A 144179-nucleotide genomic window follows, 5' to 3' on the forward strand; every position below is an offset into this window, starting at 1 on the left:
ATTAACAACTAAAACCTCTAATTGCACGGATCACGGATATATATATTTATGTATTACATGAAATTGAATTGTTGACTTTTCCAATATAAAATGAAGTTTAATTCAATAATATTTGGAGAGCATAGCATCCTCGGTGAATATTGACAATTTTATGTTTTAATAATTATCTTTTAAAGATTAAATCCACTTCGTAAATAAAGACACAACATTTCTGTACATTCTTAAGATTAATTTGATTTTAATGGGTATATAATTTAGTTACCATCTTGACTGCTGTTAACATCTTTGCTTGGCGCATACACTATTTGTTTCAGTTTAAATCTATTAATATTCTTCTTAGATCAAGTTTGAAAAATCATTCCTCATTATCAACATATTGCCCTCAGGTTTATCTACTGAAAGATCTATATTTCATCGTAACGGAACATTATAACAAATCAACGCTCAAAGAAGCGTATGATGTATTTACGATTGTATACATTCTGTTAAAAATTGTTTGAATGTTTTTCAAAATTGGAACGTTTTTTCCGTTTTTACCTCAGAAATTTCTGGCACAAGAACTGGTTTTATCATAATCTTGCCAGATCATTGTGAAGAAATATCCAATGTTACTGTTTTTTGTAGTTGTTGCTAGATAAACTAATTGATTTGTTTAATGTTTATTTGTTCCAATAGTATTATAGGACACATTCTCCAATCGTAAGAAGGAACAATTCGATACGATTCTTCTTTTAGTCATTTTGAACTATATACAGTCTGCTCCCGAGATAAGGAATTTATGCGTTCCTGGGCCATCCACGTAACCCGAATATCCGCGAAAGTAAAAGATCACGTTTCTCAGCCAAATACATTCGAAAACTTTATACCTTTGATTAAATTTAATACTTTTATACACTTTACTATTTATTTAATACGACTCATGCAGGAAATTTAGAAATTTACGGCTTTATAGCGGTTTAAACAAAGATAACTTTAAAGCTTTTGACAAAGAAGAAAATTAGTTCGCTTTGGGAAAATCCGAGAAGCAAATTGTACTGAATTGACTTATGGATTGTCAAATTTAGAAAACCGCGTATCTCCGAATCCACGTAGCTCGGGAACAGACCGTATACATCAAGGATGTTATAAGAGACCAGGTGGTGGAATAGCCCTTCTGGCAGCTATCCATTGGAGAACCCGCGTGTCACTTTTCTCAGGGTTTAAAAAGCAATTTTCAAAAATGCGTTCAATTTATAGAAATTAAATTAAAAAATCATAAGAATTTATTTGGAAAAATTGCAAATTGTTTTTCATATGACAATTGATGGAGATAATTGTACTGATTTGACATCTGAATTGTCAAAAATAAAAATTCGCGTAACTCGAATTCGCGCAACTCGGGGAAAGACTGTATATACGGGTTTTGAAGATGTATGGGATTTGACATAGTGACTCTTGCTGGATCGAGAATCCGCACGTCAAGAGACGGCGTGTCAAATGGTTCTGTATTCCACCACCTGGTCTCATATAACATCCTTGGTATACATGCTTAGTTTTTGGGATAAAAAATTCTGAACATGTTGTTATTAAACAAATGCTTCCGCAACATGTCCGTAGACCTAGTTCTAACGGATATACATGTACTACAATATTGATATTTAAGTAACAATACGAAATATCGTGCAACTTTTGAAATCTCAGAAGTACTTCACAATATCATTGTGACACATATCAATTATTGTATGCTGGAAATAACAACTACTCAGTTTTTCGAAAAATTATAGCAATCGATATTATAAAGTTTATATGAATTGTAGCATTCAACATGTTCCTATAGAACTTATATATATATCAAACTGTTAAACATTGTTAATAAAGAATATGGAATGCATATATAGGCTAAATAATCGATATGCGAAGTAAGTATCTAGAGCCAAAATTATTAGGAGCCTGAGGAAAAAAAAAATACTCGCTCTCAATAATCCTCTTTGCTCGACATTTCAGCAGAGTTCACTTTCGTGAGTCGTCTTCTCATAACAAAAAATAAAAAATAAAAACTCCACTGTCACTAGTTCAATGGCTACCAATTGTTCGTTTCATGCCGGTCTCGAGGTACAATCGTTAACTAGTATGACTTGATAACTTTTAGCAGGAAATTCAGTACTAGAAAGTTGTTAACAACCCAAGCACCACAGATTAAGCTTAAACAACTGGAAAATCAAATATCCATTGAAAAAAAAATGAAGGCTCAATAGGCTTCACTGGTTTTTGCTCAATAGATGACGTTTTATATTACTTTCCTTTTCTTGCAATGTGTTTCGAAAAGTTTCATCTAACTATGACCTATATAGCCTTCTAACATTCTGAGCAAAAACCTATATGAATGTTCGTGTGGTCAGATATATGGGTATCAACACCAAGGACCATTATTCAAATTTTAATTGCTTCAGTACAAATGCTTTATAATTGAATTTAGTATTTAAACAATCGGATCGCCGTTATAGTTCTAGCGATGCATAACTTGAAAGCGAAACCTTATAACAGTACAGAGGGAAGGAGAAAGCTCTCAAAGCGAGGAAAGCTCTCCACTGGTTGGGAATCCCCTTAACAGATGGCGCCATCAGCTTTTTGCTAGTTTTAGAATGCATAAGTCGTTCACCGTCTGCTAAACGAAGTCTTTTTATATTCCGTTTAGGTTGAGAGCTTGAGGGTTTAGAACCCGTTTGGTAGTCGTTAAGTGGATTTGTGGCACTTGGGAATTCACTGAAGTCCTGGCCCACTAGTGGTATAGACAGGTCTTACCGACAACGATTTTTGTGCCAAATAAAAATAAGAAGAAGTTGGTTTCACAACCAAGACAACGATATAAATAACCTGAAATTATTCGAGTTGGAGATGTTAAATTTAATAGTTCTGCTAGGGTTTCAAGGTCGTATAGAGCATGTGTTGAATGCATACTTGTTTGGTTTATGTGTATCATATAAAACTATCTCTATGCAATAATAAAGCTCGTTTGTCGTGATTAATTAATTAATTAGTTCGTTGACCAACTGCCATATCTCAAATTCAGCGGGTTACTCATGAACTTATATTAACGCAAAAAACGACAGAAATCAGATTGACGAAAGTCATCGCCGCAGATAAATATATTTTATTTAGTCTAGCTCTAGTAATCCATATTAGCAACAGTCATTAGCAACATTAGCAATTCCATAAATTTAAAGAACATTCAATATTTTGTTATTAATTTTTTATTACATCGTTTTCCATGCTGCTATTGAGGCAGTGATAATCGCTACTGCGGGCGTACGGGCGTGCGTGCGGAAAAATCAAATTTGTTTGTGTTATTACGTTATACTGTTACACACGTAACAACAGTTTGATTCTGACGCATGCGGTTGCAAACTGTCACCCGCTGCGGGTGTCAAATTCCATACATTTTCAGAAAACGCACGCACGCCCGCATCAGCGATTACCGCTGCCTGATTGACACATTTGGTTCGGTTGTTGACGTTTAGCTATACATTATTAATGCGTTGTCGCTAACGTCATCATTGCCAAAATCGTTTATTATGATACCCTTGCGCGTGAGTCAATTATTGTCGAATCGGTTATCCGAAAAGCCTTCAGTTATTCAAATATTTAAACACTGAAACTCCGTTAGAAGGATGTTTTGCCAAAAATGAAGTTGCCAGGAGAAGTTGTATCGTCTGAAGAAAAATACTCATGCCATAATTCACCAAACTGCTCGCGGTTTACCTCCAAAGCGCCCTAAATTTACAAAAAGAAAAAAAGAAAAATGTATTTGTTTGCAACACAAAAAAAAATTCCAGAAGAAAAGTTACGTCTGTAGCCAAATTCATACTACTTGCAATGTTCCCTACAACAACACTAGATCATTACCGCAGCACAAATAAATGACTAACCGCTAATATTCCCAACAATTTTTTTTTTATTTTCGCTATTATTGAAGTTTACCAATCTTGTGAATCTTTGTTTGTTAAAATTTTGCAAACCAACGTGAGAGCTTCAGACTACAGGCGGTCCCCGAGATACACGGTACCTCTTATACTCTTATAGGATTCGGATATACGCGGTTTTCCAAATTTGACAGTTCTTTGAGCTAATTGCACTGATTTGAAAGATCCATTGTGAAATACAAAATAATTTCCGTATTGATCGAATGTAAAATACCATTTAAAAAGGTTTAAACTGTTCAATTCAGTAGAAACATATGAAATAATTAATTTGATGGCTCCAAACACCCCCTACTTGCAAAATTTCACGAAAATTAGTGATATTTTAGCTGGAAATCACGAGATTCGACTTACGCGGATATTCGAGATACGCGGTATTTTGCGGCCGTTTTCGGTCCCCATTAACCGTGTATCTCGGGGACCGCCTGTATCTCCTAATCCGCTTAAGTCGAGAACCGCATAACTTGGGAACAGAATGTAGTTAGCCCCTAACATTGGAGGAGGAACACAGTTGCCCAGAAATATCTGTTTCCGATTCTGATTCTAGAATTGGAATCGGATTCGGAATCAAAATATCGGAATCGGCTCCAGAATTGGCCTTGATCCCGACCAAAACTTCAATTTTTCCATCACTAATAAGAATGACCATATTAACAATTTTGACGAGTAAAAGGTGGAATTAGATATCGCATGTGTTTTGTTTTGACTCTATTGAATGTTTAATATATCTATAATGAAAAAATGTATATCTAATTGAATCTTCCATGTTACATATATTACGGAAGATTAATCATTAATTTGTAATTTGTTACCATGACCAAGCAGACTTTAAATATTCTTGCTTAGAGCTTCATTGTTGGATAATGCAGAAAACCTATTTTAGTTTAAATAGCAATGAACTATGAACAATTCAGTTGATCCGAATGATTGACAAACCTTTGACATCTTTTTAAACGCCTCTTGGCACTCGTTTTTGTCTACGCCGTAGCTTGAGCATACTATAGAGAATTCATCGCCATCGATAGTGCCATCGTGTGAGGCATCTTCCAGGTCGAACATAAAGTTCATGTATCTGTAATTTTTTTTATAAAGATGTTAAATTAAACAAATATTCGATGGAAATCAAATATACTAATTATTATTATTATTACTATTCATTACAAGTATTCTTATTCATTCATTCATTCATTCATTCATTCATTGGACATAACGTCCAGTTGAACATTCATTATCCTCATCTTAATGTAGTTTGTTATTGGTATTTTATACATTACTAATGTTGCCTAATTTAGCCTTAATGTCCATGAGAATAATACAGTCTGCTCCCGAGATACGTGGTTTATGCGCTCCCGTGGCATTCACGTAACTCGAATATCCCCGTATATAGAAAATCACGTTTTTTTATAACGAAATGCATCTAATATAATTATGTATATCAGGGGTCTCCAAACTACGGCCCGCGGGCCGCATGCGGCCCTCAATACTTATAATGCGGCCCACGATGACTTTGCTAGAGTTAATATAAATATTACGTTATTATGACTTTTTCAAATAGAATTGTATTTTTTACTTTTCTTAGACAAAAATCAAGCTTTGGTTACTCGAAGCTGTACTAGTAACGTTAGTATTTTGTTATCAAAACGAGATTTAAACGTTCAATCACCATTTAAAGGTAGCGTCAAATGGCTCAACATAGTTATTTTTGAACCAATGCGGCCCACGAGCTGAAAAGTTCGTAGGCCTCTGATGTATATAGTCCGAACTCACTGGTTGAACTTCGATTCCCTGCCAACTATTGAATATGTGCTTTTTAGTTGGCACGTTTTTCCATACAAAAAAAAACTGAAATTTTTCTCGGCAAGCCATGTGATTTTTGTAATTTTTGCAAAAACCGGTTTTCCATACAAACGCAGCCAACTATCGTGCGTTCAATTCAAAAGAATGCCAACTAAAAAGCGTTCAACTCAAAGTCTTTGAAAGAGAACAGGTCGAAGCTTATAGAGTAAATTGACAGAAAGCCATGGGAAAATTTTGACAGTTAAAGTGAACTTTGTTTATGTTTAGCGATGGACGTTGCTTTGGAGTGAACGTGAGTTTTGTCCAGCATTGTGCACTCATTTCCTTTTAGAATATTATAATAATTAGAATGCAATTAGAATATTACATGGCTGATTCAATCTCTTCTATCATTCGTCCCCGGGTTATAAGCAAAGGACGGTATGCATATTGTACCAGAGTGTGCCGATTGGATGTTTCATTTTACTTTCAGTGTTTAATTGAAAGTAAATAGGACTTCTTTTACCCAGTTGAAACATGTAGCGGAACTTGGGGCAAGTGTGCCACCTAAAGCATTTCAAGTTATAACTCACTAAAACGTGTTTTTTAAAAGCCGATTTAAATCTCATAACCATTTTACATCTATTTCCTCACTTATAAATGAGTTTCGCTTGAAAAAAGTGCAAATAAAACAGTTTTTGAAGCGTTTTAAAAAGGGTCCAAAAAGACGTTGTTTTTTGGGCTATGGGGCAAGAGTGCCACTCGTATGGGGCAAGACGGCCACCTGGTTAAAATAACCGTATTTCTTAGATAATTGGAAATTATTACGTTTGTACCACTAGTGTATGTATTCCTACATGTCTTGAGTCACCAATGAACCCCTTTTCATCACAAACTGTATCGCAATATGGGTTGTTGCTGGTCTGTTTTTCCGGAGTAGAAACCGCTCGTAAAAGCGCACCATACCGGTGAACGCTACAACAATGTTTACATTTTTGACAGCTCGCGCCTATGAAAGATGGTGGCACACTTGCCCCAAACAGAGATGGCACACTTGTCCCAAAAGTTGTAACTTTTTTGAAATTGAATTTTTCAGTGACAAAAAGAAAGTTTTTTTCAACTAACCCCACAAAAAATTTCACGTTTTCTCAGCTATACGGTGGTGTAAATATTTTCTCGGTTGATTGTTCGCATGATTTTTCAAAACAACGGGGAATATCGATTAGTCTATATGAAATTCGGCTCAGTATACCTAGTCATTGGAAAGGAACCAACTGTATACACAATTGATCATTAAACTAAAGTTTTTAAGGAAAAATGCTTGGTGGCACTATTGCCCCGTATGGCACACTTGCCCCAAATTCCGCTACTGTGCTGTTTTATGCCTGTTAAACTTTTCGTTCTTCCAACCAATGCAGAACTGATGCAAACGGTAGTGCTTTGTCGTCACGGAATGGCAAACAGTGAAAAAAGATTATCAATGTTTATGAATACAGAACAGACTGCAATTATTTCTCCTATATTCTCCAGAAGTGGTTGACCGAAGAAATTTAACCAAAATGATATTCCTAATAGTAAATTTATCCACTTTTCCGCGATAACTATTATCCGTTTGTTTGTTGTGAAAATTATGATATTTCTTGCTTTGAGATGATAGAAAAATTTTAGTAGATAAGCAATTTATTGCAACTAATTTGACAGATAAACTATCAAAGACCATTTCCTGGGTTTTCGCATTTGTGTACAAACAAAGATGCATTTTAAAATCATTTCGTTTTCTTTTTTGATTAAAATGGGTTAAAGTACTTTCAATAAATTTAAATGTATCGACTCATCTAGTTTGTAAACTTACTTGACCAAACATGCATGCTTCGGCAATAATTTTTTTTTAAATTTAAATAAAATTAAAATTAAAATTAAAATTAAAATTAAATTTAAATAAAATAAATAAATAAATGTCTTGTTTTTTTCTGATTTTCAATAACACAATTGCATTTAAGTAATACAAAGTTTACTGAAAATCAGTAAAATCAAAGTCAAAAGAAGTCGTTTCATTGAATATAACTCACTGTAAAACAATTTACTGAAAATACAGCAATTAATTGCAATTAATTCTACCTTCAATGGCAATTATCAAATCTACCTGTCAATCAGAACATCAAAACAAAACAACGCACATGATGAGGAAAAAGATGATATGGTAGGCGCTTAGAGCCACGCCGATCAAAATTCAGGTGAGATTACGGCTTGCGGGATTAATTTGAACGAATTGGCGGTCGTGTTGGCGTTTAAAATCTTTGCTACAATTGTGCTTACTGAAACTTCGTGGTGCCTAGCACTTACTGAAACATTAAAACTTGTTGCGACAACATACAGTATACAAACAGTAACAAACAAAATAAAACATGGATGAATATGAACTGAGCGAGTGGCAATCTCTGCGTATCAATAAAAAACTAAATTAAAATGAAATATTTCGACACTTTTTTTCGCTACCAACTACTCAAAATGAGAATGGCTTTACTGAGATTTCAGTAATCGAGCTGTCATTTTGATGTGCACCGAACATTACTGAATGATTCAGTACACTTTTTTACTGCAAGTGCCACTGAATTTTTAGCTTAAAAAAGCAGATAAATTTTATTGAACTTCAGTAAAAATGTTTTATGTGAATACTATTTAAAATTCAATGGTCAATGTGATGGACCTTTACGTCTAGTTTTGTAGGGAGTTTTGAAATGATTTCAGCCGTCAACTGTCAAACTTCATGTAATAAAGCAGGCTGGAATCGTAAACCCCCCAAACAATTGATTTGGGGGTTTGAAGATAATAGAGTATTTCCATATCCATGCAAGTTGAGAATCGCATTACTCGGGAACAGACTGTACTTTATTTCTAAAAGTGGTGGCAGTGCCTCATCCGATGCGCTTTGATCGGAAGGCCTGTTTTTTTTTTTTTTAAAGATTTGACAGAAAACGTCGGACGTGCTATTTCGTCGTACGACGGAATTAAAATGTTTTGATTCCATCGGATCGTCACATCCGATTTTATCTATCAATGTAATTATGCAGGTCATGTAGGAACAACATCGAACTTTTTTTTCAATAATGTACCTGTGTTAAACTATTAAAATTAATTAAAATAATCGCAATATGAACCGAAATAGCGTTTGACAGCAGCGTCCGATAAAATTGCATCAGGTGAAGCACAGCCACAACCCTAAACAATGATGTGATTATGTTTATAAAACTCGCAAAACATTTTTTCACATTGCGGACACCGGTGTATTGTTAGCATAAACACTGGTAACGCGTAGAATTTGTTCTAAATATTTCTCCAATAAGAGTGTCCGTTCAAGTGCAAACAAAATTTCTAACAAAAATCATCAAGTTGATGATGAGGTCATATATGAATAATCGAGGATATTACTGTAATAACTGCAGCTTATCTTAGTGCATTGTTAAAAAATTAATGACATGGAACGCCATTTCTGATATTCACCTTATCTGCCAATCCATGACTGTACTAGGATCTTTGGCGTAAGCATCCCACATGTTGCACCATTCATCAACAGAAACCTGAAATAAAACAACATTGTAAAAACGTTATGATTGTAGAAAAATATCCAAGCCAAATTGTATGTACATTTGTACTGCAGTATAACCTCACTAGTTGGGTTTTTTAGTCGGGTTGCTCATTAGTTGACACCTCAGTATTGGGATTGTCTCCTATAGCTTTGAAGGCCTTAACCACCGGTATTATAGCCATGTAGCTATTTAGTAAAGCCATTGCGATGTATTTCATCACTTTCACCATCAGCCAAACAACCCAACTATCGAGTGCGACTTCTTCAGTGGGCACGCAATAGTATCGTAAGTAGTGTTGGGATATTGGAGATTCGGAAGATTCAAAAATTCAATATCTAGAAAGATTGATCTGATCGGATCCCGTTTTTATGATTTGAGTCTCTTGAAGATTCCATTCCGATTGCAATTGCGATTGCGTTTGCGATTGCGATTGAGATTAAGATTGGGTTTGGGATTAGAATTGCGATTCGATTGAAATTTCTATCGCAATTGGAATAGCAATCGGATCGAAAGAAATATAATTTATTAGCTGGTTCAGAAAACACAGTTATTACCAAAAAACTAAAAAAAAATCAGTTTTGCTTTGTTACATAGGATAATTGGGTATAAGTAATAGGGACGTCACACGATGCGTAAACTGCATTTCAGCCATACATCCCTAAAATCATTTGACAGGAAGTTTACGCTCTCCCATACAAATCAAGCGTAAACTTATTGAGTTTACGCCTTGTGTGACAACCGTATAAGGCCGGAAATACAAGAAGCGAGATTTCCTCAGCCGCGGTTAGCTCGATAATAGTAGAACAGTTCAGTTGTCATACCTGGCTCGCCTGCAATCTCGCTCGCAATTCCTCAGAAGCAAGTTTCCTTGGTAGCAAGATCGAATGACGTTTCATTATATGTGTTATATGTGTATATGTGTGTTTGTTTACTACTTATTGGAAATGTTACTCCAATTTAAAGCTTTAACCGTGCAGGATAACCTCTATGATCGGCATATCCGGGTGTTCCATACATTTTGTATTAGAAATTATTCCTTTTCAAATTAAAACTTCAAGAAATTTTGTTGTATTGAAAATTCAAATTTGTAATGAAGGTACGGACATAAGTCTTATTTAGTTTAGTGAAGTAATGAGATTTTTCTAATCTAGGTTACTAGTTTTAAATATTTTTCAAGTTTGACATCCTGTCTTTTAAATGGAAGATGTTGCTGGTGTATGTAATATACATTGAAAGCATCTTTTTTATTCATTTTTAGGGTGATATTGATTTCAGGATACTTTTTTATTGTTTTTTATTGTTTTAAAGTCCATACTATAAACATATTTGCTTGATAAGTACAATTTCATGAGTATACAATAACATAAAGAATACAAATTCAGCAACACTTTTCTCTGTAGGCAATACGTTTTATAATTGAAATATGATAAAAAAGAGAACATATTTGAGGAAAAAGTTAAACATAACGCATATTTCAAACATTTAAAAAGTATTGTATACGTTTGATTTTTTGCATGAAATAAAATAAATAATGAAATATATGTTTAAAAACATATTTTTATGGAAAATTTCTGCTTTTCTATTCATATTCAATCAAAATAATCAGAATCATCCATAAGGCGCATAATTACTATTTCAATTAATATAGTGCAGCTTTGAATGCTTCTTCTTCTTCTTCTTCCTTGACACAAAAACCGTTGTCGGTCAAAGCCTGCCTGTGCCAGTAGGCATTGAAGGCTGCCCATAAAAAATTGGTGGTCATATATTACAAAATATTTAAAAATAGTAATTAAAACTTAAAAATTATAATTTTTTCAACGAAGTAAAAAATAATATAGTCTTTACCATTCAACCAAATCTAAGATTTTAATATTGATCATATCAAAACTTAGATTAAACTCAAAGATTAAAATTACAAGCTATCACTTCCATAGGAAATGTAGTATATATATATATATATATATATATATATATATATATATATATATATATATATATATATATATATATATATATATATATATATATATATATATATATATATATATATATATATATATATATATATATATATATTATATCTATATATATATATATATATATATATATATATACATATATATGTATATATACTTGGAATTGGAAATGCATCATATGTCTGTTTGAAAATAAAATTTCCTTAAGATAAGCGGAAAATTTAACAGCAACCATTTTTCAATACAAAGTTAAATCAGTTTGAAAATGAAAATCATGATAATACATTATAGATAGAAAAAAAAAACATGACTACATAATACAAAAATGTTGCATGAGTATGTTTAAAGACTTGTAGCGTTTAATGTAACGTAGAAAACTAAGGCCCGTGGCATTGCTTCTTCGGATGCGATTTAATCCGAATTTTTTACATCGGATTCGGAAGATAACATTTCATTGATGATTCAGGAGTATCATAAAAAGATCAAATATTTTAACTATCTTAATATAACCAACATCAACAGTTGTAACATTTTTAAGACCTACTATTATAACAACTTAATTAAGCATTATGGCCGAAGCCGTTCTTTCTGAAAAAAAAAGCTGCTTTAATCATAAAAAATCATAGAATAATTTAAAAAATGTTTTTTTTTGCCCTCCTATTGTTATTGTTTAAAACGAGGATATTGAAATCAGAATCAATGTACAAATATATTTTTTTAACCTAATTCAGCGCCCCAATTATAACGCCTTCGCACCTAATGTATTTGTGATTAAACATGACCAAAATCATACTTGGAATAGCAAAATAATATATATACTTATACTTAACATATTTAAACATCTTAATAATAATATATTTTAATGTTTTTAATAATGTGCACATAGGATGTCAAATCCTGACGAAACAAAAGCCTGAGTGCCAGGTAACGCATCGACGTGGTTCCGCGCCATCTATTGGCGGAATTGCCAGTCAGTGGAGCTTTCCTCGCTTTGAAAGCTTTCACGTTTCCTGAGTACTGTTGTATTGTTCTAACGCAGTGGTTTTCAACCTCTTTGCAGCTTTTCCTCCATGTTGGGGCATGTAGGATTTCCCTCCCAAGTTCAATAGCGGGGGTAGAGTGTGGCAACCCAAGATATTTAGCAAAATTTTGATTGAAAAATTGCCCCCCTTGGGCAAAAGTCTATATTCATCCCTTGAGGAATTCGTAGTATAATAGTATGAAGTAGTATTTACCTGCCCATCGTTGTCCTTATCTGCCTTGGAGCGTAAGCCTTCCCAGATCTTGAACATACAGTCGTGCGTTTCTATGTTCTTTGGATTACCTGCAGGCCAACCACGCAATGTACAGATTTTCTAAAAATGTGAATGTGGTGATAAAAAAGATTATGAGAAAAAAACATCGGTATCCAAAAGCTGTGTATTCACATAATAGCACAATCACATTTGTTTTATGAAATTTTACGCAATGTAACATAAATTTCCAAATTTATATACAGTCTTTCCCCGAGTTACGCGAAATTGAGTAACGCAAATTTCTATTTTTCACAGTTTATGTGTCAAATCAGTACAATTTTCTCCTACTGCAATGAAAAATAAATTACTATTTGTACAAAAACTTCAAAAAAAAAAAAAAAAAGACAGAAATAACCGAATTTTCTACACGAATCGAATTAAATAAGTAATAAAGTGCATAAAAGCACTAATTTTAATCAAAAATCATTACTAAACAAGAGTATTTTGGCTGCAAAACATGATATCCGACTTACGCGATAATCCGAGTGCGAATGCAAATGTCTCCGGGACGCATTATTCAAGTTACTCGGGGAAAAACTGTACCACAATAGTATTATGCTTAAGCCCTTACCTCAATAGCTAATTCAAAATCCTTCCGATCAATTTCCCCACTCTGGTTGACATCTGTAAGAAGTGTTATTGTTAAATTATGGTTTATTGAAACGACGCAAATGATTTACTTATTTTATAATTATTTGGTTTGTTGATTGATTGAGCGTAAACGAAACCGTCATAAGTTTTTCACTAATATGAGCAATGGTCCATTGCTAGTTTAAGCTTCCAAGCAGAAACTTTAGCCATTAGGTAATTAGGTAAATTAGGTAAAAGGGTAAAAGTAAGGCTCAGCCCTCTGCGTCACATTGGAGTAGCGTTAAGTTTCTTAAAACATTCCCAAGCACCATTTTTAATACACAGGCGTGCCCTGAGTTACGACCCCCTAGAGTTACGACGATTCGCAGATACGACGATTTCGATTTTGACAGTTAAAAGTTGTCATTGACAAAAAATTTATGTGTTATTTTTTTTAATTTCTGGGCTGATAACCGTTATACACACACATTTTCAAAGATTACAAAATTACCCGATCTTGAATATCTATATTGTGTACGGCTTTTGGAATATAATTATTACATTGTCGAACATTACAAGGTTTCACACTTTATCTCAAGACCGCGGAACCCCTTCCCGAATCTGTCTTAGCCAATGCCAAGACTGCGGTATGATGCTTGAAAACGTTGATGATACCTGAATTCATCGAATGCAATGCTGAATCTGCGGCACATTTCTCGAACAAACGGTTCCACGACCAGGACATGCGGTCGAATATTTTTTTACATATATATAAATGTTCGTGTAGTCAGATACATCGGTATCAACACCAACGACTATTATTCAAATCTTACTAGCTTCTGTGCCGGTGGTTTACATTAGAGTTTAGTACTTAAACAATCATATCGCCGTTCTAGTTCTAGAGATGCATAACATCAATGCGAAACGATACAACAGTACAGAGAAAATGAGAAAGATCTCCTCCAAGCGAGGAAGCTCCACTGGTTGGATCCAACCAACAGATGGCGCCATCAGCTTTTTGCTATTTTTAGAATGTATGAGTCGTTTGCCGTCTGCTAAATGAAGTCTTTTTATATTCCGTTTAGGTAGAGAGCTTGTGTCGTTTTTTTGTGGGTGGTTAAGAGATAGAGCTATGGAGCTTTTTAACTAGCACTCAATTCTCTTTGGAATTTTACGGCTGATTAGCACTGTAGGGTTGACGATGGAACTTGAAGGCTTGTTAAGAAGATGTGCTGAAATTGGTGGTCTTTTATGTAAAAATGTCAAAGACAGACGCCGTCTCGTGGTTTGTGCTCCAGTTATTAGTTGTTATTGAAGTAGTAATATTAAGTGAAGTTATTTTGATTTAACGGTAAATAATTTACCGTTTACCGTGTGTTCGAGAAATGTGCCGCAGAACGTTACCGTAGCAATAGACGATGCGCAATCTCAGATTGCGCATATATCTATCTGTCAAACGGGTCGGTTTGATATATTTATCTGTCAAAAAATATATATAATCTCGGATATATAATATATATCTCGGACATATAATCTTGAAAATTTATGCGCAATCTTGGCGCAATCTGAAAATGTATGGAAATGACGTTTATAGCTCAGGGTTGGCTACGCGAAATGACTTATGTTTTGATAAAACGAATATATGCGCAATCTGAGATTGCGCATCGTGTATTAATACGGTTATGAACATTTATAGTTCACAAATAAACATGCGCATAAAGAAAGCTCAAATTTCTCAGATGTTCCCGGATATACGCTTTTAATGCGGACCGGAGACAATAGCATATCTGGAATATTAGCGTAAGTCGATTTTCAACGCTTTCTGTAAAATTATAGCTAATTTTAATATAATTTTGCTTGAAATGGTAGGTTTTAGCCAATGAATTAGTTGTTAAATCTGATTTCAACTGAAGATTACTATTTTGTACCTTTTAAATGGTTTTTATAATTCGACACAAAGGGTGTTTATTTTGCATTTTACATTTGATGTGTCAAATTATTACAATATGCTCCAAGAATTGTCAAATTTAGAAAGTAGCGTATAGCAAAATCGTACATATTGAGTATAGCATATATCGGGGAATACGTATATTGTTTATTTAAATCATAACGCCTTGCTCGAAAATAAAACACAAAGAAAAATAATCCCCGGCCGTTGGCATACGGAAGCTGCTTAGGCGCTATTTAGAAGGACCACCTGGAACTTTGATGATGTTTATCTACTGCAAAAGGCGAATTCAAGCAGCGATCTTTAGCTTGCCAAAATTGGCTTACTTTAGCAATGAAAAAAAAACTTTCTTTCATAAAAAGCTTTTTATGAATATTTGTGTGCTTATTAGACTGTAAAAAGACTAACTTCAATTGATCGTTCACCATAAACTGCACCATAAAAATTCAAATTTTTCTCACCTCCATCGTTCTTTGCATGCCGAGGAGATTTCTCTCACCACAAATGCTGTCAGTCGCTTTCAAAGCATGCTGTCAGTTATTGTCTCAGCTGCTTTCTTGGTGTATGTAGAACCGCTCAGAGTTAAGCTAAGCTTTTTTTGAATGACGCTAATACAGGATCGCAGAAATGCTAAAAGAGATTATCTCAGCGGATAAGCAAACGCGCTTGGAGGTGTTTATGATAACTTCAAGTTCTACGGTATCACAGTAATCTTGAATCAAGTATTTTTAACCTTGAAGTATATCAGCATGAATATAATACAATGGGTAAAGTGGTGGGAACATTCTCGTAATAGGTATTGAACGAGAATTGATGGAGGCGCTGTGGCCAATAGGAGTCTGGATAACAGGACGCCACATCGTTCTTCCCTGGCCTCCTCCCTTCCTACACACATCAAATAAGAGCCACAACAGTTCTTGCCACTTGGAGCCATCGATACCCTAAACCCGCTGCTGTTAATAATTGTATAATTGTATTAATGTTATGCCTATGGCATTTAAGTCGAATGTTTATACCAATATAAAAACTGTGGTGAACCCCTATAGGAGTGGCGGGTTCGTTGTTGTATGTGTGTTTCATAAATTAGTTTCGGAACACTCACCGAAGAAAACGTTGAACAGGTACAATAGCTTCTTCTTGCGAAAATCTGAGATAGATGACATTGTTGATTATTTTTTAATTTCTAGCAGATCTGAAATTAAATGTAAGTATTGTCTAACTTTAAATACATTATCAAAAATACATAGAATTACTTTACCCAAGGGTATAAATACCAAGGTTTTATTTTTCAAACAAATTAAAGCTATCCTACAGTGGTATTAGCACTATTTGGCAGTTAGCCAAATACACTGTATATCAAATATCGATCCATTTCACATGCTCCTATTTTTAACTGCGTAATATCTGATAATACAATTAGCATTATATAGAACAGTGTTAAACTAGATACTACGGTCCGTGGGGCTGCATGCAGCCTTTGAGAACATATGATGTGGCCCTGACTTTGTAAAATATAAAATAAAAAGTTTTTCATTTGGACTACACAGTAAAAAAATAATTTACTTTATTAAGTTGAAAAAAGTTTTAGGAACCGGTTTGGTAGATTCAATAGGTAATTACTTATCGAAACCAGATTTAAATATTCGCAAACACCACATATTTTCACACTTTATTTATTTTAAGGCTCTCTGGACAGTTCCCTTTATCACGTATCGGAATACTACTTTCCTCACTTCATTGATAATATAAATATGATAATACTCAGTAATATTCCGCTGTGATGTAAAAATCAAACATATATCTTTAAAATTGTAGAAAAACTGTGCAAAAGTGTAAAACAATGCGTCTGATGTATAAATGGGACCCACTGCTAGTCAAATAGTCTGTTTTGCTTAACAAAATGATCACATTTCTGGCCAATATTAGGTAATGAAATGCTGAAATTGTATAGTTGTATTAGTTGTCATTAGTGTTTGTCGAAAGCTGCATGGGTACTTCGTGTGCCTAATTGAATGGCTATGCTCGATCATTCATCGATTCATCGATATGTGAACACGATATTCTTATACGAGGATTAAATAACTTACCAGAAAGCCTTATAGTTATTACACATCTGGTGAAATCCATATGGGGTTTCCCATAATTTTTTAGTTGTTTGGATTTGTTCAACGATTTATTCACAGTTTCCTGTGTATTATTTGATCATTTCTTCGATTTCTTGGAATCGACACATTGAAAACCAATGCAAAAGATTTAAACAGTTTTAACGAATAAGCCCTGATAAATCAAGGAATAACAAATGAGGGAATTAGTAAAAAACTGTAACAGTTACGAAAAATTTATAAGATAGAGCGACCACCACTGAAAGATGATATCATAAGGTGATTTATAGCTATTGAATTTTATTTCCATGCTCCCTTTTTCTTCTACATAGTCAAAGATTTATGACGAAGAGAATTTTAATTAATTTAAAAGATTTGTAATTTGTAAAGAAACAATGTAGATTAACTTATATATCCAAATATAAGTTCTGAGAGATTTTTCAAAAGCCCACGTAATGTAGTGGTTGAAGAAGAAACAAATTTGACCAAACATGCATATTCCCTTGTTCTTTAATTCATCACATCACGTTTTTAACACTTTCATTCGTTAAACATAATTCAGAAATCAAATTTGCTTTTTGTATATCTTATGCATGAGATTATGTTACTTATTAAAGGTCATATTGTATATAATAATAATAAAAAAAACTATTTTCACTTAAACTTAATATCTTAATAGACTTTTGGTAATAACAACACTCAAAATGTACAATTGTCTCTATTTTAGAAAATAGCGGGTTTTCTCTGTTTTCAATTTTAGCTTCATTCACTCATTTCAATTATGGTCTTCAAAAATAGCTACTTTGAAAATAATAATTCATTTTGCCTAAAATGCACCAAAGCAGATTGTTCTTTGGAGCAATACCTGAAGTAAAGACAACACTTTTGTATAATTAAAAAAAAAACTTTATAAAACCTACCGTATATTTATTTAATATTTGCTCAATTGTTAATTATTCGTAAAACAATTTAAACTAATTCAGAATACCCGAACACACACACAAGGACACAAACAGAACGGTACAGCTTTAAAAGCACCAAAACGGAGTAGTGTTCTCGATGAACTACGCTGATGCACTAAGGAGCTTGCTTGAGGTTATAGACTTAGGTTGTGTGATCTGTTAACCAGGCACAAGTAAAATACGGTACTCTGTCGCATTGGAGTGGCGCTTTTATAGTTGGGACGAACGCCAACCCCGGCCAATAAAAAAACAGCGTGCTGTGACACTAACAGATAACATAATGCAACACACTGCATACAACGTAGGAGAGTACAAATAAAAGTAGAATCATATTTGTTTTAATATAATCTGCTTAACTTAAGGTTATCATTCATGTAAATATGTTTTAAACAGCATTCTATTACTGAGCAGTATTTAATTTTAAACTATCAACAAATTTCACTTGTAGAAAATTTCTCATTCTTGAATGCAAAGCAAAATTTGTTGAAAAAGTCAAAATATATGTTTATAATATATATGTTTATATATATATCTGATAATATGCATTTTTAAGTATAGTTTATTTTTGATCGTTAGTGTACACATTGCTTTCCACGAACAAATAATAGGCTGCACACATGCAAGAGTGAAAAGATCCAGAGTATGGTAGGGAATTTGAGAGGAAAATGAGAGAACGATGCTAAAGAGTCCCAGGCATAATTGTCGAGCCCCAGCCGTTGACGCATAGGACAATCATTCTGGATAGAAGAATCTCTCGTCCGCATACTGATCAAACGGTTCCATGCCGTATTTATGCTCTTGCAAACATAAACTGGTGCTATCGCAGTCACTCAATCCTTTTGTAGGACGATGCTTCTCTGCAGTTTTTGGCACCGTTTGCCACATTTAACATATACTTCGGGTTTCGCATTGCCCCGAATTGGTCGTCTGGGACACAGTTCGGGATTTTGTTTTCGGGACCGATCCGTAATTCGGTTTCCAGATTTGAGTGTTTCAAACTACCCGCAAGAGAAAAAAAAGGTTTGTTATGGTTTGATTTCTTACAAAACCTCACAAACAATTCGTTGAACAACGAATTGATTAATCGTTCAACTAAATCAAATGGATCGATTATAAATACCCATATACACAATTTTCCAAAACAAATTCTCATTTATTACCGCGTATTACAGGGACTATATGTAGTTTATTTACAAAATAATAAACAATAAAATTATTATTTTCATCTTTGTGTAGAAACATCATATTATTTTTATTCTAGATCATATGTGAATATCAAGGTCATTTATACCTAGATTAAAAATATTTTTCGCATTACTAAATCACAACGCATCATTTTGTTAAAACGTGGCGCATGCAAATGAATTTTCAATTAACGTAAAAAAAAACTGTCACCATCATCAACGTAATTTGACGCATCAAAAGTCTAATCAAGTTGAATAAACAGATGAAGAGAATTCAAGTATAATTGACCCACAATTATACTCATCTCGAATCTTAGTTTATCTCACGCATTACGCAACTATTCTTCACCAAACTTACCCAGTGAGAATATGCATCTTGTTTCTTTGGTAATATAAAATATAAACAAATATAAAAATATAAAATATACAATTTTGGTAAACATAAAATAAACAACAGCATTCTATGTCACAAAGAGTTGTGCATGTTAATTTGGGCGACTCATAAGCTCCTAATAAATACGGTTTTTTTTATTTGTTTCGAACTCACATTTGGTTCGAATGTATGTACGGATGTTTTGTGTAAGTCTAGTATACACCTAGCATACAAAGTATTTTCCTCTTGATGTGTTATGGTAGAAAACGGTATACAGATTAAAAGCATTAAAAAATGTGCTGCATTGTTATCTTTAAATTATAAACAGATAAGCGTCTATCTATAGCAGGCCCTCCACATACGTCTGTATTTGGGAACAGTATAAAGTCTCGGAGCAAGGTGTAAGTTGAAATACAATCCGAACTCACTGGTTTAACTCCGATTTCCGATATGTGCTTTTTAGTTGGCACATTTTTCCATACAACAAAATTATGAAATTTTTCTCGGCAGGCTATGAGATTTTTGGGTAATTTTCAAAAACCAGTTTTCTGATACAAACGCATGTTTTTTAATTGTAATGTAATGTAATTGTAATTGCATGCTGACTGTATACTAAATTGTAATTCATAAATAATTTACATCTAAGAAATAAATACAAATGAATGAATTAATGAATGAATGGTCCAGCGTTTTAAAACAAAATCTATACAATACAGAGCTTTGAAAATGGTGGACCAAAATCAAGCTATGCATCGCACCTCTGCATTATATAGACCAAAGTCGAGTCGTCCAGAACATTTGATCAAAAAGCGTGGGAAAGTTTTGACAGCTGGACGAAAAAGCTTCAATAGTTTCATCGTAGCATACATTGAGGTTTTAGTTGTTGTGCATGCAGTGGTCTGAAAGCATTTTTGGTCATTTTTACATCGTTTGTGTTGTATACTTAGTTGCCAGACTACGATTTGTTCAGATTAATAGCTTTATTCTAACTGACCATTCTATATGGTTGTACATGTATACTACGATCGAGCAATGGGGCTCTTTCCGTTTGAAGCTCGTAGGCTGAAATTTCAGCCTGTCAGCTGTTTGCATTGTATAGCAGTTTTCGAGCAGCTATCTATGTGAGTATAATATAAAGGTGGGTTTATCCCAAGGTGTATGAATTTAGAAGACTGATTTTTATCGCTTCTGCTTCTTAATGAAGATTTTAAGAGTGTTTCGAGTATTCGTCAAGCCTCCAGAAAGCTCGTTGGAGTAAAAGTTTTCACTCGTTCTGTCAAAAAGTGATATTCAAATTTGGTTATAAAAAAATACTATTAGACCACCTGGACTACATACACTTTGATTCCAGATTCGATCACCTGATTTCTTTAATGCACCTTGGGATAAATATAAACAAACCCGTGTTTTCGAGCAGGTACTTGAATTCTAGCTTTTTGGCTAGAATAATCTAGACTGAAAATTGCAGGCTAGTTTTTTGTGTGGTTTTGTATGGAGTGGTTTGGTGTGGTTTTGGATGTTTACATGATTTCAGTCTCCAACTGTCAAACTCCATACAAAAAACTAACTAGAATCGTGAAGGCCCCCAATAACTATTTTGTATGGTTGTACATGTGTACTGTGATATCCAACATCTCCCCTCTTATGCATTCGGCATCCAGTAAGATTTGAACCGTTCTGGTAATTTGATAACTCTTCGACTTCTTTGCAAATGGTTGATGGTTGCTGCTCTTGCTGTTGAATAACTGGTTCTTCTCCCTCGGATTCTTCTGCGTTGTCATTTTCGGAACTAATGTTGTCTGAGATGCTAATTCAGTATCGCTTAATTTTGTTACAGGTTCGTCACAGGAAACAAATTTGGAAGACGTTGATTGTTGGTCTGACGGTAAAGGTGTTTTCAAACCAAAATTATCAAGCACTACAGATAGTGGTGTTAAAAATTCTGCAATGTTTTGTCCGTTTGCCATTCGAGATTTCAGCTGGTTGGTGTGTGATCGTACTAACTGCTGTTTTTCTTTCAGGAAAACGTTATAATATCCATTGCCGATTTTTTCGATTACGGTTGCTGCTTCCCACTGCCAGGAGTTTCTACGATATACCTTGACATAAACAGCATCGCCCTGTTGATAACATCGTTTCACTGCCCCGTGCTTTTTGTTGAAAAATTTGGCTTCCTTCATTCTGTTCCTCAGCTCATCTTCTCCGTGCTCGCTTGGTTTGAGGAGCGACGAAATAGTTTGTAACGGTCTTGAAAATATACCTGCAGTCAGTGCTGCAAAATCAATGTTATAAAAAAATCTGACTGATACAACATCCATATCAGAGTCACGTACTCAATTGTGATAATCAGAGGTGATACTCAGAACGATTGGTGTGATTAATACATGCTCATGACATGTTTCCGACCAACGCTTGGTCAGTCACTATGTCACGACTTTTTTTTTGCTGTGATCAATTTTGCAAAATGTTACTGACATTGTTGCCTCAAGCAACAGAAGCAACAGAATTTTCTCAACTTGAAAAGTCCGCGAATAGTAAACGCAAAAAAGTTCTTTTAACACTTTATTTACACGAAGGGACTTTTCAAGGAATGTTCGCAAGTTCGCATGTTCGAAGGGAATGTTGCAAACTATTGCAACAGCACTCTTTCTTTCGCCCGTAGTAGTATTAAGTATTAAATAACAAGCGTTTTCTTAAGCAGTCTTATATTATTTTATTATTGCGACGCTAAAAATCAATCGCTTGACTCGGGCTACCGCGAAAGAGTGGCCTTCGGTCATTGCCTTAGCCACGCTGTTCGGGAGCCTTTGAGCGATCGGGAATATTCGGCTCGATCGGTATTGGATGCTTCCCACACTACGCGTTTGTACCGCGCTCTGTCGGGAATCACGGTAGATAACACCGACAGATCGAATCTAACGTTAATAATTATTAGCAGACATAGTCATGGCAAATTCTGGCTGAAACAAAATCATCTCAGCGTCACGAACTCTACTGTAATGATCCGAGGCGAGCCTCAAACAGTCAGTGCGACCATCACATGCTTGGTGACATTGTGTGAAACCAGCTTTTGGTCAGTCACTTGGTCGCGACATTTTCAGTCGGTGATCATCGGTTGACGCTATAAGCTCATTTGGAATCCCGGCCAAACTGATAAGGCTCGTTAGAATGACTTTGACCAACGTCATATGCCAGGTGAGGATGGATGGAACACTCTCAGGACCTTTTGCTACCACCAAAGGTCCGCGCCAGGGGGACGGGCTTGCCTGTCTCCTATTCAACTTGGCGCTAGAGAGGGCTATCCGCGACTCGAGGGTGGAGACTACGGGAACCATCTTCTATAAGTCTACCCAGATCCTGGCATACGCTGATGATATAGACATGATTGGTCTGCGGCTCTCCTATGTAGCAGAAGCCTACCAAGGGATCGAGCAGGCGGCAGAGAACCTCGGATTGCAAATAAACGAGGCAAACATCAAACTGATGGTGGCAACATCAGCAGGCCTACCAATAAATAATCCGAATCTACGTAGGCATGATGTACAGATAGGTGAGCGCACTTTTGAAGTCGTCCCACAATTCACCTATCTGGGGTCAAAGGTCAGCAACGACAACAGCATGGAATCTGAGTTGCGCGCAAGGATGCTGGCTGCCAACCGGTCATTCTACAGCCTGAAAAAGCAGTTCACCTCAAAGAACCTGTCGCGACGGACGAAGCTGGGGCTATATAGTACCTATATAGTACCAGTACTCACATACGCCTCTGAGACATGGACACTGTCCAAATCTGACGAAGCCCTCTTAGCCGCGTTCGAGAGGAAGATGCTCAGATAGATACTTGGCCCCGTATGTGTGGAAGGACAATGGAGGAGCCGATATAATGACGAGCTATACGAGATGTACGGCGACCTCATTGTCGTACAGCGTATTAAGCTCGCCAGGCTCCGGTGGGCTGGATAAGTTGTACGCATAGAAACGGACGACCCAGGACGTAAAGTCTTTTTAGGCCGTCCACAAGGACAGAGGAGGCGTGGTAGGCCCAAATTGAAGTGGCAAGATGGCGTGGAGGCGTCCGCCATTAAGGCTGGGATAACGGACTGGCAGACGAAGGCGCGAGACCGTGAGCGATTTCGGACACTCCTGAGGCAGGCCAAGACCGCAAAGCGGTTGTAGCGCCGGATAAGTAAGTAAGTAGGGGAAAGTGGGGCAAAATTGTCATGTTAAGCAGTTTACTGAATATTCTTTCGAATATACCACAAAACACAATTTTTCTTTCATTATTGTATGCCTCCACCTTATATCTATGGATTCAAATTGTCACATAGAATGAAAACAACTGAAAAACATAAAAATATTGTAAAATAAAAGTTGATGTTTTACGACAAGCTATTTTGACACTCGGGGTAAAATGGGCATAGCCCTGGGGCAAAATAGGCATATGTAAACAAACTGTGAAACGTCAAAACACTGGGGCAATACCCAAGCGAATTTTTTCGGGGATAATGAACATAAACTCAGGTCATCTCTATCAATTCATCAGCTCTACTCTCTCACACGCATCGATGAACTTTTACACATCTCTTTGTTCATTGTGCTATATTTGAAGGGTTTAAAACTGATAGATAACGATTTATGTTCATGAACTAGTAATGGTCAAATGGTAATGGTGTAATGTTTGCACCATGGTCGACATGAGTTCAATTCCATTTTTATTGTTTTCATTGATGATTTAAAGTTTTGATTTCTTTTTAAAACATGCAGCTCCAGTAACTTCAGACCCCTTTACTCATTGTTAGAAATGCGTGTTTAATAGTCAATGTATTATTTTTATTGTTTTATTTATTTCTTTTAATTCATTTAGTATCAGTACCCCTTCATACAACAAAACAAGCAAATAGCACGATCATGAATAATAATATGGTGGCGCAACTGGCAAAGTGATTCGAAGTAGAATTAGCGATGTGGTTGGTAGCATTTCGGCAGTTATCGTTTTATCGGCAGTTTTATTTTTCGGCAGTATCGTGGTCACTAGCACAACAAACATTTGGTCACTCATCATCGTTCATCATCGTTAATACTCCTAATGATGTCATCGACCTTAATTTAACTAATATATCGCAAGAATCTGTTCTAACTGTGCTCAAAGCAGTCAAGCCCAAAGCTAGTCCCGGCCCAGATGGTATTCCTGCCATCATTCTCAGCCGATGCTGTGAGTCCATTGCGCCGATCTTCACCAAAATTTTTAATTTTTCGCTGCAACAAGGAGAATTCCCCTCTATTTGGAAGAGTTCATGGATAGTCCCCATATTTAAAAAAGGTGACAAGGAAGATGCAGCCAACTATAGAGGCATAACATCACTCAGTGCTGGAGCCAAAGTTTTTGAGAAAGTGATCCAAACAAGTTTACTCACGGCTTCATATCACTATATTAGCCCTCAACAACACGGTTTCGTTCCAAAGCGGTCGACGATTACTAACCTTGTTGACTTTACATCACAATGTCTCCGTAACATGGATAGCAGGATTCAAACAGATGCAGTTTATATGGATTTAAAGGCTGCTTTTGATAGCATCGATCACAACATCCTTTTAGCCAAGATGAACAAGTTGGGACTTGGGCGAAATTTAATATGCTGGTTAGAATCGTACCTTGTCAATCGATCGTATGCTGTATCTTTCTCACGGTGCCATTCAAGGTCTTTCATTGCATCATCTGGTGTGCCACAAGGTAGCAACCTGGGTCCACTACTGTTTGTACTGTTCATCAACGACCTATCGTATGTAGTACCAGCAGCGAATCATTTAATGTATGCAGATGACATTAAAATCTACATGACGATAAAAAATGACACAGACCACTCCGAGCTACAACAATACCTTCTCGATTTTCACCAATGGTGCAATCGAAACCGCCTGAGCCTCTGCATTGAAAAATGCCGAGTCATTTCATTCACACGCGCACGAGAAATTAAGAATACCAGCTACACAGTTAACGGTTTACCAATAGAACGCACTAATACTATGAAGGATCTCGGAGTCATACTTGATTCAAAGCTGTCATTTGACCAGCAAACAGAGGAGGTGATTACCCGAGGTAATCAATTGCTTGGCATGTTGTTTCGGATAACAAGAGATTTCAAAGACCCAGTCTGCATCAAAGCGTTATACTGTGGTATTATCCGCCCGGTACTCGAATACGCCTGTGTCGTCTGGAAGCCCTCAACCCAAAGACTTTCTGAGAGAATGGAATCGATACAGCGTCGCTTATCCCGATACGCAACACGCTTGTTACCTTGGCCACCTGGCAGTCAGTTACCACCTTATGAATCGCGACTTCTGCTCCTCGGACTGCAACCGCTCCACATCCGACGCCGTACCGCACAACAACTATTTGTGGCTGGTTTACTGCAAAATAACATCGACTGTCCTTCCCTACTCCAACAGTTAAACTTTTACGCGCCTGCTGTTCAGCTTCGCTCTCGTCCGTTACTTGCCCTGAACCGTAGTCGAACTGGATATGGATCTAGAGACCCCCTCAACTCCATGATTAGGGTGTTTAACGAAGTTCGTCATTTGTTTGATTTTGGAACCTCAGTGCAATCCTTTAAAAACTGCCTTAGAAGCGAATTATTAAGATGATCTTACTACTTATTTTAATCTAATATTAGACTTAAGAACATTCACACGGATCCATTGTTATCCATTGAACGAGTAATAAACAAATTAAACAAATTAAACAAATCAAGGATGAAGCATGAGCATGAATTGGAATATGAGAGAAGGGAGTGAATCCAAATGTTCATTTCTATTTTTAGCTCTTTTTTGCATGGGTTCATCCTTCACGTGTGTTCACTATCCCCGAAAATGATCTGTATTTCGCTGGGCTTTTCGGGGATAATTCGTTAACGAATTATCCCCGAAAAGACCAGCGAAATACAGATCATTTTCGGGGATAGTGAACACACGTGAAGGATGAACCCATGCAAAAAGAGCTTCGTTAACGAATTATCCCCGAAAAGACCAGCGAAATACAGATCATTTTCGGGGATAGTGAACACACGTGAAGAATGAACCCATGCAAAAAAGAGCTAAAAATAGAAATGAACATTTGGATTCACTCCCTTCCCTCATATTCCAATTCATGCTCATGCTTCATCCTTGATGCTACCAACCACATCGCTAATTCTACTTCAAATCACTTTGCCAGTTGCGCCACCATATTATTATTCATGATCGTGCTATTTGCTTGTTTTGTTGTATGAAGGGGTACTGATACTAAATGAATTAAAAGAAATAAATAAAACAATAAAAATAATACATTGACTATTAAACACGCATTTCTAACAATGAGTAAAGGGGTCTGAAGTTACTGGAGCTGCGTGTTTTAAAAAGAAATCAAAACTTTAAATCATCAATGAAAACAATAAAAATGGAATTGAACTCATGTCGACCATGGTGCAAACATTACACCATTACCATTTGACCATTACTAGTTCATGAACATAAATCGTTATCTATCAGTTTTAAACCCTTCAAATATAGCACAATGAACAAAGAGATGTGTAAAAGTTCATCGATGCGTGTGAGAGAGTAGAGCTGATGAATTGATAGAGATGACCTGAGTTTATGTTCATTATCCCCGAAAAAATTCGCTTGGGTATTGCCCCAGTGTTTTGACGTTTCACAGTTTGTTTACATATGCCTATTTTGCCCCAGGGCTATGCCCATTTTACCCCGAGTGTCAAAATAGCTTGTCGTAAAACATCAACTTTTATTTTACAATATTTTTATGTTTTTCAGTTGTTTTCATTCTATGTGACAATTTGAATCCATAGATATAAGGTGGAGGCATACAATAATGAAAGAAAAATTGTGTTTTGTGGTATATTCGAAAGAATATTCAGTAAACTGCTTAACATGACAATTTTGCCCCACTTTCCCCTACTTACTTACTTATCCGGCGCTACAACCGCTTTGCGGTCTTGGCCTGCCTCAGGAGTGTCCGAAATCGCTCACGGTCTCGCGCCTTCGTCTGCCAGTCCGTTATCCCGGCCTTAATGGCGGACGCCTCCACGCCATCTTGCCACTTCAATTTGGGCCTACCACGCCTCCTCTGTCCTTGTGGACGGCCTAAAAAGACTTTACGTCCTGGGTCGTCCGTTTCTATGCGTACAACTTATCCAGCCCACCGGAGCCTGGCGAGCTTAATACGCTGTACGACAATGAGGTCGCCGTACATCTCGTATAGCTCGTCATTATATCGGCTCCTCCATTGTCCTTCCACACATACGGGGCCAAGTATCTATCTGAGCATCTTCCTCTCGAACGCGGCTAAGAGGGCTTCGTCAGATTTGGACAGTGTCCATGTCTCAGAGGCGTATGTGAGTACTGGTACTATATAGGTACTATATAGCCCCAGCTTCGTCCGTCGCGACAGGTTCTTTGAGGTGAACTGCTTTTTCAGGCTGTAGAATGACCGGTTGGCAGCCAGCATCCTTGCGCGCAACTCAGATTCCATGCTGTTGTCGTTGCTGACCTTTGACCCCAGATAGGTGAATTGTGGGACGACTTCAAAAGTGCGCTCACCTATCTGTACATCATGCCTACGTAGATTCGGATTATTTATTGGTAGGCCTGCTGATGTTGCCACCATCAGTTTGATGTTTGCCTCGTTTATTTGCAATCCGAGGTTCTCTGCCGCCTGCTCGATCCCTTGGTAGGCTTCTGCTACATAGGAGAGCCGCAGACCAATCATGTCTATATCATCAGCGTATGCCAGGATCTGGGTAGACTTATAGAAGATGGTTCCCGTAGTCTCCACCCTCGAGTCGCGGATAGCCCTCTCTAGCGCCAAGTTGAATAGGAGACAGGCAAGCCCGTCCCCCTGGCGCAGACCTTTGGTGGTAGCAAAAGGTCCTGAGAGTGTTCCATCCATCCTCACCTGGCATATGACGTTGGTCAAAGTCATTCTAACGAGCCTTATCAGTTTGGCCGGGATTCCAAATGAGCTCATAGCGTCAACCGATGATCACCGACTGAAAATGTCGCGACCAAGTGACTGACCAAAAGCTGGTTTCACACAATGTCACCAAGCATGTGATGGTCGCACTGACTGTTTGAGGCTCGCCTCGGATCATTACAGTAGAGTTCGTGACGAACTCGAATTATTGATGTTAACGAATGATTTGATTCGTTAACGAATTATCCCCGAAAAGACCAGCGAAAACCAGCGTGGTCGGGAGCTTGGGCATACTGTCATATATTTCTTGTCAAATTATGAGAGTGTATGAGCTATCGTCCGAAAATTTCCGCTTGGGTTGGAGCTAACCTGGACCAGATGCCCAAGCGATCCAAAACGCTGCGAAGTAGTAAGAAAAATAGTATATAATGTAGCCTTCTACATCCCGTTCTACTCTGGTTGCTTAGAGTCAGAAAAATGTAGAACATGTGGGTTCCAGGAAAGAGCAAAAAAATGAGTTCTCGAGAGAGTGTACAGGGTGGCATTGTAGAAGTGATACACCTATTCGAGTGCTCCTGTATTGTGTTTTTTGTCACTGTGTGTCAAACTCATGAGCATATTTTGACTGCTTACTTTGTTTACTATTTATCGTGAAAAACGTAAACTTAGTGTTCACTTCAGTTTTCTCATATATTATAACGGATTCAAGTCGCGAACAAATAAAAATCTTGCATTTGCATGGATTGACAAACATACAGATTAGGCAGAAACTGTCTCATCTCAATTTAAGTCGACTATTCGTCTACCGGACCATCAAGCGATACGAGGAGACAGGCACGGTTGTTCCAAATAAGAAACTGGGCAAAAAACGGAGTGTCCGGACTCCAGCGGTGATCAAAGCGGTAAAGGAACGTGTGGGGCAAAATCCAGCTCGCGCGGGAAGAAAAATGGCGCGTTAAATGAACGTGAGTCACTTTTCCATGCAAAGCATTCTGAAAAAGGACCTTGTTTACAGAGCGTTTAAAAAGCAAAAAAATCACGGCTTAACCAGCAAAACTATTACCGAAAGGGTGACTAGATCTCACTTGTTGCTGAAGATCAACAGATCAACAAGGAGTACTATTTAGAACACGTTTTTCAAGGCCACTTGAAACCATACGCTAAGAAGCTTTTTGGCAACGACAGCTTTTGCTTCCAACAGGATTCACCTCCAGCCCATAAGGCTTCGATCGTTCAGAAGTGGTGCAAGGAGCTTTTGTTATGTTTTATCAGTGCATCGGAATGGCCTGCGTCGTCTCCATATTTGAACCCGTTGGACTTCTGCATATGGGGATACATGCTTGAAAAGATGGGCGACGTCAAACATTTGCATTTGGACGGATTCAAAAAACGGTTGTTAAAGATATAGGACGAAATGCCGGATAAAGATGTGCGTGCGGCCTGCAACGATTGCCAAAAGCGCCTACGGGCGGTTATCAAGTGTAAAGGTGAAAGACTTGAAATAAATTAAGTGAAATGCAGGTTTAGAAGCTATTTCAATCGATTCCTAAGAGAAATCAAACCTGGTGTCAATTTCATTACAAAAACAAAGTATATCATCACTTCTACGATGCCACCCTGTACAACACACACACGCGACGACTCACTCACGCTTACGTTCTTCTGATCTACGCCCCCCCCCCCCCCCCCCCCTTCTCACTCGCCTCACAAATCTATTTTTAGATCATCACTTCCCATCGACGGCGGTCGATGTGACGATGTGTGTCGTCGCGTGTGTGTTGTCGATTTGATCAGAAAAACTTTTTCTTCACACCAAAATCTGTGACTTGGAGTGTCGGCGTTCCGATTGGACCATCGCGACTTTGTTCAGTGCGCGCAGTTACGACTTTTGTATTTAGTTGTACGTAGCGTGCGCGCCAAAATATTAAGAGTGCGCGAAAAGTGTATGTGGATGTGTGGGGGTGAGGGAGTGAGATATAGAGACAAATTTCGCTGCACATTAACACATACATTCTCGCTGCACGGTTTGAACTGCGAATACAGGTGTTAATTATTATTAACGGTCGATTCGCTGGCACAGTGTTCCCGGCAGGCAATTGACAGCTAAACTGACGGCGCCGGAGGAGGAGAAACGGGCGCCCAACCGTGCATGGCTCAGGCGCCCAACGGAAGACATGATTGGGCGTGGGGGGGTACGGATGAAACGGACCTCCCGTTCTTTCGTGTATTGTTTACATTCGTTTATCCGTGTATTTCTTTCATTCGGGTTGTTTATCAATACAGTGTATTTCAAATTGACCGTTACTTTATTTAAAAATTAAATGTATTTAAAATACACTATTTTTCATACAAACCTAGTTCAGCGCACGAAAACGGTCATCACGGAGATTTCCAGCATTTACCTGTAATTAAATTAAAACATAAAACATAAAATTAGTAAGGAAAGTTATTTGCGTTTCATATAAATTAAGCGTTGAGAATGTAATACATTATCATTAATTATGAGAGGCCAAAACAACATGTTTGTTTCATTGAACATGTTCAAACAATTTGTTGTAGCCGCCTAAACAAACATGCCTCCAGTTGAAATGATAGTATGACGATGAACGTGCAGGAGTTGCGTCGTCATCAAGGTGGATTTAAAAATATCAGGTGGTGGACTCTAGTGCATTTTGACAATTCGTCACTTGACGTAAGATCCCCAGGATTCAAACTTTGTTTACATTTATTAAATTTGTTCATATAATTTATCTACCCCATTTTTTCCATTAAATATTAATAAAAATATGTCGGATAATTATTTTGGACTTCGCGAGTTCTTATTTAACATTAAAACATGGATTAAAGTGTGTTATTTTGTGTTATTCTGTGAATTTATTCTAGAATTCTTTGTGTTTTCGATATTTTTGATGATAAAAATTAAGAAAGCATTATTTTTTTCAATTTTCACATTAATTCCTCATTATTTACGAGCCGCATGGACAATTTACGTGAGATTAGAACTCTCACTCACATGATTTTACATTTCATGCATAAAAAAAATCATCAAATCTTTTGTTAATATATCTCATTTTTTCGATAAAATCAATAGAATCACAAAATTGCACGTAGTAACAAAGAAATCTGTTCTATTTGCTAAGCAATGGTTAACGGTTTTAAAATGACGTAAAGTCCCTCAACTATGGCGACCCCCCAAAGGCCCTAATCCACCACCTGATATAATTAATCCACCTTGGTCGTCATCGAGGGCTAAGCCAGCTCCATCGTTTTGGCAGCATTCCGTTACCCAGGATTGTCCTTCGTGATGAAGTATAACTAACCGACCGTACATGGTATGCCATTGATGTGAACGGCTTATCTGAAACTAAAGTTAGAAGAATAATATCAGTCAAGTGCATTTCATACTGATCGTTCGTGATCGTTTCTTGTATGTACAAAGGAATAAGGGGGACATTTTTACATATTTTTTTCATTTGCACGCTTCTTACCCGCACCAGTGTAACCGGTGCTAGCGGACGAGCTAACACCCAATACTATGCCATAGATTTGGGCGCGGTTGTTACGTACCTGTGGGCCTGGCATGTTTTTACACTCTCGGAACATTACCTCCGTGGCCCAAACATCTGTGCTAGCATTTTCAGAGAGCAGGTATCGCAATCATAACGTGTCTACCACGTCCATTCGTTCGGCGTACGTTTGCTGCAGGTGGTTGCTGTCCGCTTGGGCTTGCTTCAATATGCTGCGCTTCGTGCGGTGGTGATGATCTTGATGTTACCAAATCACTGCGACTTCCGGACGGTTGTGAGAGCCAGCTGTAATCCTCACAGCACAACTGAAATAGACAATATAAGAGAAAAATACTGTTAGTGGAGCGCAATCCATGTTAAGCATTAATTTTAATTATATTACTTTAATCGTCAATTTGTCTTTCTCTTACATTTTACACTGTCGCTAATTTTGCTAATAAGCTAACAGTACGACGATGATCGGGATGATCTCCATAACCGTCCGCCTCAGACGACGAAATTATTAGCAGTTGCGATCTGATACACGACGCCTAAACGCGATGAGAAAAAACACATCAAAAACGTTTTAGATAAAAAATATAATGTCGGTTTAGCTTAATAAACATTAACATTAAAGATTTATTTTGCTTTTTCGCACGGCATATTAGCTGAAATGAAATAACAAACATTGTTGACCAGTTTATCAAACTGTCTTTCTATTACTTTAGATACTGTCAGGCTTACTTCAACTTTGCTGCAATTTATCATGGGTCCAAGTTTCAGCCGATATGCATGTTGGTGGCCGGTGACCCACGGGGTGTTCCGCTGTTTCCAGTTTGTGGTAGTCCGGTGGTTTTTATAGAGCAGTGATTCCCACATTCTCCAGATGGTGCCGGAGGATGAGGAATAGGAACGCGTGCTCTAATTTTGTCTTTGCGTAGGCAATAATCGAAGCAGGACAGGTGCAGTATGATACGACTCCAGCGCGATGGCGAGTAACCCGGAAACACCAAGATTGGGTACATAACTACCACTCATTCATAAGTCTGCGCACCGGCAGCTCGAAATGCAGTATAAAAGGAAGTTGTGGAAGAGTCTCAAGTGCCACTTCCTTTACAAGTAATGCCTTCGGCCATTGCGGGTGTGAATCGTTTCGTCAGTCAGATGTACCAGTCCGTGTTGTTGGACAACTTCCGACGACAAGTGCAGTGCTGACGGTGGTTCCGGTTGCCGTTCCTCGTGCCATTCGTCCTCCCGGCTTTCCGGTCCGTGTTGTTGGACAACTCACGACAACAAGTGCAGTGCCTTCGGTGGTTTCAGTGGCCGGTCAGCGCGCACGGATCAGTCAACAAAGAATGCCAGTTCGTATTGGTAATCATCATTGGTCAACATTACCTGGTGTTCACGTCGATGGAGCGCTAATGCTCAAATTAATAAATAAACGAATTAATGAATAATTAGATAAGCACATGCATTCATAAGCTATATATAAATGTTACCATCGATTGTTTACAACGATGTTCACAGTGTGCCGTAACTCTCTTCAATTCCCAAACTTGAGATAATATCCACCTGGAACGAAATGCTCATCAGGTTGTTGTTCTGACCGCGCCCATAAGGCCCTCGCCGACGATCCAAGGTTGTTGTAAACAAAAATAAGGATAAGAAATCTAAAAGTAAAAAGAATCAAAGTTTCCTTACCATCATACCTACTTCTTTGATGGCTTTCCAAATCCTTCGCATGAAATCCGCTGGTTGCATACGAGGTGAATCGGATTTGTGTGTCTTCAGACAGCTTGGAACATTCCTGAAGAACACTGATAACATCGATTATTCATTATGGTTGACGGCAAATTTTTAGGGTAAATGTACCTATAGTGGTGGTATTGCACTAAAATGCGGGTCATTCGGCAAATTAAAAGCAATTAAGTTATTTACGTTAGTGTGAATTGTTCTTTAGCCTTTTACAAAGGGTTTAAAAGTTAAATGGGGCCATTCCGTTACTTTGTGACCGAAAAATCCATTATTTTATGAAATGTGTCAACATTTTTCCAAAATCCTTAGGATTTCATAACGAAACTCATATTTCTGTTAACGTTCTAAATGACCACATAACCACGCAATTACTAGTTTTTCAACATAACTGTTATGAAATGTTATTGTTTTACTAAAATTATTTGCCTTTTGACCATATTTATGCATTTTTAAGTGTTTTTACCATAGTACTATTATAGGTACAGTATCGGACAGAAAGATAGGGCATTAGGTTTTTAACGCACCGTGCACCCGTTGGGCCAAGTTTATGAGTGGTTTGTATGTGTTTGTGTTTGTGTGTGTGTGTATGTGTGTGTATGTGTGTGTGTGTATGTGTGTGTGCATGTGTGTGTGTGTGTGGATGTATGTTTGAATGTGTATTGATGTGTGTGTTTGTTTCACAAGTAGGTCGTTTCGGATAGATTTGTAAGTAGCTTTTTTGTGTTTTGGGTTAGGTTTTTGGTGTGATAAGCAGGACCACCGCCCTCGCGATCAGTGTGTTTTCGATATATTAACAATGTTACGGTCTTCTTTCGCCGTGGTCTTCTGAGGACGTCCGGTTGACTTGCGCGTTTCGGTTGTCCAAGCGCGTTTCAGTTGTCTAAGCACGTTTCGGTTGTCCGAAGCGCGTTTGCCACAAAAGTGCGCGATCGTTCCATTACGAACTCGATCCTTTTGCGCTTAATGCCAGCAGCAGCCATTCGCTTTTACATATGGCGCTGATAATCGGTACAACGTTTACCTCGACCCATTGTTACTAACATTGCTTGCTTGGACCGTCAAGAACGCGCTGGTTAAAAACTTGGACACGGCTGATCCCGTGCTCTGCCTGCGTTCTACTTCTATACGCGATGAATTACATCGTTGTCGAGCAGCGAAAACATCGCATGGATAAAAACTATCAACGAGTACGCGAGTAAGCGTCTTCCCTTCAGAATCGAGAAAAGAATACTGCCGCGCTCATGAAACAAAACGCCCATTGAAAAGAACAACTGCGCGCCAGCTCAATGCACACACAAAGTTTACCATTCGCACACAACGTGCAACGCAGAGATGCACGAAGGCCTTTCAATCGCGTGCACTGGAGAAACACCTGTGAGAGAATGCCGAGTTCATTGCTATTGTGCGCGTGTCCATTTCGCACCGGTGTCGCATTCACATTCATGAAACAGCACACCTGCGTTTTCGTCCGAGGAACAAGGGCTGCTGTCGATGCAAACTTTAGTTTTTATCCAAGTGTAAACGCACAATGTTTCACATGATATCACACATAATAAGAATAATTTCAACGCAATATGACATCATGGCAAGCTATGTTTTTCAGACACAAACCCGCGCACTTGCAAATACATATTAAAAAGCACACTCACTTTCTACTACTACACACACACACATGCACACACACACACACACACACACACAAACACACACACACACACACACACACACACACACACTCACACACACACATACACACACATACACACATACACACACACAAACACGAGTAACGTGGCAAAACAAGTGCACGGTGCATTGAAAGAAAAGGGTCCTATCTTAATGTCCGATACTGTACACAAAACAGGCATGTTCCTATAGTGGTTATAGTTATAAAATCAATAAAAACAGGTCGTTTTCTGTTTATTCGAGGATATTTTCGACATGTCGTACTGTTTTCACTAAAATAAGCAACAGAAATGAGATTTATGTAGGTAATTTACCAAAAACAGGCCAAAATTCGCTTATATGGCTGGATGAAAAATTGACTTCAAATGAAGCACACTCTTCCGGGTGTAGGTTAATGACAGGTGTGATGCAGTACTTTAGTCAATAGTTTCATTGATCAAATTTATACATTTGTTTACGATCAAATTACGCAAGAAACCTATATTATGGCAGTAATCCTTGCTATTCATACGAAAACAGCTTCGAAACTAAGTTTCATTGATATTATACACCGTTTTTGATGCATCTTTGTTTACCACCACTATAGGAACACAATAAGACGACTATAGGAACCATACCACCATTATAGGTACAACGAAGCAGTCACAAAAATTTGTATTTTTTCGAAAATTTGATGTATTTCATGGTAAAAATGGTTGTGATTGCGAAGATAAAACATATAACAATTGCTATGTGTTCAAATATTCAGAAAATGTCCTTTCTGACACTTTAAATCCATTAAAACACATCGGTACCACTACAAATTCAATAGTGGTGCAATTTGTAGTGGTACCGATGTGTTTTAATGGATTTAAAGTACATTTACCCTAGTTATTTAATTTCAGCAAAATGAAAAATTACAAATACATCAACTTTAATTAACATACTTCCTGCGGAGGCGAAATAGCTGCACGTATCTAATCTCCAATCTTTTTCTCCTGGTAAACGATAAGGACACCCAAAAATATGGAAAATTAGATGGGTAAAACCGAACATTAGACGGATACGTATAAATATTTCTAATTTATAACACTTTAGCACACATTTTTGCTTCACACTAAGCACAACAAACTAACATAGGAAGCTTCAATATTTCAACGCTTCAATATTTGCCAACAGCACACAAGTGAATAGCACCATTGGTCATTACTTTTAAGTTCACATTACAAACTTTAACACTGAAAATATGCAACTAAAATACATGTTTATCACAAAGACGCTTCTGCATCAAACTCTTTCACTTTGTTAACATAACCTCGATCCATCTTCGCTGCCTAAAATTACACACACACATCCACACACTGTACGTCGTCACATGCCGTTTGGTGCTGTTGCACGCACACAGTTGCAGTTCATCAGCGCTCGTCCGTGTTTCTTCCTGCTCTTCCATGCGTTTCAACACCCCTCACCCTAGTATGAAACGTCAATTGCCTGCCGGGTTATTTCTTGTGATTCCCTAAAGAGAGCGACACAGACAGTGTTCAGTGTGGTCAAAGTCTACCACTGATCGGGTTGAGCATTCCTGAAGGATCCCAATACCGGCTAAGCGAAAGATGCAAACTATTTTTCAGCCAAATTTCGTAAGCCAGTATTGCGTTCGTATAGAAATAGGAAGCACCGGCTGTTAAGATTGAACCAAACCAGGAAGAGTGTTCGTAGGGCTCACAAACACTGAAGGGTAATGTTAATAATAATTAACGTTAGATTCGATCTGTCGGTTTTATCTACCGTGATTCCCGACAGAGCGCGGTACAAACACGTAGTGTGGGAAGCATCCTATACCGATCGAGCCAAATATTCCCGATCGCTCAAAGGCTCCCGAACATCGTGGCTAAGGCAATGACCGAAGGCCAGACTCTTTCGCGATAGCCCGAGTCAAGCGATTGATTTTTTAGCGTCGCTATAAAATAATAATATAAGACTGCGTAAGAAAACGCTTGTTACTCAATACCTAATACTACTACGGGCGAAAGAAAGAGTGCTATTGCAATAGTTTGCAACAACAGGTGTCCTCCGAGCTAAGCAGCAATCGAACACGAAATCAAACATGAAAAATGTATGGGATTTGACATGTTCTATTTGTTGGTTATCAAATCGAACATGTGAAATCCCATATATTTTTCATATGTTGTGTTCGATTGCTGCTAGTAGTGATGGGCAAAACGGCTCCGAAGCCGGAGCCGGCTCCGACCGGCTCCAGGCAATTTCGGAGCCGGTTCCGGAGCCGGCTCCGCACCAACAGCTCCGGAGCCGGCTCCGCCCCGACGGCTCCGGAGCCGGCTCCGCTCCGACGGCTCCGGAGCCGGCTCCGCTCCGACGGCTCCGCAGCCGGCTCCGCTCCGACGGCTCCGGAGCCGGCTCCGCTCCGACGGCTCCGGAGTCGGCTCCGCACCAACGGCTCCGGAGCCGGCTCCGCACCAACGGCTCCAGAGCCGGCTCCGCACGATTATTTTGCTCTCAAAGTGGGTAGAAAGGAGGTGTTGTCATGTAGAACAATTGGCCATCGAGGCTTTAGAAAAAAAGCACAAATTCAGGATCGACGCCCAATCCCAATGTGGGATACGGTTTTTGTGGTTTGCAACAGAGGGGGAGGGGGGGGGGAGTGTTAAGGAGTATTCGTTAAAGTGGAATATGAGGTCATTCTGTTTTACTCATAATTATATAACATTTCAATGCTTACATCATAATTAGTACAGGTAGTCCCTGAGATACGCACACATTTATTCAATATCAAATCAAATAATTTTGTTAGTGACTATAATTTATGATTGAACAAAACATTGCACGAACATTTGCTTTATTTTTACAGGATATTGTGTGATTCGACTTCGGAAATTCGAGACACGCGGTTTCTTCACGTTCAGTCCGGCAATGATTTCCATAAACTTTCCGTTCCGCCGGCATCTAGAACGCAAGCAGTGGAACCAAACAGGCATGTAGAAAAATAAGTTTTTTCGCTATAATTTAAACTCTACTCTGTACTCTATACTGTTGTGTGTTGGATGGGGTCTTTACCAACCACAATAATTCTTAGAACACCGTTCTTTTACTTGCTCACTGCTGCTATTCATGCGAGTAGAGTACAGTTGTTCGCAATGTTTCTTGTTTCCCTAACAAAAGACCAATGGCAGGCCCCAGGGCCTCCCACCGGCTTTCGGGAAAGTTTGGGGTCTGCCACTGGGCTCAACGTGTTAATAGCGCATCTCGGGGACAGCCTGTCCTAATTTCAATTAAATTGTTTATTGGTTTTGTAGATAATACGAGAATGTGAAAATATTTAAGTTAAAAACAGTGAACTCCCTCTAATCGGCAAATTCTCAAATCAGAAAAATCGCACTTATTTCGCAGTCCCACCAGTTCTCAAATAAAACACGGTTGACTGTAAAACATTGTGTATTGCTCTCCTTAAATATGTCAAAAAATAGTGTATTATACAATGTATTTACGGAATAAAACTGGTTTTATTATGGTAAACTGCAAGACCCTTGACTGTATGTATGTTTAATCCTTTGACAGTCCCACGGTTATGAAATAATGCCATAAAGTTAATAAAAGAAAATAATTTTGGCCCATTCTGCAAACCATTGCTTTACACAAAAGGTAATGTATAAAATGTGTCACTATCATTTTTTTATTTCCTTCCCCCTCTCCCTATGCTACGATTTAATTGAAACGAAGAACAAAAGCACTGCCCGAGTCGCACTCGTGCAATTAACACTGAATGGGTTAAACGTGAAATAATCAATCGTTAAGGCCAATATTAGTTTAACAAGTATTTATTTTTTTTATTTTTTATTCAGGAGTAACGGTCCAAACAGGCCGTATTGCTTAAAAGTAGAGTATACAAATATATTTCATAGCGCTCCAATCCATACTGGCTGGGAGACATTTCCTTCTCTGAGCCATGGAAGGGCACCTTATCCCGGGTGTACTCGGACGGTTTGGTTTTAATCAATCCAGTCCATGATTTTGCGGTACTATGAGCGTGGCGAAGGTCTACATCATTCGGGTTTCGAGGTTGTCTATTCCAGTTCAGTGTTCCAAATGGCATTGCCGGGGTCTGGGTGACCCAAATGACATTGCGAGGGTCTGTATCGTTGTAGTCCTTTCCTTCAGTGGTCCGAGTGACGTGGCGGGGGTCTGTATCGTTCCAGGTATCTTGTAAATTCTTGCAAGAACATCGTACAAGTAAAGATCTTCTGTCTGCCGTCAATGCCGATTACTCAGCCATACATATTGCACTCATTCATTCTTACATTCATGCATACATTCATCCATCACAAACATACAAGCGATGTACAACATGTAACACATAGACAAACAAGAGGGAATAACATAGGATGCAAGATTGCTGTTGCCAATAATGTTGGTTGGTTCAAAGACATTTTGCTTAAGGAAAGTCACACAGTTAAGCCGTTTCTCTTACAGAAATCGAATATGGCCTTTAGGAATTCCCAGTCCGATGCCGCTAATATATCCCGAATCGGAATATCAGTACATTTTCCCAGTTTTTCGACCGCGTTCAGCAAGGTAGGTCGAGCAGACTCGTATTCCACGCAGGACCACAAAAAATGATCCATGTCGTGGAATCCAAGCCCGCAGCCACATACCTTGGAGTCGACCAGTCCTATACGCTGGAGATGTGCACCCAATGCGAAATGATTAGACCTAAGTCTAGACATCATTCGAATGAACGCACGATCGCCAGGGATGTTATGGAACCAAGGCTTCAAGCATACACGAGGAGTGATTGAATATAGAAATCTTCCGAGTTCATCCGAGTCCCAAAGATTTTACCAACGTGCCTTGCAAAACGCCTGAGGGGCCTGTAGGAACTCATGAGGAAGGCTAGGCCTATCAAAAAAGGACTCTTCTGCAGCTCCCCTTTTGGCCAAATGATCTGCCTGTTCATATCCTGGTATACCGCAATACCACCGGTAAATAAATAAATAAATAAATAAATAAATAAATAAATACCGGTATACCTTTCCTGCCAGTTGGAAATCTACCTAGATGACACCCATCTACAAGAAGGGCTGTAAGAATGATGCTGTAAACTATCGTGGCATAACCTCACTCAGCATGTGTGCAAAGGTGTTCGAAATGCCAATCTACGAGCCATTGTTGGCCCCGGCCTGCAACTATATTAGTGTGAATCAACATGGTTTTGTTTCCAAGCGATCTACAATGACTAGTCTGCTAGAATTTGTTAGCAAATGCCATAAATCTATCGATACCGGTTTACAACTAGATGCTATTTATACGGATATCAAGGCAGCATTCGATAGTGTATCGCACTCCATCTTGCTAGCGAAACTCGACTTACTTGGTCTCCCAAACCCTATGATAATGTGGCTTAAATCGTACCTTACAGATCGTCAATATTCTGTGAAGTTAGGCCCGTACATGTCAAGTCCAGTGCATGCATCTTCTAGAGTCCCGCAGGGCAGCAACCTGGGTCCTTTGCTGTTCCTTCTTTTCATCAACGACGCGGCGTTGATCCTTCCGGCTGATAATCATCTACTGTACGCTGATGACGCGAAAATTTTTCGTGATTTTTCCAGTGTTGGTGCAACCGTAATGCTTTATCCCTATGCACAGATAAATGTGAAGCCATCACTTTCAGTCGTTCTCGCTGCCCATCGCTGTATGAATATGCGCTTGATGGACAGTCCTTGGCGCGAAAACAATGTGTTAAGGATCTAGGTATTTTGCTCGATACAAAACTATCATTTAAGGATCAGCTGGATCACGTAGTAGCCAGCAGCAATAGAATGCTAGGATTAGTTATCAATATGACTCGCGAGCTTAGTGATATACCTTGCACCAAGGCGCTCTATTGCTCACTTATCCGGTCGTTGATGGAATATGCAAATATCGTATGGTGGCCAACTGCAGCGCGTCCGTTAGCTCGATTGGAATCAATCCAGCACAAAATTTCACGATTTGCACTTCGCTCATGGAACCAAAGGCTCGATTACCGGACTAGGTGTTTACTACTCGGGTTACCCACCCTAAGTGAGCGAATACGAAAAGCCAGGTTGTCGTTCATCACGGGACTTCTCGACGGCCGTATTGACTGTCCGTCACTACTGGCTGCCATCAACCTGTACGTTCCGGCCAGGCCGCTCCGGACTCGGGCAATGTTGGCCCTCGACGACCGTAGAACGCAATTTCGCCAACTGAGTTTAATGATCGTGTTTCTGTGTTAAATTTGGTTCCATAGTGCACATTTTTATGTTTTATGTTATTGTAATTCATTGTAAAACACTCATTGTAAAACATTGCTAAAATGGTTCGAGAGGGCATTATTGTCCATCGATAGACAAATAAACACAAACATAAACATAAACATTGAGCAGGCAACCATACCAGAGATATGCGAAACGACTTTTCAAACAGTGAGCTTAAAACCTTTACAATTTCTTTCACAAAGTGGTCTGAGCTCTTAGCAGCCTTTACGGATTTTAATGCTTCATTAGCACTTAGGCTGTCTGAAAAAATTACATATTGATCCGCAGGGCATGCACTTATCAATAATAAGGCTTAAAAGATTGCGACAAGCTCCGCTACATATACTGAGCATGGTTGGCGTAATTTAAAGAATGCTTCGGAGCACGTGTTGTATACACCAAATCCAATGCCCTGCTCTGATGAGGATCCGTCAGTATAAAAATGGTTACTGTTGGCATGGCCATGTTTCTCCACAAATTTGCTGGGAATTGTCATCCAGCGAAGGTTATCGGGGATACCTTTAATTTCCTCCTTCAATGAGGTATCTACACTTAAAATGGAACTGCAGGACTCTGGTAAGCTGGCACTAGTTATACTTTGAGAAGTACTAGGGTGCACCTGTAAGGAAACAAAAACATGATAGACCGTGATGATTTTGCATTTAGAACCTATGTTTAATATGTATTTAATATGTTTATTGATTATTCCATCGGGATCTTGAAGATCCTACATGAATGTACTTAAATTAGTGCTTATAGACTATGTAAGGTACATAAATCGATAGGGGAGAACAGGTGCACAAGAATAGAAAATGTATTTTGAAAATAAAATTATTACGTAAGTTGTGTCCTGAGTCTATCTCTAAAAACATTCTGTGGTATGTTGAAATCAAATAAATCAAAGTTATTTATGAAAGTTCGACACATAGCTGACATAGGATCAGACTGGCCAAAACGAGTTCTATAACGAGGGACGGATATGAATTGACGTGTACGTAGATTCCTAGATGGCGCGTTAAATTCTATCGTAGCTAATAAAGTAGGAGCATCAATATGGTGGTTAAGTAGTCCTGATATAAAAAGGCATTTAGCTATCTCACGGCGCTTTTTCAACGACTGAATCCCTAAAAGCAGACACTGGGAATGGTATGACGGTAACACATCGCCCTGTCGCCATGGTAAGAGTCTTACAGCATATCTAGTCGCTTTTCTTTGGATGGCCTCGATTTGATTACTCCATTGTACAGGGGTCGCTAACAATACTGCCATATTCTAACACTGATCGAACGTAGGCACAGCAGATGGTTTTTATGGTCATAGGATTACGGAAACCTTGCGTTGATCGAATAATCCAACCCAGTAGTTGGTTCCCTCTGGACACTATATTCTCTAGGTGATCGTTAAATGTTAAACGTGTGTCGAGAATGATCCCAAGGTCGCGGAAAGTATCGGTGCGTTCAACGGATATGTTATCGAGCTGATAGTTGAATCGTGTGCAAGACCGAGAACGGTAAAAGGACAAAACACGACATTTTTCGATACATAGCACCATTGTATTATCACGGCACCATATGCTAAATAGGTTGATGGCGTGTTGAAGATTGATGCAGTCATTGGTATCGTTGATAGGAGCGAACAGCTTAACGTCATCGGCGAACAGAAGAAAACGGTGTTCTGCTAGCAATAGCCCTACATCGTTTATATAAAGAATGAAGAGCAGCGGGCCCAAATTGCTGCCTTGAGGCACCCCTGAGGTTCCAAGCACCTCTCTAGAAATATGATCGTTTACCTTGATCTTGTATGAGCGTTCTGTGAGGTAGGAATTCAACCACTTTACTATTTGTTCCAAAAACCCTAACTTCTGCAATTTTACGATTAAAATGTCGTGTGAGATGAGGTCGAAAGCAGCTTTGAGTTCGGTGTAAATAGCATCCACTTGACCTCCGGAGTCGAGATTACGTTTGCAGAAACTAACGAATTCAGTGAGGTTCGTTAATGTTGAACGTTTGGGTACGAACCCGTGTTGGTTATCCATAATGTAATTCGATGTAGCGGAGAGCATAGGGCCGTAAAGCAGAAGCTCAAAAGCTTTTGATACCGCACAAAGTGATGTGATACCGCGATAGTTTGAAGCACATGAGCGATCCCCTTTTTTAAATATTGGTACCATCCACGAGGGAAAGCGTGGGAAAATACCGGAACTCAGTGACGTGTTGTATATGTTTGTTAATACAGGTGCTAGCGACTGATATCATTTACTGATGATGTAACTCGGAATGCCATCGGGACCAGGAGCTGTAGAAAGTTTAAGGCTTTTGAGGCACTTTTCTACTGTGCGTATATCAAACGTAGGAATGGTATAATCAATCATGTTTAGAGGTGTGTAAGATGTGGCCCTTGAGATCACCGTTTGATCTACAATTGGGGTGGAGAAGGCATCGGAAAATCGTTCAGCGAAAATGTTGCAAATATCTTCGGGTGACGTGCCCACGGAATCATTATATTTGATTGTGCTTGGAACTACGTTTGAGCGTCGTCTGCTGTCGATGAAGCGCCAAAATTTTCGGGGATGTCGGAGAAGGTACCTTTCGATTGAAGATATATATTGCTTATATCTTGATCGGTTATACTGACGGTATGCGTGTATCGCATTGTTACGGTTTTCCCTAGTGATATTACTTCTCATAAAACGGTGTCGACTAATGGTTTTGTTTTTGGCTGGTTTGAGGATGATAAGTCTGTTATTACTCCATGCTGGAGAGCGTTTCTGGTGCATAATTGGTGTACAGGATTGTAGAGCATCTTTCATGAAAATCGTGAAGTCATGAACAGCGTCGTCAACAGATGGAAAGTTGGAGCAGTTAAAAGTAGAACCGAATAGAATTATTCTTTCCTCCAGTTCGACGATATTAGCCTTTAAATAATTTAATCGTTGCTGATGTGTGTTGCTTGAATGGGAGCTAGACGCATGAGGATCATAGTGACGTATTGACCATTCGAGTGCAAGATGATAATTGTCGAGCTTGAGCAGGGCCGGTTCGGATTTAGACACGGCAGAACAGATCTCAGCGGCGTTGGAGTTAGCAAAAATTAGATCGAGTTGTCGGTCCATGGAATTTCTAACGTTGCTTAATTCATAAAGGCCGTTTGCTGCCATACCATCGATGAAAATATGATTATTTCGAGACTTAGATGACGGTTTATAGTGCATGAAAGTGGAGCGCAATGGTACATCCTCGACATCGTCTGGATTGAGTTTGGACCACGTAATGTCCCATTTGTTAAAATCTCCAGCGACAAGCAGGAGATCGTTATCTCTCATGCGTGATGAAATTTCGCGTATATTTTCTAGATGTTTGTTAAAAATTATGTCGTTATATGCGTTGTACGGTGGAATATACATGGCACCGATATAAACAAAAATATTGTCCAATCGAATTTTGACCCATAACTGTTCCATAGTTCGATCCGTCGGTGTAATTTCGCAAGATGAAAGAGAGCGAGAGCAGGCTATTAGAACACCACCACCGATGGAGAAAGTGCTGTTGGTAGTGGTTCTATCGCATCGGTAAATAGAATAGCGATCGTCGTTGAATAACTCATTGTTTATGTTATTGTTCAACCAGGTTTCAGTTAATATTACGATTTTGTATTCAGTTTCGGAAAGTACTAGTCTTAGATCATTCAGTTTTCGCAAGCCTCGAACATTTTGGTAGTACATCGGTAGGTATGTTGTTGTTGTGTTGTTGATATTCAATTGCTATTCATCTGACGGACCGGCTTCCGCAGAATCATCAGTCCGTTTAGTGTTAACTCGTCGCGGTCTTTTTTTAGGAGCGGCTAAGCATTCTGGAGGAGATCTGGTAGGTGTAGTGGTGACAAGCATTCGCTCGTTGAGATCCTGCTGTGGTTCAGTTGTAAACAAACCTGCATCTGTAGTGGTCATAGCAGGAGAGGAAATCGGACCAGGCTGCGAGTGCATATCTGTAGTGGTGGTTGATATCGGAGCGCTTATTCCGGACCGTGAGAGTGGATTGTGATAGCTGTCTACAGCGAGAGTGGCAGGGTGATCGTGTGTGAGTTGATGTATCGAGTTAGTATCGATGACGGCGCGTGTGTTGGGATTATTATTGTTGTTGTTCCGGTAGTCACGAAACTCTCGGTATGTTAGAGCGGCGGGCCATGTCTCAGGTGATAGAGCCTTACTGCGTAAAGTGGCCGGTATGCCCACTTTGAATGAGATGAATGAGAGTGTACTAGTGTTAGCGCCGAATTTCGTCAGGCGGTGAACAAATACATCCCGCTTGTCAAGCGCTAAACGTACTTGCGCCATATGAGAAATTTGCTCAGTGGTAACTGATGGGGCGAAACGTGTAAAAAACAGCCACATAGGCGTATCAGTGTGTGGAATGATATCCAGTGTATCTGAAGCAAGCGGTGACCCCGATCCTCTTAGTAGTGGTGTTTGCGGGTTGTTAAATGGTGTTTTGTTGATGTAGGATGACGGTTTGATTGCACTTACACTAAGTGAGGCCGCCAAAGATGGGAACTGTGTTTGTATTGGTGTAATAGTATCGGGAATATTGTTAACTACTGAGTTAAACATTTCGGGGTATGATGTTGCTGGATTGCGATGAATGGGTTGTTGAGTGGGTAAATCGGTTGAGGTGTGTGATGAAAGCAAACAGGAACGCATCTCATCCTTCAGCACTTCGAGGAGATCGCATTTAATAACGGCAGTGATTTGTTTTGGCAGCTCACTATGGAGGCTCGCTTTAACACTTTAAGCGCCGTGTCATATAAATTCGCATTACGTTTTTGCTCACCGTTCAGCTTTGCATCTGACGCTCAGTGATTCTCTTGAGAACGAACGAGGTAGGAAAGAGAGAACGAGAACGACATGTGCTACGCAGCTTATCGCAATGAAACAAAAGTGTGATAACAATCGCACGAGAAACTGTCGCTCTTATCGCTCTCTTGCCATGCGCTACGTGCTCACTCAAAAACTGTGACGTCAGGCTGGCGGTCAAAGTGTTAAGGTCGGCAATGCTGGACGATAGGTCGACAGTGGTGTGGGTGTAAGGGGTAGACGACCTAAGCACAGCCGAACGCGGATCTCTATGAAACTTTACACAAGCCTTACATGCCCAAAAAAGTTGTGCACAGGACTCTATAATAGCATACAGTTCCTCAGAGAGTCCACTGCATGTGAAATGAAACTCGGCATTGCACCAACCCTGGCATTTCACAATTCGATCAGCAGGTACGATGTCGTTGGCACAAGCGGCGCAGATACCGGCCATTGTAAAATGGTACAGCAATAGTTGAAATGGGGTATTGATTGTAGAGCAGGAAAAATGATTGCAGGTGATTGCAGATGAGCAATTTGACTGTTGATGGAAACCAGGTTGAGGCAGGCAGCACAAGCAAGCAGGTTGCGTTAGGGATAAGTTTTCACTGAATAATTTTATAAAATATCGGAGCGCAAAGAATCTTCGACCAGTCACTATGATGTTTGACGTTATACTATCTCTTGCAGTGTTTCAAAGTTCTCGATTATCAAGGGATTTAATACTGTAGAGCGGACGAAAAGGCGAAGCAATAGTAGCCTAAAATCGTAGCTTTTGCGGCATCACTCCGGACATCACTTCGAGTGACATGTTATGAGTCGACTTCATGCTACCTAGCGCGATTCTAAGACAGCGATACCGAATCCTCTCAAGTCGGATTAAATGCGACTTGGCTGCCCAGTGGAAGCATATGCCACCATACTCCAAGACGGACAGTATCGTAGTCTTATATAGGTTAAGGACGTCTTTGGGGTGTGCACCCGACCAGAGTCCGGTAATCGTTCTGAGAAAATTGATTCTTCTTGTACACTTCTGTACCAGATAGTCAATATGTGTCCTACATACATTTTTGCTATCAAACCAAACCCCTAGGTATCGAAAAAATCTGGCAATGGATATCTTTTTACCATATCAAAGGATATCGACCTTTGGGTCAACCAAATTCAAGCATCTATTACTCTCAGTGTTGTAAAAGAAAGAGAATATCAGCATTTCCGTTTTCTCTGGAGAAAAATCGATAACTAGGTTTGTGGCCCACACTTCTAAATTGTTGAGTGTGGATTGCAAAGGACTTTGAAGGTCGGCGATGTTGTTGCTGGCGATTGATACAATACCGTCGTCCGACAATTGCCTAAGGCTACAGCCAGGTGCATGGCAAGTATCTATATCGTTGACATAAAAATTGTACAAGGGGCTTAAACAGGACCCTTGTAGTAGTCCATTAAAGCTGACTCTCCGAATTTTCATGAAGCCATTGTCGAAATTCATTGCCTTTTCCGAAAGGAGGTTGAATAAGACGTTATTCAGTCTTGGGGTTAAGCCCGCAGATTCTAACTTTTGACCCAGAACATTGACTGATACTGAGTCAAAAGCCCCCTTGATGTGAAGAAATACAGATGCTATTTCTTTACGAGAATGAGCCATCTCGATTTCGGACACAAGCAGCACCAAGCAATCGTTGGTACCCTTGCCTTTGCGAAAGCCAAATTGGGTACTTGACAAGAGGCCTATGGATTCAAGCAAATTGTCCAATCTAAAAAGAATCATTTTCTCAAAAAAATTCGCAGACAAGATAACATTGCTATCGGTCGATATGAGTTGTATTCAGATGCCGGTTTACCAGGTTTCAAAAGGGTGACTACTTTCACTTCTCTCCACTCCAACGGGACGGTGTTATGTAAGCTCCAACATAATGTTGAATAATCTCAACAGGCGTTTCCTCGCCAGATCTGGCAGATTACGGAGCAATTTGTTCCGAATCTGATCCAATCCTGGAGACGAATTATTGCTGGAGTACAGAGCAAGCGATAGCTCAACCATTCAGCCGTACCGGCGAACTCGTTCGTTCCTGGGAATGTTCGCTGCGACGCTCATTTTCACTCATTTCATAGCCCTCTAGATCAAAAATTAGAAAACCGTGTAGATTTTGTACTGGCCAACCTAGCGGTACAACCCTGTCCACTCATGAGCGACGAATGTTTCTCGTCGAACGAGTTCGCCGGTATGGCTGGTTGTGAACGGTGAATCCATTTGAGGATCACTCCCATGAGCACTCTGTTCAAATGGTGATGCTTGAGCGAAATCAGGGCAGACTTTTTGTGCAAATGGCTCTAGCCATGCCCCAGAAACCCTTTCGCTCTCGTTAGTTGCTTTGCTGTTGCGCATCCTTTTCGCCATGCTGTGAAGCTCCGTTAGCGAAGTGGAAGGCTTGAGGTTTTTGACATACCTCGGCCAGTATGACCTTTTTTTGCTTTAAGCAAGTTTTTGCACCTACGCTCCAGGCCTCTATAATGGATGTATAGTTCCATGGAGCCGGTGTCTCTATACCTGGCAAAAGCCTTCCGCTTCGCTGAGAATGCCGCTTTACAATCCGCGTCCCACCAAGGAGTGGGTGGTTTTTAAAAAATCCTTGCCTGGGGGGCGGCCTCGTTTGGGCACCAATGGCGCACTCGTTTATCGCCATAACGAGATTTGTATACTCCTCAGAAAGAGAAACTGGGTTCTACGCGGTTTAGCAAAGCGGTCATTTGGTCGCCGTACTTCGTCCAGTCGATGTTCCTCGTTAAGTCACAATTAACGGGAACTTGATCGACTGTGCGACTCGTCTTGATAATGGAGATCTTTATTGGCAGATGGTCGCTGCCAAGCAGGTCTTGGATTACCTTCCACATAGAATCCAGCCCTAAAGACGATGAACAAAGAGATAGGTCTATTGCGCTGGGTCGTGCCATAGGTGAGGGCACCCTAGATGCTTCACCAGAGTTTAGAATTGTCAAACTGTGTGTGTCGCAGATATCCCTAATGATTGGTGCACGATTATCGTCATGCGTGCAACCCCAATCTGATCCATGGTCGTTAAAGTCGCGCAGGATGAAAAATGGTTTTGGTACTACCGTTACTACTGTCTCAAGATCCTTGTTGATCTTCTTTGGATCCAAATTGGCCCCCGGTGGGTTATAAATTGAGGCAATAGAAACGTCAGGATCCCCTAGCTTTGCCTGGATCGCGACGTTTTCGTTTACCTCGGGTGTGATCGATATCTCATGTCGATCTTGACGAATAATATTATATCCCGGGAAGGTAATATTTTTATCGCGTGAGAGCCAAGATTCACTTAGGGCAAATACGTTACAATTGTGTTGCCCTATAAGTACTTTAAAAGAGTCAATTTTACCTCAAAAACTTCTGCAGTATAGTGGTCATTGGAGGCATTAATCATCCAAACGGACCATCATACTAAGACAAGGCCCTGGGGTTGGCGTGGGGTCGCGTTGTCGTGACGTCGAGGTGCCTTTTTAGGTGAAGCTTTAACATTTTTTTATCGTCTTTTTGTTTGGTACCCGTGTTGTATGCAATCTTTTAACTCCATTTAATGGTGCCAGATTGGGCAACGGTTCATTACCCTCCAATAGGGAAAGGTTATCGAACGGATTCACACTTGAGGTAGACTTCAAAACATCGGCGTACGATCCTCTTGTATTCTGCATGACGACCCGTTTGTGTTCTGATTGTTTTTTTCGGTACACAGAACACAACGACATTTCGTGCCATTCCTGCTTGCAGTGAATGCATTTCTGGGTTTCGGCCTTGCATTCGGATGTTGAATGCAATCCCTTGCATTTGCCACACTTCACGGAGTTTATGCAGTAAGGCTCTGAATGTCCAATCTGGCTATTTTTTGCACAAATGGTCGACGGATGGGCACTCTGAGCCCTTCAATGTACATCGTGTTTGGCAGGACTGTACCCTCGAAGGTGATCCGGAGTGAGGAAGTCTCACGGAACACCTTCTTTCCATCGACCGCACTTGAAGCGTAAAGTTTTTTTAACTTCAAGGACCTTTACTCGAGGGGAGGATTGGTGTAGAAAAGCCCCTTGTCCGTACTTTAGGATGTCCTCTAAGGGGTAATCTAAGTCATCAATGACACCGACGACTTCCACCAATCCACCGGGTATACATACCCGGTAATCCTCCGTATAGGACGAATCGGACGCAATAGCATTGGCTTGCATCCGGTCTTTTGCGGTGACCCGCAGCTTGTTTGGACGCGGGCGAATAATGTCTAAGACACCTGTATATTTTTTTATAAACGGATGCCGTAATTGCTCTTACATCGAGCTGTTTATTTTTCGGCATGAAAACACATCATGCCGGAATACATCATGTATCCCGTTATAAGATGCGGGATACGCTCGAAATCTGGGATTCCCTTTCAACGATTGACCCATGAATTGATCACGGGACGTTGAAGGTAAGCGCTCATCACCAGCCCTTTTATCGCATTCTGTCCTGGATCAGAACTTTTTCGCTTCACTGTAGTAAAGCCCTCCTCCGATTCATCCATCGGCTCCGCCTCCATGAGAGAGTCGGAGGGAGTGAAAGAAACCCAACTGTGTGACGAGAAAGGATCCTACGGACAACGAGCGGGTAATTTTTATCATGGTGTGCGTAAAAACCTAGAGTTAAGCCGATGGAAGATTTCCTAGGCTTAAAAAAGGGGGCGGGAACGGGTACCACGGTTCTCTCCCGCTCCCATACAAAATACACGGTGCGCTCTCTCAATGCTCGCGCCCATGCGCGAGCATCCTTTCGTGTGCATGTGTTTGTTTCTTTCGTGTTGCGCTGTGTGCGTTTCTTTCGTTCAGCGATCGCTCACACTCGCTGCGTATTTTTTTGTTATCTAAAGCTAAACAAAAACACAAACACGCGTAGATTTTTTTTCATCACTTTATTGAAACATTTACATTTTAACTTTACACGATTTCACACATTTACGTAAGTTGATACACAATATTTGACTGAAATAAAATTGATCGCTCCAATGCAAACGTTGAAATGGCCGAATATCTGCGTAGATCCTTTTGTACACGTTGATTACTGTAAAAAGGTACGAAATGAAGCTGCGCGATGTACATAACATGCATTACGAATCATTCGCGCAGCTTCATTTGAATTCGCACAACACTTGAACACTTGAACACTTTACAAAATCATAACACCAATCGTCCAGGACTTAGGCTGACGCACGTGCGGCCGCTCGCTGCCGATCCTTGCGCTGTACTGACCATTTCATGTGGTAGCAAGAACGAGAGAACACAGAGGAACTTTCGGTGCAGCTGTACAAGCGAGACACCAACATCAGCACAGCGCTGCGAGCAGATCAAACTGAGCGCGCAGGCTGAAAGTGAACGCACACATTTCCACATGTGTAACTGTGATAGTGCCAAAACTGTGTCGAAACCAAAACGCGCTCTCGCCTCCGTGTATTTCACACCGATTCTCCGCTTAACTCTAGGTTTTTACACACACCATGATAAAATATCCCGCTCGTTGTTTGTAGGGTAGGCATGTGTAAAATGAACGAGAATCGCACCGTTCGAACAGTTCGGTAAAGTGCACGAACGAACGAGGTTCTTAACAAAAAGAACGACCAGGACTTTTGGAAGAAACTGACTACACCGAACGCGTTCGAACGTTCCGTTCAGTGTTCGACGGCACACATAAATGTGGTAATAAAACGTGCAAAATCATATTGCTTTCTCGCTCTTTCTCACACCGTGCGAACGGGTCGTCAGAGATCAAAATGTACCCTGTTGGTGTTGAAATCGTACCCATACAACTCAATTCCTCGAACGCCGTCGAATTTGTCCAGCAGTGTTCGATACGTGTGCTGTTGGTGTGGAAATCGTATCTATACTACTGAATTCATCGAACGCGTTCGAACTGGTGTTCGATCTGTGTTCTGTTGGTGTGTAAATCGTACCTACACAACTGAATTCATCGAACGCGTTCGAACTGGTGTTCGATCTGTGTTCTGTTGGTGTGTAAATCGTACCTACACAACTGAATTCATCGAACGCGTTCGAACTGGTGTTCGATCTGTGTTCTGTTGGTGTATAAATCGTACCTACACAACTGAATTCATCGAACGCGTTCGAACTGGTGTTCGATCTGTGTTCTGATGGTGTATAAATCGTACCTACACAACTGAATTCATCGAACGCGTTCGAACTGGTGTTCGATCTGTGTTCTGTTGGTGTGTAAATCGTACCTACACAACTGAATTCATCGAACGCGTTCGAACTGGTGTTCGATCTGTGTTCTGTTGGCATGGAAATTATACCTATACAATTCAATAGATCGAGCCCGTTCAAACGGATTAGTCATTGTTCGCGAATGAACTGAACTGAATTGATTGCGCTCATCATGTTGATCCATATTTAAGTAGTTTTTTTTTTTAAATAGAATCCTTAAGTGTGTATAAGGCATGGGGTACAATATATGCAGGAGACAGTTTTGCTCGTATTAGTTTTTTACATGCTAGTTTTTGGTCGGTTTTGCGATGGATTGTGTTGACCAGACAGCCGAGTGTTTAATGTTTTTAAATGATTGGTTTCAACCGCATAATGAGTACTTCTTTAGCTACAGTATGCGTCTATGGTGGGTAAATGAAAAAGATAACGAGCGTTCTTTGTGAATAAAAACCTCATGAAACAAAGAACGAAAGAATCGTCATTCGCGTTCGGTTCTTTTTGGTGAGCGAACTAGTTCGTTCGCGTTCGGTGAAAAGAATCGTTTTGCCCATGCCTAGTATACACTATAAGCACAGATCGCTTTCCGATCGTTCTCGGACGTATTCCTTTGCAGTGCGTATGGTCGAGGTCAGTGGCTTGTTGTCCGGCAAAAAATCCATCCACTTGGAGCGCGTATCGATCACGTCGAATATTTGCTTCGTGGTTGGGGACAGGATGAACAAGTATTTTTAATCGGAAATAAATTTGCCATAAAATACATGAACAAGTACAAAAACACGTAAAAAAGGTTTGAATCCCGGAGACCTTATGTCAAGTAACGGATTTTCAAAATACTCTGGTTTCCATCACCTGATCTCTTTAATGCAGCTTGGTGAATCTTCTAATCGTCCAAATTCTGAATTTCTCAACACTAGTGGGCAGTGCGATCATCCGGTTCGTACCAACATGATGACCAACACTGTAAAGGGTTTTTGAGTCACACAGATTTTTTTTATTCACATAAATAATTTCATATAGATTGTACCGCCCTAAATCACTTATACAGTGCTAACGGGGTTTTCAGTTTTGGCTGTTTTTCCATGATTGAAGCACGGTAGTAAAACAGATTCATTGTCAGCGCCTACACGCCAACAGATCCAAAACAGCCGAAGTCATACAAAATCATGAAAAAGTCTGCGCCCTTTTGTTCCGACGTCCTCGTGAAGTTTACCGAGCCGAACCGAATAGTTGTGTTCGATAAACATGTGTGCATATCATGTAGCAGCATTTGTACTGCTTCCCAAGTAGCAACCGAAGCCTGTTTCTCCCAGTTTCAACCCCCTCATGTCCATGCTCTTTTACATCCAGTGTGCTCTGAACCGTGAACATGAGAGTATGTGTTTGTGTGCTGCGTGAAGTATTTTTCCTGCGTAAAACACTTTCCTGTACTGCACCATTCGCGGTGTTCTTTTTGCTTTATCGGAGGACGAATTTTTATCATCTAATTGTTTCGGTAAGTGTCCTTTTCTAAGTGTCTGAGAGTGCTATGTGATATTTATTCTAATTAAAACATTGCATTTTACAAGAGCTTTCAGAGCTTTCGCTGTCGCTTTCGATGTGCTGGAGTGATGTGTGATTTGCACGCGCATATTAATCGACGGCTACCTGCTGGCCTTGCCAACTTCCCGCAAAATGATCGACGGAGGGAAAACGGTATCCGGCTTTAAAATGTTAAGGTAAGCGTTGCTATTATCCTATGTGCAAAATATTGTTTAGATGTTTTTTTTAACACATGGATTAATTATTGGTTAATTTTCATCAACAGATTTCAACACAGCTTTTTCGTAGAAGAGCGCACTTCAAGACAGGCAAGTTCATTTCTAGACAGGCGCCGTCTGAACATGCGCAGCATCAGGCGAGGATATTCTAGCGCAGTGGGTGGAAGAAGGAACGAGAGAAAAAGGGTAACGGAAAGTTACCGCAATATTTGGAAACAGTGAAGGAAAGAGGAAGTCCAATAAATAGCATACGAAAGTGTGTATAAAGCTAAGGAAATAGCGTCACTACTGCAACCAGCAATTCGTAAATTCGATCCCTATTTTTAACCTAACCAGGTTCAAACTGAACCTATTTCTCCCATCGTTATTTGCGATCCGACATGAACCCACTGCTATCAACGTTCTTATCGATCCGATGTCAACCGGCTACTCTCAACGTTCTCTGCAGTCTGTGCTGGACCGGTTGCTCTCAGTGCTTTTTGCGATGCGGCCAAGAATGCTCAACGGAGAGAGTTGCTCTTTGATTTGATGGGCCGATTTGCTGCAAACAAAGCATCCAGGATCAGCCAGGAGCCTTCCGCAATAATTTACAACAACAACACCGTTTGTCGACCCATGGAATAGCGCTATTCTTATAACCAATTAAAGTGCACTACTGGACAATTGGAAACCCCGTAGTGCACCGTAAAGTATAATGTCAACCCTACGGAAAGAACTTAACACTTTATGCATTTGTTATAGACTAGTGTTGGGTCATATTATTCATTTCAGAAATCATAAGCGACTCTGACCCGTTGGTGCGGCGAGTTCGGGTCGAGTCGGGTCACGGTAAGTTCAGTTTGACCCGAGGGTGCAGCGAGTTGGAGTCGACCCGATAGATCAGTACCCAGCCAACAATTTCCGAAGGCGCCCCGTGTAAAAAATTTTTACTTTAAGCTTTCCTTAAGTTTTTACACTAGCAGCAGCTAAAGTAAAAACTTTCAGCACGGCACAAACCGACGCACACATTCAAATGCTTGGATTGCTGGTCCTGCTTACGCATACATTTGTATTTATCCCTCCCCTTATATTTTCGGATTGCTGGTTGTAGTAGTGACGCTTTTTCTTTTTGCTTTATGCACACTTTCGCATGCTATTTATTGGACCTCCTCTTTCCACATGCGTTTTGGCACACTCACACTCTGTATACGGCAGGATGCTTCACCCCTTCCAAATGCTGCGGTTGCTTTCTGTTACCCTTCCTCTCGTTCTTCCTTCTACCCTCTGCGCTAGGACATCCTCGACTGGTGCTGCGCGTGTTCAGCCGGCGCCTGTCTGGAAATGACGTCACGGACTGGTGCTGCGCATGTTTAGCCGTATCCTAGGCGTCCTTGAAGTGCGCTCTTCTACGAAAGAGCTGTAATGAAATCTGTTGATGAAAATTAACCAATAATTAATCGATGTTTTTATAACAAACTAAACAATATTTTGCACATAGGATTATAGAAACGCTTACCTTTATATTTTAAAACCGGACACCGTTTTCCTTCTGTCGATCGTTTTGCTGGATGTTGGCAACCGTCGATTAACATGCGCGTGCACTGTAACTTTTTAGACGACAAGCGTTAGTTGAATGTATCCATTGAAGTACACACGAGGATAAGAAACTTACCTTAGAAATTTACAAGGATAAATCATTCCATAATTGAAGAAGAAGGAACACGGCACAAAACGTAAACGAGCAAAGTACGGGGCACAAGAAATCACACATCACTCCAACACATCCTTCCACAGTGAAAGTTCTGGACAGACTGAGGATGCCTAACACCCGGATGAGCGCGATAGCAGAAAAATCATGGGAGATCGAGAGAGATGTGTAGTCTCGGTTCAGCGGAATACGCATGCAGATGCATGCGTGTGTGTCACTCGAAGGATATCGGTTTCCCCTTCTCCCGTTTTTCGTTCATAGGCCACACGATCGGCGTTGTGCCGTTTAAAATCTAGAGAAAAAGACATGCTCTCTCGCTTTGGCACACAGGAAAGTTTTCCAATAGCTTCGGTTTTGCTGGTTGGGTACCTTCCCAACCAGCAAAACCGAAGCTATTGGAAAACTTTCCTGTGTGCCAAAGCGAGAGAGCATGTCTTTTTTCTCTAGATTTTGGACGGCACATCGCCGATCGTGTGGCCTATGAACGAAAAACGGGAGAAGGGGAAACCGATATCCTTCGAGTGACACACACGCATGCATCTGCATGCGTATTCCGCTGAACCGAGACTACACATCTCTCTCGATCTCCCATGATTTTTCTCCTATCGCGCTCATCCGGGTGTTAGGCATCCTCAGTCTGTCCAGAACTTTCACTGTGGAAGGATGTGTTGGAGTGATGTGTAATTTCTTGTGCCCCGTACTTTGCTCGTTTACGTTTTGTACCGTGTTCCATCTTCTTCAATTATGGAATGATTTATCCTTGTAAATTTCAAAGGTAAGTTTCTTATCCTCGTGTATGCTTCAATGTGTATATTCAACTAACGCTTGTCGTCTAAAAAGTTACAGGTGCACGCGCATGTTAATCGACGGTTGCAGACGGAAGGACGGTGTCCGGTTTTAAAATATCAAGGTAAGCGTTTCTATAATCCTATGTGCAAAATGTTGTTTAGTTGTTTTTTTTTTTAAATAAAACACATGGATTAATTATTGGTTAATTTTCATCAACAGATATCATCACAGCTCTTTCGTAGAAGAGCGCACTTCAAGGACGCCTAGGATACGGCTAAACATGCGCAGCACCAGTCCGTGACGTCATTTCCAGACAGGCGCCGGCTGAACACGCGCAGCACCAGTCGAGGATATCCTAGCGCAGAGGGTGGAAGGAAGAACGAGAGGAAGGGTAACAGAAAGCAACCGCAGCATTTGGAAGGGGTGAAGCATCCTGCCGTATACAGAGTGTGAGTGTGCCAAAACGCATGTGGAAAGAGGAAGTCCAATAAATAGCATGCGAAAGTGTGCATAAAGCAAAAAGAAAAAGCATCACTACTACAACCAGCAATCCGAAAATATAAGGGGAGGGATAAATACAAATGTATGCGTAAGCAGGACCAGCAATCCAAGCATTTGAATGTGTGCGTCGGTTTGTGCCGTGCTGAAAGTTTTTACTTTAGCTGCTGCTAGTGTAAAAACTTAAGGAAAGCTTAATGTAAAAATTTTTTACACGGGGCGCCTTCGGAAATTGTTGGCTGGGTTTAGGGTCGACCCGAACGACACCGGGTCGCTTACGGATGGCTCCGACCCGATAGGTTCGGGTCGACCCGCCCGTCACTATCATAGACCGATGACTTGATGCTAACTGCTTCTATTGAGAAATATTAATTCAATAAATGTAGTGTGAGTTGTAAAACGTGTCTAATTGAAATCATTAATTAGAAAAATAAAAAGAAAAAAAAAGATCAATTTTAGTTAAAAACAAAAACAACAAAATGTCTCGACCTTTTAATACAAAATGCACTGTATAGCGGGATACTTAAGTTAAGCGATTTTCTTTTAGCAGCAGAATAGTTTTACATATTCAATAAGCTATTATTTAGTTCTGCTTGAATTGAAACTGTGTGATTATTGTACATAAAAGATGTTACACAGTATTAAATGAATAATTTACAGTTATCCATAAATAAAGTGAGCAACTAAAAAACGCGTAAACATGATAGGTTATCTTGAACCTGCGTTCCGTTCTTTTTCTCCAGATTGGCAGGTTCGTTCCGTTCCTCAATTTTCTGAACTATTCCTATCACTAGTTAGGATTAGCCGTATTCGATTGTGGGCTCTAAACCATCAAAACACGCATGCCACTATTATTGCAATTAATGCATGCCACTAGAAGCAATGCATAAAACAACTAATTTTATGCTCCTAAAGATTGCAGGACATATTTAAAAACTTCAATAGACGTGGGAAAGGAAAAATAAAATTTAGCTGGTGTACAAATGTGGTGCAAAGGAATAGCGAAATCTCTGAAACGTTTGTTATAATGTATTTGTTTATTACAGCACTACTCCGGCTCCCGTTGATTCATTTGAATTGATTATTTCTATGGATGATATTCCTCTGCATAATAGCGGAACTACCCGGTTATGGCCTATTTTGATGCAGCTACATGGTGTTCCTGAAGTTTCAATAATTACTATTGGAATATTTTGTGGAACCTTTGAACCGGACAATGCAGAGGATTATCTTTGCCGCCTGGTATCAAATTAAATGATGTCCTGGACAACGAAGTTATCATAAATGGAAAACGGATATCCATCTTACTTAGAGCGATAATTGCAGACGCCGCAGCTAGAGTACTGAAGGGTAGAAGCGGATATTCCTATAAGCGGACTGAGCGGCCGCGGGGGGGCCGCTAGCTAAACCTCATATTAGTTCGCTTTTATAATTGTTTATTTTTCGAAAGCACTTATGAACGGATAACTAAATCCTTCTTAAGAAGTACATTCTTACAAGCAATTGTGTGGAATGTGTTGATAACGTTTAGAGAATTCAAAGGTTTTTACGAATTTTGGAGATAATTTTGGAAGGCCTAGACAAACTTAACATAGTTTCGCATTCTTCCATATTTAGCCCGGATTACGATTCCAGTGAAATTTAAAAAGAGATTTTTGGTTTTTCTGCTATACTTTTTTAAATATTTATAAGAATATGGCTTATCATACACCGGGCTACAGCTCCAGTGAAATTGAACGTAAAATGTTGGGTTTTCTGCTATACAGTCTTTTTCCGAGTTACACGGTTCTCGACTTACGTGGATTCGGAGATACGCGGTTTTCTAAATTTGACAGATTAAATGTCATATCAGTAAAATTTGCTTCAAGTTCTGTATTCAGGTGGTCCCCGAGATACACGGTACCTCTTATACGCGGATTCGGAGATACACGGTTTTCTATATTTGACAATTCTTTAAGCAAATTGTACTGATTTGACACATCAATTGTAAATTGCAAAATAATTTCCGTTTTGATCGAATGTGAAGATTTATTTCAAAAGGTTTTAAACTATTAGAATCAGTCAGACTCATATCAAATAATTCATAAAGTGACTAAAACTGCCCCCTACTTGCAAAATTACACGAATATTAGTGATATTTTAGCTGGAAATCACGAGATTCGACTTACGCGGATATTCGAGATACGCGGTATTTTGCGGCCGTTTGGCCGATGGGGACTGATCCCCATGAACCGTGTATCTCGGGGACCGCCTGTACATTGCATTTTTGTAACAAATTGAAACCGCCAGAAATATTAGAATTTTCTGCTCGAATCTTATCAAATAAACGACGAAGTGTGTGAAAGTACTAAATTAAATAAAAAACTCCGAGTAATCAAAAGTATTTTAGTAGAAAATGTAAAATTCGACTTACGCGGATATTCGAGTTACGCGGAGTCGACGGGAACGCAAAAACCGCGTAACTCGTGAACAGACTGTATTTCATTACATATTTAACAGAAGATGCACACCAAAAGATAGGAAATTCCCCAACTATTGAGACTATAAAACATATTGAAACAATGAATTTAATGCATTTCCTTGTGATTCCCAGATAACCTTTTTTCACCGTTAACAAAGCAGATGCCGTTAACTTGGAAATGCATTTGATTCCGGTTTTTTCGGTTTTTTTTGTTAGGTAAAATTCATTTTTTGTAGGCTTTCAAAATATGCCTTTTAGGTGTATCAGACCAATTATCAAGTTGTTACAATGGTTAAATTGGCCAAGGTTAGGACAACTGAATCAATACCAACTATATCAGTACTGCAATTTGGAAAATCTGAAGTATAAAAACGACAGTTCATCATTTGATTGTTTGACTTCTGTAGAAAATCAAAGTTTTCTTATCCAAAACACTAGTATTTGAATGCAGTTTTGAAAAATTTTCGCTACGGGAAACATCCAGGACAACCTAAAAATATGTAAAATATGTAAGCCTGATTACACAAAGACTATAAATGTTTTTGAAATAATACAATAACTTCCATATAAAAGGACAGAAGAAAATTAATTCCTAACGAATTCAGAGTTATGTATTTGATTTTTGTAAAAACTATTCTTAAAAAGTGTGAACAGTGTGACGTTTGTTGATATTGATATATGTGGGGGACTTTTATGGAAACTATGGGCCATATTTCGACCCCCGCTCAGGGCCCTGAGATGGATAAATCCGCCTCTGCTCGTCGATTTCTCGAATTCACTCCAACCGCTTTATTTGTGCTTAACCAATCCTCCTAATTGAAGATTTAATGCAGTGGAATAGCCGTTCGATCAAACGCTCTCGCGGTACATGCTCGTCCTCGTTAAATAAGTGCTCGGCTATAAAATAAAGTGAAAAAATGGACACTGCTAAGCAAAGCTTCTCGTCCAAGATACTTCCCTAGGCAAACCAAATATTTGCACAGCACGCATAAAATGTATTCGAACAGCGTTAAAATCATGCCCATCAGTACCGTTTGCCAGTGAAATTACACATACGCAACCTCGTCATCCGCTTTTAGCATTCGTTAGTACCATATAATGTATGATGATTGACATGACTGATATATCATTACAAATATTGACCCTGCACTAGTCACACTTGCCTTGTTCATTTAAGTAGCGTTTAATTGTCCATTAAATACCAGCTTTCCTGTAAATTGACACTATTTAAATTTGCATTCACAAACATAGCATGACATAGCTTAAACCGAATACAATTTATACAACAATATAAGAATAGAAAAATCTGTTTTACTAAGAAACCTGTATTTATTTTTATGTTTTATGAATTTAAAAAAGCAATACGGCCTCTTCGGGCCATTCCTCCAGAGTAAAAAAAAGATACTGCAATAAAACATTTGCTTATAGCAAAAGTAAATAGTGTACATTAAATCTGCTACATACAGAGCACATAGTTTTGAAACCGGCACATGCATTTAGTTGACATAGCAAAACAAATCATGTCGCAGGTGTTTCAGGTTTCTTCTTTTTAAAGGTCCTTTTGAATTGAAATTTGTGTCAGAGCTATTTGTGTGAACGTTCTTCAAGCATATTCTTAAAAAGCATAACCAGATGTCAACCAGATAACCAGATGCTCAGCCACGTATACGGCAATCACGTGGCGCGTATTTATAATTTGAAATGAAGAAATGAATAATAAATAAATAAGAACTATTGCTATCGTGAACTATGACACTATAAAGATTTAAGTACGTGATGCACATGTAAAACTGCTTAAAAATATTATAACATTTATTTCTTCTACTAGCCACATGCCTCACGCCTCATGGTTAGCATAAGGATACCTCAATGCTAGCCTTCTCCGCCATATAGAATTGTTTGAACCAGTTCTTGCCTTCACATGACCTACGTTCACCTCAGCGTCAAAAATAATCACAATGAATCTCTTATCATACCTTCACCGATAGGAAATGCACCTGGTATGCAGTTATTCTCGATTAGTTGTAGACTATGGTAAATTTATGATCAAACCTGATCATGCAATATTTTATACAATACAAGCTGTAATATAGTTACGGTTTCAAAGCACACAAACACACACACACACACACACACACACACACACACACACACACACACACACACACACACACACACACACACACACACACACACACACACACACACACACACACACACACACACACACACACACACACACACACACACACACACACACACACACACACACACACACACACACACACACACACACACACACACACACACACACACAGTTCGACAGTTCGTGTTTATGCAGTTGGTGCAGTGGTATTTATACAGAACAAATTATCTTGTATAATTAATTTATATATATATATATATATATATATATATATATATATATATATATATATATATATATATATATATATATATATATATATATATATATATATATATATATATATATATACAAAAATTATTAATTATACAACATTTTTTGTTTTTTTTCTTTATTATTTCTATAAAGATATACTTTTACATATATGCAAATATACATACAGATATACAAATATACACACATACACAGATGAAATATAGATTAAAAATATTTACATTCACAAATTCTTTACATTAATATCACATAAGTTCAAATTTTTCATCGTTCACCCAATACTAAACAAAGCCAGATGTATACAAAATATTATCATTTTAAAACTCGACATAGCTACAACACCACGTTACATATCCACCAAAATAACTTTATTTTAACATCAAACTACATAATTTACCTCGCCATTAAGTGAAATAACGTTCTTCTTTCTATCCATCTTCTGCGCATGTTGAATACTTCGAAACCCGCGTATACCTTGTTATCAATGAGGAGAACGGGATGGATCATACGTCGGGTCGATAGGGTTGTAAATTTTCGGTTGTTCCTATATATACTGAAGCTGACGTGAGAAACTCGCAGTAGCTCCCGGTACTTTACCTCGATAACTCGTTTTAACAACTAAAACCAACCAACTTTACTGTTGAAGTGAAGATCTAGTGGATCCAGTGTGCCGCCGTAAATAGTCAGCGTTTGTTGTTGTATTTTTCTTTTAAATGAAAGCATTACTCTTTAGTTGAACGGAGTTGCGTTGTTTTACTTTAGCTGTGCAGTGCGCTACATAATATAAGATAAAACGCAGCAGTGATGATGGTCTTTGCTAATTTCATTGAGTGACAAATTTTAAAAATTGCATATCACGAGTTTAAAGTATTTAGCAAAATTGATATTGTGCAAGCTGCATTATTTCCTGCTCACAGTAAAATCTAATATGGCCTATCAAATTCGAGGTTTCATTGTTTTTATTATACTCGTCAGTGTGTGTTCAAAACAAATCAAAGGTATGTTCATGTTAAAATATAAAATAGCAATGCGTGAAGCATCATATTCAAAAAATGAAGTAGTAGTAAGCAATTTTCGAAGGCATAAGTATAAACAAATAAGATACAGACTAGACAGTCCATTAGAATTTTAAACAGAAAAATCCGATTGATTTTTTTATTTAGTAGGAACGGATCGGTATTGCTAAAAGCTGATTTTTATAAAATGAAAAATAGTTTCTAATGAAAATAAATAAAAACTATATTTCATGAACAGTTTTACATAGAAATTAAAGAAATTTCAAAGAAATCCTTAAATCATTATTGAATGTCTATAAAGCTATCATCGAGCGGACTGATCCAGCTGTTCGTAACAATACAGTGGGCTAGCATATAAAAGTTTACACAGCTTAATCCGACATAAAGCATTTATGACTAAATAGATCGTTTTGCTCGTTAAAAAATATTAACAAGACACAAAATTGCTAAGGTAAGAACGGGGAAATGCCGATAATGAAAATATTTTAAATATGATACAGTTTGTTCGGCAATTCCTTAACAGTTATTGAAAAAATGAAGTAAACATAAAAAAATGCATAATATTCAATGAAGTGTGAAACAATAAAGCTGGATGCATTATTTAAAAGCACATTTTTTCTTAAGCGCGATCCATGCAGATTCTTATGGTTTGTACTCGTCATACTACTAATTGGTCGTGTTGAGTGCGGTATGTCTTACCTGATTAATATTATAAATAATACATTTTGGAACATAGATTTGGTATCAATTTTGGTCCAACAGTTAAATGTAACAGAAAGTCTAACATCAAATAAATTACATGTGTTACACAAGTCGATTGGGCCGATCTGGTGGTACAGTCGACAACTCGTACGACTTAACAAATGCTGGTCATGGGTTCAAGCCCCGAACAGACCGTGTCCCCATACGTGTAGGACTGACTATCCTGCTATGGTAACAATAAGTTACTGAAAATCAAGCTCATTTCACTAGTTCACGGGTAGGCCTTACCCAACAACGGTTGTTGTGCCAAAGAAAAAAAAGATACAAGTCGATAATTCTATCAAAAACGAAACGTAATTCAACTCTTAGGAATGAGTGAAAATATTTCTTATTTTTCAGTATTTGCTTTATTTCAGTTCTCTACAATTCAATAGCGCGGTAAATAAGCAGTTCCGTTTAGAGATATCACGATTGCTAATAATCAAAAACACAGCCCCTTCATTCATTCAATCAAAAACGAAAAAAACAATTTCTCAAAATTTCAAATTCTGTATCCCGATTTTTTTTCAGCTATACGCGTCTATGTGTATATTGTAGGTTGTCTACAGTTCAGAGTTTATCTAAATATATAGTTGGAAAGAACCTGCAATGATTTTTAAAATTGTTGTGTGATTTCCCCTGTGTTTTTTTCAATCCGTATGACTTGTTTTCTACGTATTTCAGGAAAACAAAAATGCTGTTTGATTAACCAACCAGCTTTTCCTATGTGAAAGAATTCCATTTTTCCGTAATCCTTTTGTTGCAAAGCATTTCCTCTGTTTAGAGATGAAGGGCCAAGCTGCAGGGCTGTGATGATAAGTTGCGCATCGTTGACATTGCATCAAGTACACAAAGTGCCAAAGCCTCCGTAAAACAATCGCTGAAAGGCATATTCGTTTCCATTTCCTTCTCCGAGCCAGAAACCAAGCTAAAAAACATGTTGACACACTGTTGCGTCACTCATTTTATACGTTGTTGTATTTAGAATTTCTGCTACCAACGATGGTATCGATCGATGACGTCACGATATATTGTTCTGAAAATTTAATAACATTATACATATTCGTCTTCACAAACGCTTTACTTCAATTATGCTAAAAAAATACCTTAAGGGGTACATAAAGTACACACATTTTTCGACCAATTTGTTGAAGGAACAGATAAACATGGTCACGTATAAGGCGAGCACAATCGCATTCGTTTATCATTTCACAGATTGAAGCAAATAAAATTATTTGCATTTCAGTTTACTTCTCCCATAAGAAAAACCCTTTTGTGTGTATCATAAACCTATAAGAAAAGGTAAATAACGAATCCTTTCTGAACCCATCTAGCATACTTTTGACATTAAGAAAAAGAACAATAAAAATGCCTGCCGCCTGAGGATTATTTATATTGCGACATTTTTCCGCCATACATTGTCCATTAAACCTTGGTTAAAAATTAATACAGCTTGAACAAACGCTATATTTTGTTTTATAAAATAACTTTTATTGAAAACAAAAATCATTATTTGATAAACTATTAGAAATTTAAATGGTAGAAGTAAGACTTTATAATAATTCGATGCTCAAACTATATTCCTCGACAATTATATTTTTGAAATATTCCTAACGATCTCTCCTATTAGTAATTTCACCATTCTCGAACATGTCACAAATAGACAAAATCATTTTTCTTCAGATATCTTCAACACATTACATTTTCTATAAAAAAATAAAATTGAAATAATATACGTGTTTTGGTTTTTGGATTGTTTTTTTTCTTCTGTGTTTCATTTTTTTTTACTTTACCCGTTTACATGTGATAACTGATACACGCACACACAATCTAATAGTCCGTAACACCACACCGTCAATATTGTTTGTTAATTGATGACGGGTTCGTCATTCAACTGTCCATTAAACCTAACAATATGGACTCATGTGCGTCAGCTTTACAAAAGATTCTACAGACAACAATAAAAGGATACATATATCCATTCGTAATGCTGAACTTCCAAAATTTCAATTGGAGCAAATTTGCAGAAGCAGTTTCATACGTTTCATCAGATACTATTTCATACCCTTTGGCCTTTTTTCTCCTATACTAAGAATTTGCACAAGAAGTTCATTCGCTTGCCGGTGATACGATACTAAGATGAAAAATTTGCAAAGCAGACTCAATATGCATGAACAATTGATTGTTATTAGATTTATTTGACCCAAGACGCAGGTTATCGGTTTGTTGCCTTTAAAATTGACTATTTCCAGCTATAAAATTGACTATTCGTTATGACCTATCTGTAACAGCTATGGTTATTAGGTTGCTTCCTTTCAAAATTTAAACCAACGACAGTCCTGTTGTTAGGTCGTACGCTTTGATGCCTATCGTAACCGTGAGATTTGGTAAGATATAACCTTGAATCATTAACCAATATACGTAATATATTTACAATCCAAGCAAGGTAATCAACTCATTCGTAACCATTTTGATATAGCACAAAGCAGTTTTAAAAGAAACAGGTTCATCTCTTCAAAAAATCATGACAAAACCATAGTACTCTCTAGCGTTTTATTAGTTTACAGGTTATAATATATAATTATACTTACATTTAACTATACATAATGCTTCAAACTGTGTAACGCTTCAATTATTTCTCGTAGGAACGGTCGTAACTCTCTTAAGTTATGCCTGAAAAAATATACACTTTTGTTTTACTCATTTTATTACTAATACATTTATTTTATTTCTAATACGATACATTTACTCTGTAGGACATCAACGGACCGATGCGTCCTCTTGACGCGTTATCTTGACAATACTAACAAAACATTTAATTATTACTTTTCAAAGAAGAAAATCAAACTTCAATAATACGAATTTAATGAAAGAAATTTGATTAATTCAGTTTGTTTTTTTATTATCAACACAAAATTTTAACGTTCTCCCATCAGCAACAGGTAGTTTCAATGTTTCAAAGGCTGGACTGAATATTTGTTTACAGGATCGCGTAGATCCTTTCACCTACACTAAATATTAAATATTACTAAATATTACTAAATATTACGCGTATAACGCGGACACGATCAACGCGAAGTTGTTTATGCCACGGGAAGAAAATATTACAGATTTTTTTAATGGAACGCTACATGACAGTTTAAAATTAATTGTCGTGGAAAAATGTTTGATTAATACAAAATCATCACTATTTTAAATAACGCAGTAATTTCATGGAATCCATTCACTGTATTGAGCGGGCAATATATGACGATATATTTACAGGGCCATAGGATGCTTCAAATGACAGTCAACTTCAACGATAGCATTCTGTTTGAGAGCAAACAAGGCAAGAGGGATAGTGAGAAAATAAAATAAAAAGGCTACCAGACAGACCGGAAGACTGTTTACAAAAAACCCACAGAATTGAATATTTTTTTTTAAATCCCACTAATAAAATCCACGGAGCCATTCTCGTGACACAGTTGTCAACTCGCACCCCTTAATAACATGCTCGTCATGGGTTTTAGCCCCGTATGGACGAATTACAGGTAGTCCCCGACATACACGGTATTTGTTATACGCGGATCGGAGATACGCGATTTTCCAAATTTGACAGTTCTTTGGGCAAATTATACTTATTTGACACATCAATTGTAAAATGCCAAATAATCCACCCCCCCCCCCCTCCCTTCCCCAATGTCTTGATCGAATGTTGAAAACCATTTCAAAAGGTTTAAACTAAACTTAGTCATAATCATATCAAATAATTAATTAATCGGCTAAAACCACCCCCTACTTGCAAAATTATACGAATATTAGTGATATTTTTTCTAGAAATCTCGAGATTCGTCTTACGCGGAAATTCGAGATACACGGTTTTTTGTAGCCGTTTTCGGTCCCCATTAACCGTGTATCTCCGGACCGCCTGTAAACTACTTCTTCTTCTTCTATTCGGCGTAACGTCCAACGCGGACATGCCTGCATATAATGCTATCGATGCTTAATCCATACCACGCAGCCGCATAGTCAATCCTTGCTACGGGGGAAAGGTCCATTGTAGGCTTGAACCCACGACGGACACGTTATTAACTCGTCCGGTTTGACGACTGTACTACGGGACCACCCCGTAAATATCGTACTATGAGTAATCAATAAGTCACTGATAACTTTTAAAAAGAGTTCCATTAATTTAAAAAAAAACACACAAACACATATAATATATAGTAGGTATTTGTTGTTGTTCTTTTTTAATATTAAAGTCCTTTGACGGCCACATTCGGCTCTGAACAATATCTTCTTCTTCTTCTTCTTCTTCTTTGGCACAACAACAGTTGTCGATCCATAGCTGACTGAACCACTAGTGAGTTTGGCTTTCAGCGACTTATTGATTACCCGTAGCAGGATAGTTAATAATAAGTATGCGGGAACAGTCCATTTGGTACTCGAACCCATGACGAGCATGTTGTCTAATCGTTCTAGGTGACGACTGAATCTTATAGTGAATACTGTAGTTTAACAAACAAAGATCCTTGGACTTCTTTGACTTTCAATAATTTAAAATGAACTTCAATGTTCAACCATTTGAACTTTAAACTTGGTAAATAATCACATTCGGTCCCAAGAGGGCATACAATGGCTATAACGTAAAAAATTGATTTGGGATTTCCTATATGCGTGACTGTAAACTCGGTGGATCCAATCATATATCAATATTTTTGTACAGTCTGACGATCAAAACAGAAACCAATTAACCAATGTTTCACCTTTTTTTCTCATCCTACCATCACGCTATGCGCCCTGCAGGATCCTGCCTGAGCTACGGACATTCATGCTGGGGAGGTAAGTGTTAGACACAAAACTATGGTGCAACCGAGTGGCGCTGGACAACACACTCTTATGAACATTTCTTGCAGCTCATGGCAAACGCGCGGGCCAACCGGGGCATATGGCTTCCAGTGATGTGCCGGGAGCTGTACAATTTCAACCACAGCAGCAGCTGGACCAATCTCACCCACTCCCAGCTGCTTTAAATGGCGCGGAACGGTGGGCTTTGATAAGAGTTTTGCCAGAAAAGGTACGCTCTTTTCCAACCGCATACAAACATGCCAAGCACATGAATTCATTTCATAATGTGGCGTTTTAATTTTTGTAATCACACAGAATGCATACTACCCTTTTAACAAGATCATATACCCATCACCAGCTATGGAATCATCTACGTATGTATACAGCGACGGTTTAGGCTCATTTGAATCGGATTCCTTGAGGATTGGTTCAGAGTCACCCAGCAGTGCAGAAGGAAAATTAGCGGATAATAGCAATGAGTAAGAATAATTTGTTTCTTTTTAATTTTGTACAAAATTTTTATCATTGTTGGATAATTTAAACGTAACGAGTAACGTAAAATTATGTACATGTAACTTACTAAGAATATGGTTAAAATGCAGCTATTTTATAGCAAAAGAACCAACTATTACAGAAAAAATTAAGAGAAAACAAAAATGTACAGTTTTTTAATGTAAAAATGTATTCACTTTATTTTTTAACATCTATTTACAGTTTGAGATCCCTTGTATCAACGGAACAAAATGTACCACCTGAGGATGAGCAACTTCTAACGGCAGTTGCCGTCCCTAATATACTGCGTAAAGATCACCACCACAATAAAAAGACCCAATCTATTGCTGCAAATCATCGATATACTAGTTCAGATAATGGCTTCGAAGACAATGCGAACATTGCTCGATTTTTACCAAATTATAACGACGTGAGTCAAATATTGCTAACTAATGCAGCCGTAGCAGCTGCGGCAAGGTTGTCAGACAATGATGCATTTCTTAAAAATACGCAGTTCAATCGGAAGCTGTTGACTGATAACAATAAATCCTCGACCCTGCTAAACGCATAAATTATTTGCATAAAATGATTCCATCAATAATCTAACGTAACATTTCAATGATAACGTCAAGTTGCAAGCAGTCAAAGAGCGGCCATTGTCTGGGGTAAAGGGAAATCGGTGAAAAATTCAGTTAAAAACATATATATATATATATATATATATATATATATATATATATATATATATATATATATATATATATATATATATATATATATATATATATATATATATATATATATATATATATAATTTTTGTATTCAGCGACATACAACTCAGAGCGGGATCACAAGTTTGCGTTATCAAGTAGTGTATTTCGTGACACACAATACAAAGAGTATATTTTTTATGCCCTTGGATTAGGTGTAAGCCCATAATCGGGTACTATCGTTGAATTTTATCGCTTGTTCCACCATCTTCATGCGCCTGCAAAGCATGAATTGCTAGGAAAATGATAGTATTAACGTGTAAATGACGATCTTATCACCAGTGGATGAATATTGCCAAACTTTACTTCTGTTTGCACTAGAGCTCGAAATTTGGCAAGGTTCATCAGTGGCTGGTTTGGTGATAGATATTCATTTGCAAAATACTTATGTACGAAACAAAAATGCCAGAGCATATGAAGAACATTCATTAACGTGCTTTTATGGATGCGTTGTTGGCGTACGCCAACCGTTTATTCCGTGCATAATACGGGCACTGTTATTCCAAAACAAACCCTCACCAACACAATTAATATTGTAAATACACTTAGACAGTAAGCAGGGATTATAAAATAACAATATAAATGTAAAAATTATATTTCAGATTTAAATATCTAGTGATCATTTCAATCAAGAAAGAAATAAATGAATTAAATAAGAATGTCTTTCAGTTACTTTACCATTGAACATACTTGTTAAAAATTAAAATAAATTTTAACGGTCAATTCGATGGCACAGTGGTGTTTTCCTTCAATGAATTTTTAGCTACAATAAACTAACGTTGCTTAAAAAACGTTTGTGTATCTCATATTTATTGTACATTCGGGTGAAAGAAAGAATCCTGTTGATAATGTCTCAACATTCTAAAAATTCGTTCGTTTTCAAATAATTAATTTTCTCCACATTGTGATCCTTTGCTTCACCCGTTGCTGGCTAATAATGATTCCTGAGGCAAATCGGAATCACCGTGCTGAAGTGAAGAAAAGACAAATTACTGTGCAAGGAAATAGGTTATAAGGATTACGCGCGTGTTTAAGAAAAGGACTACGGATTAAGTTAAGTAAATTGTGTTGTTTCCTTACGCATCTCACCCGTTGCCAGCGATATAAAGTTCCTGACGAAATTCGGAACATAGTTGTACTGAAGTGAACTTGCAGCAGAAGAAGTGAACCATACAGAGAACTGATTCGTAGTGCTTAAATAGTTTATGCGAATTTATTACGTTTCGCCAAGCGGATATGACATATGTTGTTTCAATAAGTGTTGTGTTGTTAAAGTTGTTTTGGATAATCATTGCAAATGATTTAGCGAGAAGTGAATCGCCATTTCTATCGGGGGAACAAAAAGGGCATGCAGTGCACTTCAACCAGGCAGGGGATGTAAACCTATTAGTGCGCAAGAAAATATTCAGGCGTAAAAGAGCTAGAAAAAAAAGTATTTACGGTCGTGAACAAAAAACTCAACAGCCATCATCGAATTGTACTATTAAGAATGTTTACCTGGCTCGCAAACACTGGGCCAGTGTTAAATATTAAAATAAATATTAATGGTTAATTCGATGGCACAGTCGTGTTTTCCTTCAATCCCAATAGAGGACACTATCGAAGTGGAGTCGTTTTGATAACGATCGGGCCGAGCAGTCCCGATAGCACGAAAATTCCCGAACGTGGCAAAGGTTACGATCTTTAGCCATTCTTTCACCGATCCCCGAGCCAAGCGACTGATTTTTTAGCTACAATAAACTAACGTTGCTTAAAAGACGCTTGTGTATCTCAAATTTATTGTACATTCGGGTGAAAGAAAGAATCTTGTTGATAACGTCTCAACAATACTAAAACATCATTTTATTTCATGTACTTTTTATGTCAGTTAATTTCAGAATCTTCAAGGCTTAGATTATCTGACAAATTATGGCCGAAATTATTTAATAAAATTTTAATTCCAAATTGAACAGAACATTGACATAGATCGAAAGATATATTCTTTATTCAGGAGGAACGGTACAAAACGACCGTATTGCTATAGATCAGCTGTGTCAAACTCATTTGATCAGTGGGCCGCAAGTACAGTTTTTCAGTCATGCGCGGGCCGCACAGTTGAGAATAAAAATTATACCACAATATTTATAAAAAAAAAATGTTTAAAACATTATTGTTAAACAAATTGACTTCTAGTACTTCTCGCTTCAAATCTGGAATCGTTTCTTTTTTACAAATTTGCTATGTTTTATTTCATTGTGTTCTTTTTTAGTTAAAAAATGATTAATGTACTTTTAACGTCATATGCAATTTCTTTTATCCTTATTATTAAAATAGGATAAATAATTTTTTCATTAGTCGCGTTCTCACACGGCAGTTTTGTTAGAAAATATCGCTCAACCACACTTTTTTCATTTTGGTAGGGGAAGTCTAGCAGCCTGTTGCGAATCATTTTCAAGGAATCCAAGCTATCCATCGCAGGATGAATAACATAAATATTGGCCAGCAATTTTTCGGCAGATCAAGAGAAAATTTGTAATATAACGTGTTTAAACATTATTTTTCACTAATTTCCAAGTTCCAAGTGGTGGTATATTCATTTCTTATAACAAGAACTCGTATTATACGAAACTTTTTGGTAAATTACGATAATTTTATCTGACGAAGATTCGTGGTGTGTGATCGCATAAAGCTCGGCAAATATTTTTTAGCACTTGAAGTGTCTTGAATGATTCGCGAATTGAGGTATGGACTGTGTGAGCTAATCTATTAATAAGCTATCGATTATTTGAATCCTTAATCTAAACCCCTCTATCTTAAGCGTAATCATTTCATTTTGGTTTTGATTTGGGGAGGTTGGAAAGTACATTGATTCATCTTGTAGAAGGGGAGTGCAAATAATTTTAACTTGGCTACAATCGCTTTCAATGAGTTATAAATATTAGATATTAACATTTTATGATGGCATGGTTATGAAAAAAAAAACAGAAATGGCTCCAATCGAATATCAAAAAATGTAATCGGTAGTCGTACGGAGCGGCTAGTCTGCAGTTATAAATGTCTCTGGTTGGTCTCACCGATGCTGGCAATCTCAATGCCTTCGACTGCCGAGTAAAGGCTTCGGCTCCGAATTGTTCTGTAACAGCGATCTTCTAAACCGTTCGACACCAAAGATTAACCTTCCCAATAGTTGCTCTCTCAAATAATTTGATTAGCCTATGCCGCAGAAGGGGGTGAAGAGGGAAGAGAGATTTCTTTCGTGATCCGAATATGCAAAATTAAAAAAGACGAGGTTTCTTAGAGTTGCAAAATCCAAATGGTTTGTTTATTAAAAGTTCGGTCCCTTATATGCCCCCGGAAGCCCATACATTTTAGGGTGTTAGTGTATCCTTTCTGAGGATAAATAGTACATAAGTGTACGTACGCGTGAGTGTCGCATGTTAGTATTTGTGTCGCATATTTATTACGCTTTTGCACACAGCGTACCCGGTTTCTAGATTAAGGTGATCGTACACCACACAAAATTACAGTTAGAAACATTTTGAATAATCGCACAGCGCTTACCCTATCTTCTCATTCACTTCTTTTTCCTTGGCAAAACAACCGTTGTCGGTCAACGCCTGCCTGTATCACTACAATATACCTCGAACAATCCGCAGTCATAAGTCATTTATATACTAATTACGATGTATATCATATCGAATTCTGCTTAAAATGGTCACTACCACGCAAACAATGAGACCCCAAATTTTGAGTTATTCTGGCCGAGGGGTATGAGGAAGCTTGAGGAAGCAAGGAGAAACGCGCTGCGGTGAGAGCTCGCATTCTGTTTTACACGCGCGCTTCACTAACACCAATACAAATACCGTGCTTTGACGAGCCGTCTGTGAATGTGTGTGTGTGTCTTCTTTCAGCGAGCTCAACTTGGAGCTGCTCGTCACATTGTGTTGTCTCGCTTACACTACAGCATCGAACCATCGCGGGTCGAAGAGACACTGCCACGCAAACAATGAGACCCCAAATTTTGAGTGATTCAGGCCGAGGGATATGAGGAAGCTTGAGGAAGCAAGGAGAAACGCACTGTGGTGAGAGCGCGCTTTGCTTTTTGAGTGCGCTTGTCACTAACACAAAACGAACTCAGCGTATTGGAACACGCCGTGTGTGATTGTGTGCGTGCGTCGACGGCTATTTCAGTTGGAGAACTCGTTTTTTATTTGCACCCAATTTTTGCCGGTCAGTCTGTTTCATTCTTACTACCACATTTGTCTTCATACAAAGTGGCAAAGTTTGACGTTTCGAATGTTGATGTTTTTAATCTCCTTGATTCTGCGTGATAATGTGTACAAAAACTTGTTATAGTGAAGTGTATTAATGTGTTTAGTGTTACTTCGACGTGCACAGTTAATTTAAATATGAAAAGTGTTGGAAAACAAAGTGTTGTAGTGATATTTATGCCTGTTTGTACCTCGGCCAAAGAGGTAAACATCATGTTAACAAAGTTAACAAAAAGGTAAATAACAACAAAATGCATCGAGGTATATGCTCTTTTTGCAAATGTAAAAGAATTATGCCATATGCAAATATTATGTTAGATTTGTGACAAAAGTGTTTTTACTATTATTTACCCGAGTTATTCGATTTCCCTCCCCCGCCTGTCCACTTGTGTACCGGTAAAATAATAAAAATCGTGGCATATCGTTGTGCATATAATGTGTTTTATGTTTATATAGTTTAATATGCGGCTAGTTAATTTCGCTGCCGTGGCTAGCATACCGGACATGCAGATTATGGGGTTGCGGACGCCAAACGAAATCCGGGATGCAGCAATAACCGGGATCGCACGTGTACATCTTGGCTTGTACGTCGTGGCTTTGTGATGAGCGGGTCGATCCGAAATTACCGGGTCAGAGTCATCCGTAAGTGACCAGTAGTCGTTCGGGTCGACCCGAAAGGTACAAGTAGGTAAAGTAGGCCCAAGCACCGGGTCGGAAATGCTTATACTTTTACGTACCTACTGATTATTCGGGTTGGCCCAAACTCGCTGCACCCACAGGTCGAATTTGATTACTAAAGTGATCTAGCAACCCTTACTGCAACCATGGTTCGGGATCGATTCCGTGAGACTCCGGATCGTATCGTAAAATTAATCGTATGACCCACCCCAAGTATAGCTGAACCCACGAGAGCAGTAAAGGACAGTTAACACTTTTGTTAGAAACCCGGTTATGAATGCCCGCCTGGCTGGAGGAATTCAAGCGAGACCACCATACAATGCATGCATAAATTATATTATGACATAACATAAACGATCAAATTTTATTATGAGCGAGATTATTACAATCTAAATTAAAATTAATTAATTAATTAATTAATTAATTAATTAATTAATTAATTAATTAATTAATTAATTAATTAAGCCTGTCTCGTGGTACAGTCGTCAACTCGTACGACTTAACAACATGCTCGTCATGGGTTCAAGCCCCAAAAAGACCGTGCCGCCATACGTAACACTGACTATCCTGCTATGGGGGGTTATCCAAAAGTCACTGAAAGCCAACACGACAAGTGGTACAGCCAGGCTTTGATCGACACCGGTTGTTGAGTCAAAAGAAAAAAAAAATAAAATAGTTCGATCTGGACTAGTCATAAGGTAAACTTTTAATAAATAATTTGAAATTTAACAAACCCTGTTTTCCATACAAACGCATGCTTTTAAATTGAACTGTCAACCAAGTATCAAGTGTTCAATTAAAAGCATGGAAACGAATAAGCGTTCAACTACAGTCAGAATTCAATAGTTTGTATCAGAATACCGGTTGTTTTTTTTATTTAACAAAAATCTCATGGCCTGCCGAGAATAATTTCATTTTTTTGCATGGAAAAACGTGCCAACAAAAACATAGTCAATAGTTGGGATGGAATCGAAGTTCAACCAATGAGTTCAGATTGTTCTGTTAATTTGTTCTTTTGATCAAATAGCCATTGCCCAAGAGAAATGTAATAATAATTTTCTTTACCTGTGTATCTGGCCTGCATAATTGTGTTGCTAAAAATCAAAGTATTACCCTGGTTTATACAAGGATTCAATGGGTAAATATCTAAACATTACACCTGCTAGTGTTTATCCTGTTACATAAGTACCTTAAAATAAAGGTACTAAATAGTCCGTTACTGTAAACGAAGTAGCCGCGTGTAATCGAAGTAGTCTTTAATAGATTTAGGAACGATCGTTTCATTACAAGTTAGTCGCAAATCAACCATTGACGAGAACGGTCGCATAAAAGAGAAACTTGTTAAAATAAAAAACTTCCAAAGTATTTCAAAGAACAGAGTTCCTTTAGGTTATGGGCTCCTCTGTAAAGGAAGGTGCTGGCATTCCCCAGCTGAATGGAACGAACTACGGAAAATGGCGTTTTCGAGTTCGTTTGTTCTTGGAAGCTTCGGAAGTTTGGGAGGCGCTCGAAGAAGACGTGCCTGAGGCGGTCGGAGAACCGCGGAACAAGTTTTTGCGAATGGACCGGAAGGCAAAATCCTTGCTGGTTGGATTTGTTGGAGACGATTGTCTAGCCATAGTCGAAGAAAAGGGAACAGCCAAGGAAATGTGGAAAGCCCTTGAAGACACTTTTGCGAAGAAGTCGGGGGCAAGCCAGACGATCTTGCGCAAACGACTGGCCACGTTACGCATGAAGGAAGGGTGTTCTATGCGAAGTCATTTTGCCGAATTCGACGAGCTAGTGCGACAGTTGAAAAATGCAGGTGCGAAAATGGAAGAGAACGATTTGGTATCGCAACTTTTTTTAACGTTGCCGGATAGCTACGATCCTCTTGTGACAGCCCTTGAAAATATCCAAGATAAAGACCTCTCATTAGAAATGGTGAAACATCGGTTACTAGGAGAAGAGTCTAAGCGAGTCGACAGGGTGGACTACTATGTCGAAGAAAATTCAACCGCTTTTATCGGTGGAAGTAATCAGATGAAGAAATTCAAAGGAAGATGTTACCGGTGTGGAAAATTAGGCCACATGCAAAAGGATTGCCGATCCAAGATGGAAAACAGAAATGCTAACTCTGTTGTGGCAGGCAAAACTGTGAGTTTCATGGTGAAACCTCAGTGTGAAGTGGAAGAAAAAGAGCAAGCAATACATTCATTTGTAATCGATTCCGGATGCAGTGACCACTTCATCAACAACATCAAATACCTTCAAAACATTCGAAAATTGAAAGAACCGTTTATCGTTGATGTTGCCAAAGACGGTGTAACTTTAGTCGGAGAATACGAAGGTACCGTGCGTGGAAAAACGAAAGAAGGCGTTATTTTAGAAATGAAGAATGTTATTTATTTACCTGAGTTGAGAAGTAACTTAGTTTCAGTAAAGAAAATGACGCATGCTGGAATCGATGTGCTTTTCACTCGTGAAGATGGCTTTGAAAAAGCCCTAATGAAGCTAGAGAAGGATGTAATTGGCGTTGCTCATATGAAACAAAATCTTTATGAGCTAGAGTTGCAGTTAGAAACGAGACGATCTGCAAATATGTGTATGACAGCGGTGAGTACACTAAAGCCTCGTAATGAATATTTTCGATTTCAAGCTACAGGTATGGTGATGCAAAACTGTATGGTAGACGGTCGCGATCGAAAATCAACACATTTTTGCGACGCATGCCGAGAACCATATAAAAAAAATCAAGAATTGGCCTTTATCTCATTGGATAACGACACTTGTGGTTCTGAAAATCGAGATGTAAAATTTCCTTTTTCATGAACAGCGGGACAATGACCGTTTTCAGCAAAAGGGGGAAATGGTCGGAAAAGATAATGCTGCCAACGGTTTGCAAGTGCATCAAAAGTTTGTCGATATTGAAGAGAATAATGAGGAATATTTTGAAATATTAAGCGATAAAGGAATACGTGAAAAAGAAAATGGCGAAAGGGAAGAACCGATAACTTCAAAACTCAGCGCAAACGTAAGTCATTATAATTGTGAAATTAGGAAGAAAGCTATCAAAGGTGAATCGTTAACATTAAGGCCTGATTTTAAAGTAGCATTTCTTCATGGAAAGCTGCCTGAAGCTCCTCCTGGTTTGTTGAGGCAATTCTTGGGCTTGTTACAGGATGTTGGATTGAAAGTAATGATATTGATTCGAACCCTTCCGAAGCTACATACCAATAAGGCATTAGAAGCTGGTTGATTGAAAGTCTTGAGGAAGAAACTTGGGATGAACGATCGAGAGGGGGTGTAAACGAAGTAGCCGCGTGTAATCGAAGTAGTCTTTAATAGATTTAGGAACGATCGTTTCATTACAAGTTAGTCGCAAATCAACCATTGACGAGAACGGTCGCATAAAAGAGAAACTTGTTAAAATAAAAAACTTCCAAAGTATTTCAAAGAACAGAGTTCCTTTAGTTACATAAGAAAATATAAAATCCTACCTCTTTTCTGTCTTATAAAAACCCGCGCAATTTATGTTATATATATATATATATATATATATATATATATATATATATATATATATATATATATATATATATATATATATATATATATATATATATATATATATATATATATATATATATATATATATATATATATGTATATATATTGTAGGAGGCGAGCTGAACGTAGGGACATAAGGACGTAAGGACAGCAGACACAGATTCACGTGTTTTTCTATTAACAGTTCAGCGTGAATTGAATTCTTTATTATTTTTGTTGACAGTTCACATCTTTTTTTGACATTTGTATAAATGCAAAGGTATGTACATATGTGTCATTTGACGTTTAATGCCTACTTATGACAATTCGGATTCTGTTTGTCTACAACTCGGCTATCCTGAGTATTTAATTGCCCTCAATTAAATCTAATTTTAAGTGAATGTTGCCGTTAAGTTTCGTTGGTCTCCTATCCATTTTCTTAATTTATTAGCTTCTAAAACTCCATCGTATGGAATTTGGGTTATCTGACAACCTTCTATATCCTTAATAACATAGCGATCGTTGGGTAAAATCTTATGTACAATGTATGGCTCTTTAAATTTTGGAATCAACTTTTTGTTTTGGTTCACGGTGGTGTCAACGTTTCTTATTACAACAAAATCACCTATTTCGAATTCGGGAGCGGGTTTGTGGTTTTTACGGAAGTAGGTTTCATTAATTTCCTGAGATCTTTTTATATTTTCTGATGCTTTATTACGATTTTCAGCTAGGTCTCGAGCTATATCGGTATATTTTTTCTCATCAAGAAACTCGGTCAATTCATCAACATCATGACCTCTTTGTTCGACGCCAAAGAGGAGAATAGAAGGGGCAAAATTTGTAGATGCGTGCTTGGTATTATTCAATGCATATTCGGCTGCGCGTAAATGTGAACTCCAATCACAATGATCAGGACTATTTGAGAGTTTACTAAGAATTGGGCGAAGAATGCGGTTAACTCGTTCGACCTGTCCATTCGCTTCAGGTGAACATGTTGCATTTAAGACGTGTTTAATGCCATTATTTTCAAGAAAATTTTCAAAAAGATTGGAAGTAAAGCATGTTGCTCGATCGGTAATAATTCGCTTCGGACGACTGTAATAAGACATATATTGATTGAGAATGTTACAGACTTCTTGAGCATTTGTAGAGCGAGTAGCATAAATTTTAGTAAATTTTGTAAAAGCGTCGATGACCACCAAAATATACTTTCTCTGCGACCTCACTGATGGCAAGGGACCCAAATGGTCAATATGAAGTGTATCAAATGGTGTTCCTTCCTTGGGGATGCTATGCAGATTTCTATTATTGATGCGGGGAGGGGCGGAATATACAATACATTTCAAGCAATTTCTTATAAAATGTTCCACTCGAGGCTTCATACAAGGAAACCAGTAATGATTGCTTATTTTGTCACATGTCTTATCTACTGCTAAGTGGCCGATCTTTTCATGGGTATGTCGAATGATGTTATCTATCATCTCATGAGGCACATACAGTTGAAGTCCCTTGGTTGGAGATTCTCGATACACTAATCCATCTTGCAACGTATAACCATCAACAGCTCCTAGCTCCAACTTGGACTTCATCTGTTCAATAGCACGATCTCTCGCTTGAGCTAATTGCAATTGAAAATCTAAATCAATGTCATGAACAGCACAACTAGCTTGCAGTCTGCTCAGGGCATCGACATGACACATTGAAGCACCAGAACGATGTTGGATGGAGTATTCATAATTTTCGAGAAAAAGCGACCATCGAGCAATTTTTGCAGAGGAATTACGATTTTTAAGGGTTTCTACAAGTGAATTACAGTCTGTGATGATTTTTATCGGAATTCCGTGGACATAAACGTGAAATCGTTTTAATGCGTATATAATAGAAAGCGTTTCCAATTCATAACTGTGAAGCTTAGCTTCATCTTTTGTTGTGTTTTTAGAAAAAAAAGCTAGAGGATGGAATTTTCCATCATCTTGTTTTTGTAATAGAACTGCTCCAAAACCAGAAGAACTGGCATCGCAGTGTAGTTCCGTTTCACGCTTCGGATCAAAAATTGCCAAGACAGGAGACTGTATAAGTTTGTCACGTAGCGAGCAGAATGCTTCTTCACATGATGAATCAAACTCAAAACGCTTATCATTTTGCAATAAATTGGTCAAGGGTTTTGCTATGTTGGAAAAGGAAGGGACAAATTTGCGAAAATAGGAGAAAAGTCCCAAGCACCTTCGTACTTGTTTGGTATTTGTTGGTATAGGATAATTTTTTATAGCCGTTATATGCCTATCGCTAGGGCGTATTCCACATGAATTTGCTCTATACCCCAAGTAATCCAGTTCTTGTTGAGCAAACTGACATTTGTCTAGTCGAAGCTCCAATCCGTTATGTCGTATTTTTCTAAGGACGGCACTAAGTGTGTTCAAATGGGACTTAAAATCCGTTGAAGCAATTATAATATCGTCTAGATATACAACTAGTTTATCTGCTTCGATAAATTCCCGGAGTATCGTGTTGATGAAACGTTGAAACTCAGAAGGAGCATTTTTCAATCCGAAAGGCATTTTTAGATACTCATACTGACCATCAGGAGTCACAAAGGAAGTATACTTGGTGGAATCCTCGTGCATTTTTACTTGGTGAAAGCCGCTTTTTAGATCCAGCAGAGAAAAAACTCGTTTATTACTCAAATGCTCTAGACATGTCTCGATCAACGGCAGGGGGAAATTATCTCGGATCGTAATTTTATTAAGAGGTCTGTAATCAATACACATACGGAATTCTCCGTTCTTCTTTCTAACTAAAACAAGTGCCGAGGCATATGGCGAATTACTGGGACGAATAATTTTTTTTTCTAAAAGATCATTTACTATTTCTCGTACTTGATTCCGTTCTCCGTAAGACAATCGGCGAGGTTTTGTATATAGAGGCATATCATGAATAAGACTGATTTTCATAGAACTGCTCCAAAACCAGAAGAACTGGCATCGCAGTGTAGTTCCGTTTCACGCTTCGGATCAAAAATTGCCAAGACAGGAGACTGTATAAGTTTGTCACGTAGCGAACAGAATGCTTCTTCACATGATGAATCAAACTCAAAACGCTTATCATTTTGCAATAAATTGGTCAAGGGTTTTGCTATGTTGGAAAAGGAAGGGACAAATTTGCGAAAATAGGAGAAAAGTCCCAAGCACCTTCGTACTTGTTTGGTATTTGTTGGCATAGGATAATTTTTTATAGCCGTTATAGCCGTTATGATCGGGTGAAATGATTTTATCAGGCGGGTAACTAATGTAATTTTGATGAATGGAACTTAATAGAGCAGTATTTTCATCGCTACTAATATGTTTGCCTATTTTTAATTCTTCCACGTCATTCACGTCAGGTAAATCAATAGCACAAATTTCTGCAAATGCCTCACTTTGACTGTCATGATACTCTTCAGGACATAGTCTTTCTAGCTTAGTCGGTTTTGATTCTAGTGTATATTGAGCCAACGAAATACTGTGAGCAGGTGAAGACATGCATACATCGCTATTAGGAGTGAGATTTTCTTTATTGAATTCATTGTTTAAATTGCGTTGACAAAGAAAAATATTAAATTTTTTTAATAGATCACGACCTATGATCATCGGCCAAGCAATACATTCACTGGGTAGGATAATAAATGGATGTTCTAATTGATTCTTCTGAAACTTGACTTGGCATAACACCTCACCACAGACGACTAATCTCTGGTTTCCGAGTCCCTGATATAGTGAAATTGAAGGTGGTTGCAAAAGAGTTTTGGGCACTACAGCAGAATCTATAAAGCTCACTGGGCTTCCTGTATCGAGAAGAGAACGTATGCATGTCATCACACTACTCTGACCTTTTTGATCTTTGAAGGCAACACTCACCTGTTGAAATTCTTCAAGATCCGTATTAAATGTTTCCTTCTGTACGTTATCCTGAACTGAGTGATGAGCTGCTGCCGATGGAATAATTATGTTGTTCGGGCAATTACGAGCAGCGTGTCCAGCTTGGTGACATTTGAAGCACGATCCTGGTGGTCTACGCGGCATTGGGCAGGAACTTTTATAATGCCCGAATTTCGAACAGTTGTAGCATCTTACTTCACTTTGTTGGTTGCTTGATGATCCTAACGGCTGGCAGATGGACCCTGATGATGATGGTGTGGCAGCATTACGTGGACGAATCTCCTCATATCTTTTCAGCAGTTGTTTTAAATCGCCCATAGATTTTGCAGAAAATCTAATCCATGCCTCGTTGATGGGATCACCGATTCCATCGATGATAATATTAATTAAATCCATTTCTGGGATGGGTACATCGCATGCCATAGCTTGCATGTCCAAAATATACCTTATGACGGGTTCGTTTCGTGCAAGTCGTCGTCCTCTCAGTTGCTTGTACACACTCTCTAAAGATGTGGTTGTGCCGAAATTTTATATCAGATGGTCTTTCAACTCATGATGTTGTCGGCGGAACTCGGGCCAGGCCACGCGAAGGAAAGGCCTTCAATGTCCTGAGATTCAACCGAAAACAAATTTATATAAAGATGGGTTTCTGCCCGAAAGGAGTTACCAAAATAAATTGTACATTAAACCTTCGGCTAGTGTTCGCGGTTCGTGGGAACCTATGCTTCGAAAGTGGTACAATTCATTCAAATAACTTTTCGGATGGGGGCAGAGGGACCCGGATGAGACCTAAAGAAAAAAACCTAGGAAAGGCCAAGACGTTCAAAACAATCGAGACGTTTTCCGTTCAGTTTCTAAATTAGATCTGCTCGTTTATTTGACAAAATTGGTTCTTATATGCTAACATTTTTGATGGTGTTGAACGTGTCCGTACACGTCGTTTAATTGTATTGGTGCCAGTGTGTGAAAGTACCGTGGCCCTTTTTGTCAATGCATGCAGCAATTTGTTTATACTTCAAGTCTACGCCTTCTAGATTGATCCTACAAACACTTGACCGTGGCCCTTTTTTTGCAATGCATGCAACAATTTGTTTATAATCTTTATGTTTTCTTTTCTCCGGTCGTTCTTCATGCATTTCTGTCCTCCTACGGGGTGCACCAGATCTAAATATTTTTATTACCCTACGCGTTGGTCGAGTGGCTTATGCTTATCGATGAACTCAAGAAACGGGCCGTTCCAATTGTATGTTTATTTAGGCCAGCGATCTCGTTCTCATACGATAAGTTACAATAGCTTCGAATTTCTATCCAAACTTAGCCGTTGCAAATGAAATATTGCGTTGCAATTTAAATCTCCTCAACTCAGCCGTTGCAATTTAAAAATCGCCTCAAACCTACCCGTTGCTACCGCAACATTCTCCCCCTTGTAATTCATCACTATGAATTACACCTAACTCTTGGTTTGAGCGATGTATGGATACTTGATCCGGCTATTTTACTTCCATTCAATATATTGTTTTCCTTAATTAAATTGAATAATCTTCAATCAATGCAATACAACGGTTAGATGACGATCAGCCGATGCTTATATATGATGCTTGCTTTTGATTCAACGTCTGTCGCAATTCGCCTCGGATGATGTCTGCGCGGTTCCAGAATCTTCCCCAGATGACCAAATAGTTTTCCTCTCTCGTAAGGAAGTTGAAGTTTGTTTTCACCGTGTGCTTTGGTGAAAGTGGCGTATGTTGCAAGGATGCTCGAAATCCAAAGTAGTAAGTGCACGTAGTAATTAATTAACCGTTTGCAAAGATTGTTCTGCACTTCAGTTATTGCGGAAGTTTCATCTATGCCTAGCTTTCGTATTTTCAATGTATGCTCTTTTTCTTGGCTTTCTTTAGGCAAATATTTTTTTATTCTCTCGTTTATGTTAACTACTTTTGCAACTGATTGCATTTCCATCAAAAATATTTTAAACTCCTCCCAATAAAGGGACCATTTCTTTAAGTCGTATCTCGTGTTTGCTTTGATGGGTTCTTGTGTTGATAATTTCATTTTCAGATAAGTCCTACCAGCATCGTTATTGTCTCTTTCATAAAAGTCTAATTTGATTTTTAACCCACGCAAGAGTTGTTTGTTCAAAGTATTCAAACTTGTGATCATTGTCATGTCTAGTGTATTTAGATCTTTTCTTGAATGTTGAGCTGTATCGTTATTTTTGTCTAGCTCCTGGTTATTTATTTCGAGTTCTGATACTTCTTTTATTTCATTATATTTTTCCAATTCTGTTTTCGTTATTTCCTGCACATTGAAATTTGTCAATTCATTTTGTTCTATACAAAAAACTCTCATCAAAATACTCTCATGATCATGATCAATAAATGTTTTACCAATCGAAGTTTCTGATACTGATTGTACTTCATTACTGATATCAAATGATATACCTTCATCTAAGATTTCAATCTTTACCTCTATTGCCTTTTTGTGTCCAAAAATGTTTATGGGTTCTAGCAAATTTTCAATTTCTTGCACACCTCTATTTACTTTAATCGTTCTCTCATTATTTTCCTTGTTCTTATCGCCTTGGGTTTGCATTTGATTTTCTTTTCTGTCCGCACACTCTAATGCTGTTTCTGTTGACATTGTAACTGATTCATCTTTCCTCTTCTCTTTGACCTTCCTTTTCGGTGGTTTCAATCGTTTACGTTTGTGAGGCAACCTATTTATTGTGGTGTTCTCTTCTTCCTTTGCTTCGTTTGAACAAATGTTATTTTGGGAAGTGATTGCTCCTAGAAAGCCTAAGATTTCCGAATGATCGTTTGTTCTTGATGAACTAGTTTCTGCTAATGATTTATCATTAATAAACCTGGATAAACCATTTGAGTGTTCTGGCCGATCTTTTATCGGCTCTGGATTGAGCGATCCTTTATGACAAAATATCATATCATCAAAGAATGTGTTATTACCTTTGCTTGGTATATGTAAAGTTGCTGAATAATCCAAATGATTATTTTGTTTCGGTAGTTGCCGTATTGTGCTTGCGATTGGTATGAGCCAATCCGATAAATGCGTAAGAGTGACAATCTCGTCTTTCTGAATGTTACCTTTGTATGCAATCCAATTAGTTTGGAGGTAAAATGGCATTTTGCCTACCAAATCATCAATAAGTCGATGATCGTACAAATATTCCTTCTTTTTCATAACCTGCATGTTTGTTACAAGATTTTCAAGCGCTTCGCTTAGTTCGGGGATTTTGTTATTTTCCACCCGAATTTTTGTAACATCGTTCAGTAACTCCTGATAAACGATTTCAGGTCTTCCGTATACTTCCTCCAATCTTTTGATAATCATATTTACGTTTATGGGATCCAGAAAAAGTGATCTTACGCTTCTTTCTGCGTCTCCCTTAAGATAAGTTTGAAGGCGATTCAAGTTTTCTAAATTACTGAACCCAGCTTCCTCCGAGGTTTCATCAAATGCCTTTTTGAATTTAGGCCAATCTTTTGCTCTTCCATCGAAGTATGGAAGTTCTCTTAATGTTGTACGTTTGTAGAACATATTATCGTTCATGCGATTTTGCTTCAGTGCTTCAATCAAAGCCGATACCACAGAATTGTGGGCTTTGGGAAGCGGCATTTCTTGCGAAAAATTATCCTTACATTTAATACAAATGTATTCTTCCCCGTTGGTTGGTTTCGTGTTAAGCTTAGCACAAGCCAAGTGAAACCATCGGTCACACTCTTCACACTGGACCATTTTTGATTCGGAATCATCTGCCTGTGTACACAGTCTGCAGAGTCCGGCTTCGTTATTAACGAAGTACTTCTTACCCTTTAAACCCATTTTGGTGTTGATTGATCTTCCTTCTCTGGTTTAGCAACCGAAATTATTATGCAACTACTGTTGCTCAAGGTAGCGCGTAGGTCAGTTTTTTAATAACTGAAGGATTTATCCCAACAGGTAGAGTTCGCTTGTTCCTTTTGCTATGACCCTTGAAATTGAACGCCTTCTCTGTGGACAGGATCGTTCTTGTAAAAAGTTACTCTCTTTACAAACTGGATCGAATAATAATTCGCATCCTCTCCGGTGCTAAACCAATGTCAACGAATAATAATTCGTTTCATCTCTGGATGATAAGGAATTCGTCTCCTGACTGGAGCTTCAATCTGTACTGACGAATGAGAATTCGTTTCCTCTCTGGAGCCACCAATGTTGTCGGCGGAACTCGGGCCAGGCCACGCGAAGGAAAGGCCTTCAATGTCCTGAGATTCAACCGAAAACAAATTTATATAAAGATGGGTTTCTGCCCGAAAGGAGTTACCAAAATAAATTGTACATTAAACCTTCGGCTAGTGTTCGCGGTTCGTGGGAACCTATGCTTCGAAAGTGGTACAATTCATTCAAATAACTTTTCGGATGGGGGCAGAGGGACCCGGATGAGACCTAAAGAAAAAAACCTAGGAAAGGCCAAGACGTTCAAAACAATCGAGACGTTTTCCGTTCAGTTTCTAAATTAGATCTGCTCGTTTATTTGACAAAATTGGTTCTTATATGCTAACATTTTTGATGGTGTTGAACGTGTCCGTACACGTCGTTTAATTGTATTGGTGCCAGTGTGTGAAAGTACCGTGGCCCTTTTTGTCAATGCATGCAGCAATTTGTTTATACTTCAAGTCTACGCCTTCTAGATTGATCCTACAAACACTTGACCGTGGCCCTTTTTTTGCAATGCATGCAACAATTTGTTTATAATCTTTATGTTTTCTTTTCTCCGGTCGTTCTTCATGCATTTCTGTCCTCCTACGGGGTGCACCAGATCTAAATATTTTTATTACCCTACGCGTTGGTCGAGTGGCTTATGCTTATCGATGAACTCAAGAAACGGGCCGTTCCAATTGTATGTTTATTTAGGCCAGCGATCTCGTTCTCATACGATAAGTTACAATAGCTTCGAATTTCTATCCAAACTTAGCCGTTGCAAATGAAATATTGCGTTGCAATTTAAATCTCCTCAACTCAGCCGTTGCAATTTAAAAATCGCCTCAAACCTACCCGTTGCTACCGCAACACATGATATGTTGTAACGTCTAGGGATTTAGCAAACAAAGCAGCAGTACCGGTAAGCAATTGGCGTGTACTGTGGAACTTCATAGTATCATCCATGCGATAGGGAAGAAATGCACGCCTAAGTTCCTTGAACTATCGCACAACATGCTCTCTTTTATCACCGCTGCGTTGTATGTGTAACAACCGGAGCATCGAGGAGACTAATTCGCTGCTTTAGTTCAAGTATTTCGAGTTTTTTCTTGAGAAGTTCTATCTCTTCATGTACACTTGGAGCGGTGTTTATTGGGTTTGGAACCAAATGTGTGACGTTTTCTAGGGTTCCGACTAAAGTTGAATCATGCGATACCGCATTGTTCTCAGCATGCCTTACAGCACTTCGCAAAATGGCGGCGCCATTGTTCTCAGCATTGACCAGCTCGGTTGGCAATGCTAATTTGCCTTCTGCTTTCGGGGTTTCAATATCCGCGGGAACATCGCTTAACACGCCTGGTTCATCGATATTTCCAACGTTTGCATTGTACAATTCACGTAATTGTGAAATTGTAGCAGTCGGTGGTACATTTACCTTGGCGTACTCGAGCGCGCACAGCATTTCCTCTTTCGTTGGCATTTCGAACCGCAGGCTTTCAAACACAATCACAAATACAGAAACTGCGTGGAATTTTATCTAGTTATCGTATCCCACTTCTGAGATGTAGGAGGCGAGCTGAACGTAGGGACATAAGGACGTAAGGACAGCAGACACAGATTCACGTGTTTTTCTATTTACAGTTAAGCGTGAATTGAATTCTTTATTATTTTTGTTGACAGTTCACATCTTTTTTTGACATTTGTATAAATGCAAAGGTATGTACATATGTGTCATTTGACGTTTAATGCCTACTTATGACAGTTCGGATTCTGTTTGTCTACAATATATATATATATATATATATATATATATATATATATATATATATATATATATATATATATATATATATATATATATATATATATATACATATAAACACATTAATACACTTCACTATAACAAGGTTTTGTAAACATTATCACGCAGAATCAAGGAGATTAAAAACATCAACATTCGAAACGTCAAACTTTGCCACTTTGTATGAAGACAAATGTGGTAGTAAGGTATATATATAACGCATAACTCTGAGTCAGTAATTATCATTTCTTTCAAGTATCTTTCCTAAACCACTTAATACGAGATGTGTTGCATAAAGTAATTCATTGGTTTATTCATATTAATTCATAGTTCATAACGTCACAGCCAATCACTGTGTGGTGATATAAAAAACAAACTTGTCTGAACGAACTATATTTTTAATTTTTTTGTTACGCCGTCCTTTGGGCTTCCGTGTGAATGAACCACGAGTCACGCTTTTAATCACACCAGATATAGTTGAACTGTTTTTTGCATTCTGAAGTTTTCCTTGAATAAATTTCTCAAGGAATGCTTTCTCAACGTTTTTTTCACCGACATCACCTATGCGACCAAATAGCCGCAACAGCTGATCGCACTTCCGAAAAGCTATTTTGCCTCCTCTTCCACTCCAACTACATTGTATTAGAAACAACCTATATACCATGATATAAGGCATCATGATATAAGGCATCAACCAGATATAAGGCATCATGAAGTCGTGCCTTCGTTATTGTGGCCTTTATTTTAGCCTCCAGCTTTAGCCTTTCATATCATTAAAATAATCCTCCATAGCTAAATTCTGCTGCAGATCATCCAACTCTTTCTTAGTAGCTATCAAGGGGATAATTTCCTCGTCGGCTTCCGTTACTTGTTGTTGTTCGGGTGTTTCTTGCTGAGGTACATTTGGTTGGTTTTGTTGTTGCCACTTGATTATCGTCTCATTTTGTATTATGACGTCAGTAATTATGTTCTTTAATGTATGTATGTCCTTGCTGTTTTCCAGGGCTATCGCTGCGCAATTGCATTGTCCCCCAGCAGCCGCGCAACAGGAGACAACGGAGACAATGAGTTACCCACTCACGCGAGCCCTCCCCCACCCCACCCGTAACGCACGGTGCGCTCTGCAGTTCTCAATGTGTTTGTGTTCTTTCGAGCCATGCTACGAACACATGTAAAGATAGTTGTTTCTTTCGTTTCTCGTTTTCTTTCATGAATAGACACGATCGCAAATGCGCACTTATTCTAAAAGCAAACACAAACACGGTCATTTTTGGTTACATTAAACACTTTATTGAAACATAAATTACACTTTCACAACACATTTGGAATCCTTCATACTCACGCATGGCGTCATACCGTAAAGTACCGGGAGCCAGGCTGCGGGAAACTTGTCGACAATCTGCGTTGCCTCTGTTCAGCAAATTCTTACCTGTCGATGCATGCACTGCATGTGCATCTGTACACACTGTTCACTTCACACTTCATCAAAACACACCGGCGCACGAAATGCGCATCAACGCACAAACACTGCGCGCGGGACTTAGAACGAAACGCGCACAACCATCTCCGGCAAAGCGTCGCGCTGTACTGGTGGTTTTGCACGCGTAGGAGGGGGGGACATACGGAGCGATGGTTCGATGCTATAGTGTAAGCGAGACAACACGATGTGACGAGCAGATCCAAGTTGGTGAGCTCGCTGAAAGAAGACACACACATTCACAGACGGCTCGTCAAAGCACGGTATTTGTATTGGTGTTAGTGAAGCGCGCGTGTAAAATAGAATGCGAACTCTGTACTGTACACACTATTTTTTTACTTCACACTTCACCAAAACACACCAGCGCACGAGACTTTGACGAAATGCGCACCAACGCACAAACACTGCGCGCGGGACTTAGAACGAAACGCGTACAACCACACATTTTACAATGTGTTTTGTCGTCAGTTTGTGGTTCAGTGCAATTGGAGAGGTGTTTCGCGAAATGGCTCGGAAAAGGTAGCGTTAGTGGCATACCGAAACATTCTGAATGTCTTCAAACGGGTAGGAGGTGCCCAGACAACAGAAAAAGATGTCGAGCAATTCTTAAAAAACAAAATTAGTAATGCAAAAAGTGCAAGCTTAACAAGAGGAATAACTAAAAGCGTAGTGCATAAAGCGCACAAGCGAAACAAAAAACAAACGAACTAGTTTAGTTATTTTAGTATTGTTGACTATTACTTTGTTAGGAACATATTAGTTTTATAAGAGATGGAATAGACCTAGGCTCTATAAATAATGTTTAGTTGAATATACGTGAACTATTAAAACATGTTCGTTCGTTTACTTTTACAGTTGGTACCCATAAGCTCTTTTCTATTTTGAGTTCGATGCGGTGCCGCAAAAACCAAAGTTATTTATTTAACTGAAATTTTAAATTAATAAAAATCATGTCATTTATTAAAGTTAAAATCACGATAAGTAAATAAATAAATGGCTTTTTTTTGTTGAATAATTTTTAATAAACTATTTTACATATTATGCGTTCCTAAACGTGTGTAACAAAGGAAATAAAACTATTGAATTTGGCTGGGGTGTTGTCCTTACAGGCATTTGCAATAAAGACCGCGATGGTTTAAAAATTGGAACAAGCTTACATAGCACAGATGTACAGGGGACCTCTACCCTTATTGTAGGAACATTAAGCTTAACTTTGTAGATACAAATTTCAGTCGATGATAAATGTATATCTGTTATCACATTGTCCTCATCAGACACTACATTAAAAAGTTCCTCACATGATTCGATTAAATCGCCAACAATTATAAAGGAATCACAAGCATCTTTCTTTGCTTTTACAAATTTAATAATATTACTTTCTTCAGTTAAAAACCATTGCTTCTGGAACTGTGTGTGAAGGGAAAAATCCTCGGTAATAAAGAAATGGCCGTTTGGTCTAAGTCTCGGGTATATAAGTTTCGCGATGTTTTTGGCTTTTACTACTTGACTGCGTTCGGTTAGACGACCAGCTACTTGTTCAACTATATTAGTGCCTGATTTTACGTCTTGCTTAATAAATCTTAAATTATTTTCATAATCGTATGCGGAATATAAATCCAGAGGCCCAAGCTTTTCAACTTCATGAGCAACATGCTGAAGGTTATGAACATTGCTGGTTATGTTAGACCGTCCATAATATTTCCCAAAGTGTCTAAAGAATTCGTCCAACATTATTTTTGCCAGAGACCAATATTGTTGATGGGCCCTTGAAGAAAATATTGTTATTGCAGAAAATAACATCAAAAAATGGTTAAATGAACCTTCATATTGATAAAAATCTTCTAGTATAACTACGCTTAAATAATGGAAGAAGATACGGTATTCAGTAGCTTTCCATTGCGCAATTTCATCAAGGGACCGGATTCTACGAGGTATTTCATAGGGAAGCCTAATTTTGATAATATAGGCAGATACTACTTCCTTCTGACGAAGATAAATATGGCCTAATAGTTGACTGTATTTCGACAGCGTCACTCAAATCACTCAAAAAAAACTCAAATCACTCATTTTGCCGAACGGGATCACTCAAAAAATACACTCATTTTGCCGGACGGGCACCCGTCCGGCAAAATGAGTGTATTTTTTGAGTGATTTGAGTACCGTCCCCCGTTAGCAGTTACTCTTGGAGGAATGAGTTACACCCTCGCGCGAGCCCTCCCCCTCCCCACCCGTAACGCACGGTGCGCTCTGCAGTTGTCAATGTGTTTGTGTTCTTTCGAGCCATGCTACGAACACATGTAAAGATAGTTGTTTCTTTCGTTTCTCGTTTTCTTTCATGAATAGACACGATCGCAAATGCGCACTTATTCTAAAAGCAAACACAAACACGGTCATTTTTGGTTACATTAAACACTTTATTGAAACATAAATTACACTTTCACAACACATTTGGAATCCTTCATACTCACGCATGGCGTCATACCGTAAAGTACCGGGAGCCAGGCTGCGGGAAACTTGTCGACAATCTGCGTTGCCTCTGTTCAGCAAATTCTTACCTGTCGATGCATGCACTGCATGTGCATCTGTACACACTGTTCACTTCACACTTCATCAAAACACACCGGCGCACGAAATGCGCGTCAACGCACAAACACTGCGCGCGGGACTTAGAACGAAACGCGCACAACCATCTCCGGCAAAGCGTCGCGCTGTACTGGTGGTTTTGCACGCGTAGGAGGGGGGGACATACGGAGCGATGGTTCGATGCTGTAGTGTAAGCGAGACAACACGATGTGACGAGCAGATCCAAGTTGTTGAGCTCGCTGAAAGAAGACACACACATTCACAGACGGCTCGTCAAAGCACGGTATTTGTATTGGTGTTAGTGAAGCGCGCGTGTAAAACAGAATGCGAACTCTCATCGCAGCGCGTTTCTCCTTCCCAGATAGCAAAGCCGAAGGCCTTTGTATGGGAGCCATCGCGCTGATCAACCCAAGGACGCAAAAACCGACGGCGGCCTGTGTAATTTGAGCTCCCTACAAAGCTCTCCACAAAGCTCTCGTTTGCAGGCTTGTCGAGAGCTTCGCCACAGGCGCCCGAACCATCCGTCACGCACACATCTAAACGTTCTGGTTTCTTCAGCCGCTCACGCATACCAATGTGTTTGCTCCACCCCCTTTTTCGGATTGCTTATAGAAATGATGAGGCTGTTCACATTTGCTTTATGCACACATTCGCATGCTGTTTATTGAATAATATCCCTCTCCCTTCCCACATGTGTTTTGGCATACTCCCGCTGTGTAGACGGCAGAACGCTTTCCCCCTTCCGAATTTACCGTTCTTCCTCCTCTCGTTCTTCCTTCCTCCTACCGCGCTCGGGGTACCATCCGTGCTGCGCGTGTTCAGCTGGCTTGAGTTTAGTGATGACGTCATGAACAGGAGCTGCGCGTGTTGAACCGGCTTCTGTTAAGTAATGACGTCCTCACCGGAGGCTCAATGAAGCAATAATTAATGTATGTAGTATGTATTACTATGGAGAGTTTAGCGCATAGGATTAGATCAAAACTTACTTTAATATTTTAAAACTGGAAAATGTTTTCTTTCCGTCGCTCCTTTGAAGATTGTTGACGACGCCATCAGGTAGTCGTTGATAAATAGCGCACACACCTGTAACTTTTTAGACGCCAAGGGTTAGTTGAATGTACCTGCACAAGCACACAGGAAGAAACTTACCTCAACAATTTGCTAGGATAAATCATTCCATAACTGAGGAAGAAGGAACACGGCACAAAACGTAAATGAACAAAGTACGTCGCACAATAAATCGCACCTCACTTCAGTACATCCTTCCACAGGGAAAGTTCTGGACAGACTGAGGATGCCTAACACCCGGATGAGCGCGATAGCAGAAAAATCATGGTGGATCGAGAGAGATGGGTAGACTCGGTCCAGCGTTATCCGCTGGTAAATGCATGTGTGTGTGACGAACGAAAGACTTCAAACCCCGCTTGCCCCGTATTTCATCCATAATTTTTCGTCACACGCACACACCTCTGCACGCGCGGCGGTTTGCCGTCCAAAATCTAGAGAGAGAAGACAGGGCCTCTCGCTTTGGCACACAGAAAAACCTCTCAACAATTTCGGCTCTGCTACTTGGGAAGGCTCACTTTTTCGCGCGCATAAAGCAAAATGTGCGCGAAGGCGAAAAAAACCCGAAAGCGTTTCGTGTCCTCTCTCGTGTTTCTAGTGTTATTCTCTCTCGCATGTCATCACTCTCTCCCAGTTTTTCGGATTGAAATGAGAATTCACTCTCTTGATTTGGTTGCGGCAGTCTACCCAAGCGGCATCGCTGAGAGAGAATTGAGCTTTTCCCGTTGTTTCCCCCCCTGACATACCCACGAACGGTGTGTTTGTTTCTACGCGATGCGTTATTCTCTGTTGTTGTTGTTGCTTTTAACACTGTTACCACAAGAGCTTGAAGCAAGAAGCGTTTCACACCATCACCGTCTCACCCAGACTTTGGTGTTGTGATGCGTTTATGTTCTTCTTACCCGTACCGCGCACCCCATACATTCTGACTTAGAATTCAAATCAAAGCGAGATGGTCTAACTGAATTTGGAAAAGATGAGTGATGGATATTTCATAACGATTCAGATCACATATTTTAAAACAAAATTAACAGAAACTTGTACTAAAATTTTATGAAAAAATTAAAGGTTTCCGCCATCGGTATAATGATATAAAAATAATAATATTAAAAACTTATATATAGTATATTATATATATTATAATATTATATACTATATGAATAAATGTATATATAAGTTATATATATATATATATATATATATATATATATATATATATATATATATATATATATATATATATATATATAGGCATATATATATATATATATATATATATATATATATATATATATATATATATATATATATATATATATATATATATATATATATATATCTATATATTTATTTATATTTATATTTATATATGTATATGTGTTTATATATATGTATTTATATATGTTTTTTTTAAACAAACTTACATGTTTTTATTAAAAAAACCTTATCTTGAAGAATTGAAAAAGGAACAGAGTAAATTGTCTGTTTTACTTAATAACATTCATATAGGGATCACAAAAAAATTATCAAATAATTACACACGTGCATGAACATGCTTACTAGTTAGGTTATCGTTGTACATAAATGTAATAAAATACATTTTAATCATTATTAAGTATATAATTATCTTTCTGATTATTTAAAAAAAACACGGATGTTTGTTTTAATTTAAACCGCTTTGAAAATAGCAATATATATGATACAATTAGAACTCGCTAATTGCATTTATATCATATGTCTACAAAAAAAAGATAGATTTTGTTTATTAGAAAGAAATTTTGTAACACGACTAATGTCTGCGTATTTTGTCATGTTTGTTATTTTATACAAACTGGATAAACTGACTTTTTCTCATATTTATGTGAACAACTCGGATTTTTTGTATTCAATTGAAAAAGCAGACTTGCAATTGGCGAGGTTTGAATGTATTTCACTTCGCCACATGGCAGCTCGCATATCTGTCAAGTCAGAAACGTAAACAAACACGGACAACCGCCCGTAAAGATTGTGTGCAGAATAATCGTAAAATTTTATGTGAAAACTCGGGAAAAGGTAAGTGTTCTGTGCATATTTCAGTAAATAAACTATCTTTTAATGTTTGAACACATTATTTCACAGGAAAAACATCATTTCATCCCGAAATTTGGCAACATTCGTCCGAGTATGATCGAGCAGCTGTGTGTGTGTGTGTATGCCGACGAAATACGACGCCGGTAAGATGAAATGTTTTACTTTTTCACTTTTACTTTACTTTTTCACTTTACTTTTTCATGAAATCACAATGAATTGTAAAAATAATGCAGATTTAATGATATTGATCATTGTTACAGTTTCTACAACAATCACTAAAGCCGGCTGTGATCGTGATCGGCACATTCTCAACTGGACCAACACACCGGTCGTTGTGTATCTTCAAGCAAACCAACGTTGCCATACACCACAAAATAGCATGGAAAGGAAAGTATTATAAAATAATGTCATATTTGAAAGCATTCTAATCTTTCATTGTTATTTTTCCACTGCAAACAGGACATTGGATCACCGCATCGACAAGTGGTTTTTATGTGCAAGTGTTGTTAAGAAGTGTGTTGTACGGTGTATTATGTGTTTTACTTTATTTGTATCGCTTTGCAAGTGGTACAATTATTGCGTTTAATCGTTGTGCTACTGCTAACGAAAAAACGACCCGAGCATTAGAAGCGGCAACAATACATGTGCTTGACGCAGAGACAACAACGCCGTCGGCATCAGTTGATACCATCCAAAGTGATGGTTGAAATCGTATATAAACGTGTAAAACCATATATTGGGGCATGTAAGTATTGAATAATAGTTAAATAAAATACATTTTATCGTTGTACTGGACAATGTGCATCGACATTTTAAAAAAGTGTGTGTGTTTTTGTTTACATCCGAATACAGAACCCACAGCGTTATACTGTGGTTCGTGCACTCGCTAAGTAACGCTTGAGCTTTGAGCTTTCATTGAGCTTACATAGAATGTTACACGCTACCTGCTCACTAAGGACTGCTATCGAGCAGTGTTATGAGCAGGTAGCGAGCAGTAACGCCTCCATACAAAAATCGCGAAACGTAACGCTCCAATGCTATTTGGGTAGCTGCTTCACGCTCTTTATTCTCTTCTTTTTGCAGTTCCCACAAGAGGATTCACACATGTGTTCTCACATACTTACATACACACACACACTGTGGTTGGAAGCCTGATGCGGCTGTTTCCAATTCTGTCTTTTCTTCTTCCCTCTTCACACCGCGCTGGAGCCCGTAGTGGTGCGCGTGTTCAGCCTGCTTGGTTCAGGAAAGATGTCATCAGATTTGGCGCGCCTCAACCGCGGTGTTGTATGAAGGCTGTTGATGAAAGTACACAATTAATAGACACACTTTATTAAAAAGATTACACTTCATTTAAAGATGTGACAAACTTACCTTTGTGCTTGAGGATCAATTGAAACTTGAACACCTGTGCACACAGTGTCACACTTTTTAGGTGTTGTATGAAGGCTGTTGATGAAAGTACACAATTAATAGACACACTTTGTTAAAAAGATTACACTTCATTTAAAGATGTGACAAACTTACCTTTGTGCTTGAGGATCAATTGAAACTTGAACACCTGTCCACACAGTGTCACACTTTTTAAGTAGTTTGAGGAACAGCTAGCGGTAGCAGCACACATCTGAAACTTGTAATATGCAAAACATTGCATATTAGAATAATATTAGAATTAGAATAAATGTCACATAGCACTAGACACTTAGAAAAGGACACTTACCCAAACAATTAGATGATAAAAATTCGTCCTCCGATGAAGCAGAAAGAACACTGCGGATGGCGCAGTATGGAAAGTGTTTCACGCAGGAAAAATAGTTCACGCAGCACACAAACACACACTCTCACATCCACGGTTCAGAGCACACTGAAGTCGCTCTTTGGCTTCGATGGAAAAGAGCAAACACCCTGATGAGTGCAATGGAAGAAAATGACGTATGTTCAACAGGGATGGGTAGAATCCAACACACGAAGTGTGCAGGAGAATTCTCTTCGTGTGGCAAGAGAGAATTGACTAACACCCTGATGAGCGAGAACGCAACAAACGTTGTGGAATGTAGAAACGAGATAGGAATAGTAAGCGAAGGCAGTTTGTGGACATGAGGGGGTTGAAACTGGGAGAAAAAAGCTTCGGTTGCTACTTGGGTTGCTTCCTCAAGCTTCCTCATACCCCTCGGCCTGAATCACTCAAAATTTGGGGTCTCATTGTTTGCGTGGATTGGTCGAAGGGACACTGTATTTCGACAGCGTCACTCAAATCACTCAAAAAATACACTCATTTTGCCGAACTGGATGAGTTACCCGCTCACGCGAGCCCTCCCCCACCCCACCCGCAACGCACGGTGCGCTCTGCAGCACGGTGTGTTTGTGTTCTTTCGAGCCATGCTACCAACACATCAAAAGCTTGTTGTTTTTCGCTTTCTTTCATGCACTTATTCTAAAACTAAACACAAACACGGCCATTTTTTATTACATTAAACACTTTATTGAAACATAAAGTACACACTAAAGTACACATTTAGAATCCTTCATACTCACGAATGACGTCATATTGCAAAGTACCGGGTCGAGCCAGGCTGCGGGAAACTTGTCGACAATCTGCGTTGACTCTGTTCAGCAAATTCTTACCTGTCGATCCACGCACTGCATGTGTGTCTGTGCACACTGTTTATTCACTGCACACTTCACCAAAAGACACCAGCGCACGAGACTTTGACGAAATGCGCACCAACGCACAAACACTGCGCGCGGGACTTAGAACGAAACGCGCACAACCATCTCCGACAAAGCGTCGCGCTGTACTGGTGGTTTTGTACGCGTAGGAGGGGGGACATACGGAGCGATGGTTCGATGCTGTAGTGTAAGCGAGACAACACGATGTGACGAGCAGTTCCAAGTTGGTGAGCTCGCTGAAAGAAGACACACACATTCACAGACGGCTCGTCAAAGCACGGTATTTGTATTGGTGTTTGTTGTGAACTGCACTATTCGCTCTTTATTTATACACTTAGAACTTTACATTTATAAATAATATACACGAAATACAAACACGTTAAAACGTACAACACTTTACAACGTAGGCCGCGCGCCATCCGCACCGAGCGCCCCTGCCGAGAGCTCCTGCTCGATCGGCCTTCGTGCACACTCTGCTCGGCGCTCGGCACACACTAAGCCTTGCGCGCTTAGTGTGTGCGACAGTGTGCGTGTACACACTGTCGTCCCCCTGGACGTTGACCGGTGGCAGCGCAACTGCCACGGCAAGTCCAGGGGTCGGCACGCACGGCTGCCCACAACATCTCCCCCTTTATTTATCCGGAGGGGTCGAACCGACACGGGATATTCCACTGAGGGAATACCGGTGTGGTGACACCCCCCCGGCCGATGCTGGTGTATTCGGTGGATGCTGTGGCGCGGACGCTTCTGCTTGCCCTACGGCTACCGGCACCCCTTTTCCACACTGCATCCAGGTCGGCGATGACGATCTTGTAGCGGCGGTGCTGAAGATGAACCACGGGCGGCATAGACTCTCGCCCTTCTCACGAACGAAGCTGTAGCCGGGGCGGCATGACCACCTCGCCCCCATTCCAACCTGCGATACTGCTGTTGTTGATCCTGGGCGGCATGGACCCTCGCCCTACCTTTACACGTTCCTGTTGCTGTTGCTGCTGCGCTTTGCTACTGATGCTGATGCTAGTGATGCTGCATCCAGGGCGGTATGACACCCTCGCCCTCTTGGTCACTATGCATCCAGGGCGGTATGACCCTTCGCCCTTCCTTTGCGCGTTGCTGTTGCTCATAGTGCTGTATCCAGGGCGGCATGACAACTTCGCCCTCTTTGGACACTGTGGCTGCCCCCGGGGCGGCATGACACCCTCGCCCCCATAGTACAGGGCAGCACCCGGGACGGCATGGGTCCTCGTCCCTTTTCCACACTGCATCCAGGGCGGCATAGATCCCTCGCCCTCTTAGGACACAGTGGCACGACTGCTGTTGTAACTGCAGGGCGGCATTGACCCTCGCCCGCTGAAGTTGGGGCTGCAGCCTGGCGGATGACGCTCTCGCCTATAGCCCGGCAGCAAGGCGGAAAGCTTCCTCGCCGATGACGCTGCCGGCGTTGCTTGGACTGCAGCCCGGCGACCTTCACACGTCGCCGAGAGTGTGCAGCGCTGCCTCTACGGTCCCCTTGATGGGACGGCAGCCGGGGGCCTCGGTCTTGGCGGTCGCGGCGGTCCAATCCTTCCACGGGTTTCCCGGACCTTTGCCATCGCGATGGCCGCTACGATGATGCAGCGAAAGACGTGCCCAATCGCGATGGCGTCCGCGGGTTCGTACTGGGATCCCCCTTACGCAGGAGGATCCCATCCTCGTCGCCACTGTTGTGAACTGCACTATTCGCTCTTTATTTATACACTTAGAACTTTACATTTATAAATAATATACACGAAATACAAACACGTTAAAACGTACAACACTTTACAACGTAGGCCGCGCGCCATCCGCACCGAGCGCCCCTGCCGAGAGCTCCTGCTCGATCGGCCTTCGTGCACACTCTGCTCGGCGCTCGGCACACACTAAGCCTTGCGCGCTTAGTGTGTGCGACAGTGTGCGTGTACACACTGTCGTCCCCCTGGACGTTGACCGGTGGCAGCGCAACTGCCACGGCAAGTCCAGGGGTCGGCACGCACGGCTGCCCACAACATCTCCCCCTTTATTTATCCGGAGGGGTCGAACCGACACGGGATATTCCACTGAGGGAATACCGGTGTGGTGACACCCCCCCGGCCGATGCTGGTGTATTCGGTGGATGCTGTGGCGCGGACGCTTCTGCTTGCCCTACGGCTACCGGCACCCCTTTTCCACACTGCATCCAGGTCGGCGATGACGATCTTGTAGCGGCGGTGCTGAAGATGAACCACGGGCGGCATAGACTCTCGCCCTTCTCACGAACGAAGCTGTAGCCGGGGCGGCATGACCACCTCGCCCCCATTCCAACCTGCGATACTGCTGTTGTTGATCCTGGGCGGCATGGACCCTCGCCCTACCTTTACACGTTCCTGTTGCTGTTGCTGCTGCGCTTTGCTACTGATGCTGATGCTAGTGATGCTGCATCCAGGGCGGTATGACACCCTCGCCCTCTTGGTCACTATGCATCCAGGGCGGTATGACCCTTCGCCCTTCCTTTGCGCGTTGCTGTTGCTCATAGTGCTGTATCCAGGGCGGCATGACAACTTCGCCCTCTTTGGACACTGTGGCTGCCCCCGGGGCGGCATGACACCCTCGCCCCCATAGTACAGGGCAGCACCCGGGACGGCATGGGTCCTCGTCCCTTTTCCACACTGCATCCAGGGCGGCATAGATCCCTCGCCCTCTTAGGACACAGTGGCACGACTGCTGTTGTAACTGCAGGGCGGCATTGACCCTCGCCCGCTGAAGTTGGGGCTGCAGCCTGGCGGATGACGCTCTCGCCTATAGCCCGGCAGCAAGGCGGAAAGCTTCCTCGCCGATGACGCTGCCGGCGTTGCTTGGACTGCAGCCCGGCGACCTTCACACGTCGCCGAGAGTGTGCAGCGCTGCCTCTACGGTCCCCTTGATGGGACGGCAGCCGGGGGCCTCGGTCTTGGCGGTCGCGGCGGTCCAATCCTTCCACGGGTTTCCCGGACCTTTGCCATCGCGATGGCCGCTACGATGATGCAGCGAAAGACGTGCCCAATCGCGATGGCGTCCGCGGGTTCGTACTGGGATCCCCCTTACGCAGGAGGATCCCATCCTCGTCGCCACTGTTGTGAACTGCACTATTCGCTCTTTATTTATACACTTAGAACTTTACATTTATAAATAATATACACGAAATACAAACACGTTAAAACGTACAACACTTTACAACGTAGGCCGCGCGCCATCCGCACCGAGCGCCCCTGCCGAGAGCTCCTGCTCGATCGGCCTTCGTGCACACTCTGCTCGGCGCTCGGCACACACTAAGCCTTGCGCGCTTAGTGTGTGCGACAGTGTGCGTGTACACACTGTCGTCCCCCTGGACGTTGACCGGTGGCAGCGCAACTGCCACGGCAAGTCCAGGGGTCGGCACGCACGGCTGCCCACAACAGTGTTAGTGAAGCGCGCGTGTAAAACAGAATGCGAACTCTCATCGCAGCGCGTTTCTCGTTGCTTCCTCAAGCTTCCTCATACAGTATCGGGCATAAAGATAGAACCCTGGTGTTTTCAACGCAGCATGCACCTGTTGGGACAGGTTTATGTGTGGTTTGTGTGTTTGTGTGTGTGTGTATGTGTGTGTATGTGTGTGAACATGTGTGTGTGTGTGTGCATGTGTGTGTGTGTGTATGTATGTTTGAATGTGTATTGGTGTGTGTGTTTGTTTCACAAGTATGTCGTTTCGTATAGATTTGTTAGTAGTTTTTTTTGTGTTTTGGGTAAGGTTTTTGATGTAATAAGCAGAACCACCGCCCTCGCGATCAGTGTTTTTTCGATCTATTAACAACTTTACGGTCTTCTTTCGCCGTGGTCTTCTGAGGACGTCCGGTTGACTTGCGCGTTTCGGTTGTCCAAGCGCGTTTCAGTTGTCCAAGCGCGTTTTGGTTGTCCAAACACATTTCGGATGTCCAAAGCGCGTTTGCGACAAAAGTGCGCGATCGTTCCATTACAAACTCGATCGTTTTGCGCTTAATGCCAGCAGCAGCCATTCGCTTTTACATATGGCGCTGATGATCGGTACAACGTTTACCTCGACCCATTGTTACTAACATTGCTTGCTTGGACCGTCAAGAACGCGCTGGTTAAAAACTTGGACACGGCTGATCCCGTGCTCTGCCTGCGTTCTGCTTCTACACGTGATGAATTACATCGTTGTAGAGCAGCAAAAAAAGCGTATGGATAAAAACTATCAATGAGTAAGCGAGTGAGTGTCTACCCATTTAAATCGAGAACCGAATACTGCCGCGCTCATGAAACAAAACGCCCATTGAAAAGAACAACTGCGCGCCAGCTCAATGCACGCACAAAGTTTAACATGCGCACACAACGTTCAACGCAGAGATGCACGCAGGCATTTCTATGGCGTGCACTGGAGAAACACCTGTAAGGGAATGCCGAGTTCATTGCTGTTGTGCGCGTGTCCATTTCACATCGCTGCGCATGCACATTCATCAACCAGCACTCCTGCGGTTTCTTCCGAGGAACAAGCGCTGCTGTCGATGCAAACTTTAGCTTTTATCCAAGTGCAAACGCACGCTGTCTCACATGATAACACACATTATCAGAATACTTTCCATGCAATATGAAACCATAGCAAGCTACGTTTTTCAGACACAAACCCGCGCACTTGCAAATACACATTAAAAAGCACACTCTCCTATTATATTAGTCACCTAAAGATATTAGTCAGTTTCAGTCATTTTTAGGTCTGTTAAACTACTACCACAGATTTTTGCAGAATTTGTCATCGGAGTTACATCTCACTATACATAAAATCGAAAATCGCCACAATGACGTGAGAGTAAACATTCAGCGAGAGAGAGAGAGAGAAAGCGGTGAGAGCAGAGCTCTCTTAGCAACGCGCGTTGCTGCGAAAGGACTTGCTGCATGCCACACTGCCAGCCCGCGGGTAATGAGGGCAATGGTTACTTAGATTTTTTGTTTACACAAACCGATTTGAAAACACATGGTATTGGATATAATGATTTTTTTTTTTAATTAAAGTTGCAAATTAGCCACCTGATGATAAAGTGTCCCATCTCATACCCCTTCCCATTATAAATCAAGATATTCAAGGCAATATTAAAAAAAAAAATTTGAAAACTGTGCAACATAGCTTATTTGTGACATGGCTGATATTCCAATTCATTCAATCATTAATAAAGCCAACCATACTCATTATTGGTGCTTAAGCACCTCGCATACTACATACACCGTCGTCATCGGCAGATAAGTGTGCTACAGAATATCCTGTAAAACGGGTTGCTATACCCAGGACGTCGAACATGTTCACTCCCTCAAATCTTTTTCTATTTGGCGTAACGTCCTGTGCGGACATGCCGCCCTGTATAGGCTTTCGAGACTTAATTCATTACCACGAAGCCGGATAGTCAATCCTTGCTACGGGGGGACGGTCCATGGGCTTGAACCCATGACGGGCATGTCATTGAGTCGTTCGAGTTGACGACCACGTACCACGGGACCGCCCAAAATCTACTACTCCCTCAAATCTACTACTTCGCAATATTGGCTGAGTCGGGACAAGGAAAACGCATGACAATTAGAGGTGGATGTAGCCGAAAGACCCTAAGCGGCCCATGCTAAAAAGCCTTGCTGAAATTCCGAGGAAAAAAAGCGGCGGATGTTGATGGCTTGAAAGTTAAAATTGAATTTGTAACGATTTGCTCGCGGGCGGGAAGAACTACTTATTTCAGGATGTCTTTCCGAAACAAAGCACTACAGGGAGAGATGATTCATTGCGCAACATGGCTGCAACATACTGCGCGTTAGGTGAGACAACCGTGCACACTGCATTTAGCCGGATCAGCATCAACTGCAGAATGATCCACAATGAAACTATGCTTACTGTAACGTGCCCAAGAGGGCTGAAAAGATTCTGACTGTATCTATCAAGAGTGATGGCGATATCTACCATGTGATGCTATCACCGTACTATGGTGTTGATTAAGAACAACCACGTTATATTCAAGGACACGTCAAATTAGAAGCAAAATCTGAAAAATGTGGGTCGTCAAGAGTAAATAAAGTAGTTTGCAAGTAAACGTGAATTTAGTTAATTGATGTGGAAAGGCTATAACAGTGTTGAACCAGTCTTTACTATAACAGTATAGATTGGAATATTAGAACTACACATTTGGAATGGTTATTTGAGGGGATATGTTCACTGTCGAAATCTGATATTTGGCACAACAATAACAATTGTCTCATACACATATACCCATTCCATTGAATACTTCAAACCCAGTTTCAGGATAATAAAATAAAATTTTGACGGCGTTTTTGGAAATGACCTTTTTGAAATTTAAGACTGGGAAAATTTACACTGAATATGTTCTAGGCATCTATTACTTATTACCTAACGTATGAAACATAAGTCGAAAAAAAGAGTAGAAATGGAATTCGAACCACGTGCAATATCATATTTTTATAGTTCAATCTTACATCTATGGGCACAAAAAACACAAAATGGATTGAAGCAGAAGTGAGCATTTCAAAAATTGTATGTTTTTAAGTACGCAATTGGGATTGGATCTAAACATGTTGTATATGTATTAGCGGCACCCTAATTTTTTTAATCCACTGCACATCAATACGTTATTCAATGAACGCGTTGTTGAGGTTACTACTTAGCTATGCTTTCCATAAAATCACGCCGATAACTAAAAACTAATAATCAAAAAATTATACATTTGTGTCAACAGAGGCATAGAACGTATCAGTTCGAAAATACAAAATTGCGTGACTTGGCTCAAAAGTAGCCTCATCGATATTTAACGTTTCTGCAAAGTACAGTAACTGTCCAAGAAGTTACAAGGTTAACACATTTGTGGTGTAACGCATAAGAACAAATAGGTCTTTGAGTTATGGTTGTTGCCACTGAACGTGTAGAGTTTGAAAATAATTCTTAATTTGAGGACATCCGGTAGATTTTACCGGGCCTTAACTAGTAAAATAAAATTTTGATGGCGTTTTTGGAAATGACCCTCATGAAATTAAAGACCAAGCAAATTTACATTGAAATTGTTATAAGCATCTATTACTTATTACCTAACGTATGAAACATAAGTCGAAAAAAAGAGTAGGAATGGAATTCGAACCACGTGCGATATCATATTTTTGTAGTTCAATCTTACATTTATGGGCACAAAAAACAGAAGGCACCCTAATTTTTTAATCCACTGCACATCAATACGTTATTCAATGAACACGTTGTTGAGGTTACTACTTAGCTATGCTTTCCAAAAAATCACGCCAATAACCAAACAATAATAATAAACAAATTATACATTTGTGTCAACAGAGGCATGGAACCTATCAGTTCGATTGAAAATAAGTAGGAATGCAGCTACTGAACTTTCTGTTTTATCAAAATGGCCACAAAACTCGCCAATCATGATTATCATTGTTATTACTTATAAGTGTAAGTAAATAAGATTCATTGGTACTTTACGTGCGTAACAAATAACCTTATTTTTGAACACCAGTTAAAAAAAATGACAAAATTGCGTGACTTGGTTTTTTATGGTTATTTAAGATTTAAGATTTACATTTAGCCTCATCGATATTTAACGGTTCTGCAATGTACAGTAAGAACTGTAACAACCAGGAAGTTACAAGATTAAAACAGTTGTAAGAACAAATAAGAACAAATAGGTGTTTGAGTTATGGTTGTTGCCACTGAACGTGTAGAGTTTGAAAATGATTCGAAATTTGAGGACATCCGGTAGATTTTACCGGGCCTTAACTAGTCCGTTATATAATTTGCTAAAGAGAGATAACAAATTCACATGGTCCAACGAGTGCGAGACAGCGTTTAAAAAATGTAAGGATCTCTTGGTTTCTAATCTAGGCGCTTTTGGAGTTATATGGACAAAAAACGAAAATCTGCTGGGCTACCAAGCATTATACGTTATGACGGTGACAGTGCCTGTTCCCTGCCAGAAATGTGTAAATTGTTTGCCTTGCGCTTCAAGGACAACTTCGCTTCTCAAACTACTGGTCCAGAAGATGTGGCCGATGCTCTCTCTAACACACCTGTTGGTGCACTGCTCCCTATGCTACCAGTCATCACTGTCGATACGATCACCTCTGCCATCAAACGTGTCAAATCCTCATATACGCCTGGCCCAGATGGTATACCGGCCGTTATCCTAAAGTGGTGTGCTTCTGCGCTTGCTCCCTCGCTGATGAAGATTTTTAAGGAGTCCCTGAAATGTGGAACCTTTCCTGCCACTTGGAAATCTTCCTGGATGACACCCATCTACAAGAAGGGCTGTAAGAATGATGCTGTAAATTATCGTGGCATAACCTCACTCAGCGTGTGTGCAAAGGTGTTCGAAATGCTAATCTACGAGCCACTGTTGGCCTCGGCCTGCAACTATATTAGTGTGAATCAACATGGTTTTGTACCCAGGCGATCTACAACGACTAATCTACTAGAATTTGTTAGAAAATGCCATAAATCTATCGATACCGGTTTACAACTAGATGCTATTTATACGGATGTAGCGACCAGAGCGCCATCTGATGCGCACACCTAGAACTTAGGTGCAGGGTTAGGCAGGGACTGCACACAAAGCTAGAGCAGGACAAACAGTGGTAGCATGCTTCACCGCAGCTATAAAAATGGTGGCTTACTCCATACACGTGTTCTCCCGTCCTAAACGTTTCAATACCGCCACACGCATATCCGTCCGGCTTAACCAACACTAATTTTCGCGTATCTCCCGAACTCACCGTTCCGCGGCTTAAAAGAAAAAGGAATAAATCGAATTCTACCAAAACGTAGTTCGCAAAGCGTGTTGCGTATCTTTAAAAAATAAGGGACCACATTTGTGGCGCCCCTAAAACTGGTGACCCCGACGTGATCCGCAACCGACGCCGCGAATTCGTACGTGAGTGTGTGTGTGTGTGTACTACGCATCGCAAACTTTTGTTCCGCGTTGAACGTGTTCAAACGTGCCACCGGCATCGGAGATCGACGCAGAGAAGACAACGCGTGTGTGTGTGTGTGCCTACGACCGGGAGTGAAGTGTGCAACGAGCGCCCTTTCATCATTCACAGGACGTTGAGTGCCGCCATGTTAGTGCGCCCGTAGCTACACGGAGCGTTCCTGCATTCGGCGAACAAAAGAATCGCCCGCACACGCGCGCCGCCTCGAAGCGCACACACACCATCATCGGCGCAGCCGAAATTTTCCATCGAGCTTTCGACGGCTGACGCAATCGACGCAATTCCTGGCAGCGGATCGACGACAATCTCCACTGGTGGTCTCCTCGACGCCGATAATCGCCTCGCAAGCGGTTCCTACACCTCGTGCTACTGGGAATTTTCCGTTTGTGTGCGCTTCCATCTACGGGTGCTATCAAGAAGGAAGACACCAACGTCGAGATGCGCACGCAAATTACCCAGCCGTAGCAGTAGTGACACATTACCGCCATCACGATTTTTTCGCTCGAAGGCGAACCCGCTTGGATCCAGCCGACAAAAAAACGACGCCGCCATTTTGTGTGCACCATTTCATCGCAAGTGAGAAGATGCCATTTGCTGCTCGCGAAAAAAGACGACGCTCGCCATCATGCGAACCGACGCTCTTCATCGTTCTCACCTCTACCCGTGCATGAATGTGGACACAACCAGGAGTGTTCGCGTCATCATCACCGCTTAACACCATAGACGAGAGAGCCGCTGCCGCCATCATCGTGTTCGCGTGGATCTACCCGACCGGGAGTGCCGCTGACAGCAGACCCCACGAAGACGCCACGACGCTGTCACCACCACAACGATCATACGTCATCATCATCGTACTACTAAGGTAAGATCCACCCTTTTACGACTAACTGCGAACATTCTGCAGCGATAAAAAATGATGTGCTACCCCAACGTCAATGAGAAACCGCCGCCGACCGCCGACCATACGGTACCTCGCAACCGACCGATAACCGACCTCGCATCCGGACCGCCGAAGACGACTACCTTCCAGTCCGCGCCAGGCATCCAAGCTTTCTATTAGCTTTCGAACAACCTACCGACCACTCCTATTCGGTCAGGAGGCGTTAACTGCCGGTGTCTTTGCTCGTGCCACCATGGACTGCAACGAGGCAGTACGCAATCGACCTAACCACGAATAATCGAAAACTTCCGACGATAAGTATCAACGGCAAACGATCGCCTTGGCACGTTTCCTCGTCACTACCGATACCGACATCTGAGCGATTAATTGAATCCATACCGAATCTGCCGCACAGCGGCCCGACCGAAAACGCTATGCGCTACGTATGCCGACTGTTGTGTTTGTACTTTTACTACTTTATTACACGTATTACAACTATAAAATAAATAATAAAACATAATGAACAAACAATACAATTTAAAATAACAAGTGCGGTGGCCGCGCACCAGCCGCACCGAGCGCCCCTGCCGAGAGCTCCTGCTCGTTCGGCTCGCAAACACACTCTAACTGTGCGCTCGGCACACACTAAGCCTTGCGCTGCTTAGTGTGTGCGACAGTGTGCGTGTACACTGTCGTCCTCCTGGACGTTGACCGGTGGCAGCGCAACTGCCACGGCAAGTCCAGGGGTCGGCACGGCTGCCCACAACATCTCCCCCTTTTAATACCGAAGGGCTCAGAACCGACGCGGAGGTATTCCACTAAGGTAATACCGGCGTGGTGAACCCTTCCGGCCGATGCTGCCAAGATGTGGGTACCCCGATGTTGGTGCGCTGAGCAGCGCTTGCTGCTGCTCTCAGCCCTCACCGCGATGGCGATGACGCGGTGGTGATGCTGCTGCTGTGCCGCTCCCTGGGACGGCGGCGATGGTGTGACGGCGATGATGATGACGATGATGATAACGATGATGATGATGCCGCAATGTTAAAGATGCCACGATGATGATGATGCCGCAATGATAAAGATGCCACGATGATGATGATGATGCCGCGATGATGATGACGATGGCGATGATGCCGCGATGATGATTACGATGATGATGATGATCCTTGCCCCAGGGCAGCCGCGATGTATTTTTTTTTTTTTCGATGACGGGCGGCAGAGATGAAAATACTCGGGCGGCATGGTTCCTCGCCCTCCTAGGATGCTTTGGCTGCAGCCGGGGAAAAATGTGTGTCCCGTTGCAACGGGGCTGCAGCCAGGGCGGCATGGCTCATCGCCCTTCATTTATGCTGAGGCTGCAGTCGGGGCGCTTTCGCGGAAAACTTTCGCACCGATGTGGGGCTGCTGTGTTGCAGCCGATGCAACCTGTGCGTTGCTGATCCTTGTGTGCTGCCGAGGCGGAATATTACGTCGCCGTGGTGAGAGGCAGGGCTCGAGCCGCGGCGGAATTGCTGCCTCGCCGATGATGTGCTGAGCTCGAGCCGGGGCGGTATTGCTCGTCGCCGATGGATCCTTGTTGTGCTGCCGAGGCGGAATGTTACGTCGCCGTGATGTGAGGCAGGGCTCGAGCCGCGGCGGAATTTGTGCCTCGCCGATGATGTGCTGAGCTCGAGACGGGCGGTATTGCTCGTCGCCGATGAATCCTTGCACTGCTGCTGCTGCAGCTGGGCGGAATGCGTCCTCGCCCGATGAAGCTGGGGCTGCAGCATGGGCGAATGTGACGCCCATCTGATGTTCCAGCAGCAAGGCGGAAAGCTGTCTCGCCTGTGCACAGTGGGCAACGGCCATACAAACGCCGGGATGAAAATCAATTCCTCGTGCTATTGCAGTTTTTCTTCATTTAATACAATTGTTCTTACTATACAGGGTAGTCCTACACTAAAATCGTCAAGACAGCGAATAAAACTTAATAATTATCGCTCACAACATTGCATTCTTGCGTATCAGTTAACAGCATCAACAGTAAGTGTTAGGAAATAAAACGAAGGTGCAATAAGTTTCTGACTGAACATGAATTTTTAAAGTATTACGCACTTAAAAGTTGTGTTTTTTATGGTTTGTTTGGAAAAGAGCTGATTCCTATCTTACGACCTTTTTTAAACTGTTTTCCTCTCTTCAGCTTTGTTTTTTGCCTGTTTGTTTCAAATGCCCGTTTATGACAGGTAGTTGGATACTGGTGGTTAATGGCTCATACAACAACACGTCAAAATCGCTCGCGCTATTTTCAAGAAAAAGTTTAATAATTTTCGGGGTCGCAGATGGTCGCAGCTAATTTCAACGTCAAAACGTAGGAAAAATGTTGATCTTTCCTATGATATACGATACACGAGAGAAATCGAGTCGAATCATAAAAAAATTCACTCTCCAAAATGAAAATATCCAAAAATTCGGAAGTGATGTTTGGTTTTCAATCATTAATGAACTTTAACAACAAGTTTTTGCAAAATATTCAGACATTACATCAAAGTATGACAAAAAACCTTTCCAATGACACATTAATTATTAAAATCTAACCATCATATACTAAAATATGATGGTTTATGTTCGGTCGAAAAATAGCTCAAATTTGGGACAAAAAACACAAAGTTTACACTTTGATGGCCTATATCTCAGTAAGTTTAAGATAAAAACGTGAAATATTTTGGTTTCAACTAAGTTTAAGTAACTATTTTAAGAAAATGATTATGGTGTTAACCTGCGATGAAGTTGGTTTTTCGATTTTTATACAGGCGTTTGCCCAATGTGCTGTGGTGCTGCTGGCGTTGCTGGGGCTGCAGCCCGACGACCTCCCTTGTCGCCGAGAGTGTGTGCTCGGCTGCCCATGTGGTCGCCAATGATGCACATTGGCGCCGGGCAGCCGGGGGTCTCGGTGTTGGCGGCGGTGGCGACCCAAACCGTTCGCGGTGTCCCGCAAGCACGGGGACCGGTGCCAACGCGATGGCCGCTGCGATAATGCAGCAAAAACGAGATGGGCCCGATCGCGATGGCGTCCGCGGGTTCTTGTTGTAGGATCCCCCTTACGCAGGAGGATCCCATCCTCGTCGCCACTGTTGTGTTTGTACTTTTACTACTTTATTACACGTATTACAACATATAAAATAAATAATAAAACACAATGAACAAACAATACACTTTAAAATAACAAGTGCGGTGGCCGCGCACCAGCCGCACCGAGCGCCCCTGCCGAGAGCTCCTGCTCGTTCGGCTCGCAAACACACTCTAATTGTGCGCTCGGCACACACTAAGCCATGCGCTGCTTAGTGTGTGCGACAGTGTGCGTGTACACTGTCGTCCTCCTGGACGTTGACCGGTGGTAGCGCAACTGCCACGGCCAGTCCAGGGGTCGGCACGGCTGCCCACAACACCAACCTCAAAGCAGAATCCCCACACCGACCGCTACTCGAACCCTAAAGCGAGATCCTTCGCCAAACCGATGACTCTACGGTTCGGTTGGCAGGACCGTAAGGGGGAACAGGATTCGTCTGCTTTTATCATCCACTTGCCCAGACATCATCGGATACTTTTCCGCTCAACCAGGGACACCGTCTGGCACCTTGATCGATTGGAACAGTTGCTCGCCCATAGCAACATATCATTCGACCGTCGCCGCAACAAACGTACCACGCTTCATACCAAGCACTCACACGAATTTCCGAAGTCGTTTCAGATCTTTGTAACGGACAGCTACGCTAATCTCCGTCAACCGCCTGAAACCAACCCGAACAACGAACGACCACGACCTCGTGACACCGTCACTCGATCGCCCGCCGATGACCGGACGCGCACATAACTCCGATGTCCCAACTGCCATCGCCCGAACAACCGTTGACGAGCCGGCAAAACACGACTTCGATGTCTCCGCCGTCGACACCGACCTGAACGCCGAAAGCCCGAAAGTGCACTTAATCGATTTCGAATGCACCGTCGCTACCTGCAGCTACGTCGACCGCCAGCAGCATCGACCGCCAGCTGCACCAACCGCCAGCTGCATCCCACCACCACCTATCCTACGACATATGGAATTGTTCGTATCGACCGGTGTTACCAGGGCTCAACGGAATCTTGCCTTCCTCTACGATACCAGTAACACCGCTCTAGGAGGGGAATCCTGTAGCGACCAGAGCGCCATCTGGTGCGCACACCTAGAACTACCGACAGAAAATGTTTAACGGGCTAGTTAGGCAGGGACTGCACGCAAAGCTAGAGCAGGACAAACAGTGGTAGCAAAAACGGTGGCTTGCTCCATACACGTTCTCTCTCGTCCTAAACGTTTCAACACCGACACGCGCATATCCGTCCGGCTTACCCAACCCAAATAGCATTGGAGCGTTACGTTTCGCGATTTTTGTATGGAGGCGTTACTGCTCGCTACCTGCTCATAACACTGCTCGATAGCAGTCCTTAGTGAGCAGGTAGCGTGTAACATTCTATGTAAGCTCAATGAAAGCTCAAAGCTCAAGCGTTACTTAGCGAGTGCACGAACCACAGTATAACGCTGTGGGTTCTGTATTCGGATGTAAACAAAAACACACACACTTTTTTAAAATGTCGATGCACATTGTCCAGTACAACGATAAAATGTATTTTATTTAACTATTATTCAATACTTACATGCCCCAATATATGGTTTTACACGTTTATATACGATTTCAACCATCACTTTGGATGGTATCAACTGATGCCGACGGCGTTGTTGTCTCTGCGTCAAGCACATGTATTGTTGCCGCTTCTAATGCTCGGGTCGTTTTTTCGTTAGCAGTAGCACAACGATTAAACGCAATAATTGTACCACTTGCAAAGCGATACAAATAAAGTAAAACACATAATACACCGTACAACACACTTCTTAACAACACTTGCACATAAAAACCACTTGTCGATGCGGTGATCCAATGTCCTGTTTGCAGTGGAAAAATAACAATGAAAGATTAGAATGCTTTCAAATATGACATTATTTTATAATACTTTCCTTTCCATGCTATTTTGTGGTGTATGGCAACGTTGGTTTGCTTGAAGATACACAACGACCGGTGTGTTGGTCCAGTTGAGAATGTGCCGATCACGATCACAGCCGGCTTTAGTGATTGTTGTAGAAACTGTAACAATGATCAATATCATTAAATCTGCATTATTTTTACAATTCATTGTGATTTCATGAAAAAGTAAAGTGAAAAAGTAAAGTAAAAGTGAAAAAGTAAAACATTTCATCTTACCGGCGTCGTATTTCGTCGGCATACACACACACACACAGCTGCTCGATCATACTCGGACGAATGTTGCCAAATTTCGGGATGAAATGATGTTTTTCCTGTGAAATAATGTGTTCAAACATTAAAAGATAGTTTATTTACTGAAATATGCACAGAACACTTACCTTTTCCCGAGTTTTCACATAAAATTTTACGATTATTCTGCACACAATCTTTACGGGCGGTTGTCCGTGTTTGTTTACGTTTCTGACTTGACAGATATGCGAGCTGCCATGTGGCGAAGTGAAATACATTCAAACCTCGCCAATTGCAAGTCTGCTTTTTCAATTGAATACAAAAAATCCGAGTTGTTCACATAAATATGAGAAAAAGTCAGTTTATCCAGTTTGTATAAAATAACAAACATGACAAAATACGCAGACATTAGTCGTGTTACAAAATTTCTTTCTAATAAACAAAATCTATCTTTTTTTTGTAGACATATGATATAAATGCAATTAGCGAGTTCTAATTGTATCATATATATTGCTATTTTCAAAGCGGTTTAAATTAAAACAAACATCCGTGTTTTTTTTAAATAATCAGAAAGATAATTATATACTTAATAATGATTAAAATGTATTTTATTACATTTATGTACAACGATAACCTAACTAGTAAGCATGTTCATGCACGTGTGTAATTATTTGATAATTTTTTTGTGATCCCTATATGAATGTTATTAAGTAAAACAGACAATTTACTCTGTTCCTTTTTCAATTCTTCAAGATAAGGTTTTTTTAATAAAAACATGTAAGTTTGTTTAAAAAAAACATATATAAATACATATATATAAACACATATACATATATAAATATAAATATAAATAAATATATAGATATATATATATATATATATATATATATATATATATATATATATATATATATATATATATATATATATATATATATATATATATATATATATATATATGCCTATATATATATATATATATATATATATATATATATATATATATATATATATATATATATATATATATATATATATATATATATATATATATATATACTTATATATACATTTATTCATATAGTATATAATATTATAATATATATAATATACTATATATAAGTTTTTAATATTATTATTTTTATATCATTATACCGATGGCGGAAACCTTTAATTTTTTCATAAAATTTTAGTACAAGTTTCTGTTAATTTTGTTTTAAAATATGTGATCTGAATCGTTATGAAATATCCATCACTCATCTTTTCCAAATTCAGTTAGACCATCTCGCTTTGATTTGAATTCTAAGTCAGAATGTATGGGGTGCGCGGTACGGGTAAGAAGAACATAAACGCATCACAACACCAAAGTCTGGGTGAGACGGTGATGGTGTGAAACGCTTCTTGCTTCAAGCTCTTGTGGTAACAGTGTTAAAAGCAACAACAACAACAGAGAATAACGCATCGCGTAGAAACAAACACACCGTTCGTGGGTATGTCAGGGGGGGAAACAACGGGAAAAGCTCAATTCTCTCTCAGCGATGCCGCTTGGGTAATTTTCGCGTCTCTCCCGAACTCACCGTTCCGCGGCTTAAAAGAATAAAATAAATCGAATTCTACCAAAACGTAGTTCGCAAAGCGTGTTGCGTATCTCTTTAAAAAATTAGGGACCACTTTTGTGGCGCCCCTAAAGGGTTATAAGAATGAAAATGATTGGTCGATCATATTTTTGGTGGAAAGGTTTTGACAAAGATGTACTAAATACACTTAAATCTTGCCCTATTTGTCAAAAAACACAAAAGGTACCAAAAGAGACAGTTACGTCAAGTTGGCCTTCAGCTACATATGCCTTTCAACGCATTCATTTAAATTTATTCTATTTTGACGAAAATACTTTGTTGATAGTAGTGGATGCTTATTCAAAATTTATAGATGTTAAATCATTACGGAAAACGTGTACGGAAAGTGTATTGGAGCGTTTAGATGAAATTTATACGTATTTTGGGTTCCCAAATGAAGTGTGTTCAAACAATGCACAATGGGCAGTTTAGAACAAATTGCGGGATAAAATTATTTTTGCAGAAATTGTTAGTTTTTATCGTTTGTAGTAAAGTGTTATGATAGTAAATAACATTTTATATGTAGTTTGCATCCATACCACCAGGTGGCGCTACATAAAATAGTGTTTTAAGGGATCTTTGCTTTGTTTTTTTTTTAATTTTGTGTGTTTTTTTCTTGTATTTGTTGTTTCTAATAGTATAAACCATTTTAAAATATACTGTGATGTTCCATAATATATGAACAAAGCATAATAATTTTGAATAAGATAATATTTTCTGCTTTGTATAGGACAATTGTAGCTAATTCTCATCACTTTTACTCACAGGCAGTACAAATATTAAAAATGTACATATACAACCTAGGTGGATGCTATTACAAGCTCCTAACGTCTAGTTCACATTTCTAAAGACATGAATAAAGGCATTTAAATACAGTGGAGCGCCGTTTATCCGGGTACCTTTTATCCGGCTTTCCGTTTATCCGTGCTGTTGAGAAATGACAGTTCAATACAAAAATGACATTGGGTTATGAGGAGGATATTTGAAATAGCGGTTATAAGAGCACATTGTCATAACAAAAAACACTATAATTCATAATTTTAAAAATTCTCTTTCGGAAAACATGAAGTTAATAAAAACTGGGTTGTTTTTATCAAAAAATAAGAAAAATTTCCAAAAAATAACCAGGAATTGGTGATAAAATATATCATTTGACTCATTATCCGTGTTACTCGCTTATCCGGGCGAAGCTAAGTCCCGAGAAACCCGAATAAACGGCGCTCCACTGTAATTAGATAGAGCAGGTACATTGAAATAAAGTACAGGCGGTCCCCGAGATACACGGTACCTCTTATACGCGGATTCGGAGATACGCGGTTTTCTAAATTTGACAATTCTTTGAGCAAATTGTACTGATTTGACACATCAATTGCAAATTGCCAAATAATTTCCGTTTTGATCGAATGTTAAAAACTATTTCAAAAGGTTTAAAACAGTTATATTCAGTCAGAATCATATCAAATAATTCATAAAGTGACTAAAACCACCCCCTACTTGCAAAATTACACGAAAATTTGTGATATTTTAGCTGTAAATCACGAGATTCGACTTACGCGGAAATTCGAGATACGCGGTATTTTGCGGCCGTTTTCGGTCCCCATTAACCGTGTGTCTCGGGGACCGCCTGTAGTTCTCAAATTCGTAATGAAAAGCTGCACATATTTTTTGTCTTTAAAGGTTAAAATTTTAAATCTGTTGTTTAAAAAAATAGGAATTACACATTTTCCTGGGCATTGATATCACACAATATTCATCCAATACTTTTCCAAGTCCTGAACTGCCTTCAGAAGGGATAATAAAAATAAAAATCTGATGTTCTTGGTTTTACAACTATCTGAAAAATCAGAATTCAACTATAGCTACAAACAAAGTATTTACTTAATTTGTAAAGTTAAACCCTGTCTTTGTTTTAGTGTGTGTAGCTACTGATATTGAACTGGTTAACGAATCAGAGTAATACAGCTCATTGTACAAAATGTCCTTCTGGATGCATTTTCTTTCTTGCAAAATATTCTTTGTAGCATATTCCCCTCTATCCTTATACTTAGTTTGTCATGACTTTTGGGAGTTTCTTTTCCCAAAACGGCAATAGATGCTCGAGTATTCATAATATTTTGCTGTTATGCGTATAGTTTTAACATTATTTTCCTTATATCCGTCTATAATCTGGAGCAGTACCAAAAGGTGTTTGGTTCTGATTTGCTTCATTATATTTAATAATAAAGTCAGCAATACGGCTGAAGCCGTTCTTTCTGAATAATAAATTTAATAATAAAGTTAGGTTAGAATAGAAATTTACATATTAGATAAGCACATGAGCTGAAACTAAGATACACAGCTTCTTAATGGAAATTAAAGGTAATCAAAAGCACGTAGAATATATTTTTGTAGAATACACTAAATACGCTACACTAGGCACCTATGGAGCCGCCTAGTTACGCATGAGTCTGTTTTTAGAAAAGTTGATATGAAAAAACTTCAATAAAATTCGCGTTCGCAAACTTTCGCAGAATATTTCTTCACAGATTGATAGTATATATATTACACTATTATGCGACATATATGAGACAACGCCACTCTACGCCACTTCCATAATGGCATCAAGTCAAAAATTAAAATGATGAAAATTTTCGGGAAGTTTTTTCAGTTATTATCGTATATTTTTGCAAAAAATAACATAACTCAAAATCTTTAATATATTTATAAAGCTGACTAAATATCCTTTTTAAAATGTCTAAACTTATCAAAATCGATTCATATTTGCAAAAGTTACAAAGGTTCAAAGTTATCCAAAAAAGTGAAAATTTTTCTGCGTTTTTTTAACAATTCTCGACTTTGAGAGGTCTTTTCTAGAGAACCAGAAAAGATAAAGAGCTTATATTTGGTATTTTTCTTAGTTTAACCCTTAGTATTAAAACCTATTATTTGGAATTGCGCTATTACAAAGTTGATTTTTTGAATTTCATCCCGGCAAATGCCCATTGTGCAATGGTCCACCCTTCAACTCCTCAGGGATTATAGAAGTCTGTAAGGCAAATAATATAAAGGTATTGAAATCTCATCCTTATCACCCCCAGTCAAATGGATTAGCAGAGAGGGGAGTCCAGACAATTAAAAAAGTGTTGAAAAAGTATCTGATTGACAAGCGTTTGAAACAAATACCACTTCAGAAAAAAATAACAAAATACTATTTAATTATTGCAATACTCCATCTACATCTACTGGTAAACTCCTTCTTCATTATTTTTCAGCTATGTGCCACTCACATTATTAAATACGAGCAACCCGGTTAAGCTATCTATACAAAACGATAAAAGATGCGTAACTATACTTCCCAAAACGAATTGCATACCTAAACAAGTAAGTCCCACGCATACATATAGCCCAAGCGCCACAGATTAAGCTTAAACGACTGGAAAATTGAATATCCATAGAAAAAAATGAAAGCTCCACAGCTTCATTGGTTTGATCAATAGATGGCGTATTACAACTCATCATTATATTGCTATCCTTTTCTTGCAATGTGTTTCGACAAGTTTCATCTTATCATGACCTATATAGCCTTCTAACTTTCTGAGCAAAAATCTATATGAATGGTCGTGTGATCAGATACGTGGGTATCAACACCAACGACCATTACTCAAATCTCACTTGCTTCAGTGCTGGTGGTTTCCATTGGAGTTTAGTATTTAAACAATCGTATCGCCGTTCTAGTTATAGCGATGCATAACTTCAATGCGAAACCATACAACAGTACAGAGGAAATGAGAAAGCTCTCCTCCCAGAGATGAAACTCAGCTGGTTGGGGTATCCCACCAACAGATAGCGCCACCAGCTTTTTTGCTATTTTTAGAATGCATGAGTCGTTTACCGAGTGCTAAACGAAGTCTTTCTATATTCCGTTTAGGTAGAGTGCTTGAGTCGTTTAGAAGCCGTTTAGTGGACGTTTAGTGGAATTGTGGCACTTGGGAGCCGCGGAGATAAGGTATTCTATAGAAACCATATGGAAGAATATGTTGGATGGATACCAGCGGTGGTATCCGAGAAAATAAGCCCAAACACTTATTTGATTAATTTACATGGCAATGTGAAAATGGTTCATACAAATCAGATTCGGTTTTCTGAGCTTGCAGATCAATACCATCCAACCCTTCCGTTAATAGAAAGTAATTCAGTTCCAGAGACAGTTCCAATCACTAATCAAGTACCAAGCATACCTTTAGCAAAACAAAAAATAAGAACTACAAAGAGAAAACGAAGTGAGTCTTCTTCACCCAAGTTACGCAGGTCAAAAAGAATCAAGGATAGGCAAAGAAGAAATAGCAAAGTATCTCTAAAATGTCATTTAAAGCTGGGAGAAGTGTTATATAGTGAACTACTACTAATATGATAGGAACTATCTATCTATATATATAAAAATCTCGTGTCACGGTGTTTGTTGCGAGCAAACTCCGAAACGCCTGGATCATTTTCAACGAAACTTCGCACACACCTTATGGTGGTATGAGAATAGGTTTTAAGATTTAAAAATCGTTCAGATGTTACACTAAACTTAATTTAATAATGATTTTCTAACTCCCATACAAAGAGCAGGATTGTTGTTGTGTTGTATACCAAGGTGTTATAAATGACAAGGTGAAGTTGTTCAGAGCAAAATGACATTTCTCGACTTGACATTTCTCTTCCGGGGGCTCCGGTATAAAAATCGGGGAGGGCTGGTGCGGGGTAATGAAATTTGTATGCAGAGAATGACAGATGTCCCCCACAATGTCGCCCAGCAAAAGCGATAAAAATCAACCTTCTAAATACATTATCCTTGGTTGTATACAGCACTTTGACACTTGGTGTAAGGTGCCTGGCGGTTTACACTCGATGATCGGATCCTGAGGGGATACGGGCACGATACAACAATCCCAAGTAACAAAGCAATAATGGAATATATATTTTTTTTTTGGAATTATTCAGTTTGTCGGGCCAGCTAGTATTAGTATAAGTTAGAGTAGTAATGTGAGTGCGGACTGTTTCTGGCTATTGTTGGAATTAGTATAAAAAGGGTTCAATCCTAATTTCGGGATCATTCCCCGACAGTACGTCGAATAAAACACATTAAAACATAACACTGAGCATGGTTTGTTATGATAAGATTTTTGATTTGTATTTATGAGTGGTGGGGGAGGGGGCGGCAGAGGGTGCAACTGCCACCGCGACTTGGCCAAGGATGGAGGAAGGGGAAGGAGGAACAAACCGGTGAAAAATTCGACCGGAATTGCCACAGGAAAGGGAAGGAATAGAACCTGACTGGTTGTTGGACGTGCCGAACTAACCAGGTCGAGGGAGGGGGAGGAAGCGACTGATCGTTGGACTAAGCCGAACTGATCGAGTCAAGGTGAGAGGGTGAGGAGGGGCCAAGGGGGGAGTAAGCAAATTGACCAACTGCGCCAGAGAGCGCCCAAGAGTGTCCAGCTGTAGCTACCCGCCAAGGACTACCGAAGGATTCTAGGGCTGTGTCGAGTTGAGGATATGAAATAAATTTCGACTCCGAACAATTTGCCTTTTCTCTCTAATCTCGTTTGGATTTATTTCTGCGCATCCTATGGACTAAACACAGACATGCGCTTCTAGCGATTGTTACATTTGATTACAAGGTTACAAATTACATCATGGCTCCTTATCGAAGGAACAGTGGTAATCTGCCATGATGTTAAGTTTCGCATCTATTGGTAGTCCTGCAGGTTGCATATCTGCAGGCGGATATTTGTTACAAATCCAACAATGAGCATGAAATTCAAACAACATGATGAGAGGATTCTGCTGCGTTTTTTTTTTTAAATTTTGTTCATCGATATGAGTGTAATGAGTTCGGATGATGTTACGGTCGCCATGTAATGTATTCGGATGATAGCTACGGTCGCCATGTAATGCGATGATCGTACAACTGTACTTTGAGTACCGTCGCGGTAGGTCAGTGTTTCGCTGACATGAGCCGAGGTGGAATAAAACTTCGTTCGAGCGGACTTTTCGACACTTGATCGTCCAGGCGATCATAGAAACCTTTAGGAGGTTTCCCTTACTGGAAACGTTGGAGTTTAGAGGCCTTACCTTGGGTAGGGGGACATAACTAAACTGTTTAAATGAGAAGTCGATAGATGTAGGATAGGCATAGTCCTATCCTGACAGTCCGAACGAATCTGACTTGCCATGATCGGAGTTGGTTTTAATTATACTCAAATGAAGTTAAGAGTTTCACACATTTGGTTCCGGGTTGTATGTTGGAAAGTTATTGTTTTCACTCAGCTAGTTACGTTTGTCTTTTGTTGATAAAAACGATGGTTCTTGTCACTAAGTTCCTGTTTTGGGTTTAATTCATATACTGTTCCTGCTTTGGGTTACATACTGTTCCTGCTTATGTTGTGCGTTTCGATTGTTTTTGATATGTGTGTCACATCTGTTATTTGTTAGAATGGACGGCCTGAACTCTTCCGGTTGCGTTGCTATGGTATGATCTGATTTGTTGAATGAGTTATAATGAATGTGTTACAATGGTGTGGTTTGGCTTTCCAAAGTGTGTTACAATGTGTCTATAGCTGATAGTGTGTATTATAATAAGTTGTATATAGTAGATATGCTACACCTCCTCCCTTTAGGAGAATAACGAAAATAATGAAATTGTTTGAAGTTATTCTTTTCATTTAATTAGGATACGTTTTTAGCTATGCTTATTTGGTTTACTAATATAATCGTTTCTTATCTCTTAAGGCGGGTAATATTTTATGTAAATAGATCTATTATCTAGAGATAAAGAATTGGGAATATTTAATTTTCTTCTAAAATATTTAGATTCTCTTATGATTCCTTTGTTGGGTTCATTTCTACACTTTTCTGCTTTTATAGATCTTATGACTTTTAGCATGGTAATAACATTATGAAATTTTTCTTTGAGCTCGTTTGGAATCTTGTCATAAGTAACATTATTTCTTGGTTCTTTTACATATTCTTCACATAATGTGGAATAATTAATTTTTTTAGCCTTATTATCGTGGCAATATAATTCATTGTTTGATTCATTTATATACTTTTTCTTTGATTTGATGTTACGTTTTATTTTCTTCAAATGTTTTGGCTCAGTTGCATGATTGTCGTTGTAATTAATTTCATCATTTATTTCCATGTTGTCTAGCAGTAATGAACTCTTGGTTACTTGTTCTTCAACCATATTTTTCTCATTGTCATCACTTGTTGTAATCATTTGAATATGTTGTTTGTTTTCATGTTTATAATCATTGTTATAATCATTTTCATATTCTTTTGTTAAGTTATTAGTTTCTTTAATTATTCTTTCATAGTAATCTCTTGATCTTTTCATATCATTATTTGTTTCATTATTTAATGCATTTCTTCTTTTTGATTTATCTTCATATTATCTGTCATTATAGTTTGCTTTGCTGTTAATCTTTTTATAATACTTCTTAGCATGGTCTTTCATTTCAATAGTATTTCTATAATCTTCATCATTTTGGTGGTAAATATGATCTGTATGGAGTTGATTATTATTATTAAACTGTTCAAAGTTTCTGTTCTGTTCGAATATAATAACATTGGATATTATTGGATTTATTCTGACCACTAGTATTATAGTTGAATTCGTGATTATCATATCCTTGGTTAACTTGACTCTGACTACTACAATTGCTTAGCTGGTGGTGGCGTTTATAGAAACTGAAGTTGTTATTATTTCTATAACTGTAGTTGTTGGATGTTGTTTGCGTTGTTATTGATTGATTGGAATTTGGACAAATTTGATAATTAATTAAGGTGTCTTTATGATGAAAATCCCTGTTGTTATTTCTGTTATAGTTATTTGATCCTTGGAAATGATGTATCTGTGCGATGTTCTGCCTAGATTCACATTCATTTACTATTCTAGTCACTTCGTATATTGTTTCAAATTTTCCTACTGTTAAGGCTGTTCTTGAGTCTATATTTGTAATTTTATCAATCAGAGTTTCCACTCCTTTTCTAACTGCCAATTCGTTTGCAACATCGGCTGGTATATTTTTTTGTATATATAAAATTTTTAATTTTTCAGTAAGCTCTTCTATTTTATTGCATAGGATTTTTGTATTCTTTGTCGTTAGTGCTTTCATATAGGATATTATATTTCCTAGTTCTATCTTTTTCTCGCATCTTGATCTTATATCTTCCACAATTTCTGCTACTGTTGATACATTTGAAATTATTCCTGATTCAGCTTTTCCTGTTAATCTGGTATAAATAAATTCAACTAGTATTGATTCCTGATCTGCTGGAAACATTTTTTTGGCAAATTGTATCGATCTTATAAATGAGTTAAGTTGCTCGTTTGAGCCACTATACATGGGTATAAGAGCCAAAGCGTCTTCCAAATTGAACTGTGCCATTATTCGCGTTTTAATGTATTTCAATTCCGTTAAATTGTTTGAGATTATATAGTTTAATAAAAAAATGTTATTTTGTTTGATTTGTGCTGGACATATAGGTTATAGAAAATGTTCTGTAGTGTTTGTATTTATCTTTTTTTTTAAACTTGATGCTCAAAAAAATCAGTATCGAAAATATAATTGTTTCTTACTTCTTTAATTATTTGCTGGGTACAATATTTTAATATGCTATCATTGATACTAATAACTTGATTCTGTTGCGTTTCTTTGCGTTTGGGCATGTCTGATGCAGCGCAAACTCTAATGTTTGGCTTGCCTTCGCATTTTTGTTCAAATTTGCTTTTGTCATTTTTGTGGATAATTATCTGTATCTAACATGCAAGGGGGATACATTCCTAACCTGTTTTTTATGCTGCTCTTGCCAATTTATACAGCCTCGTTAGTAATATTTCAAATTTACGATACCTTCTTTAAATACATAGCATGTATTTGTTGTTGTTGCTGTTGCTGATGCTACGATCGTTACCGGTGCTTGGTGTTTAATTGGTGCTAGGTACATACTCTGTGTTGGATGTGAGGTTCTGCGATGTCATCAGTCGTCGCTCGATGTTCTGTCGGAGTAGGGACACTTGTCCATTCTTGCGTGCCAATCCATATTGGGCAGTGGGCTCGCCTTGACTTTTGGTCTTCCACGTTGGGAACGGTTGTTCCATTCAATCACGCTGACCACAGCTTGTTTTGCACTGCACTTTATCATTCCATATCACTTGCTCCAAGAATCGTATAGATTGCTATATTGTACTGTGCTGAACTTGGGTTGTTGTTAAAAGTTAGCTTTTTTTCTATAGTTTCCCATTTCAAGGTTACTCTACTACGTAAACCAATCGCATGAGCGTTAATACGTTTTTACACATTTAGGTAGGTTCTCACAACACTGTGTACGGTTAATGTTTGTTCATCAATTAAACATTCATTTCGCACTTACACTGCACTAAATGTTTTTATTTTTCATTCTGCACTGTACGGGACTTGCTTGTAGCTGTTCTTTAATCGTTATTGTTTTTGTTTATATATGGGTTACTTGCGGCAGCTGCGTTGATGAATGTTCCGTAATAAAAAAATGCACATTTGACAATTTTTTTCACTTTCCGTCGAATGCCGGTTATGGTCACAATACTTTTGGTTCGTCACACGACACTTAAGCTTTACGTTACCGTTGTACATATCACATTTTACTTGAAATAATTTGCTTATACTTCTGCCTGTCGATTGCAGATTAAGGTCACGGTCGCCATGGAATGAGTTCGGATGATGTTACGGTCGCCATGTAATGTATTCGGATGATAGCTACGGTCGCCATGTAATGCGATGATCGTACAACTGTACTTTGAGTACCGTCGCGGTAGGTCAGTGTTTCGCTGACATGAGCCGAGGTGGAATAAAACTTCGTTCGAGCGGACTTTTCGACACTTGATCGTCCAGGCGATCATAGAAACCTTTAGGAGGTTTCCCTTACTGGAAACGTTGGAGTTTAGAGGGCTTACCTTGGGTAGGGGGACATAACTAAACTCTTTAAATGAGAAGTCGATAGATGTAGGATGGGCATAGTCCTATCCTGACAGTCCGAACGAATCTGACTTGCCATGATCGGAGTTGGTTTTAATTATACTCAAATGAAGTTAAGAGTTTCACACATTTGGTTCCGGGTTGTATGTTGGAAAGTTATTGTTTTCACTCAGCTAGTTACGTTTGTCTTTTGTTGACAAGAACGATGGTTCTTGTCACTAAGTTCCTGTTTTGGGTTTAATTCATATACTGTTCCTGCTTTGGGTTACATACTGTTCCTGCTTATGTTGTGCGTTTCGATTGTTTTTAATATGTGTGTCACATCTGTTATTTGTTAGAATGAACGGCCTGAACTCTTCCTGTTGCGTTGCTATGGTATGATCTGATTTGCTGAATGAGTTATAATGAATGTGTTACAATGGTGTGGTTTGGCTTTCCAAAGTGTGTTACAATGTGTCTATAGCTGATAGTGTGTATTATAATAAGTTGTGTATAGTAGATATGCTACATGAGGAAGTAAGAAAACAGAGCGCAACCAATGAGAAACACCGTCTCCGTAACAGCGTCACCATAACACCGTCACCGTAACGGCGTCACCCCGTTGCCATGGTAGCGTTACGCGCTAAGGAAAATTTATACATAGAGACTAGCTTAAGATGGCCCGGTTACAGGATTTTGCAACAGAATCCCGGGTGTTTTTGTATCACTCAAGACTGTACTCAAACACCTTCCCATGCAGTCCTGTTTCCCCTATCTTTATCGATATCGATATTTTATGATCGAGCACATCGTCCTTACATGGCCAATTCGTCCTTACAAACAATTCTCCATGATGTTTGGTCCCTAGTTGCAGCCTCTCAACCATGTAGATACCCATTCTCCGACAAAACTTACTTTATCTGATCCAGATTACCAAACCCTTCTTGGCGAGACATGAGTTCGGTATCATAAGATGCTCCAGCGATCGTATCCTGTCAGCCTTCACCATCTTCAAGGTGCTCTATCCGGCGTACAGCATATCAAACTCGTTGTTCATCCTTCTCCTCCAAACATCATGCTCGAACACATCACCAAAGGTGGTCGGAAAATGCGTCACTCAAACACGCTCAAAGCATTTGCGTCTTCCGCTCGAATGATCCAGGACTAGTGTCCATAGAGGACGACAGGGCGAATCAATGTGCGTTATATCTCATATTTCATGCGGACTAAGTCTTCTGGATCTCAGCAGTCGATGAAGTCCATAGTATACACGATTCCCCTGAACGGAATTTGCTGCTGATGTTGTTGTTCGAAGTAACAACCATACCAAGATAGAAGAACTCCTCTACGACCTCGAGACTGTCGCCGTCAACTAATAAACTGCTCCCCAGTCTGAGTCTGATCAATGATTGTTGATTTGCATTTGAGTCACCTGCGTTTATACGCCTCACACACCTTCGCTGTTTCTCAATAATGAAACATTAACCATTTGAATCGGCCCTGTATTGAAGAGCTTGGCCTCTAGCTCATCACTGCCAACAGACTTATTGCTCTTAAACTGCTTGATAGATGGCGAAGTTACCTTGTCGTCTGAACAGTTACTGTTGCTGGTGTTATTGATGTTTCCCATTCAAACAGTCGGAATTTCGATTCGAGCCGAATTCGCAAGTCGGTTTCATAAATGTGTTTCTATCATGTTTTATTTGGCGTACCGTCCTATGTGGACATGCCGGCCTATGAGGCTTTTGAGAACGAATTCATTACTACTGTCGCTCACGCGACGTGAGTACCAGTGAGCGTATGCGTAGGCTACGTGAGTAACACAGTGAGCGTATGCGTAGGCTACGGTGAGCGTAGGCGGAGCTTAGTAGTACCACTACTACTAAGCCGACAAAACTGTTTCCTTGCGGAGCACATGCATCAGTGCTGCGCGGCAACAAGCGCAAGTTGGCAAACTTGCGCACAGGAACCTTGGTTCGATTCCGCGTAGCGATTACTATTTTCGTCTTACGTTCCAGAACAGGATTATTTGGCTACCTCGTGGGTAGACCACTTTTTTATTTGGATTCCCAAGATGTCACAAAATACAATTTTTTACAATGGTTTTTATCACTGGTTGCGCAGTTACGGGAACACGTCCACTAGCGGATGAGAACGAAAAGAGAAGAGAACGCGTGATGGGAACGACGGCTTTTATAATCTTTTAACGGGAAATAGTTTAGTCTGGCTAAGTTGGTAACTATTGCTCGAATTAGGGTGCTCGAATAAGGTTGCTCCAATTAGGGTGCTTGAATTAGGGTGTTCGAATTAGAGTGCCCGATATTTTGAATTGACGGTTGACGTCAGCTCCGGACTGTGGTGAGGCTATAACGTGGTCGCCACAGTGCTCCCCTGCTAGACTGGAGTTACCGGTAACGAACGGGGATGATGACACGTCGCTGTGAACGCGTAACTCCGGTCGAGAAGTCGTTCGGAGGTGACGGCTCTGTCGGTGGTGGTGAAGCTGGTGGTGGTGGCGCTGATGGTGGTGAAGCTGGTGGTGGTAGCGCTGGTGGTGGTGGCGTATACTCTGCCGCAGATGGTGGCGTAAGCTGTGTCACTGGCTCGGGTTGCTGGAGTGAGTAGCACGGTTTCAGGCGGTCAATAGAGCTGTTAGTTGCCCTCTCGTTGATCAGGACTTCGAATGACTTGTCACTACGCCTAAGCACCTTGTAAGGCCCTTGGTACGGCGGGGTAAGGGCTGGGCGGACGGTGTCATTCCGGACGAAGACGTGGCTGCATGTCCGAAGATCCGAATGGACGAAGGGTGTTGCTTTGTCATGCCAGGCCGTTTGTGTTGGGCGAATGGTGTTCATGGCATACTTAAGCGACTTGGTGAACTCGGTGGTGTCTGGCAGGCTGGTCATCGGGCTGCTATTGAAAAACTCCGCTGGGATCTTTAGTGTGCTTCCATAAACCAGCTCTGCTGGCGAAGCTTTGATGTCGTCTTTGTACGCTGTGCGCAATCCAAGGAGTATGATGGGAAGGTGGTCGGTCCAATGAGCGGAGTTTTTGGTACAAATAGCTGCCTTCAGCGTACGGTGTCATCGTTCTATCAAGCCGTTGGCCTGCGGATGATAAGCCGTTGTGCGTAGATGTTTGATGCCCAGTAACTGGTTCAGCTCCGCGAAAAGCGTCGACTCGAACTGCCTGCCTTGATCCGTGGTGATGAACGATGGAACGCCAAAGCGAGCTATCCATCCACTGAGTAGGGCTGCGGCTATAGTCGTTGATGTTATGTCAGGGATGGGAATAGTTTCTGGCCAGCGTGTGAAGCGATCGATGATGGTGAGGCAGTAACGATGTCCATTGCTGATCGGGAACGGTCCAACCAGGTCCAGGTTGATGTGTGCGAACCTAGCATCCGGTACCGGGTAGCATCCTAGAGGGCTGCGGGTATGGCGTTGCACGTTCGTAGTCTGACACGCTAAGCAGTGGCGGACGAAATCTCGCGTATCTCGGCGGATGTTCAGCCAGACGAATCTCTCCGTCATCAGCTTCGTGGTAGTTTTCGCTCCGGGATGACTCATCTGATGAACCGCGCGTAGTAGTTGTTGACGAAACGGTTTCGTGACATACGGACGAATGATGCCGGTGGGGCAATCGCAGTACAAAGCCATGCTGCTGCCAGGTATTGGAACTCGTTGAAGGACCAGGTCCGTCCTTGTCTTCCCGCTGAGGATGTCGGCGAGCTCGGGATCTCGGGTCTGGTCTTCGGCCAATTTCTCGTAGTCGATGGATGTTGATGACTGGATGGGTTCGATTCGGGACAGCAAGTCGGCAGTGACGTTTTCCTGGCCTTCAACATGTCGGATGTCGGTGGTGAACTGGCCAATAAAGTCAAGGTGCCGTGCTTGTCTAGGAGAGGCCTTATCCAGCGACTGGCGGAAAGCATAAACCAGAGGTTTATGATCCGTGTAAATATGGAAAGAACGTCCTTCCAACTGATGACGAAAATACCGGACGGCCAAGTAAACAGCTGCTAGTTCGCGATCGTACGTGAAATAACGGCGCTGTGCGTTGTCGAACTTTCGGGAGAAGAAACCGAGCGGCTGCATCTGCCCGTCGATGACCTGATGTAAGGCGGCGCCGGCAGCGAAATCGGAAGCATCACACCACAGTGATAGTTCGGCGGATGGTACAGGGTGTACCAGCATGGTAGCCTGTGCAAGTTGCCGTTTGCAGTCCTCAAAGGCCGTGTCGGTAGCTGGGGTCCACGTCAGCGATGACTTATCTCGCCGTTTGTTGCCGGGAATCATCTCCAGGAGCGGTCCTTGTGCTCGCAGCGCGTGGGGGATGAAGCGCCTGTAGAAGTTGATCATCGCCAAAAATCGCTTAAGCTCCATGACAGTGTTTGGCTTCGGGAACTGACGTATGGTGTCGACTTTCTCTTCCGGTGGTAGGATGCCTTCAGACGTAACACGGTGTCCCAGGAAGGAGATCTCAGGCTGGGCAAACTCGCACTTCGCAAGGTTGATGGTCAAACCGTGCTGCGTGAGGCGAGCAAATAGCAGTCGCAAGTGTTCGCGATGTTCTTCTGGTGTCTTCGAGGCCACTATAATTATTATTATTATTATTATTTTATTAATCTTCAACGGGCCGTGTTAGCTCCCGAACTAGTCGCGTAACAGAATAGAAATTGTTTTCTCATAGGAGTCAAAAAATGTTTATTCGCCGAGTTTCGCTTTGGGTGGAAACTTTATTCTGTCGCGGTTTTTGTACACCTTTAAAAAGTTTTTGACTATTCTCGCTCGCTGTCGTGATGCTACTGTTTAAATCGCGATGGCGAGGAACCCGATTCCTAATCCTAAGGTCATTCGCCTTCCCTGTACCCGAACCCGTTACAGTGCCCTCTGTAGGTGAGATTGTGGAATCTCTCGCGATCGCAAGTGCTGAATATTTGACTGTCAGCCGCGGTGACAGTTCTACTCTGTTTGTTTATGATCGTCGCAACACCCCACCCCGTGAACCGGTTATCTGTCAATTTTCTTACCGGGTTCACTCCATGTGCTTTGGCGATCTATAAAGTAACTTCCTTCCTAATCTCTAATAACTTCGCTTCCTGACTTACGCTTCCTAGTCGTATAACATTGTTTGTGTTTCGCTTTCCGTCTGCTGTCGTACCGGTAAAGCAATCGTAGCGGCCGATGCCATCGAGTTTGTACGGGATATGCGCGACGACTGTTGTGTATCGTACGCGTTGTTGTTGCTGCTGGGATTGTTGCTGCAAATGTTTGGTTGGCTGCAAATGCTTGCATTCGGCCGTGATAGCGGTTGTTTATCGACCGCCGTGCTGCTGGAGGGTGTCAGGATTCGTCGACGCTGCTGTATGTTTTTGGTGATGGATACTACCTCACCACCCGGTATCGTCACTCGGTGATGATGGTAGTCAGCGCCTCTGATGGTACGGTAGTTGGCGGCCGTTGCCGTTGGTGAAGAGAAGTTGCAAGGGTACTGCTGGTTTGCCACAGCATGATCACCACAAAGCAGCGATACTGCGTTCATCTCTGGCACATGTCCGATAGGGGCCGATAAATCCTGCTGCTGGCTTGCACTGTTGCTGTTGGCCGTCGTTGGTTGACGCTTGGTGGTGTTTTCCTTATGTGGCCCGTAAACAGACCATCCTAACACCGTCCTCACTGCGATCGGTCCTCCAGATTGACCAGACCGAGACTCCAGCGGTGTAAGTAGGTGCACGTTCTCCAAGCCGATAAGGATTCTCGGCATACCATCTTCGTGTTGTTCAGCTGCAGATCCTGTAAGTAGTCATAAGAACTTATCAGTGTGGAATAATCATTTTTTTGTTGTGGCAAACTTAGCTGTTTAACCGTATGAGCGGCCGCTATTGGATAGCGCCGCTCTCCCCCGCGTGCAGAGATCTCAAGGCTGGTCAAACGCGAAGATTCCTCCTTGCGCTTTACGTTGGCGGTCCACTGCAGCTCAAGTGGGTCCGGATGGCCCTTCAATCCAATACTCGCAGCTAGAGTATCTTCAATCAGCGTCAATGATGATCCTTCATCGAGAAATGCGTGCGTGTCAACTCGCCTGTTCCCATAGTATACCGTCACGGGCACTACACGAAACAGAGTTGAATTCGCACTATGTTGATGCGTTTGACACTGTGCTGTTTGGGCGGTCGCCCCTTCCATCAACCGGTGCAGTAAGCTGTGATGCCGTTCACCACAACCCGGGACGCCACAGGAGAATTTCGACCGACAAGGCTTCGTTCCGTGGTTTGCAAGGCAGTTGCGGCACAGCTTCATCCGTGTCACAGCCTCAACACGTTCCACGGGAGACATGCGCTTGAACGCTTCGCATTCTCTTAGTTTGTGACCCGTGTTCTTGCACAGGTGACACGGTGTCGAAGAAATTTCGAGTGTAGGTGTTTGTCTCTCGCGAGGTGGTGTGCTTAGTACAACAGACATTTCACTACTTGCACAGCTATGCACGTGCATGCGATTTGCACGATCACTCACTGCGCCGATAGCTTTCCTCATCTGCTCGGACATTTCACAAGTGTACACTCGCGTAAACTTTTATTTCTCCCGGCTTCACTCCCGGAACTTTCGTAATTCGATAAACGAATAATTTACTCTTCGATTAGTAATTTGGAATATTCGCGATAAAAGTCTTTGCACTTATTGCTAAAAAAAACTTTTTTAAAGCTTGTTAGCTCCCGAACTAGTCGCGTAACAGAATAGAAATTGTTTTCTCATAGGAGTCAAAAAATGTTTATTCGCCGAGTTTCGCTTTGGGTGGAAACTTTATTCTGTCGCGGTTTTTGTACACCTTTAAAAAGTTTTTGACTATTCTCGCTCGCTGTCGTGATGCTACTGTTTAAATCGCGATGGCGAGGAACCCGATTCCTAATCCTAAGGTCATTCGCCTTCCCTGTACCCGAACCCGTTACAGTGCCCTCTGTAGGTGAGATTGTGGAATCTCTCGCGATCGCAAGTGCTGAATATTTGACTGTCAGCCGCGGTGACAGTTCTACTCTGTTTGTTTATGATCGTCGCATGGCCTAATTAAGATGTAACAGTTCAAAAAAAAAAAACATAGCAAAAACAATATTTGCACCGCAATTCACTGCGGCCACGGCAAAAGCCGGAGACGTTCCTTGAAGCATTGAGTTGAGATGTCAAAGTCGAAGCAATCCGAGACAGTGTTGAAGACAGCCGACATGCGGAACATAGGGTCAGACCGACCAGCACTGGAACGGGGTTGAGCGAGCCGTATAGTTTCTCTAGACCTAAGTGTTCGGGATGGTGCATAGATATCGACTCGATGCAACAAAGGCGATGAGTCGATAGAGCCATTTAGCAATCCAGCGATGAAAGAGCACTGTGCATTGCGTCTTCTAACCGAAAGAGGTTCAAGGCCTAGAAGACGGCACCGCGCAGCATACGGAGGAAGATTATTGCGATCCTGCCAGGGAAGTAGGCGTAGGGCATATCTCGTGAGCTTACGTTGAATCGCCTCAAGTCGAGCAATTGAAGAAGCGGTAGTTGGGCTCCAGACTACGCACGAATATTCCAGAACCGAACGAACGATACAGTTGTACACAGCTTTGATGCACATGGGGTTGCGGAATTCATTAGTTGTCCGGATAACCACGCCAAGTAATTGATTTCCTCTGGCTACAACGTCATCGATATGCTGTTTAAAGTTCAAACTAGAGTCTAGCAGAACGCCCAGGTCTTTGGTATGATTTTGTCGATTAAGTGCAGTGCCGTCCATGAAGTAGGTCCCAGTCACTGGGCTCCTGCATCGACTAAAAGACACACAGTAGCATTTCTCGATGCAGATAGTCAGTCCATTACGCTTGCACCACGAACAGAAAATTTCGATGCAGTCTTGCAGGAATGTACAATCACCTGTGTTGTGAATAGGCGCAAAAATTTTTGCATCGTCGGCAAACAGACTGATACTGTCGGGAGGTAGAGCGAGGGTAACATCGTTGATGAACAATATGAAGAGAAGCGGGCCAAGATTGCTTCCTTGTGGCACACCCGAGCTGCTGACTATTTCTTTGGACATGTGCTTTTCAATTTTTACGATGTATGTGCGATTAATTAGGTACGACTTAAGCCACTGTACGAGCGGGCTGGGAACTCCTAGCTTATCGAGTTTAGCGAGAAGAATTGCGTGCGGAAGAGAGTCGAATGCTGCTTTTAGGTCTGTGTAAATTGCATCGACTTGAGCTCCGGCATCAATTTGACTAGTGCAATAGGTTACAAATTCAACCAGGTTCGTGGTAGTCGACTTTTTTGGCACGAATCCATGTTGATACGGACTTAGGTAGCTGCGGCATGCATGTAGCAGATTTTTGTATATCACTAGTTCGAACACCTTGGCAATGGCACACAAGGATGTAATACCCCGGTAGTTGATGGCATCTGTCCTGTTGCCCTTTTTGTAAATAGGAACCATCCAAGATTTCCTCCATGCTTTGGGAAAGTAGCCATTGGCTAGCGATGCATTGAACAATTTTGCAAGGATAGGTGCTACTGTCGTTTGACAGCGTTTCAGCACGGTAGAAGGAATTCCGTCGGGTCCAGGAGCGAAGGAAGGCTTTAGTTGCGCTAGGGCAGATAAAACGATCTCACTGTCGATGAAAGGAGTGCTCATGTTAATTGCTCCAGCCGGAGTGTTGACGAGAGCAGCATTAATGGTATCGGTATCATTCATGGCCGGTGAAAAGCAATCTGCGAAGCGATCCGCGAAGAGATTGTACATTTCATTAGTGTTGGCACTTGTTGCTCCTTTGTACGTAATGGATTTCGGTGTATGCGTGGATTTTGTTTTGCTGTTGTAGAAGCGCCAAAACGAGTCAGGCCACCTGCAGAGGTTACGTTGAATTTTACTCAAATATCTGCGATATTGAAACCTGTTATAGCTGCAGTATAAAGAGTGCGTGTCAAAGTAGATCGAGCGAGATCTTTGGCAGCGGCGCGTTTGGTAGTGACGATAAGCAGCTCTTTTTACACGTTTGAGTCGTTTGAGTGTGCGGTCCGCCCAGGGGGGGGTTAGGTTTAGGACGCTGAACTGGGACGCATACAACAAAGGCTTGCAGCATGAAGGACGAGAATGAACATACTGCCTCGTCAAGTGAAATAAAATTGGAACAATGAAAGCTATTGTTAAACATTGATATCATGTCGTTCAGTTTCACATAGTCAGCTTTAGCAAAGTTATAACGATAAAATGCGGTTGTCGTCGAGTTTTGTCGAGTCGTCGAATTGCGTCGGGTCGACGAGTTAATACGTATATTGAAGTCTAACGCCGGATGGTAGGAGTCAAGAGGTACAAGAGATGGCCTCTAGCGATTCAGCACACGAGAAGCAAATAGCCGCCATCGCGAAATCACGCGTAATCACAGCACAACACTGCTAAGCCGAGCAGGAAAAAACAGCAGGAAACCACAGTTGTGATGCAACTAAACAATTCGCCAAGACGAAGCGATGATGTTAAACAGTTTAATAGTCCGTAGAAAAGGCAACAATGCGATGCGACGCAGAAAACACAAGAGAATTATTGAAAAATCACGGAGCGCGACGGAAATGCGGCCGAACAATTAAACGTCAAACGTATTGGTCCGGTCCGTGGTCAAACGTCAAACGTATAATGTCGTCGATATAGGGAAACACAAAGTTCAAGCCGCGTAGCACATCGTGGATTAGCCGTTGGAACGTCTGCGCCGCATTGCGTAATCCGAAGGGCATCGTCACGTACTCAAATAGGCCGAAAGGAGTGATGATCGCTGTCTTCGGAATGTCCTCTGGATGGATGGAGATCTGGTGGTAGGCTTTCTGTAGATTCACCTTTGAGAAAACGGTTTTTCCTCCCAGTTGCATCGTGCAGTCTTGTAGATAAGGCAATGGATACCGGTCAGGGGTGGTACGCGCGTTGAGGGACCGATAATCACCGCACGGACGCCAGGAACCATCAGCCTTTTTAACCATATGCAGCGGGCTGGCCCAACTGCTACTGGACGGTCTGCAAATTCCTAGCTGCACGAGAGAGTCGAATTCTGCTTTGGCTGCTTGGTACTTGTCGGGTGGAAGACGACGCGAACGGGCGAAAGTTGGAGGACCCGTTGTTTCGATACGATGTACCACCTCGGATTGCATCCGCACACCCGGTGAGTTTGTGATGAGTGTAGGAAACTCGTTCAGCAGGTCGGCCATCGGTGAATTTGCGTCGCACACCTTGACGGCGGTTTGTCGAGTGGTATCCGGAAGTCCTGGCACACGTAGGTTGGTTTGGGCATCCACCAAACAGCGCTGTCGAAGGTCTACTAGAAGATGGTAATGGCGAAGAAAGTCCGCTCCAATGATAGCAGAGCTTACGTCCACGATAATAAAATTCCACACAACGGGGCGGCGTAAACTAAAATCAAGGGTACGGAGGGACTCACCAAATACCATGATCGGAGTACCGTTGGCTGCAAACAGTCGCATGGTGGACGGCGTCGGGGGGGTGTAGTTGGCTGGCTTCGGTAACACGGAGACATCGGCACCAGTATTGTTATGTTTAAACACTTTTGCTTTATTTAAACACTTATTAAACATACGATATAAATAAAATACATAATGAACAAACACTTTAAACGTATACTGTATGGGCCGCGCACCAGCCGCACCGAGCGCCCCTGCCGAGAGCTCCTGCTCGATCGGCCTTCGTGCACACTCTGCTCGGCACTCGGCACACACTAAGCCTTGCGCGCTTAGTGTGTGCGATAGTGTGCGTGTACACACTGTCGTCCCCCTGGACGTTGACCGGTGGCAGCGCAATTGCCACGGCAAGTCCAGGGGTCGGCACGCACGGCTGCCCACAACATCTCCCCCTTTATTTATCCGGAGGGGTCGAACCGACACGGGATATTCCACTGAGGGAATACCGGTGTGGTGACACCCCCCGGCCGATGCTGGTGTATTCGGTGGATGCTGTGGCGCGGACGCTTCTGCTTACCCTACGGCTACCGGCACCCCTTTTCCGCCCCGCCATCACCTTTAATCGCGCTCGATCATCATCGGCTACGATTACTTGCGGCGGCGGTGATGCTGCGTGTACCTGCGCCTTTCTCTGCCCCGCTATCGTCCCTTTGCTCCAGGTCGGCGATGACGATCTTGTAGCGGCGGTGCTGAAGATGAACCACGGGCGGCATAGACTCTCGCCCTTCTCACGAACGAAGCTGTAGCCGGGCGGCATGACCACCTCGCCCCCATTCCAACCTGCGATGCTGCATCCAGGACTGCTGTTGTTGATGCTGGGCGGCATGGACCCTCGCCCTACCTTTACCCGTTCCTGCTGCTGTTGCTGCTGCGCTCTGCTACTGATGCTGATGCTGGGCGGCATGGACCCTCGCCCTTCCTTCACACGTTCCTGCTGCCCGTTGCTGCTGGTGCTGATGCAGGTGCTAATGATGCTGCAACCAGGGCGGCATGACACCCTCGCCCTCTTGGTCACGATGCAGCCAGGGCGGCTTGATCCTTCGCCCTTCCTTTGCGCGTTGCTGTTGCTCGTGGTGCTGGATCCAGGGCGGCCTTTCCTTCGCCCTCTTTTAGACACTGTGGCTGTCTCCGGGGCGGCATGACAACCTCGCCCCCATAATACAGAGCAGCACCCGGGACGGCATGAGTCCTCGTCCCTTTTCCACACTGCATCCAGGGCGGCTTAGATCCCTCGCCCTCTTAAGACACAGTGGCTCGACTGCTGTTGTAACTGCAGTATTTGCTCTTTATTTATACACTTAAAACTTTATTCACACATATTAAAACATACATAATAAATACTGATGAAACGTACAACACTTTAAAACGTAGGCCGCGCGCCAGCCGCACCGAGCGCCCCTGCCGAGAGCTCCTGCTCGATCGGCCTTCGTGCACACTCTGCTCGGCACTCGGCACACACTAAGCCTTGCGCGCTTAGTGTGTGCGATAGTGTGCGTGTACACACTGTCGTCCCCCTGGACGTTGACCGGTGGCAGCGCAATTGCCACGGCAAGTCCAGGGGTCGGCACGCACGGCTGCCCACAACAAGTATCGATCAGGTAACGCTGGTTGGTTCGTCGGTCGATCACCATCAACCGACTGCTCACAGGTGAGATGGTAGCCACCTGCGATCCGATATCTCCAGCGTGTCCTCAGGCTGAAGACGCCGGCTGGACGACGCGCTGGCTGACAGGGGCTGGAAACGATCAGGGCTGGCGGCAGGTCCGGGCGGCTGTCCCGTAACGTCGATGGTAGTAGCACTCTCCTTCAGATGGTTCTGTACCGACACGAGATGACACTGGTGGACGTGGGCGCGATCGACTTTGGCGTTGGTCACGGTTACGACACTCTGTGATGAAGTCGTTAAGTTGCTGTGTGAGTTCGTCCACCTGGCGCGAAATGCGTTGCTCGAAATCGTTGGGTGTGGTGCGCACCCCGGCTACGGCATGGTGCACACTGGCGTTGTTGGATGCGGACAGGCACTCCACCATAGTATCGGCGACGGCAGCTTTCTTAGTTACACTTCCGGGTGCAGCAACGACGGCCGATTGCACATGTGGCGGAAGCTTGTTGATCCAAAGGTCGGTGAGGAGCGTACTGGCCAACGTGTCGCTGGAGGCTCGGTGCATTTCAGCTAGCAGCTGGGATGGCTTGCGGTCCCCTAAGTCCATGCCGTATAGGAGACGATGGAGGCGGCTACGCTGGGATTCCCCGAAATGCTGGAGGATGTTCCGCTTGATGTAATTATACCGTTCCGTTGCAGGTACATTCTCGATTATCGGCTGGATCTCGTTATACACTCGAAGAGGGGGGGGCCATCAATACGTGGTAGCGCTTATGGTCCATTTTGGCGGTGATTCCGGTCGCGGCGAACCAATGCTCCAGTGCACAAAAGTACGCAGGCAAATTGTGCAGGTCCATTTCGGGTACACTCAGTCGAACGGCCTGTGCTGCTTCCACTCGAGGATCACTTGCCGTTTCTGCTGCTGTCATGGCATTTGTTGCTTGGGACGTGCCAGTTCTCTCCGTGTTCACCGGGGGTGCATCGTGCGTTGCGCTTGGGGAGCGGGTTGACGTTCTGGACTATGTTGCATCATCTTTTATTCGCTTGCGAGCACGTGGTTTCACGAGAAGCGAGAACAAAAGAAGTGACGTGGTAGTCGGGAGTTGGGCTTACTTCAGCGAGACAAAAATGGCGGCTGTCAATGGCGTCGAACGTGCAAAATGGCGGCAGTTAACGGCTTTACAAGGAGCGCTTTCTTTTGTCCGGGCTGGAACGATGGGATCGTTGCTCTTCCTTCTCTTTGGGGACGGCGATGTAACCCGCGGCTCGATCCTCTGTAGCGATGCGGGTTCACGATGCAAGGGAAACACGTTGGTGCGTATGGAGAACAATGCACTCGGGACGGGACACTCGCGACACTTACGCACACACGGGCGTGAAGGACACACGCGACGATTACGCACACACGGGCGTGAAGGACACACGCGACGATTACGCACACACGGGCGTGTAGGGCACTCGCGACGATTATGCACACGCGGGCGTGTAGGGCACTCGCGACACTTTTATGCACGCGCGGAAACTCGATCGAACACGGTTTTTGTCCTTGCGAAAAAAAAAAGGCACGACACTCGGCGACGCTTGATGCACACACTACACGTACCGATTTTACTCGCGGCGTTGACGGACCGGGGCGAACGGGAACCGCGCAGCGGGGAAAGGCGAAAGCGGGCCGATGATGAATCTGTCGATCGGGGAATCTCGGGAATCACGTCGGGGTCACCAGTTTTGGCTACCTCGTGGGTAGACCACTTTTTTATTTGGATTCCCAAGATGTCACAAAATACAATTTTTTACAATGGTTTTTATCACGGGTTGCGCAGTTACGGGAACACGTCCACTAGCGGATGAGAACGAAAAGAGAAGAGAACGCGTGGTGGGAACGACGGCTTTTATAATATTTTAACGGGAAATAGTTTAGTCTGGCTAAGTTGGTAACTATTGCTCGAATTAGGGTGCTCGAATAAGGTTGCTCGAATTAGGGTGCTTGAATTAGGGTGTTCGAATTAGAGTGCCCGATATTTTGAATTGACGGTTGACGTCAGCTCCGGACTGTGGTGAGGTTATAACGTGGTCGCCACAATTACACTAAAATACGGGAAAAACGGATTTTCCAAATATAATTATATTTTCGCGGAAAATGCTCTAGGCAATCGCTAGAGCAGCATGTTGCTTGTAAACGACTCCAGTGGAAGAAAAATAAAATAGTTAGTAGCAAAAGGAGAAATTTTGTGCAAGAGACTATTACTTCCGATTATTCCGAAAGTATTTAGATCCGTTCCACACAAGCCCTGTACTCCCTTCGAGACCCTACCCAAGGCAATCTTGACTGGACACTACTTGGCGAGAAGGCGTGGTCACCATCCTCTCCTTTACTACCCGGGCTCGTTCCCTCGTGTCAACTGACCAAGGTGTTCGACATTGGCAGGATTCCCCTTCCGTCCGCATAGGCCCCCGCAAGCTTGGGGCAACTAGCTGGAAGGCAGCCGTGAATCTCTGTCGGTGAAGACGCTGCGGGAGGGAGGCACTTGGTGCAAGACCGTGGTCGGCGGGTCCGCTTCGTCCATCCGCTTCGACAGCACGGGAAGGCAGCGGGCATATATTTGCCGCACGGAAGCCGACGGCATCGCCTGGACCAGTCACTTTCGCGGCTGGTCGGTGCACGACGGAGGCCGGGCGACAACTACGCAGCTGGAAAGTCACTTCTTGCTACGGGGGGACGGTCCATTCTAAGCTTGAACTCATGACGTGCATGTTATTGAGTCGTTCGAGTTGATGACTGTACCACGGGTCCGCCCAATTAGCTATTTATTAGCTGTTTAGCTTTAGAAATTAGCTATTTGGAGCAGGTTTTCTATAATTAACAACATGCTTTAATAAACAAAAATGTTTTATGCGTCAATATTGTTCAGGATTTGTATTCTTTTTATTCTAGTAGAAGTATTCTATTTACACCAGATGTTCATAACTTGTCAATTTGTGTTTACGTGAACATGAACATGAACATTTATTTCCGTAGCACAAGCCGTATCCATGGACCAGTGTAACCCGAATAATTCTCCATTTCACTTTGTAGCATCGAATAAAGCCATCGCTAAAAAGCTAATTAATTTCAAAATAGAAATAATTCTTAGATCTGTAGTGTCGAACAACTCGTACATGGATGTTATCCTATGCACGTTACGCTTGATGCAGTGTTTTCTTTTCTCATGTCTATCAATCGCTCTTGGTAGCAGCCTAATTTCAATCGCTTCAAAGTGATTGACGGATAAACTTTTGTCTTGAAACTAGTGGAACATCAGAAGCTTTTTAACCAAACCCTTAAAATTATGGTTAAATGTACACTTACTCCGTAATAACAAATCTACTTCATGTTCTGCTTTAATTCTATGAAAAATAAAACGGAGAGCCTTCTGCTGATTTCACACAATCCTTCGCACATTCATTATTGATAGTTCTGTCCAGACTGACCAAACGCAAATGTAGAAGGTGCAGATGAAGACATCTGCTGTTGATTTGGATCTCCTAGCACCGATGGATCATCACTCGGAGGAGTAGGGTTGCGAAACTGTTCAGCAGATATACGCGTAAACATGATACCTACACCTTCAATCAAAGCTAACAACACGCCACCTATCACCGCACTACCGATCATAGCAGGAACGCCGTTTCTGGCTGCCAAAATTCCTCCCGTGGCAGCACCACTAATAATGGAGTTCCACGGGTCTTCCTTCTTCCGAAAATGGACCAGTGTACAATCGATTGTGCTGAACATTCCGCCCCATACAGCAAAATTTCCGGCTATAATAGGAGACCGGCTTTTTATTGCTGTTAAGCTTCCCAGCTGAAAATACACCGAAAGTCTAAATAAAAAAGTAGCTTAGCCTTACATGGTTTTCTTAGAAATTCTCACCAAACGCCGGTTAAATCCTGATGGAGCGTTTCGGAATCCTTTAATAGCTTGAAAAACACCACCTCCAATACAACCCATAGCAAATGCTCCTCCACAATCGTCGACTATACGGTAGGGACATGGTTCACGGGCATACTCTTCCATGGTTGTTGATGAAGCGTGTTCCTAATTAATTATTATGTACAAAAGACAAAACAAGAAGTATTCTCATTTAGTTGAACATTCATCGTACCTTTGCTGATTGTGAACGTATATAACACCCTTGAATCTATTACGCAAATCGGCACCTCATGTAATGTATCTGCCTAATACACAGTTCCAGTCTTAAAGTTTCTACGAACTACATAATTTCCGGGAAGCTACTTATAGCAGCACAATTATACTTATACCGCATTAGGAGAAATGTAGATAAATTAGTATGGTTAATTAACTCACGTTTTGATGAAGTCCTTTTGTTTTCCCTGCTTTGGTTGTTCGTTCGGTCGTTCTTTCGCTTACATCAGAAAAGTCACATTGGCTGCTTGACAATTGACAGTTGATTTACCATTTCTCGATCCGTTCAAATAAACATACAGCGAAAAGGTCGCGCGCGACATAAAGTAGCTCAATTTTGCAAACAGAGCTACTCGTCTCGTGCGGCATTTCTGCTTCATCCGAAATAATCGAATTATCAAGTTTTTTTACGAGCCAGAATAATGCCAAAAGCAAAAATAGATTTGAACACATTTTAACTCATTTTTATGTTTTTGAATAAAAAGCATGTAGTTTGACTGGGCCAAATGAGCTACTTTGATCTACGCGGCGTGAAATTTTGAGCTATTTTTTGTCGTTTTCTGCTCTATTAGGCTGGAAATAGACGAACCGAGATCGTCGCGGTACCGCGAAATTCGCGCCTTGTTTATAACAGTTGTAGAACAGTAGAGCTGTCAAATCTTCCGCGCCTCCAATCGCGCCTGCTGTTTCGCAGAGATACCCAACTTCGGTATTGCTGAGATTTTCGCGGTAGTGCAAACCGATTATTTTTACTTTTTCTGGTAGATTTGTGTGAATACTCGTTTCGAGTAACGAGTTTTGAATTTTATTTTGCATAAACTATGTGAAATAAAAAATTTGATTCGCAAACTGATAAAAAATATTTCTTTTTGGCTCATTCAATCGTCACCAGACCTCGGATGGTTCCATACACGAACCGCGATTATCTCGCCTACCTGTCAGATTTTATAACAGAATTGACAGCTCAAGTCATACGCGATTTTCGCGGTACCGTGACGATCTCGGTTCGTCTATTTCCAGCCTTACGGACGTCACACGAAGCGTAAACTTTGGCGTAAACTGGATTTCAGCCATACAACCCTGAAATCTTTTGACAGGAAGTTTACGCTCTCCCATACAAATCAAGCGTAAACTTTTTGAGTTTACGCCTCGTGTGACGTCCGTATATGAGCGTTTCTACATACACCGAGAATGCAGCTGAGAAAATAACTGAAAGCATGCTTTGACAGCGACTGACAGCATTTTCGGTGAGAGAATTCTCCTCGGCATGCAAAGAACGATGGAGCTGAGAAAAAATTGAATCGGCAGTTTATAGCGATCGATCAATTATAGTTTGCATTTTTGCCGTCTAATAATCGTAGAAATATTATTAAAAAGTAAAAGAAACTTTTTTGATTTCATTTTAGCGATTAAAATGGATTTTTTGAACATCATTTTAAAAGTCTCATCTCGGCGCTTTTCAGAGCTTCTACACACACCAGCGTGAGAAACCGGTTGTCAATTCTCTCACAGCCATCTCTCAACTGCAGTCTCGGTGTATGTAGAAACGCTCTCAGAGCTTAACGCAAGAGAACATAACACGTAAATCGTGCTATCGAATTTCGCCCTCATATCTGGGAACACTACAACAGTACAGTGCTGAAGACGCTTGTAAGGTTTTCTTTTGACAGTTGGAATTTCAAATTTCAAATTAAAAGCGAAATTTTTCATTGACATATTTCAAAGGCATTTAATTACTGCTAAATGCACTGCTGCTCACCTTTAATTCGCCGGCGATTACAAGGCGATTAGAAGGCATTTAACGGAAATTTGATAATAGGGCGGGTAGGTGGTTATAGAAGTAAGGGGTAAAAGCTGATTTTATTTTTTAAAGCACATTTAAAAACATTGAAAAATTCTGAATTTTTTACCAATTTTGTAAAACATGTTTCTCTATGCATTTTATTTTTGGATCGATTCGATAATCCAATAAAAAGTTATCATAAAAAGAATAAGCAAAACATACCCGGGTAGGTGGTTATAGAAATGAAGTTTAATACGGTAAGAGATAAAACTTACCCAATTAGGCGTTTATGGACACTAGGGTTAATCCACATTGAATAGATGGACTAAAATTGACATATGCCAAAACACCAAATCCAAAGTGAGCTGCTTTCACGCAAAACGCTGTCATAAAGCGTCCAAACGCCTAGGAAAACACCGAGCGTAACTCGCGCCACAAAAGTTTGCGTAGGTTTACTGTGATGTTATTGGTGTGAATTGTTGTAAAGTATTGTATTTTTGTGACGTTGGATGACTTAACTAATATCTTACTTTATTGTGTATTCCATAGTGCGGATTGTGTGTCATTTTATATACATGTTTGTAGAGCTGTGTTTAGCCAAACGTGTACAATATAGCTACAAGCTTTTGGTGGGATTTTTTCTCTCTTGGCTTTGTTAAATAG

General features: G+C 40.6%; 4 protein-coding genes and 4 long non-coding RNA genes across 13 annotated transcripts in view; 3 read left to right on the top strand and 5 right to left on the bottom strand.

Annotated features, from left to right (window-relative positions):
• Nucleotides 1-3092: 3092 nt before the first annotated feature.
• On the bottom strand, nt 3093-18367 carry LOC120951210 (calexcitin-1). 2 transcript variants are annotated; one of them, XM_040369792.2, is made up of 7 exons: nt 18131-18367; nt 16211-16300; nt 13162-13214; nt 12531-12650; nt 9234-9310; nt 4893-5028; nt 3093-3750 (listed from the first exon to the last, which is right to left on the bottom strand). In XM_040369792.2, exons 2-7 carry the CDS (start codon nt 16269-16271, stop codon nt 3640-3642), a joined length of 558 nt encoding a protein of 185 aa, XP_040225726.1. In that variant the 5' UTR covers nt 16272-16300; nt 18131-18367; the 3' UTR covers nt 3093-3639. The 2 variants fall into 2 exon arrangements, with proteins under 2 accessions (XP_040225726.1, XP_040225727.1); XM_040369793.2 differs by lacking the exon at nt 18131-18367 and adding an exon at nt 17196-17328.
• Nucleotides 18368-54719: 36352 nt separating this feature from the next.
• LOC125906932 (uncharacterized) lies at nt 54720-56740 on the bottom strand. The gene is made up of 3 exons (XR_007452260.1): nt 56420-56740; nt 56264-56354; nt 54720-56176 (listed from the first exon to the last, which is right to left on the bottom strand). It is a non-coding gene; the product is annotated as an uncharacterized LOC125906932 (long non-coding RNA).
• An 88-nt stretch (nt 56741-56828) lies between these two features.
• Nucleotides 56829-57980, top strand: LOC120950072 (uncharacterized). Its single transcript, XR_005751099.2, has 3 exons — nt 56829-57230; nt 57296-57365; nt 57464-57980. It is a non-coding gene; the product is annotated as an uncharacterized LOC120950072 (long non-coding RNA).
• Nucleotides 57981-63192: 5212 nt separating this feature from the next.
• LOC120952207 (uncharacterized) lies at nt 63193-70413 on the top strand. Its single transcript, XM_040371418.2, has 5 exons — nt 63193-63620; nt 69165-69200; nt 69275-69435; nt 69522-69685; nt 69921-70413. Exons 1-5 carry the CDS (start codon nt 63551-63553, stop codon nt 70267-70269), a joined length of 780 nt encoding a protein of 259 aa, XP_040227352.2. The 5' UTR covers nt 63193-63550; the 3' UTR covers nt 70270-70413.
• An 18707-nt stretch (nt 70414-89120) lies between these two features.
• On the bottom strand, nt 89121-95055 carry LOC125906934 (uncharacterized). Its single transcript, XR_007452262.1, has 2 exons — nt 93881-95055; nt 89121-93802 (listed from the first exon to the last, which is right to left on the bottom strand). It is a non-coding gene; the product is annotated as an uncharacterized LOC125906934 (long non-coding RNA).
• Nucleotides 95056-97075: 2020 nt separating this feature from the next.
• LOC125906933 (uncharacterized) lies at nt 97076-98117 on the bottom strand. Its single transcript, XR_007452261.1, has 4 exons — nt 97750-98117; nt 97557-97659; nt 97404-97478; nt 97076-97325 (listed from the first exon to the last, which is right to left on the bottom strand). It is a non-coding gene; the product is annotated as an uncharacterized LOC125906933 (long non-coding RNA).
• A 42332-nt stretch (nt 98118-140449) lies between these two features.
• LOC120952601 (mitochondrial import inner membrane translocase subunit Tim17-A-like) lies at nt 140450-141989 on the bottom strand. 3 transcript variants are annotated; one of them, XM_040372007.2, is made up of 3 exons: nt 141896-141989; nt 141461-141625; nt 140450-141391 (listed from the first exon to the last, which is right to left on the bottom strand). In XM_040372007.2, the coding sequence occupies exons 2-3, from the start codon at nt 141602-141604 to the stop codon at nt 140993-140995; spliced, it is 543 nt and encodes a 180-aa protein (XP_040227941.1). In that variant the 5' UTR covers nt 141605-141625; nt 141896-141989; the 3' UTR covers nt 140450-140992. The 3 variants fall into 3 exon arrangements, with proteins under 3 accessions (XP_040227941.1, XP_040227943.1, XP_040227942.1); XM_040372009.2 differs by lacking the exon at nt 141896-141989 and adding an exon at nt 141748-141865; XM_040372008.2 differs by lacking the exon at nt 141896-141989 and adding an exon at nt 141721-141863.
• Nucleotides 141990-143867: 1878 nt separating this feature from the next.
• The window catches only part of LOC120952593 (probable histone-lysine N-methyltransferase Mes-4), a 10995-nt gene continuing 10683 nt past the window's right edge, over nt 143868-144179 (top strand). For 2 of the 3 annotated variants that reach the window (XM_049608014.1, XM_040371994.2), the window contains exons 1-2: nt 143868-143962; nt 144066-144179. The exon at nt 144066-144179 is cut by the window's right edge and continues 61 nt beyond it. The gene's annotated coding sequence lies outside the window, so the exon portion shown is untranslated. Of the gene's footprint in view, nt 143998-144065 lie in introns of all 3 variants that reach the window. The other variant, XM_040371992.2, reaches the window with a different exon arrangement.

The sequence above is a fragment of the Anopheles coluzzii genome, chromosome 2, assembly GCF_943734685.1.
Source record: "Anopheles coluzzii chromosome 2, AcolN3, whole genome shotgun sequence".
NCBI classification, from domain to species: domain Eukaryota; kingdom Metazoa; phylum Arthropoda; class Insecta; order Diptera; family Culicidae; genus Anopheles; species Anopheles coluzzii.

Excerpts from the sequence above, each read along its gene's own strand:
- LOC120952207 (XM_040371418.2), top strand. The coding sequence starts at position 63,551 with ATGGCCTATCAAATTCGAGGTTTCATTGTTTTTATTATACTCGTCAGT. Across the intron at positions 63,621-69,164 it reads GTGTTCAAAACAAATCAAAG|GATCCTGCCTGAGCTACGGA; the intron begins GTATGTTCATGT and ends TGCGCCCTGCAG. Across the intron at positions 69,686-69,920 it reads TTAGCGGATAATAGCAATGA|TTTGAGATCCCTTGTATCAA; the intron begins GTAAGAATAATT and ends ATCTATTTACAG.
- LOC120951210 (XM_040369792.2), bottom strand. The coding sequence starts at position 16,271 with ATGTCATCTATCTCAGATTTTCGCAAGAAGAAGCTATTGTACCTGTTC. Across the intron at positions 13,215-16,210 it reads CCTGTTCAACGTTTTCTTCG|ATGTCAACCAGAGTGGGGAA; the intron begins GTGAGTGTTCCG and ends CACTTCTTACAG. Across the intron at positions 12,651-13,161 it reads ATTTTGAATTAGCTATTGAG|AAAATCTGTACATTGCGTGG; the intron begins GTAAGGGCTTAA and ends TCACATTTTTAG.
- LOC120952601 (XM_040372007.2), bottom strand. The coding sequence starts at position 141,604 with ATGGAAGAGTATGCCCGTGAACCATGTCCCTACCGTATAGTCGACGAT. Across the intron at positions 141,392-141,460 it reads CAGGATTTAACCGGCGTTTG|CTGGGAAGCTTAACAGCAAT; the intron begins GTGAGAATTTCT and ends GTGTATTTTCAG.